We start from the raw sequence: 144,179 nt of genomic DNA, 5'->3' as shown, positions 1-144,179 counted from the left end.
GCAGCAGTGGCAGTGCAAAGAAGAACATTCATCGTCTTCTCTTCAGGCTTTACTCTTCCCTTTAACTCTCGCTTGTAGCTTTGTGCCTAACGGTGCTGGCTGGCTGGATGTAGCAATTCCTTATGAGGCAAGGATTTCAGTATTCACCCTACGAGGGCCCCTGACAAAAATAGCATGGATAAAAATACAACAGTGAATGTAGAGCCGAACAGAAATGACAACTAAAAGCAGCAGAATAAATAAGGTGTTTTTCTGTCACTGGAGGGCATATGCAGCCATCATGGCCATTGTTGGAGCTACTACAGTGGTACCTCGAGTTAAGAACTTAATTCGTTCTGGAGGTCCATTCTTAACCTGAAACTGTTCTTAACCTGAGGTAGCACTTCAGCTAATGGGGCCTCCGGCTGCTGCTTTGGAATTCTGTTCTCATTCTGAAGCAAAGTTCTTAACCCGAGGTACTATTTCTGGGTTAGCAGAGTCTGTAACCTGAAGCGTATGTAACCTGAAGCATCTGTAAGCATCCGAGGTACCACTGTATTAGATAAAATAAAGCAACTGCCTCAGGTAACATATTTGAGAGGGGCACTGTTTAGCTTGTCTCGGTCAGTACGATGCCTTGGGCCACCTCTAATCATTTATTGACTTATTCACCATGAATAAGTCTAATCTTTTTCTAAATCCATCCCTGACCATTGCTATCACTAAATCTTTTATGACAAATTCTCCTCTGCACCTGGGACTTGGGACTCGTAGTTGCCTCAAAGCCAAAGTTACATCAAAAGAATCTACCGAGCCTAGTGAAATCGAACTCACATTGTTACACAGATATTACCCTCCACGAACTTATACAAGGTGCTAAGCCATAACGTTTGAAACAGCAAGTCTCCTTTTGCCTGGAAACAGATTGCTAGCCGGTGAAGCTGTTCTAGCAATGAAGTGCCGTGCTCCCCATAACCAGCCCCTGTCAATGGTCTGGCTGCAGGTCTTTGAACCAGTTGAAGTTTCTGAGCACCTTCCTAAGGCATTCCCACATACAGCACATTACAATAATTCAAACGGGATGTAGCGAAGGCATGTGTCACTTTGGGCAACTCATTCACCTCAAGGAACAGGCGGAATTGGTGCACTAGCCTTAAATGCAAATCCACTCCTATCCACTGCAGAAACCTAGACAGCCATGTTCAGGGCTGCAGCCAGGAGCGTGACCAGATCGTGAACCTGTGTCTTCAGGAGAAGTATTATTCCCTCCAGCATACGCTGAATCCCTTTTCCCTGTTCTTTGTTCTAACTGAACAAAAGCACTTCTGAAAGGAGCATTCTGCTGATTCTATTTCCCGCTTCGAGGGAAAGGATATTCGCTTCCAACCTGAGATAGCATACTCACAATCCCAAAAAGAAAGGAAAAGATGTCTCTGATGGTCACAACAGGTGTTTTCAGCTTTATCAAATAAGATTCTGGAAGCTTCTCCTGGGTTTCCTTTTTATATGCTACGTGCATTTAATTGTACTATTTCGTCCTACACACACCCCTCCATTTTTCTTTTAACTGAATCCAACTTTAATAATTTCAGGAACATTCCACTCCTGTGGGTTGTTCCTTGCCTTGTTGTTCCTTGACACACCTCACTTCTTTGATAGCCTCTATCTCCCACCAATGTACCAGATCACAGAAACCATCCTCTTTCAACTTTATTTAAATTATCAGCTCTCATTAATTGGGTTCGGTTCAAATTCTACCCTCACACCCACAACCAGCTTTCTATCTATATTTCAAACAGACGGATGTCCCCCATCCACCCACCCAAGGTGGTGCAGCTTTCAAAAACAGAAGGCGCCTGCTGGTAGCAGGCAATCCCAGCCACAGAGGGCACTATGACTTCTAACGACAAAGACATATCCAAGAGTACCTGCAAGCTACACACTTCAGAAGGAGTGCAACCTTATCCCAAACAGAGAACTTGCCTATCTCCCGAATAAGGGAGTCATCCAAATAGCCTCCATCTTCCCAGTATTCAAGTACAGTTTACCCACTCTCATGTAGTCGTCTGTTGCATTGAGACACAAATTCAGAGCCTTCACAGCTCCTCCTGGTTCAGGTATTGTGGAGAATTAGAGTTGTGTGTCATCAGCTTACTGGTAAGGGCAGCTAATGCTGTGGGAGATGGAATCAGAATTCAAAACGACCGTTATCAGATTGGAGAAGTAAAAAATCCAAGCTAAAAAAATGAATTTCACTAGGGACCAATGTAAGGTTCTGCACTTAGGCAGGAAGAACCAGGTGCACAAATATAAGATGGGGGACATCTGGCTTGATAGCAGTAGATGTGAAAAGGACCTCGGGGTCTTGGTGGACCACAAGCTTAGCATGACTCAACAGCAGAAAAGGCCAATGCTATTCTAGGCTATATCAATACAATACAATTTGTTTTTGTTTAGTCCTTTAGTCATGTCCGACCCTTCGTGACCCCATGGACCAGAGCACGCCAGGCACTCCTGTCTTCCACTGCCTCCCGCAGTCTGGTCAAATTCATGTTAGTGGCTTCGAGAATACTGTCCAACCATCTTGTCCTCTGTCACTCATTTCTCCTTGTGCCCCCAATCTTTCCCAGCATCAGAGTCTTTTCCAGGGAGTCTTCTCTTCTCATAAGGTGGCCAAAGTATTGGAGCCTCGGCTTCAGGATCTGTCCTTCCAGTGAGCACTCAGGGCTGATTTCCTTAAGAATAGATAGCTTTGATCTTCTTGCAGTCCATGGGACTCTCCAGCACCATAATTCAAAAGCATCAATTCTTTGGCAATCAGCCTTCTTTATGGTCCAGCTCTCACTTCCATACATCACTCCTGAGAAGGATGTTGACAAGCTCAAACATGTTCAGAGTGGTCAACCAAGGAAGGGCAACCAAGATGATTAAGGGTATGGAAGGAGTTGGGTATGTTTGAATGAGATGGGTACGCTTAGCCTAGAAAAGAGGAGATTGAGAAGAGATATGATAGCCATCTTCAAAAATCTTAAGGGCTGTCACATGGAAGAGGGAACAAGCTTGTTTTCTCCTGCTCTAGAGGGTAGGACTCGAACCAATGGCTTCAAGTTACAAGAAAGGAGATTCCGACAAAACATATGGAAAAACATTCTGACAGCAAGAGCTGTTCAACAGTGAAACAATCTCCCTCAGGAGGTTGTGGACTCTCCTTCCTTGGAATTTTTAAAGCAGTGGTTGGGTGCTTTAGTTGAGATTCCTGAATTGCAGGGGATTGGACTAGATGACCCTCAGGGTTACCTTCCAACTCTGCAATTCTGTGATTCTATGATCCTTCTTAAATTGTGGTGCCCTGAACTGGACACAATACGCCAAGCATGGTCTCACTAAGGCATAACAGAGCAGTATTACTCCTTCCCTGTGATCTGGACACTATACCTCTGCTGGTACAGCCTAGAATAGCATTATCTTGGTTTTTTGCTGCTGCATCACACTTTTGACTCATGTTTAGCTTGTGGTCCACCAAGACCCCTAGATCCTTTTCACATGTACTGCTAGTAAGACTGGTGTCCCCCATTGTTGATAATAGTAATTAGAGAACTGCTTTTGGGTTTTTTTGTGTGGAAAGGAAAAGAAGTGAACTTGAAATGTTTGGGTCTGAAATTGCTCAGTTGAAAATAGAACACTCAGATGTCCTATTAGAATGAATGTTTTGGATGATTTCTTTTATGTAAATGACAGGTGGAAAACCAGAAGTCCTGTTTACCTTTCTTTCTTTCTTTCTTTCTTTCTTTCTTTCTTTCTTTCTTTCTTTCCCCCTGTTACTTACATTCCTTCTTTTTATCTTGTTCCTTATTTCTATTTTCTTTTCTCTTCCATTGCTGGCCTCTGTTTTGGATTAACATGAAGGTGGTAAAGGGATGGAAGGAAAGCCCCTGGGTGCATTTTCTTTTCTCTCTTTCTTCGTTTTGGTTTTTATCTAGATTAGTTCATTTTATTGTATTGTATTACAAAAAAGTTTTAATAAAAGCTTATTCAAGTAAATAAATTAAGTAGTCCTGCCCTTACAGTGTCCATCTTATTGCTATTTCTGTTTTGTTTTTTGTTTTTTTACAAATCAGAATAATGGACAAAAGGATCCATGTACCTTCGTGTGTTCCTTATGGACTACACTTTGGAGGCCCTTACAAAAACCTACATTTTATTCAGCGCTTTCCACTTTCCCTCCTCTGCCCTTTGTTTTTGGTCAGGCATAAAATTTCGTTTTTGAAAGCTGCACTTTTGGAAGATGGGTTGGAGAAGACGTTTTTGAACTAACTACAGGCAAGAAGCTGGAATCTTGTAAATATACTTAGCTTTAACATTCATATCCCATACTTTCTCCCAGAAAGCACCTATTAATGCCAGTTCATAGTCATCTTTGTTATGTGAGTACCATCTGCTTGTAACATTCTGCCCAGTGACAAACCAAGCATTCTTTTGTCCTAGAAATTCTTGCTGGTTCTAAATGTTAGAGGGAATTCTGCCATATGCAATCAGCAGACTTTCCACTTATTAATGCCTGCTCCTCCTTATGAAACCTGTAGTTTCTTGTTTCTAACATTCTGCTTTTTCGTCTTGCTTGTAAGTGATTAACATGATCCATGCATCTGGGTGATTAATTGTTTGAGAATGTGTACAGTTAAACCTTAAAGCAATTACCAAAGGAAGGAAGGAAGGAAGGAAGGAAGGAAGGAAGGAAGGAGGGGAGAATTAGTAGAACAAGAAATCATATTGATTTTAAAGAAATTTATTTCAATGTTTGTTTTTATTATCAATAACATTCCATTCCTGCCCTTCGCAATAATATCCTAGGAGACATTATAAGAATCTTATCATATAAGCCTATACCTGTGACACTCTTCATCCAAATTAACCTTATTTTTCTCTCCCTCTTATTCTTTTACCTACAAAAGTTATTCATAATCATCATAAATCTTGAGACATGGTTCTGTGGAGAAGCAATTGTTTATAATCTTCATGTTGTGCATTGATAATTTCCTATTTTTTATAAGTTTTTCTCTGATTTTTGAAACTAGGCAGTATATATACCAGTTTTTCAAGAGTGATTTGAATCACAAAATGGATCAGTCCTGTCTCTTGAGAATGTAAAAAGGAGGGAAATAGTTATTTGTTGGTTGTTTCTCTGAATTTAGAAATCAGCATGGGCAGGCCATAGGACCTACCATAATAAATGAATGACTGCTGTTTCGTCTCTTAGCTAAATATCACCTGTTCCAGGTAGAACAATATGCTGTGCTTTCTTGTTTTTGAAACTGCTGGTTTTAACATTTTGAAAACTTCTTTTTAATTTCTCTTTTTATTGGTACACAATGGATGTTTTATGTAACCTGCTTGGGGGTTCTGATGACTTAATGGGACATAGAATAAATAAACATGCAGTTGCCATTTGTAGCTCAAGTATAACAATATTTCTATATTTTGTTTGGTTCTGAAGCTAACTTAAAGTTAGTCAAGTGCTTCCATTAGGAAGCACTGGAAAAGTGGTTTTGCCAGTTTTCTCTGCAAGCCTCTATTTTTCTTTCTTTCCAATGACTGAAGTTTGCATTCAAAGCACTTTAAACACTTGCTGCTTTCTCTTCAGTTGAGCAAGTATTCTAGGCATCTTCAAGGTTTTCTCCACAAATTATCCACTTTTAGGTGTGTTTTATGGCTGCAGAGACTTTAAATGGGTTCTAACTGATGACCTGTACTCCTTTCCACCTCTCAATCTTGGCCCACTGGGGAGATTAGGATGTGGTCAGCTGTGGGCTGCAGTGCGGCTTCTCAAACATTTTTTTCCTGGTAAACTCAAGGTCATTTTTTTTTTTTGTCCAAATGGTTGTCCTCTTCTAAATGCCAGTTGATGCACATCATTTACTGTTATCTGTGATGTGTTTATGGACCGAATTGCACTTGCAGCTGTATCCATAAACTTCAGGTACCTTCTAAGTATGGTGTGCCTGAGAATTGCAGGTGTCCAGCCAGTATACATTGCTATCTTATGAACAAGATCATCGTCAATGGCGTCAGGTATAGGTTGCATGCACTCAGGATTCTGCAGCTGTGACTTCAAGTTATTGGCCAGAAACTCTGTTGCTGGCCACAAGTACTGAGTTAGCTCTGGTTTCTTGGGAAATAAAGTTTCCTGCAGGTATTCCAAAAATATCCTAAATGAAAAAAGTCCCTCTGCAAGGAGTTCCAGGCATCCTTCCTTTTCAAATGTAGAGGGGGAGCATTTACTTTCGCTATGGATCTCTGGGATAAGCAAATGTTCCTGAGGCAGATGACTCCAATCGGTATCACATGTGCCTCGCAGATTACACAGCGTTTTATACAACTTGGTAGTCTTTTTTATTAGCCAGGTAGCCAAAGGCAAGGCTTCAGGAGTGGCACCTAACTCTTTCTCAAAAGGCATGCTAGCAGTCTGAGCCTCAGCCATGATGAAAAGCATGGCAGCAGTGGCAGTGCAAAGAAGAACATTCATCGTCTTCTCTTCCGGCTTTACTCTTCCCTTTATCTCTCGCTTGTAGCTTTCTGTCTAAAGGTGCTGGCTGAGGGGATGTAGCAATTCCTTATGAAGCAAGGATTTACGTATTCACCCTACGAGGGCCCCTGACAAAAATAGCATGGATAAAAATACAACAGTGAATGTAGAGCAGAACAGAAATGACAACTAAAAGCAGAAGAATAAATACAGTGGTGCCCCGCAAGACGAATGCCTCGCAAGACGGAAAACCCGCTAGACGAAAGGGTTTTCCGTTTTGGAGGTGCTTCGCAAAACGAATTTCCTATGTGCTTGCTTCACAAGACGAAAATGTCTTGCGAGTTCCTGCTGGGGTTTTTTCCTCCCCCCCCCTTTTTCCCAAGCCGCTAAACCGCTTATCAGCTGATCAGCTAAGCCGCTTAACAGCTGATCGCTAAGCCGCTTATCAGCTTATCGTTAAGCCACTTAACAGCTGATCGCTAAACCGCTTATCAGCTGATCCGCTAAGCCCGCTAAGCCGCTAATACTGTAGCGCTAATCCGCTAAACGCTAATGGGCTTGCTTCGCAAGACGAAAAAACCCGCAAGACGAAGAGACTCGCGGAACAGATTCTTTTCGTCTTGCGAGGCACCACTGTAAGGTGTTTTTATGTCTCTGGAGGGCATATGCAGCCATCATGGCCATTGTTGGAGCTACTACAGTGCTACCTCGGGTTAAGAACTTTATTCATTCTGGAGGTCCATTCTTAACCTGAAACTGTTCTTAACCTGAGGTACCACTCCAGCTAATGGGGCCTCCCTGTACCACCACACGATTTCTGTTCTCATCCTGAAGCAAAGTTCTTAACCCGAGGTCCTATTTCTGGGTTAGCAGAGTCTGTAACCTGAAGCGTCTGTAACCTGAAGCATCTGTAACCCGAGGTACCACTGTATTAGATAAAATAAAGCAACTGCCTCAGGTAACATATTTGAGAGGGGCACTGTTTAGCTTGTCTCGGGCAGTACGATGCCTTGGGCCACCTCTAATCATTTATTGACTTATCCACCATGAATAAGTCTAATCTTTTTCTAAATCCATTCCTGTCCATTGCTATCACTAAACCTTTTATGACAAATTCTCCTGCGCACCTGGGACTTGGGGCTGGTGTGCTCTGGTCCATGGGGTCACGAAGAGTCGGACACGACTAAACGACTAAACAACAACAACAATTATTCCCTCTAGCATAAGTTGAATTCCCTTTCCCTGTTCTGTGTTCTGACTGAACAAAAGCACTTCTGAAAGGTGCATTCTGCTGATTCTATTTCCCGCTTCAAGGGAACGGGATATTCGCTTCCATCTAATGAGAGAGCGTACTCACAATCCCAGAAAGAAAGGAAAAGATGTCTCTGCTGGTCACAAAAGGTGTTTTCAGCTTTATCAAAAAAGATTCTGGAAGCTTCTGTTAGATTTCCTTTTTATAGGCTACTTCGTGCATTTAATTGTAGTATTTCATCCTACACCCACCCCTCCATTTTTCTTTTAACTGAATCCAACTTAAATAATATCAGGAACATTCCACTCCTGTGGGTTGTTCCTTGCCTGGCTGTTCCTTGTCACACCTCACTTACTTTATAGCCTCAATCTCCCACCAATGTACCAGATCGTAGAAACCATCTTTCAACTTTATTTAAATTATCACCTCTCATTAATTGGGTTCGGTTTAAACCCAATTTCCTCTTGTTAGGAAAGCATTTTCAAATATATATATATATATATTTATTACTTTTGAACAAACATACAACAAATTGCAGTTTTCCCCTGTCCCCCCATAACAACTCCAGCTAGGTCCTGTTGTATTAGTAATCATAAAAAAAAACATAAATTCAATAGCTGCCAATCTAAAAAGTGCCATTCCATGGGTTCACGTGTGTCTTGGATGGTTTATAAACATGTTCATTCTTCGTTGGAGATGAAATGAAATTGAACCATGTTTTATAAAAGCTTTATAGATTCTTACATTGACAACCTTTCCATCAATTTTAAGTCCCAATAATAAACATAGCAATCTGGATATTAGTTCGCATAACAATGCAAGTCTTAAGATGCAAAATTAAGTCTCTGACCCTAATAATAGATATTATTTGAGTATTTCATCCTCAAATACTGAAATTAGTGCCATTTTGGGATCTAAAGTAGTCAACTAAGATGTAATGTGCTCTGTTTCCTGAAATATCTGCAATGAGAAAGGATCAATCAGTGGGCATTCCTACTACATGTGTATAAATGTTCCATCATTCTCACAGTTTCTCCAACATTGTGGAGAGGTCATTTTTTCCATTTTACTTACCAATGTGTTGTGCAGGTACCATCTGTGGGTTAGCTTTAAGGTGTTTTCTCATACACGAACAGAAATAGTTCAAAAGTGAATTTTTTTGGCCACATTATTTCCAATAAAGTATCATCAATCTCTTGTCCCAAGTCTCTTTCCTGTCTCGTTTTCCACTTGGATAATTTTGCCATTGAAAGATTAGCAACACTTTATAAATTACCGTATTTTTCGCTCCATAAGACGTACCTGACAATAAGACGCACCTAGTTTTTAGAGGAGGAAAACAAGAAAAAAAATATTCTGAATGAAACAGTGGGTGTATGATTTTTGTGGTTCATGCTGTGGCACAGACATGATATGTGATTTGACGGCGAGTTTGGGGTAGCCCATTGCAAAAATTCTGAGGATCCATATGGATCCGTCCTTTGTAACCACGTTTTTGCGCCATTGAGGCCCCACGAAACAGTGGATGCGTGATGTTTTGGGTGCAGGCTGTAGCCATGGACATGCTATGCAATCTGATGGAGAATTTGGGTGACCCAATGCAAAAATCCTGAGGATCCATGGGCTTTTACCTCGCCCCTCCCAGGCAGCCTCCTTTATCGCTAGCCTCCCTTATCTCCCTCCCGATCGCTTGCCGATCAGCTGCTCAGCTGTTTCCTTTCAACACCCCCTTCCCTCTTGTTTGCCTTAGTGTTTTCCTTAACTGGAGCAGTTTTTTACTCCTTCTTTTCTTCTAATTTCTCTCTTCATTGCTTGTTTAAGTATTCCTGTCTCCTCTCCTTGCAAGTTCGCTGTCTTTACCTCCCCCAGTCCCCTGGCAGCCTCCTTTACCAGCAGCCTTATCTCCCTCCCAATCCTTGCCGATCAGCGGCTTTGTTTCAACACCCACTTTCTAAAACCAACAACAGCATGATCTGCTTTTCGCCCCCGGGCAATTCGGCTCCAGGGACCACACATTCGCTCCATAAGACGCACAGACATTTCCCCTTACTTTTTAGGAGGAAAAAAGTGTGTCTTATGGAGCGAAAAATACGGTAAATAAGTTAAGACTTTGCCTCTAGGGTCTGACATATATAGTATAAAGCATTTTCAAAGAAAACAATTTTCAAACATGGTTAATGACTTTGTCCCTTGTCTGCAGAATTCCATGCTATGGAAATGACTTGATGGATTAACATGCAGTTGTAGACATATTGAACCACTTGTATAGCTATTCCAGACAAAGGAGTGCCTCCTTTGTAAATGTATTTAAGCCCTATTGGTCCACCTTTTCCCATTTTTCAAAAGGGAACACTCTATCTGTACTATAGAAAATAGGATGACATACTAATGGTGTTACAGGAGAAGGGTTATCTGTCTCACGAATTGTTTGTTGTTATTATTAAACTCTCAACAGGACCTCTCTTAGTGAATTCTACTGATTTGGATTTGACCAAGCTATTGTTTGTGATCCTTGAATTAACAGTGGCATCCTATGGAGGTGGATTGCTGCATGCTTCCACATGATGCTAAATACAGCCACACTGCCTCTTATGTACTACCAACCTTACTGTGTGCTTGTGAAACATGGACCACTTATAAATGCCATCTCCAACTCCTCGAAAGATTCCATCAACGGTGTCTCCAAAAAATTTTACACATCACTTGGGAAGACAGATGAACTAATGCTAGTGTACTGGAAGAAGCAAAGATCACCAGGGTTGAAGCAATGATTCTTCAACGTCAACTTCCTTGGACCAGTCATGTTGTTCGGATGCCTGATTATCATCTTCCAAAGCAACTACTCTATTCCAAACTTAAAAATGGAAAGTGTAATGCTGGTGGTCAACAAAAGAGGTTTAAAGACCATCTCAAGGCAAATCTAAAACAATGTGGTATAAACACCAACAATTGGGAAACACTGGCCTTTGAGCACTCCAGTTGGAGAACAACCTTTACCAAAGGTGTCATGGGCTTTGAAGATAGTCAAACTCAGGACTCAAGGGAGAAACGTGTTAAGAGGAAGGCACGCTTGGCTAACCCTCACTGTGATCAATTCCCACCCGGAAACCTATATCCCCACTGTGGAAGGATGTGTGGATCCAGAATTGGCCTCCACAGTCACTTACGGACTCATTGTTAATACTGTGTTTATGGAAATAAAAAAATTCCTTCCTGTAGCACCTTAAAGACCAACTAAGTTAGTTCTTGGTATGAGCTTTCGTGTGCAAGCACACTTCTTCAGATACACTGAAACAGAAGTTGCCAGATCCTTCTATATAGTGAGAAGGTGGGGAGGGGTATTACTCAGAAGGGTGGTGGGAATGGGAGATAGCTGAGATGAGCCTGCTGACGACTCTTAACGACTGTAATAGGTCTTACAGGAAAAGGCAAGGGGTGAGAAGGTGAGAAGACACCTGGTTTGAACAAAGACATTGGATTCTTATCCCATTATACATGACTAACACATTATACATGTGTTTATGGAAGACACTCTTACTTGGCTATGAGTGATCGCCAAAGAAGAAGTTAATATAATGTTTTTATATTCAAAATAAAAAAATCCTTCCGGTAGCACCTTTAAGACCAACTAAGTTAGTTCTTGGTATGAGCTTTCGTGTGCAAGCACACTTCTTCAGATACACTGAAACAGAAGTTGCCAGATCCTTCTATATAGTGAGAAGGTGGGGAGGGGTATTACTCAGAAGGGTGGTGGGAATGGGAGATAGCTGAGATGAGCCTGCTGACGACTCTTAACGACTGTAATAGGTCTTACAGGAAAAGGCAAGGGGTGAGAAGGTGAGAAGACACCTGGTTTGAACAAAGACATTGGATTCTTATCCCATTATACATGACTAAGCCATTTCTCACCTTCTCACCCCTTGCCTTTTCCTGTAAGACCTATTACAGTCGTTAAGAGTCGTCAGCAGGCTCATCTCAGCTATCTCCCATTCCCACCACCCTTCTGAGTAATACCCCTCCCCACCTTCTCACTATATAGAAGGATCTGGCAACTTCTGTTTCAGTGTATCTGAAGAAGTGTGCTTGCACACGAAAGCTCATACCAAGAACTAACTTAGTTGGTCTTAAAGGTGCTACTGGAAGGATTTTTTTATTTTGACTATGGCAGACCAACACGGCTACCTATCTGTTTTTATATTGTAATCTTGAACTGTTATTGGGATGTATAATTTTTCAAATAATGTTTTACCAGTTTTGTTGTTTTCTATCTTCTGTAGCTATTGATAAACCTCTAGAAATATAGGAGGTACGGCAGTACCATCATTTTTATAGTTGCAATTTGGCCCAACCAAGACAGTGATCCTGTACTCCAGGTTTTTAGTTTTTGGATCACCAACAAAAACTAAAATTTTCAAAATTCTGGAGGCTCCTTCAAAGGATAACTCCTAGAAATTTAAAATGTTTTTGACAAAGTTTGAGGCCAGTGGAGTGCTGACAAGCACTTTATATCAACTGCGGCTGGTTCGACAGCTATGACCTTTCCTGGATCGGGAAAGCCTTGCCACAGTAGCTCACATGTTGGTTACTTCAAGACTAGAATAATGCAATGCACTCTATGTGGGGCTTCCTCCCATGCTTGCCCCAGAAGCTGCAGTTAGTACAATTTTAAAAAATCTAAGCCATCTCAGAATGGATAAGGAAGACTATACATTTCATTGGTTTTCCCTCTCTACCACCCGGGGCGGTCAGCTTCTCAAGATGATTGAGGGGGCCCAACACGACGTCCTGATGTCATGCGTGTGATGTTGTAAAGAGCCAGGGGGCAGAGTTGAATGCCCTCTGAACACTGAGGGAGCCCCATCCCTCTAAAAACAACAACACTGAGGGGGCCAAAAGTACATCAACGCCTAGGAACTGGTGCCAATCCTCAGAATGATGCAATAAGTGACTTATTGGCTCTTGATCAAAACCAAGTAAAATTACGATCTAATCTCTCGCTTTTATCTAAGTGACTAGTTATAAATGACTAGTGATTAGTTACCTATCTCAGTCACTACCTGCAAATATGGTGCTCTTAAGACTCTATCTAGTGATCCCAAGCCAAGTGGTGAATTAATATAGACTAGAAAGAAACTTCACTTAATTACATTGAGGTACTGCTTCTATGGTGGCGCTGTGGGTTAAACCGCAGAGCCTAGGGCTTGCTGATCAGAAGGTCGGCAGTTCGAATCCCATGATGGGGTGAGCTCCCGTTGCTCAGTCCCTGCTCCTGCCAACCTAGCAGTTCGAAAGCATGTCAAAGTGCAAGTAGATAAATAGGTACCGCTCCGGCGGGAAGGTAAACAGCTTTTCCGGTTTGCCAGAAGCGGCGGCTTAGTCATGCTGGCCACATGACCCGGAAGTGAGATGAGTGCCGCAACCCCAGAGTTGGTCACGACTGGACCTCATGGTCAGGGGTCCCTTTACCTTTACCTTTACTGCTTCTATTAATTCTGGATATAAAGGAAGTTGAATATATGTTTTTGGAGTACTTATTTTTTTACTCGTCTCTCTGTTGTGTGCTCTGTTCTCAGATGTGCAGGCATTTGCAAAATTTGGGAACAGGGTAAAGAGACATCTACTGAATACCACAATCTAATCATTGATTAAAGAAACATTCATCATTTATAAGAATATAGTGTCCCAAAGTGGGCAGGAATCTTTGCCTTTAACATGTTTTACTGAAGAGCAACTGGACTTTCTGAGCAAGCTTTGGCTTCCTTGACACCTGAGGAAGAAGCACTGATTTAACCCACAGCGCCACCCGTGTCCCAAATTTAGTTATAGGCATTTAGTGAAGTCACATCAATCCAAGCAAACATGTCTTCAGAGGCATGCAAATAGGCACATATTAATATGGATTTCATTTCATTGACATTACTAGGTTGTTGTAGTGAGAAAAGATGGGGTGTAAAGATTACACTAAAGCTTACTGGGAAGAGTCTAGCTTTCTGCCTATATTTAGAAGAACAACATCTTCCCCAACCTACCATCCAAAAATGGAACTTTATGCCTGACCAAAATAGAGGACACACCGGTGAAAGTGGGAAACCTGGAATCAAATGTTGAAATCTGGTGTAGGTGATGAGGTACTTAAGTAGGTTCTGCAAGGACCTGCAGGGTTTAGGCTATGATGGACAAAAGAAGGACAGTGAACCTTGTGTCCTTAACTTTGATCTGTTAAAAACACAAATAGTCACAAAATGGCCATTTGCCAGGTTCTCTGTTGTTCGCCATATATATTTAGGCAGTTGTGACACAATTTCTTCAAATATTGCAAGTTTCTTGGAAAATTTCAGGAGATGTCTGAAAAGCAGTAAGACCACTTGAAAGGCTTATCAGGTGGTTTTCTTTCTCAAACGCTGTGGGAAGGGGATCTGTAGTGATCTCTGGAAGGCCAGCGTTGAAATCCAAACAACCGTCACATGTGCCTTCCTTTACACACAGCTCTTAATCCAAACTGATTTGAAGCAATGAACCAAGGTCTTGGCTTGAAGTCGGTCGCTAAATATTTCCTTGGAAACATCATCTGTAGACAAAGCTTCAGGCCAGAACATGAAGGGAATGAGGTTGTGATATAAATGGAATAAACAATATAAATAAATTTAATTTTGAGCATTTGTGTGCCTATGTGGAATGGGGCAAACTAACTGGAATGCATAGCCTCTAGCACGGTGCTTCTCAAAACTTTTTCTCAGGGTCACGCTTTGCTCATGACACACCAGATTTTTCATTGAGAAGAAATACATTGGAATACAAAAAGAAAGAACTAGCAGAGCTTGATTTATAACACAGAACACAACTACATTATAATATGATCATGGGGCATCCAGAAAGCATGAAACGATGGAACTACATCAGAAAAGGAACCATTCCCAATTGTTTAAATGTTTCTTTGGTTGTCCTTGAATCTTCAAATGACACTTGCCTTCTTCTCCTGCCACATCCAAAAGCACCCTATATCCTTTTAGAACCGCTGCTCTAGCAATATTTTGTGCAGGCAACAAAGCAAGTGAAGTAGTTAATCATAAGACAGCCTGATGCATCTGGGGAGGGGTGTGTGTTGTTTGGCCTCACATGTTCATTTATCTGCGGTTCTCAGGCTGTGGGTCCCCAGATGTTGTTGGACTACAACTCCCATCATCCCTGAGCTCTGGCCTTGCTAGCTAGGGGTGATGGGAGTTGTAGTTCAACAGCATCTCAGGACCCACAGGTTGAGAAAGGCTGATTTAGATGAACACTGGAGAGTTGGGCATGGGTGCCAAACCTCATTTAGAAAGCAGGGAATAATTTCCCCCCAGTCCTTGGTTGGGGTATCACGTACTACAGTTAGGCACTGAAGACATGCCTCCCTGCCAGAATCAGAGAATACCCTCATCTACTTGTGCTTTCTGAATCCAGTTGATTTGGTTTGCAGATCTGGTGTATTAATAAATAAAACCTTATTCACCAGTGCGTTGCCTCATGAATCGTCTTTGTGGGTCTGGGGGCAAAAATTAAGCTGAACCAAATTAAAGAGCGCTGATAAGATAAGTAAAGATGGAATATTTTTACATCAAGGTCTGTAACGTTTGCTGGAGATGCCAGGTGTCAGATATATGAGGTGTGTCAAGGAACAAGTCAAGAAGGCTTGAAATGTTCCTGAAATGTTTAAAGTTGGATTCGGTTAAAAGAAAAATGGTGGGTGTGGGATGAAACAGTATAAATAAATGAATGAATGAATGAATGAAGAAGCATATAAAAAGAAAACTCAGCAGAGACTTCCAGATTCTTATGTGATAAAGCTGAAAACACCTTTTATGACCATCAGAAACCTTTCATTTTGAGATTGTGAGTATGCTCTCTCTCAGGTGGTATTAGCTGGAAGTGAGTATCATTTTATACCTATTAAAGATACAGTCAATAATAGCAATACTTTCCAATTAATCCTAAACCAGTCAAAGCTTGGTGTTTTAAAGGTCACCTTGTATGAGTTTCTGCAAGCTTTTGTCTGTGAAGCAATGTGAGTTCCATTTCGCTAGGCTTGGCGGATTCATTTGGCACAACCTTAGTTTTGAGGCAACTAATAACCCCAAGTCCCAGGTGTGAAGGAAAGTTTGTCATGCAAGATTTATTGATAGCAGCGGGCCTTCTTGGTGGTGGCGCCCGCCCTGTGGAACACCCTCCCACCAGATGTCAAGGAAATAAACAACTATCTGACTTTTAGAAGACATCTGAAGGCAGTTTTTAATGTTTGTTGTTTTATGTGTTCTTAATATCCTGTTGGAAGCTGTCCAGAATGGCTGGGGAGAATGGCTGGGGAGGCCCAGCCAGATGGGTGGGGTATAAGTAATAAATTATTATTATTATTATTATTATTATTATTAGACATACTAGTGGTAGATAATTCAATAAATGGCTACTAACTATAATTAGAGGTGGCTCAAAACCACCCTGAGATTTGCAGCTGAATGGCAGAGGGCCTTCTCGGTAGTGGCGCCCACCCTGTGGAACGCCCTTCCACCAGATGTCAAGGAAACAAACAGCAATCTGACTTTTAGAAGACATCTGAAGGCAGCCCTGTTTAGGGAAGTTCTTAATGTGTGATGTTTTGTTGTGTTTTTAATATCCTGTTGGAAGCCGCTCAGAGTGGCTTGGGAGGCCCGGCCAGATGGGCGGGGTATAAATAATAAATAATAATAAATAACAACCATCATCATCATTCTGCTGTCTGAGACAGAGCCTTCCCCACACCGAATGCACCACCTGAGACAGCTGCTTTATCTAACAGTAGCTTCGACGATGGTCATGATGGCTACATACTCCCTGAAGAGCCAGAAAAATATATTATTTATTATCCCTGACTAATATATTTAACTGCTGTTAGAATGCCTTCGGGACGCAGTGGCGCTGTGGGGTAAACCACAGAGCCTAGGACTTGCCGATCGGAAGGTCAGCGGTTCGAATCCCCGCGACGGGGTGAGCTCCCGTTGTTTGGTTCCTGCTCCTGCCAACCTAGCAGTTCGAAAGTACATCAAAGTGCAAGTAGATAAATAGGTACCGCTCCAGCGGGAAGGTAAATGGCGTTTTCGTGTGCTGCTCTGGTTCGCCAGAAGCGGCTCAGTCATGCTGGCCACATGACCCGGAAGCTGTACACCAGCTCCCTCGGCCAGTAAAATGAGATGAGCGCCGCAACCCCAGAGTCGGCCACAACTGGACCTAATGGTCAAGACCTAATGGACTGGACCTAATGGTCCCTTTACCTTTACCTTTAAGAAAAATAATATACGTAGCTGGTAACCTGCATTTTGGGGCTAGGGGGAAGCAACATTGGCTTCCTAACTGTGTGATTCCTCAAAAGCTTTCCTGACAATTAACAAATTAACCCTAATCAGAAGACGAGAAGCTTCCTTGAAAGATTTCTCCTTGAATACACAATAGCAGGCAAGGATTGAGTTCTCCAAGGTAAAGCACACAGTTTGGATAAAGTAATGGCGAGATCCAGCTGGCACAATTTGTTCATTCCGCCAGTGAATCAGCATTTAAAGGATTCCCTGAAAACACAGTGTTTGGAAATTCTTGTCCCTTTCTTTCTCTGTTGTTAAAGGCTGTGCCACTCACCATCAGGGAGTTTAGTTAAGAATTGCTTTGCTTCCACAAGTGTTACCTTGGGGGGAGGGGGAACCATAGAATTGTAGAATCAGAAGAGATCTAGTCCCATCAGAAGAGATCTAACCCATGACCCATTAGATCGTGCTCTAATGACCGAGGAAATTATTTATAAATGAATGCTACCCACTTTGTTGGTGTTTCTGTCGCCAGAAAAAGAACTTCCCTGAGAAATGTACTTAACCTCTGCTAGAACTGTTACAGTTTCTGCGTTTATTCTGTTTCGTTTTGCTTTTGAATTCACTGCTGTTCTACTTTTATCCATGCAATTTGCATCAGGTGCTCTTGAAACCACTGCCTCACATCCAGGAATTGCCACATCCAGCCGATCAAGGCCTCAAGGTCTTCACTTCTCAAGAGGGATATACGGAAGAAAAAAGCAAGAAGAAAAGGCCATGAATGCTCTACTTGAATTCAGGCTTTGCACTGCCACTGCAGCCATGCTTTTCATTTGCACAGAGGTTTGGCCTGTTGCTTTTGCAACAGCAGAACAACCCCATCCTGTGGCTATCTGGCTCAAACTGAAAGCCAACAGTTTGAACCAAGATGTGTGTGAGGAGCTGGGCACATGTGAAACCGTCTGGGAGGATCTCCCTCGGATGAGTCTCCACCTTCCAGACATTGATGACATAGAAGAATGCTTCCCCCCTGAATTTGAAAGGGAAGTCTGCCTGAGACGCCTTTCCAGGGGACTTTATGTATTTAGTACCTTTCTGAAATATTTGCATCAACATTTGTATGCCACCGAACCACATACCTATTTTTGGCAACAAACGGAGAAGCTCGCCCAGACCACGAAGTCGTTGATGGATCATCCTAGCACTTTGATCTTCCCAGATGTAAATGTTGCAAAATCTGTTGAGGCAGTGAAAGCAGCTCACACTGGTTGGACGCCCTCCATTCTCAGGCACCTGATACTCAGAAAGTATATTGAATTCATGGATGCAACTGCAAGAGCGTATTTCTATGTTAAAAGAAACTAGAATTTATGGATAACGATTAATCATGTGCACCGACAGCCGCTTATGAGAAATCAACTATTTGGATGGAGAAAATGACCCAGAATTCCCCAAGTAAAATGATTTAGAATCCACAATGTAGCCCACATCCTTAACTTTGGTCAGCGAGCCAACACTGACAGGTTTTGGAAGCACAACTTCCATGAGGCTCCCCTTAAGCATCAATCAAATTGTTAGTTAGAGACAGCCTCCCTGATGTATCTGCAGAGGCATAATTCTCATAAAAGTGAGGAGTTTGTGGAGAAATCCAAAAGAGCTCCTAAAACTAGATTTCCCCCACTTCAGATAAAATAGTTTGTAGCTAAAGCACCTCCCCCATTGTTTTGAGTTATGAATTACCATCTGAAGGAAGGAAGGAAGGAAGGAAGGAAGGAAGGAAGGAAGGAAGAGTTTGTATTTGATATCCTACTTTATCACTACCCTAAGGAGTCACAAAGCAGCTCACAATCTCCTTTTCCCTTCCTCCCCCTCAACAAACACTCTGTGAAGTGAGTGAGGCTGAGAGACTTCAGAGAAGTGTGACTAGCCCAGGGTCACCCAGCAGCTGCATGTGGAGGAGCGGGGAAGCGAACCCAGTTCACCAGATTTCTAGTCTACCGCTCTTAACCTCTACACCACTAAAGAAAGAAAGAAAGAAAGAAAGAAAGAAAGAAAGAAAGAAAGAAAGACACGTGCTTTAAAAAAAACAAATAAAAGGGCTCTTTCTTTCTTTCTTTCTTTCTTTCTTTGCAGAGAAAGCTTTCACTGCCCTTTTGGCAGCGCTTCCCAACCCCCTGATAATCAGCTGACTGGTTGCTTGCGAAGTTCTTCCTAGGCTCCGATAACACCTAGAGTGCCACAAGTTGTTCATCCCTGTCTTAGTGGAGAACATTATTCTGCTTTACCTTCTGTACTACTACGATGATTTATTATATATTTTGCAAGTGAGGGCAGATTTTAAATGTTTAACCTTCCGAAATTATGTCACTTGCCTTCCAAATGCAAACGATCACTTCATGTGAAAGTTATAGGATTGCTTGACTGATTGCATTTCTTTGCCCAAAGTGGCTTACAAACAACAAATAATGATAACATAATAAAACATGATAGAACGACACAAATACAGCAGAAATCATAGAGAGAGGCACTTAGCCTCATTTCTTCTCCCATTAGATTTGCCCAGTCCTTTTTGCCACTGGTCACCTGCATATTCTTTTACCTCATAGGAGTAGAATGTGCACTATCCTTTATGAAGTCTAAGTTAGCTTCAGAATGCCTTGATCTGGACACAACCTGCACACACGTTGACTTTGCCCAGTGGTGCAGGGCTCAGGTAGTGGGGGCAGACGAAATCACATCTCTCCTGGTGAGATTTTGTGGGATCTCATGGGATGACAATTATCTCGTGGGATATTGCAGGGAGATAGGAGGAGCCAAGACCTTAAAATCCCTCACCCATTTGCTCCTTGTGAGATGCTCCTTGTTGGTGTTAAGCCTCACTGGGGAAGTCACTGGCTGACAGGGCCAGAAATTATTTCCCACCACCCTTCCAACCTTAATTGGCTCCTGGGTTGGGGGCTTTCCCAGCCTTCTCCTCAGTAGCATATGGCTTATTTATGTTAGTCAGTCTTGGAATTTTGTATGTTCCTGCAGGATCAGCACAGAAAGGAAACCCCCATGAGAGGTTGGGGGTGGAGTATTGGTTACAGCACACTCTAAGCTCGGGTTAGGGCCTCTGCCCAACTCAAATCTCCCACCCTGGATGTCCAATGAGGCCCTGGATGCTTGGTTTGCACCATTCCAGGGCTCAACACAGGTCGTCTCCACTGGAAGGGGTTCGGCCCTTACCACCAACAATGGAGTGCCATTGCAACAGCAAGGGCTGTTGGAATGAAGAACTGGATCTGCGTTCTGCTGCCATGCCAAACCTGCTTTCCTCCTGTAGTCAATAAAGATCTGACCTGATTTCTCCCAACTCTAGTGCCTGTCTCAGTTATTTCACCACAGTCGCTCTGAACAACAGAACGTGTCTGCATGGGCAAGCAACAAAATATAGTAAACTTGCTATGCTTGAGCTATGAATGCAAACTACATATTATTTACTGGCTATTCATCCAACAGGATTTATATTCCACTCAGTCATCAGAACCTCTAAGCAGGTTACATAAAATATACATTAAATAAACCAATGAAAAGAGATGCTAAAGACAAGATTTCAAAATATAAAATAAAGTCAGTTTCAAAAATAGGCATGTGGGTGATTCCGTGGTGACCAGTGCAACATTTGTAAGCTTCTTTACATAATATTTTGTGTTGTTGCTAATACTATTTGAACACCAGTTTACATCAAACTATTCCTTTGTTAAGCGGAGGGGACAGAACTAGAGAGGGGGACTTAGGCTGAATCTTATACCCATCAGCTCAGTCATGTGACCTAGAGACCCGCCATAGAAAACTATTTTAAAGCCTTGTTTTCCCTCTGAGAAGCAGCCCCACTGCTGAACCTAATTTGGATCTGGTGCAACTTACTCCAGCTTAATTTACACTCGCTTGCTTCGTGCCAGTTTCTTGGGCCTCAGATTGCTCTCCTGATATTACACACGTACATAATTTTATGTGTATGCCGCCTTTCCACAGTTCAAGCCATGCTCAAGGCGGCTTACATCATGAAAACAATACATAGCTACAACATAACAAAATCAGCCATCAATAGTAAATACAAAAATACAAAACCAAACTGAACAATTTCCACGTAAATCACAGCAAATGATACAAAAACAAAAAACAAAAACCCAGCAGCAAGAAGAAAAAGAAGAGGAGGAGGAGGAGTTTGGATTTGATATCCCGCTTTATCACTACCCTAAGGAGTCTCAAAGCGGCTAACATTCTCCTTTCCCTTCCTCCCCCACAACAAACACTCTGTGAGGTGAGTGGGGCTGAGAGACTTCAAAGAAGTGTGACTGGCCCAAGGTCACCCAGCAGCTGCATGTGGAGGAGCAGAGACGCGAACCCGGTTCACCAGATTACAAGTCTATCGCTCTTAACCACTACACCACATTGGCTCTCAGTGACCCTTGAAACAAGGGTAGGGAATTCTTGGGATCAAATTCTCACCCCCTCCCACTCTATTATTTGCCCCTGCTTCATCCCTTTAGTGTTTCTCATGTATAGAGGGAAAACGTCACCTTTGAAAACCAGATTACGAGTCTACCGCTCTTAACCACTACACCATGCTGGCTCAACTCCCTCCCCAGCAACACCTCAGCAGCCTCAGGCTCCACCCTTCTAGAGCAGGTGTAAAAAGGCCAGAGCTTCCTGAGATGCTCAGTTCTCGTTTCCAGTAGAAGAGCCAGTCTGTACCTTAAGATCAGGGCAGCATCAAGGATCAGCATGGCTTACTGACATCCAACACCCTTTTAGAATGTGGTTCCTTTGGGGTTCTTTTTAATTAGGTTATTGTTTGTGGTTTGATTTTATATGTGGTGGCCTTGTTTGTGAACCGCCCTGGGTGGTTTATAAATTGAGTAAATAATAATAAAATAATAATCTGCTGAGGGCTCACAGCCATGCCACACACTGACCAGAACCCCCAGACCTTCTAGTCCTCTTTCACCATTGCAACCTACTAGTTTGTTGCCTTTCATTCTGGCCCTGACAATGGTGAAGCAATAGACAAAAAGTATTGGTAGCAGCCACTGCCTGCTTGTTCATTAGCTTGCTGCCTTTCAAATCCAATCCAATGCTTTTCCCCCCAGGTCAAGCCATGATAATCATGTTTAATACTTTTACCAGCTTCAAGGCTTTTTATTATACGATGTGTTGTTTAGTCATTTAGTCATGTCTGACTCTTCGTGACCCCATGGACCAGAGCACACCAGGCACTCCTGTCTTCCACTGCCTCCCGCAGTTTGGTCAAACTCATGTTAGTGGCTTCGAGAACTCTGTCCAACCATCTCGTCCTCTGTCGTCCCCTTCTCCTTGTGCCCTCCATCTTTCCCAACATCAGGGTCTTTTCCAGGGAGTCTTCTCTTCTCATGAGGTGGCCAAAGTACTGGAGCCTCAGCTTCACGATCTGTCCTTCCAGTGAGCACTCAGGGCTGATTTACTTTAGAATGGATAGGTTTGATCTTCTTGCAGTCCATGGGGCTCTCAAGAGTCTCCTCCAGCACCATAATTCAAAAGCATCAATTCTTCGGCGATCAGCCTTCTTTATGATCCAGCTTTCACTTCCATACATCACTACTGGGAAAACCATGGCTTTAACTATACGGACCTTTGTTGGCAAGGTGATGTCTCTGCTTTTAAAGATGCTGTCTAGGTTTGTCATCACTTTTCTCCCTAGGAGCAGGCGTCTTTTAATTTCGTGACTGCTGTCAAAACCATCTGCAGTGATCATTATACGATGTGCAGAAGCAGAAATGTTAGACCTGTGAAGCACAAGGATTTTAGTAACCTGTTAGTAATTTTCAGGGAAGAAGATACAATGGTCACAAAAAGAAGTTTAAAAGGCACACATTACAGCACATTCCTGCTTTGTAAGTTTCATCGTTGTGGTGTCAAATTGGTCACAAGAATCACATATCCTTAACAATAAGAACCTCAAAGAAGGGAATAAAGTTAAAACATACAGATTTTTATTTTCGTTTCTTGAGACATAGGGGGTGGGACTATACTTGGTGCAATGCCCTTATTTAGGGAAGACTGTATTCCTTCATCGCTCTCTGTGAATTATTGAATAAATTGCTTGTTACTGTTTCTCTGTTTCTTGACTGCCCCCATGGGAGGGATCTGATTCCCCTAAGCCCGACATTACTGGAGAGGGACAGCCTGACCACTGTACTCCATGTACTGGTCACATCAAAACTGTAGTACAGTACCGCCATGTGGTCTATGTGGAGCTGTCCTTGGGCCTGGCTTGGAAACTGCTAATGGAGGCGTCTAGCCAAGAACATAGGATACCATTGTTAAAACATCTGCACTGGCTTCCCATCTACTACCAAGTCAAAGGTCCTTGAATTAATTTACAAAGCCTTGAATAATGTTGGTCCAATCACTGAGGCCATCGTCAGCAGGGTCATTACTCCTTCTCCAAGTTGCTGTCATCACCACCAGACCCTCCACGTGTCCCTATTTTCCAGTGACAGTCCTGAATTTACAGGAGCCGTTCTGGTTTCTGATTTGATCCCAGAATGTCCCGCTTTTCCTTAGGATGTCCCTATTTTCATCAGAGGAATGTTGATGGGTATGGAATAGGATATCCCTATTTTTATCAGAGACATGTCCCTCTTTCGTCAAAGAAAGGTTGGAGGGTATGCACTCCAGTGTTGTGGAACACACTGCCAATAGAGAGCCTGCAGATTTATATTTATACCCCGCCCACCTGACTGGGTTTCCCCAGCCACTCTGGGAGGCTCCCAACAGAATATTAAAAGCACAATAAAACATCAAGCATAAAAAACTTCCCTAATCAGGGCTGCCTTCAGATGTCTTCTAAAAGTCAGATAGTTGTTTATTTCCTTGACATCTAATGGGAGGGCATTTCACAGGGTGGGCGCCACCATCGAGAAGGCCCTCTGCCTGGTTCCCTGTAACTTCGCTTCTCACAGGGAGGGAACTGCCAGAAGGCCCTCGGTGCTGGACCTCAGTGTCCAGGCTGAACGATGGGGGTGGAGACGCTCCTTCAGATATACAGGGCCAATAGAAGTTGTGCCAGGGAAAGTGGGAAGTGAGGAATCAAATGTTTGGAACTGGAGTAGGCAATCTGATAATTAAAGTAAGTTCTGTAAAGTCCTCCAAAACATGGGCCACAAAGAACATCAGAAGGAACACATGTTGGCCCTTGTGCCCTTAGCTCTGATCTGTTAGAAACAGAAATAGTCACTGATCAAAGTTAATGACACATAATTTAAGTAAACATGGAATATCAGGGTTCCTATTTATACATCATGATTTATCAGGTCTGTGGTAGGTAGCTTGTATAAACATTTATAATGATTCTCAAGGGAAAAGTCAAAAGGGTATAGGAATAGAATGTTCCTGAAATGATTATAGTTGGACTTAGTTAAAAGAAAAGTGGTGGGTGTGCAATAAAATGAGTGATGGAGGATATAAAAAGGAAACCCAACAGAACCTTCCAAATTCCTCTTGATGAACAGCTATAGACACCTATGACAACCAGTTGAGAAATCTTTCTCTTTGGGATTGTGAGTATGCTCTCCAACAGGGGAACTGGTAGAAGGGGAATGATCCATGCATGGGATGGGGTGGAGGAAACAAATAAAAAGAGGTTGTTGCTGGTGGTGATGTTTTGTATTGGAAGGGACACTGGGGGTCATTTTGCCTAATAATAATAATAATAATAATAATAATAATAATAATAATATATTATTTATACCCCACACATCTGGCTTGGTTTACCCAACCACCCTGGGCAGCTTTCAGCAAAATATTAAAATACAATAATTCATCAAATATTAAAAGCTTCTCTAAACAGGGCTACCTTCAGATTTCTTCTAAACATCAGATAGTTGTTTGTTTCTTTGACATCTGATGGGAGGGCGTTCCATAGGGCAGGCGCCACCACCGAGATAGCCCTCTGCCTGATTCCCTGTAACCTCACTTCTTGCAGCGAGCAAGGGAACCGCCGGAAGCCCCTTGGTGCTGGGCTTCAGTGTCTGGACAGAACGATGGGGGTGGAGATGCTCCTTCAGGTATACTGGGCAGAGGCCGTTTAGGGCTTTAAATGTCAGCACCAATACTTTGAATTGTATTTGGAAACGTACTGGGAGCCAATGTAGCAATCTTGCAATGCAGGAATCTTAACTTAAATTGTGGTGCTCAGAATTGGACAGAATATTCCAGGTGTGGTCTGATCAAGGCAGAATAGAGTAGTACAGTGGTACCTCAGGTTAAGTACTTAATTCATTCTGGAGGTCTGTTCTTAACCTGAAACCGTTCTTAACCTGAAGCACCACTTTAGCTAATGGGGCCTCCTGCTGCTGCTGCGCTGCCAGAGCACGATTTCTGTTCTTATCCTGAAGCAAAGTTCTTAACCTGAAGCACTACTTCTAGGTTAGCTGAGTGTGTAACCTGAAGCGTATGTAACCTGAAGCGTATGTAACCCGAGGTACCACTGTACTATTACTTTCCTTGATCTGGACACACTAGACTTCTGTTGATGCTGCCTACAATAGCATTGGCCTTTTTTGCTGCTGCATCACACTGTTGACGCCTGTTAAGCTTGTGGTCTACTAAGACCCCTAGATCTTTTTCACATGTACTGCTAGTAAGTCTTTATTCACTGCTGTATTTTCATCCATGTTGTTTGTGTCAGGTGCCATTGAGGAGTATATACAGAAATCCTTCCCACGTAAGGAGTTCCCATTTCCAGCCAATCATCACCTCAAGATACTAAGTGTATATAGAAGAAGAGGAAAGCCAGACAGGAAGGCAATGAATGTCCTTTTTGGATTCCACCTTTACACTGTTGCCGCATTGTTCATCACTGCAGGAGTTTGGCCTGTTTATAGTGCCTTTCCGAAAGAATTAGGTGAAATACCCCAAGCCATGAACTTGGCTTTTTGGCTCAAGGGAAGGATTAGCAGTCTGAATGAAGAAATATGTCAGAAGCTAGACACATGTCAGATGGGTTGGGAGGAAATTCCTCTCGGTCTACCAGAAATGACTCGCCAAGCGAAATGCTTCCCTCCTGACTTCGAAAAGGAAACATGCCTGGGGGTCCTTTCACGTGGGCTTTTCGTATATAGAACGTTTTTGAAATATTTAAAAGAAACTTTATTTGCCAGTGAGCCACACGAAAGCAATTATTATTGGAAAGCAATAGGGATCCTCGCAGGTAACTTGAAGTCATTGATGAAAAATCCTGAGACTGTCGAGTTTGTGGCTCCAGACTTGGAGGCACTGCTAGCAAAGCAGAGTAGCTCGACACCTACACTTATCAGGCATGTCATATTTAAAAGATGTATGTTGTTTCTAGATGCAACTGTAAGGGCATATATCTACATTAAAAGCTCCTGACACAGTGCTCTGGATGCCACTTACAAGAAGAAAATGATAGAAAATTCACACTGTAGCCGACAAGAGCAGGATGGGGCTGGATTTCTTTTTTTTCCTTTTCCTTTTTTTTTACTATTAGTATTATTTTCTCATAACACAATAAGATTACAACTACAAAAGAAGAAGAAACAAAGCATAGAAGCAGAAAAGGGGACGAGTACAATACAATAGAAATAAAGAGAGGAAAAAGAGGGAAGAGGAAGAGGAAAAGAAACGTTAACAAAAGATAAGAAAGAAGAACTTCCAATCTTCCATCTGTCAGTTACATAAAAAAGGAAAATCTGATTATTTAAAGCCTTCAGTTCATGCATACATACATCTTTTCCACTTTCTGTTAAACAATGTATCTTTTAAGTCAAGGTGTATCAGAATCATTCATTTCTTTTTCCAAAAAAGTCCAAGATAGCTTCCCTAATAGTTATTATTGTTAATAAATGTTATCCATATTGTTACTTTTCACTTTACCTCTATTAATTCCTACCACCGTTACTCCATGTGGAATAATACTAAATTCTTCTGTCCTTGTCCTAAAGTCTCTCCACTAAGATCACAAACCGAGTCAGTATTCCATTTCTGTTTCTTGTTGTATATCCACTAGTTCGTGTCCAATTTCGTATAGGAGTGGGGGCTGGATCTGGCCAGCTCACTACATCCTTATCTCAGACCCCCTCCTAAAAATGGAGAGTTCATGAAGAAAACCTTATGGGCACCCAAAACTAGAACATTTATCCCCCATACACACACTTCACAGGATTCTGTTTGCATTTACAAGACTTGTCCCAGTGCTTTGAGTTACAAACTCCTGCCTTCAGAAAGAAAAAGATGCCTGGATAGCTAAGTTGGTTACAGCATGGTGCTGATAATGGCAAGGTTGGAGGTTCGATCCCCGTATGGGACAGCTGCCTATTCCTGCACTGCAGGGGGTTGGACTAGATGATCCTCAGGGTCCCTTCCAACTCTACAATTCTATGACAATCAGCTGTTTGGTTGCTTGCAAAGCACCTCACACAGTGCTTCTGAGGTTCCAAGAAAATCTGAATTGCCACAGGTTGACCATCCTTGCCTTAGCTTAATGGAATGCATTATCCTGCTTTAATGTATGTGCTATGAAGATTTATTGCAAAATTTCCAAGTTAGAGCAAATTTGAAATGTTCAGTCTTCTGAATTCTCTCACTTGGGTTCTCAATGCTGTGATCTTCAGATGAAGGGCGATATACAGTGGTACCTCGGGTTACATACGCTTCAGGTTACAGACTCTGCTAACCCAGAAATAGTGCTTCAGGTTAAGAACTTTGCTTCAGGATGAGAACAGAAATCGTGCTCCGGCGGCGCGATGGCAGCAGGAGGCCCCATTAGCTAAAGTGGTGCTTCAGGTTAAGAACAGTTTCAGGTTAAGTGTAGGGGTCAGATGGGATTACCATGAGGAATTACAGAATATACATCAAGCCATCGTGTCCACGATGAAGACATTGTGTTGACTGGGTTTGATATATTGACAATAATTTCTGATTAAATCCCATAAGATTCTACATTCATGCCCTTTTGATGCCCTTTTGCCTCTGCTGCCCATTTCTCCCTGCTCTTCACGAATCACGTACACACTTAGACAGGCAGGCGTACTGGGTCATCAAAGACAGTGGGCAAGTTTATTTGATGTAGGATCTTAATCTTAGGGCCAGGAAGCAGATCTCACATTAAGGTGATAACGGTCGCTGTCCTCCTGGCCATCCTCCTTATCATATGTGTATTGCTTGTTTATTACCTCCTGGGTTGCCAGATACTCTTCTTTGTAGTTCTCAACTTATTTACCCCAGAAATATTTGTGCTTAATTAGTTTTAGTGGTTTAACTTTCTCCCCACGTGGGTTTGTGGAAATGCTCAGAAGAAATCTGATTGGTTCTTACGAACACTCTGTAAAAAGTTCTTTTGTGAATAAAAAACGGCCTGGGCCAGGGGGCTGCAGACACAGACAAGCACAGAGAGACACGATTATATGCACTCTTCCCAGAGTCTTGCTGGTTCAAGCCTCTGTGTGTATTCTTATTAATCAGAGTTCAATCCTTCCTTTACTTTGGGAACGCAACATTAAGTACGGACCTCCGGAACGAATTAAGTACTTAACCCAAGGTACCACTGTACAAATATAAGTAATTCTGCTGCTGACACAATTCAAAGTGTTGGTGCTGACCTTTAAAGCCCTAAATGGCCTCGGCTCATTATACCTGAAGGAGTGTCTCCACCCCCATCGTTCAGCCCGGACACTGAGGTCCAGTTCTGAGGGCCTTCTGGCGGTTCCCTCGCTGTGAGAAGTGAGGTTACAGGGAACCAAGCAGAAGAGGGCCTTCTCGGTAGTGGCGCCCACCCTGTGGAATGCCCTCCCATCAGATGTCAAGGAAATAAACAACTATCTGATGTTTAGAAGACATCTGAAGGCAGCCCTGTTTAGGGAAGTTTTTAATATTTGGTGTTTCATTGTATTTTTAATATTCTGTTGGGAGCCGCCCAGAGTGGCTGGGGAAACCCAGCCAGATGGGTGGTATATAAATAATAAATGATGATGATGATGCAAAGAATGACTTCACCTGAAAGGGAAAGGCATGCAGCCTGACTTGTTCCCCCATTAGACTTGTCCAGTCTTCTATGCTCCTTCCTTTTTATCACCTGCACATCCTTTGACCCCATAAAAGTAGAAATGATGCTATCCTTGACCAAGAGGAAGTTAGATTTGGGGCTAAATGAATAAAAAAAATCCCTACATCATTAACGTTAAAAATATTTTTTTGTGTGGCTCCTGTGTTTGTGCTACCTGTTAGCAAAAGTAGGGGGCTGTGGGATGACTTTCTCCATAAATTCAGCTTATGGCTCATGGGCAGGTTTTTTCTAGCACCTGATTTATTTCCTTCACAGCCTCCCCACTTCACCTTTTAGTGAGATGGGTGTTTCATTGCAATAGAAGTAACTGAACACATCAACAAAGGCAGCCATTTTGTGCATGCCTGCTCCTGCAGTGGCCATTTTGTGACTAACGTATTTTTCGCTCCATAAGATGCACTTTTTTCTTCCTAAAAAGTAAGGGGAAAGGTCTGTGCGTCTTATGGAGTGAATGCGTGGTCCCTGGAGCCGAATTGCCCAGGGGCAAAAAGCAGATCATGCTTTTATTATTGTAGTTGTTGAAACAAAGCCACTGATCATTTGTTGATCAGGAAGAGAGATAAGGAACACGGGAGGTAAAGACAGCAAACTTGCAAAGGGGGGAAACAGGAAGACTAAAGCAATAAGGAGAGAAATTAGAAGAAAAGGAGGAGCAAAAAACTGCTCCAGCTAAGGAAAAGACACTAAGGCAAACAAGAGGGAAGGGAGTGTTAAAAGAAAGCAGAGGATCGGTGGGATCGGGAGAGAGATAAGGTACACTAGCGGAGGCTGCCTGGGAGGGGGGAGGTAAAAGCCCGTGGATCCTCAGAATTTTTACATTGGGTCACCCAAAATTCACCATCAGATCACATAGCATGTCCATGGCTACAGCCTGCACCAAAAAAATCCTGGGGCTGCAATGGTGCAGAAATGTGGTTACAAAGCACAGATCCACATGGATCTTCAGGATTTTTGCATTGGGTCACACCAAATTCACCATCAGATCACATGGCTGTGGCCACAGCATGAACTACAAAAATCATACATCCACTGTTTCGTTCAGAATATTTTTTTCTTGTTTTCCTCCTCTAAAAACTGGGTGCGTCTTATGGTCAGGTGTGTCTTATGGAGCGAAAAATACGGTATTTCTGTTTTTGACAGAGCAAAGTTAAGGACACAAATAGCAATGTTCCTTCTTACATTCCTTACAGCCTACACCTTGCAAGCCCTTACATAACCTTCATCAGCTACACCAGTTACCAACATTTAACCCTACGACTCTCACTTCCCATGGCATGTCTTTTGTTTTGCAGGTGGTGGTGAAGAAGGTGTTTCTGTTCTAAATATAGGCAGAAAGCTGGAATGTTGTAAATAACCTTTTCTCACAACAATCTACTAATCATATTGGTGAAATGAAACCCATGTCAATATTTATTATGTCCCTGTCATCTGCTTCTGATGCCTCGCTCTGTGAAAAAGAAAGCACATTTTCCTTCAAAAAAATAAATAAAAATCCTTACTGTCTCTGACAGTCAAATGAAATTCCGCCACGGGCAGTCAGCAGACCTTTCCTATTAGTTAATATCAGTCTTTCCCCATTAATTAATGCCTGCCATTTCTTCTTTGTAATATAGGCTCCCGCCCCCATCTTGCCGTATAAGTGATAAAAAGAACGCATTCATTTGGGAAGGTGATTTTTTTGGAAATATTTATGGGTAGATGTTGGAGGACACACACACACACAAAAGCAAGAGATCACATTCATTTAAAAACTGTTTCTTCTCATGTGTTTATTCACTTAAAACAAGGGTCAGCAAACTTTTTCAGCAAGGGGCCGGTCCACTGTCCCTTAGACCTTGTGGGGGGTCAGACTATATTTTGAAGGGGGGGAAAATGAACGAATTCCTATGCCACACAAATAACCCAGAGAAGCATTTTAAATAAAAGGACACAGTCTACTCATGTGAAAACAAGCTGATTCCTGGACCGTCCGCGGGCCGGATTTAGAAGGCGATTGGGCCGGATCCGGCTTGCTAGCATTTGAGAATAAGAGTCCTTCACCTGTTCATCCAGATAAGTCACAGTCTCAGGGTCTTCCATCAGGGACTTCAGTGTATTTGCTAGGTGCTTTGCTGTTATCCACGAATATGTAGGTGGCCGCTCAGAGACTAGACTCTGCTCTATATATTTCAGAAATACCTCCATATGAAAAAGCCCACTTGCAAGTGCTCTCAGGCAGGTTTCTTTGTCGAATGCATGTTCAGGCTGGCATCTGTCTGCTGCGGTGATCTCGGGAATGCTGAAGGGGAAATTAGGATGATCATCTCCCTGGCATTCACATCCACCAGATTTCTCACACAGTTCTTTATCCCACTCAGTAGCCACATGTTTGAGGCAAGTAGCCAAATTCATGGCTTGGGGCTTGTCAGGCTGACCAACATACAAAGTTGCAAGGAGCAGCATAAGGATGGTGGCAGTGCGGAGAACGCATCCAAGTACAATGCACATTGTCTTCTGTTTGGGATTTCCTCCCTCTCTCGCTCTTTCTCTTTGTTGCTTGTGGGGATGACAGACTGAATCCTAGGATTCCCTTATGGGAGACAACAACAGCAAATAAACAGCAGAACAAAAACCTGCAAGTATAGTAAAGATAAAGGTAAAGGTACCCCTGACCATTAGGTCCAGTCGTGACTGACTCTGGGGTTCCGGCGCTCATCTCGCTCTATGGGCCGAGGGAGCCGGCGTTTTTCCGCAGACAGCTTCCAGGTCATGTGGCCAGCATGACTAAGCCGCTTCTGGTGAACCAGAGCAGCGCACGGAAATGCTGTTTACCTTCCCGCCGGAGTGGTACCTATTTATCTACTTGCACTTTGACATGCTTTGGAACTGCTAGGTTGGCAGGAGCAAGGACCGAACAATGGGAGCTCACCCCGTCGCGGGGATTTGAGCAGCCAACCTTCTGATCGGCAAGTCCTAGGCTCTGTGGTTTAACCCACAGCACCACCAGCATCCCCTGATCCTTGGATATGTGAGCTCAACAGACACCTAGACTCCATTGTATGGTGAACTGTGTGTGTCACGTCTAAAGGGAGCCCCTCCCGGAGATGAAAGCAACAACCCCGACCAGACAATGGCAAACCAAGTTGATTGACTATGCCAAAATGGCAAAATTAACTGGGAAGATCAGGAACCAAGAAGACAAGAACTTAAAAAAAAAATGGGAAAAATTTGTAATTTATATACAAGATTATTGTAAGCAGGTTAAAACATTGGCAGGATTTTAAACACGTAATGTATCAGAATGTGTGGCTAATTTAGAAAGATTATAAAATTGGAGAAGTATTAATATGCAGTGGTTAATAGGATCAATAGGACCCATGGAAGGGTTGGGGGAAGTCTGGAGATTCAGAGTAATCTCGATATTTGGATTCAGAATTGGTTTTCTTGTATGTTTATATTCTTGAAAATCAAATAAAAATTTATTTCAAAATAAAATAAAGGGAGCCCCTCTCTAGGACCCACCATGCAGAAGGCAAAGGTTAGTTCCCAAACTGTGCCCTTAACCAAAGTTCATGTTTCTAACGCTTATATTCCTAACTTCCTCAGCTACCCAAACTAAATGCTGCTAGAGGTGATTATCTCCAGCTTGTTCACCTCATTCCATGGGGGGCGGGGGGGGAGCTCAATGTTTTGTTTATTCATTTGCTCAATTTATATCCTGCCTTCTCTCCAAAAGGAACCTGGTGCTCTCTGCATATCTTCCAAACATATTTCACATCCCTGAACAGGAAGATGAAATCCATCAGCCCTAAATAAAGGGGGGGGGGTTCATGTTCCTGATCCTGCCATGGGGTATGTAAGTCCACCCCATTGTTAGAAGGACCTTGTTATCCATTGTGTTCACATCACACCTTGTCCTCTCCACCTTAATGGACTCACCCAAGGTACAAGTTAGGAGCCCATCTTTGAAGGAGGCTGTGCCTGGAGGAAGAACTGTGAGGGGAGAGACTCCATCAGGCAAGGCCTCCTTCCACCTGTCTTGCTCCACCCTCTAGTCTCTGCTTCTCAATTTGTATTGTATTATTTCATGTACTGTGGCTTGTCGTTGTTTTATTGATTATAGTTTAGAAATTATTTATCATAACTGTTAAGGGTGAATTTCTGTAACTTTTATATGCTGATATTATTTTATACTACTCTAATGATTGTTGAATGTTACTTTTTTGATGTAGGTTGCTTGTCTTAAAGTTATGTTTTATTATCACATTTTTGTATTGCATTTGATTGTTATAAGATGTACATTTTTTGTTTCTTCAGCTTGTAAACCGCCTTGAGTACTGTAAGATAGAAAGACGGTATACAAATTAAAAATGTTGATCATGGGGATGATCACTCTGAGAACAAATCTGGTCTTGTCCACTGAACAAAGTCATTTCCCCACAAATGAATGACAAGAACAGTTGGGTAAATAGGAGATTCATTGATAGTAATCTCTCAATTGACTTCTCACATCAAACATATGCTTTAGACTGTCAGCTCTACCCATATATATTAATATAGACCAACCTTTCTCAATCTTCCTTAAGTCCACAGATGTTGTTGGACTAGAGCTCCCATCATCCCTGGTCCTGCTAGCTAGGGATGATGGCCAACATGAGGGGTCCCAAGGTTGAGAAAGGCTGGTCCAGACGCTACACCTTGTTCCATCTTTTTGGCAGCGTTCAACAATAATTTGAAAGGGGTAAGGCTCTTGAAGCCTGGTCATTGGTGTGAGTTTCGTGCATAGAGTTTCCAATTTTGTACATCCTCTTTGGAAGAGAAGAATCCTGCCAAACATCAGACACATATTTCTGCAAGGACTGACTTCACTTTTGGGGTGGTTAAAAACGGTTTCTTTAAATATCCCCTTCTGTGAGCAACTTTGAAGGAAACACCAGACATAGGTAAGGGGTCACTGCCTCTTCAATTTGCCTTTAGTGAAGTGGGTGCCTTGTCGCAGCAGCAATTTTTATTACTGAACACATCAGCAAGGGCAGCCATTTTGTGAATGCCTATGCTTCCCACAGCAATGATTCCCTAAATCGCCATGTCCCTACACTGGCCATTTTGTGACTATTTCTGTTTTTGGCAGAGCAAAGTTAAGGACACAAGGAGCAATGTTCCTTCTTACATTCCTTACAGCCTACACCTTGGAGGCCCTTCAGAACCCACTTAATTACCTTATCGCCTACACCAACATTTGATCGCAAGCTCCCCACTTTCCTTCAGGCATGTCCTCTGTTTAAATCAGGCATAAAGTTTTGAAAGCTTCACTTTTGGAGGACAGGCTAGGAATTTCTGTTCTGAATATAGATCAAAAGCCGAGATCTTGTAAATATGCTTCCCTGTGGTCGTTATATCACACCTTTTTTTGCTACAATCTCCTGATGATGTCAGTGAAATGAAACGCATAGTTATCTTTGTTGTGTGTCTGCCATCTGCTTCTACGGCTTCACTCCATGACAAAGCAAGTATTTTTAAATTCAAAAAAGTCCTTGCTGACTCTGATGACAGTTAAATCTAATTCTTCAGAAACTCTTGTTGTTTTGAGGTTTTGCTCAACTTGTGTCCAGATTTTCACTTTTTGAAATATGGCAACTCTGTGGTTTGGGGATGTATAGAGTTAGACATCAGAGGACATATAAAAAGCAAGAGATCCCATTTTTAAGGCATTTGTTTTATGTATTTATTCATTTACAACAGTTCATACCTTCCTTCACTAATTGGCTTTCTTTTAAAATAAATTTATAGGTAAGTGCCTACTAGCTTAGGGACTGATTTGTTTGTACCCCTTGTAAGCCCTTGTTTGCAGCCCTAATTTTAAGTGGTGTACTTTATTTACATTGTGTAGATACGAGAACTACATGTATCTAAACGCACCTACAATTTTCTCCATAAATGAAATATATTTTTGAAGTATGACATGCTGAATAAGTATTTTTTTCCAGTTGCTATAGCTTGCTAGTTTTTTAGAGTAAAAGTCTGCGTTATCTGGATCGAGAGGGGTCACAGTCTTAGAATTCTGCATCATTGACATCAAACTACTTGCCAGGTTCTCTGTTGTTGGCCAAATATATTTAACTGGTGGTGTCTCACTGATACTTAGTGATTCTTGTAGATATTCCAAAAACACCTGAAATTGATAAAGTCCACTTGAAAGCCCTCTCAGGCAGGTTTCCTTTTCAAATCCATCGTCGGGAGAGCATTTGTCTTCTTTATTGATCTTTGGAAGGTGGATATTAAATTCAGGCTGAAAATCTGTGCGAGGTTTACAGGCACCTTCCGCAGCACACAGCTCTTGGTCCCATTCTGTAGCCTTTTGTTTGAGGGAAGCAGCCAAGTTTATGACAGTAGACGTTTCTGCAGAGGCATCAACAACAGGCAACATCACAAGGAGGAACACAAAAGTGGTGATGTGGAGACCGCAGCCAGGTAGGAGACACATGGTCTTTCAGAATCTGCTGTTCCTCTTCAAGGACACCTTACACAAACTACACAGAAGGAAATAGAGCCACTGTAATTAAACAGCAGAATAAATGCCACAGTTTAATTAGAAGTTATGGAAAATAAAAAAAGGTATTTGTTTAGCTCCAAAAAGAAGTGACAGACAAGCGTCCAAAGGAAGCCATTCCATAAATGCCGGGAAGGGAAGCTCTGAGAAGATCTGCACCCTAGTTAGCACCTACCTCATCTGAAATGGTGGAGGCTCTTGAAGAATGGCCTGCAGAGAGAACTTACAGACAGGGCAGTTGCTTATTCAGATGAGGCACGAAGCCATGCAGGGTTTCAGTGGTAAGCCCAGAAAGAACCTGAATACCAGTACAATTGTTTCATCTGTGGTAAAACTTGAGAGAGCATACTCACAATCCCAAAATGAAACAGAAGGATGCTTCAGATGGTCAAGATACGTGCCTGCAGCTGTTTACCAAAATGGTACCTCGTAGCTTCTGTTGCATCCGCTCAGGTTTTCTTTTTATATACTTCATTGTTCATTTGATTGTACTGTTCCACCACCCACCCACCCACCAATTTTCTTTTAACTGGACACAGCTATAATTACTTCAGGGCCAGGTGCTCAGCCTGGAAGTCATTTTGGACTCACAGTTGTCCATGGAGGCGCAGGTCAATTCTGTGTCGAGGGCAGCTGTCTATCAGCTCCATCTGGTACATAGGCTGAGACCCTACCTGACTGCAGACTGTCTCACCAGAGTGGTGCATGCTCTAGTTACCGTATCTCCCACTTGGACTACTGCAATGTGCTCTACTTGGGGCTACCTTTGAAGGTGACCCGGAAACTACAACTAATCCAGAATGTGGCAGCTAGACTGGTGACTGGAAGTGGCCGCCAGGACCATATAACACTGGTCCTGAAAGACCTACATTGGCTCCCAGGATGTTTCCAAGCACAATTCAAAGTGTTGGTGCTGACCTTTAAATCCCTAAATGGCCTTGGCGCAGTATACCTGAAGGAGTGTCTCCACCCCCATCGTCCAGCCCAGACACTGAGGTCCAGCGCCGAGGGCCTTCTAGCAGTTCCCTCATTGCAAGAAGCAAAGTCACAGGGAACCAGGCAGAGGGCCTTCTCAGTGGTGGTGCCCGCCCTGCAGAATGCCCTCCCATCAGATGTCAAGAAAATAAACTATCTGACTTTTAGAAAACATCTGAAGGCAGCCCTGTTTAGAGATGTTTTTAATGTTTGGTGTTTTATCATGTTTTTAATATTCTTTTGGGAGCTACCCAAAGTGGCTGGGGAAACCCAGCCAGATGGATGGGGTATTAATAATAATAATAATAATAATAATAATAATAATAATAATAATATTCAGGGACATTTCTTCCTTGAGAAGTTAGCCTGGCTCCCTCCTTGTCCTTCTCCTGACAAGCAAGGACCTTTTTATTCCAGAAGGCCTATAGGAAATGTTTTAAGTAAAGAGCTGGGGCTATGATGTTTTTCTTGTTTTGTGTATTTTTAATAGAAAATGATAGGTGATAGGTGTAGATGATAGATGATAGATGATAGATATAGATGATAGATGATTGATAGATGATAGATGATTGATAGATGATAGATGATGATAGATGATAGATAGATAGATAGATAGATGATAGATAGATGATAGATGATAGATGATAGATGATAGATAGATAGATAGATAGATAGATAGATAGATAGATAGATGATAGATAGATGATAGATAGATAGATAGATAGATAGATAGATAGATAGATAGTTTTGCGTTCAACTGGCTGCCGAGAGGCCCAGTGGTTTAGACTACTGCACCACCCTCTCCTCCCCCTTTTTAATAAATAAAGATGTAGTTGGCTCTTCTCCTTTGAGGCCAAAGTAACTGTGGGTGATGCGATGTCAAAGGCTGGGAGAGTGTAAAGTGTTGAGGTACCTTTCATTGCTGTTAAGGAAAATCTGTTGCACATGCTTCCCTTCCTTTGCACCTGCAGGTCTTATGATTAGTGTTTGAAGGTCACTGTGATCTGGCAGCCAGCCAAGGGTGTGGTCATTCTTGGGTATATTAATTAGAAGGCTGTGCATTGCCTTCTAGCTTTGCTCTGAAGAAGCTCTGCCAGATTTATACGAACTCTGTGATGTATGTCTGCTGTGAGTTGTACTTGCTTTGCATTTGAAACCTGCACTTTCTACTAGGGCTCTAATGGAAGCCTGTACATAGTGTATATAATGAAACTGCCTTAATGCTTAGGACCTGTCGGTAAAGGACTGGGAAGTTGGAGTCTGACTGAATTTCTGACTATGGAAGCTCCTTTAATTTGAGTAAATAAGGGATGGAAAATGAAATGAGCAGAAGCAGGCAGATTTTCCGTGTTTAAAAAGATTTTTTAAAAAATTCTGATAGTAATACAGGAGGGGAAAAAAGGAAGACATACAATGTGAAACCAACCAGCCTTATATCATTCTACTTCCCATGCAAAGCGCTGAGACTGGAGACAGTGGGGTTTTGATTACAGAATGTTATTCTCCATGTTAAACAAAGCTGTCATTCCAGAGGTCCCCATATGTTGCTGAGGGTCTATGCTGCTGTTCATTGGCTATTGCATAAGTAAAAAAGTTGTACCAGGTCAAGTGAAAAGTTCTGAGCTTTTTGCCTGTTCTTTTCTCATGTACACATGCTGGTTGTTTGCCCATTAGTGTCATATCCGAAAGTTGTGGGAGCCAGATCTCAAATAGTGGCACATTTATATATTTATTTGGTGAAGGCAAGCTTTGCTGTTGTCATTAAGTGTGCCGTGAGGTCTCGGCGCAAGATACCATTGGCATCCTCTCTGTAATATGTCAACCATGAAAATTTAGGGTCCAGAGAAATATTTTGCTTCATAATAAAACAAGCCTCCTGAAACAGCTTTCTGTTTTCCCCAGAAGAAGGCACCCAAGGAAAGAACCACCACATATGAATAAAAAAAGCCGGGATTATTTCAATTCCTCCAGCAAAGTGCTGAAGTTATTTAGCTTAAATGGGTGTGTATACACCAACAGTGTGCAACGTCTCTAGAGCGTTCTCCCAGCAGGGGCAGATATTAGGTCTTTCAAATTTCAACAGCGCCTGTGCAAGGCCAAAACTTGGCACCCACCAGCCTCTCGCCTTCCATTCTGCTCAGTTCACTAGGTCATAGTTGGGACACCCCCTAGGCTCGACACCCAGTGTGGCAGAACTGGTCACACTGCCCTAAATCTGCCTCTGCCCCCCAGGTCTCTACTGAAGCAAATTTAAAAGAGACCTTAACCTAATTCTTACCCCATTCGATATCTTTCAAAAATTCTCCCAGGTCCTTTTCCCAGTGCAGTTTAGGACAAAGATAGAAGTTGGAACCTCTGTGACAGAGACCAAAGGGTTATAGATCAGAAAGATAAGCCCTTTCAGTTATGTATTCAGTGGTCTGTGTTTGCTTGAGCTTGAGTCTGGACTAAGGATTCTGAGCTCCTGTGTTCTGATTCGATACATAATATCCAGCCACAGAACATTTCAGGATTTGGGCTTCTGCAATTGCCCCTTAAAGTCTGAGTCATTATTCGCAGCCAATCACATTGGGGGTGGGATTGGCCCAGGCCTTCAGAAATGTATATAAGCAGTTGCTTTGTCCCTGTTGTCCAGTTCTGTTAGTTCAATAAAGGTTCTTGCTGTTATTACTGTGTCTTGCCTTATGAGAACCCACCTACACTTCACTTTCCCCAAAGGATATATTACATGTTCAAAATAGGTTAATGTATGAGTCACCTGTAATCAGATCATTGGCATATGAAATGCAAAATTATGCAGGAAGTTACCAAGTATTCATTTTATATCCCGGCCTGTTAAGGGCCATTGGTTATTTGAGTTTCTATAGTTCTACTTGTTCCCATTTCCCAAAGGTCACAATTCTATCTAAGTTATGGAAGGAGAGATGAAAAAATAAAAGTGTTTTGGGTGTCAGACACCAAAGGGATAAGTTTCATCGCTCATTCCTTCCAAGGTTAAAGGTCAGAAGCCCAAAAGGCATTTGAAAGATCTTCCAAAACATGCCTGCTAATTCTTTAAAATGGTAATGGCCATTATCACCCATGTCACCTTCTTTGGAACCCAAACCCTCCAACATTTCTCCAATGAAAATAGGGACATCCAATTCCCTAATGATAATTTTATTATTTATACCCCACACATCTTACTGGTGCCCCAGCCACTCTGGGCAGCTTCCAACAAGCGTAAAAACATAATAGAACATTAAACATTTAAAAAAACCTTCCCTATACAGGATTGCCTTCAGACGGCTCAGGGGTTGGCTAACTCCATACCCTCCAGTGAGAATAGGGACATCCTACTATACCTTCCAACATTTATCCATTGAAAATAGGGACATCCAAATGAAAAATGGGACATTCCCAGGATCAAATCAGAAACTGGGACAGCTTCTCTAAAGCTTCCAGGGATGTCCCTGGAAAATAGGGATACTGGGAGGGCCTGGAAACCTGTATCAGCAAGAGTATATCATATAAATAGGCTATTAAAAGTAGTCTTTTTTTGTGAATAAATGTGATTATCATTGCTTTGTTTCCTGGTGCCCCTCCCCACATTTTTTTTATTAAAGCTAAAGGTAAAGGACCCCTGACAGTTAAGTCCAGTCGCAAACGACTTTGGGGTTGCAGCGTTCATCTCGCTTTACTGGCCGAGGGAGCCAACGTTTGTCAGCAGACAGTTTTGCTGGGTCATGTGGCCAGCATGACTAAGCTGCTTCTGGTGAAATCAAAGCAGTGCATGGAAACACAGTCTACCTTCCCACCGGAGCAGTACCTATTTATCTACTTGCACTTTGATGTGCTTTCGGACTGCTAGATTGGCAGGAACTGGGACCGAGCAATGGGAGCTCACCCCGTCATGGGGATTCGAACCACCAACCTTCCAATCGGCAAGCCCTAGGCTCAGTAGTTTAGACCAGTGTTTTTCAACCACTGTTCCGTTGCACACTAGTGTGCCTCGAGATGTTGCCTGGTGTGCCGGGGGGGGGAATTGAAAAATTCAAAAGATTTTTTTTAAAAAAGTCAAATTTTCGCCCACTAGGCGGGCGCCGGACTGTGTCCACCCTATTTTCCATCCGTCCTGGGTGGGGATCAGATCGGATGGGATCAGATGAGAGCGGACAGGCGGTCCGCTGTCATCCGATTCCCCATAGAGAGCAGCGGGGCTCTGACATCTCCCTCTCCGCACACAGTGCGGAGACGGAGCTGTCATCCGCTGGCTCAGCGGGGATCAGCGGATCGATCCCCGCTGAGCAGAGAACGGTCCGCAACGTTTTTGTTAGCCATTAAAGAAAAAAATATTAAACCATGCTTGAATGTTAAACCATGCTTCTTTGTGTTTATTTGATTCCTATTCAAGAGAATTACTTTATATATAGTCAATATAGGCACAGAGTTAATTTTTTTAACATTTTCTAATGGTGGTGTGCCTCGTGATTTTTTTCATGAAACAAGTGTGCCTTTGCCCAAAAAAGGTTGAAAAACACTGGTTTAGACCACAGCACCACCTGCATCCCGGTTTTTTTAATCATTAGGTAGACACAAATGGTGAGTACCCAGAGTCACTTTACAGGTGAACAGTGATTCCAGAGACTTTCAAACATGGCTGTGAGATTCACGAGGCAGGATATGTATCACTTTTGATTTTAACCTGTGTCACTTACTAAGAGTTCCCATAATTTGTAAGGGAGAAGCCATGAGTGACCATTAAAGGTGGTATCATAGCACTTTATACAGATGGTGGGAATATATAAGCTGAAATAAGTCATCAAATCCCTGCCTTAAAATTAGAAGCCACCTCCTGAGACACTCCAGAAGGATACTGTGTCCAACAGTATGGAAAGCCACTGAGAGAACAAGGAGGAAGAGCAAGGTCACTATGCCCATCTTTATCTCTCCCAGGATAAAGGTCATTTACTAAGGGGGCCAAGGCAGTTTCAGTGCCATGACAAGGCCTGAAGCCTGACTGGAAGGATGTCATGGCAGGACAACGGGGAAGAGGATCCCAGCAAGGGGTGCAACTGGGACTAGGACCCACTGGGGCAAACCGGGGATGGGAAAGGAGAGGCTGGCGTTGCGGAGAATAGACACAGGATGACAGAGGATGGTGAAGGGATGGGAGGCATGCAACCGGAAGTCCTCCTCTGATGGTGTCCCTGAATGAGCTGGTAGTCTGCTCCTGAGCTATTCAGGGCCTTACAAGCTGACAATTAGTAGGTTTCTTCTATAAATACAGTGCATTGTCCCATGGATTATCATCTGACAACTCTGAAAATTCCTGGTAGGAACTTCATGCAAAAGGGTAGTGCTGAGCATCAATGTGATCTTGGGCAGAGTGAGCAAGAGTTACAGCTAAAATGGGGGGGGGGATCTGAATTTGAAAAACAAGCTACACTTGCTATTATTGATTAGAGAGAGAGAAAGAGAGGAAGGGGGGATTACTTGATTTTTTGCTGTATGCAGGGATGTAGAGTGGCAGCTGATGGATAATAATATTGGTAAATACTGGGGGGGGTGTTATCTAGAGATTAATTGAGAATATGAGCAGAAGCACGGGTTCATCTTGGACATACCTTATAAGGAGAGTGGAAAGCCAGTTTTGGGAAATTGTATTAATTAATCTAATTTGGCAAGATTTGTAATAATTAGGAAAATCAATAAAAATAATTGGCCAAAAATAAATAAATGGCAGGGCCACTCCTGTCGAAAGGCAAGACTGTCAAAGGCTGAAATTGATGTCTGAATGGTGCAGCAAGACTTAGTAATAATAATAATAGTAATAATAATAAAATATTGGCTCCTACAAAGCAGATTGCAGAAATTCAATAAGAAACATAGTTTTCAATTGATTGTGAAGTACTAAACACTTGCAATCATTATTACAAGACATCTGCCGTGATGACAGCTTGGAGACCCAAGAGAAATCATCTAAACGTTCATATCAACATTCATATCAAACAGTGTAGAAAGGTGAGGATAAGGATAAGGCAAACAGATGGCTAAATGTTTCTTGTATTTATTCCACAGCGACATATTTGATGGTTTTGTGAACCCTTTGAAGACACAGTTGTTGATTTCCTTGCTTCTGCAGCTCTCAGTGATGTTTGCTGGAACATGATCAGAGTTACTATAAGTAATGCTTTGTTTTTTATTTCGGACGCCTGAAAGAGTAAACAGGGAAATTTGTGACTCTAGAAAACACTGAGGAAAACCTTATAAACCTACTGCTCTCAAATAACTGGTAACTTTGACCTGGCTCTGAAAAAGCTGCCACCTAATCAAACATGGCTCATTAGCCATGTATCATCAGACCATACCAATTTACTGTATATTGTCATGATTATACATAGAAAAACTAAGCACATGGTGGGGGGGAGGGGTCCCTTCATTCAGACAGCAGATCTCCTTGATTCAGTTACCTGGGCTAACATCAGGCTTCACACCTTAAATATGAAGTAGAGCTTGTCTTGCCTAAACTTCTGAAGCCTCAGATGTCTCTCCTATTGACCATAATGGAATAATTAATAAATACTCATTGGTGGGTTTGCGGTTGTTGTTTTTTAAAGTTGTTTGGATGAATTTGATGAAATGTGCCCAAATGCAGTAGCCTCTTTTTGCGAGGGGCTAGTCCACCAAATTTCAGACAAATGGGTGGGAAAGGAGATTTGCGGCAACCTCAAGCCTTTGCATGGATGTGAAATGTGCAAAACAACAACAAACCTCTGGTTACGTGAAACATATTCAATAAACACACAAGAGGTAACTGGCTGTACATTTGAAAAATAATATATACTATTCATTGTATTGAATTGTAGATTTCAACAGAAGTAGCTTATAACGTTCAACTACTATGCTATAAGATCCACTGTCCTGTGATATCATATATGAGTTTGTACTACTGATGAAGCCCAGGACGGCAAAACAAGGCTAATATTCCAGAAATCCTTGTCTTAGACTCTGTGAAAGGATTCTGTGGAACTGCAACAACCTTTCGTGTGGATTGCCGAACTCTATGAACAGACAGGTGGAATAGACACTTTCACATATATGGATCTTATGCATAAACTGATTAGAGAATGAACTGATCCACCGGGTCTTCTACTTTTTTCGTTGAACTTTATGAGCTATTGAAATCTACAATTCAATACAATGAATGAAATCTACAATTCAATACAATGAAAAGGTAAAGGTAAAGGGACCCCTGACCATTAGTGGCCGACTCTGGGGTTGCGGCGCTCATCTCGCTTTATTGGCCAAGGGAGCCGGCGTACAGCTTCCGGGTCATGTGGCCAGCATGACTAAGCTGCTTCTGGTGAACCAGAGCAGTGCACGCAAACGCCGTTTACCGTCCCACCGGAGCAGTACCTATTTATCTACTTGCACTTCGATGTGCTTTCGAACTGCTAGGTTGGCAGGAGCTGGGACCGAACAATGGGAGCTCACCCCATTGCGGGGATTCGAACCACCGACCTTCTGATCAGCAAGTCCTAGGCTCTGTGGTTTAACCCACAGCTCCACCCGCGTCCAATCCAATGAATAGCATACATTATTTTTTCAAACGTACATCTGGTTACGTCTTGTGTGTTTATTGGATGTGAAATGTAACACTGTGATTAAGTAAAAATTGCATCCATTCCTCTGTGAAATTTTACCTCTGGCCTCACACACAGCTGGGGGGAAAGCACCCCCTGGCTTTAATATAGCCCTTGATAAAGGGCTTGGTGGTCTCCTAACATCTGCTCCCGTCTTTTAGCTGAATCTCACTGGTCTGGCACTTAAGCTCTGATGGTCCTCTGTGGCATTCAATCCCAGCAACGGTCTGATTTACACAAGAGGCAGTGACGACCACCAGCTTGAATAGCTTTAAATGAGGCTTAGAAAATGAATGGAGGATAAAGCGATAAAAGGCTACTAGCCACAATGGTTATGTTCTGCTTCCACTTCATAGGCAGTATGCCTCTGAATGCCAGCTGCTGGGAATAGCAAATGTTCAGAGTGCTGTTGCGCTGATGTTCTGCGCCATAGGTATCTGCCTGGCCACTGTGGGAACAGGATGCTGGGCCAGGAGAGCCATTGGCCTCATCCTGCAGGTTTTTCTTATGACTCGCTGCTCATGCAAATAAAGAGATAACCCAACCATTGAGACCAGGTCAACAGCATTTCAAGGATATTGGTTTAAGAGATTGCAGCTGAACCTATTTCCTCAGCCAACCATTTACAGTGTATCTCCTACAACCCCCTCCTGCTATGCAATTTACCCTTTGCTAAAGATACCCCACTAAAGATATGCAGTCATCTGGACAATTTTTTTTCTTCTTTCCTTTTTGCATTTTATCTGTCAAGCTTTGCAACTCACTTTCTGCAGCAGAAAACCCTTTTAGTGCACTCGTGAAGGGAAGAACTATCTGGAGGACATTTATTTTTAGTGCATGCACCTCCCCGCCATTTGCAGTACTCTTCTGGGTCTCTGCAGAGGAAGAAAAAAACATTAAGTGAAAAGGTGGTAGTATTTATTTATTTATTTATTTATTTATTTGATAAATTATTGATAGTTCTTCCACTTAGAGGGACCCAGGGCTACAGACACAACACAAGAAAAATGATTGAATATATCCAAAACCTATTTAAAACATATATATCAGGTACGACCAACTTCCAAGAGACTGCAATCTACTCCCATTATTAAAAAAAACAACTGGCCGTGATCTACCCATTGGATTGACCAGAGTTGTGGAGCTTTTGGGGGGAGGGGGGAGGATGCCGCAATCAACCAGGATCGACCAGGTACATCCCAATATACAGGTAAAGGCAGATATACAGTCATACCTTGGGTTACAGCCGCTTCAGGTTGTGTTTTTTCGGGTTGCGGACCGCCGAAACCCGAAAGTACCGGAACGGGTTATTTCCGGGTTTCGGCAGTCGCGCATGCGCAGAAGCTCTAAATAACGCTTTGCGCATGCGCGTCAAATTGCAACCCGCGCGTGCGCAGACACGGGTTGCGAATGCTGCAGGTTGCAAACATGCATCCTGCACTGATCACATTCACAACCCGAGCATCCACTGTATATGATCTCACAGCTAGTCACAGAATCATAGAATTGTTGAGTTAGAAGGTACTTCAAGGGTCATCTAGTCCAACCCCCTGCAATGAAGGGAGATGGCCATCCAACCTCTGCTTCAAAAGACCTCCAGTGAAGGAGAGTCCACCACCTTCTGAGGGAGTCCATTCCACTGTTGAACAGCTCTTATCATCATAAGGTGCTTCCAGATGTTGAGTTGGAATCTCCTTTCTTGTAAGTTTAATCCATTGGATCAGGTCCTACCCTCTGGAGCAGGAAAAAGCAAGCTTGCTCCATCTTCCATGTAAAAGCCCCTAAGATATTTGAAGATGGCTATCTACTCTCATTCTCCTCTTCTCCAGCCTAAACATACTGAACTCTCTCAATAAGCTTTGGTCTCCAGACTCCAGAGTTAACCAGGGCTATTGACCATCTGGCTCTGATGTGCCCTCTTTGATTCCTTGGAGCCCAGATAGCACTGTGGTTTCCCCCGGAGCTGAGGGCAATGAAACAAACACTGAGATGGCTAGAGTGCCAGTGGTGAAAAACTCATTCTGAATCTGACTGGACATGAGTTAATGCTCAATGTCGAGCCTACCAAGTGGTGGTAGCAATAGCGAAGAGGACCTTCTTCACCGCCTCTATTCCATCTGCAGAAAACAGCAGCAGGAGACTCTTTCAGGTGGTTCGCAATTTAACAGAACCACCAGTGCTATCGGGGCCTGGTAAGGGCCCCAGGATCTCTTGCAATGATTTTGCAAAGTCTTTTTTGCAGATAAAGTCACTCAGATTCAGAAAGAGGTAGACTCCACCATGGGAGCAAGGGCAGGGCGGGAGAGTGCAAGAGCCCTGTCTAGTCAAGGTGCGTGGAATCAATTCCAATCTGTTAACCTCCGAGGATATGGACAGCCTGCTTGGATGAATGAAACTGACCACCTGTCTCCTTGATCCTTGCCCATCCTGGCTCATAAAAGTGAACCAAGAAGGGCTGGGCGATGGGCTCTGCAGGGTGGTGAATGCTTCCCTCTGTGAGGGTCATTAAACTGCTTCTTAAAAAACCATCTTTAGATTTCGCCAACTATCGCCCAGTCTCAAATCTTCCATTCTTGGGTCAGGTGGTTGAGCAGGTGGCTGCTGAACGAAGAGTCAGACATGACTAAATGACTAAACAACAACAAATTTTTGATTTCACCTCCATAATACTCTCCACTCTGTGACGTAACCTGCAATATTATGGATTTACCTTTTACAGCATATGCCTCTGCTTCCATTCTGACAGTGTCCATAGAAAACAAACTGTTGTTCACAGCTAGTTCTTCCTAAGCATCGGCCACCCTTTTTTAAACATTCTTGGTGATTGATGTGTGTAGGCTTTACATAACCGTACACGAAACCTGTTCAAGAAACATAATATACCAGAATCAAATAACTGGACACTTTCTCATTCAATTCCTCTTGAATCTCCTACAACGGCTACTGTTTATTTTATTTTTTATTTTTTACCTTTTTTAAAGCAAAGCCTCCAAACAAATGCTGAGTTTCCCAAACAGGTTGGACATTTGAGGAAATCTGAGAGGAGCAAATAATACCTCAAAAAAGCTAGTGAATTTTCTAAGACTTGTTTCTGAACTGGAGGTCTGCATTAAATATAAACATAAGGCTTATAGTTTAGATACTCCTTGTTTTTATTTAGGGCGGATTGAAAGTTGCCTATTAAAATTCTCCCTGCTTACCAGGGGCGGGGGAGGTGAGGGAACTGAGCACCTTTCTTCTTTTCTTTTGTAGAGCCAGTGACGAAGCTGCATGCTCTGCTACTGGGGGCGGAGAGCAGGCGGGGGAATGGCATGCACCCCGGGGGGCATGGAGTGTGTTCTGGGGGTGTGGTGCACCGCCTATGGGGGCGTGGCACCCAGCGTGCATACGTGTGCATGGCGCGTGTCCGGAGGGGCCACCGTGATGGCACCCTACCTGAATAGTGGTGCCGGGGGTGGTCCGCTCCCTCTGCAGCCCTATTCCTCTGCCAGTGTTTAGAGCAATGTCAGATTCCCATCTCTTTATAAGAGAACTTGGTGCAGCTTACTGTTGAATACACCTGCATAGGATTTTATTCACTGCAGATGGTGACAGCAGTCACAAAATTAAAAGATGCCTGCTTCTTGGGAGAAAAGCAATGGCAAACCTAGACAGCATATTAAAAAGCAGAGACATCACCTTGCCAACAAAGGCCTGTATAGTTAAAGCTATGGTTTTCCCAGTAGTGATGTATGGAAGTGAGAGCTGGACCATAAAGAAGGCTGTTCGCTGAAGAATTGATGATTTTGAATTATGGTGCTGGAGGAGACTCTTGAGAGTCCCATGGACTGCAAGAAGATCAAACCTCTCCATTCTGAAGGAAATCAGCCCTGAGTGCTCACTGGAAGAACAGAACGTGAAGCTGAGGCTCCAATACTTTGGCCACCTCATGAGAAGAGAAAACTCCCTGGAAAAGACCCTGATGTTGGGAAAGATGGGGGGCACAAGGAGAAGGGGACGGCAGAGGACGAGATGGTGGGACAGTGTTCTCGAAGCTACCAGCATGAGTTTGACCAAACTGTGGGAGGCAGTGGAAGACAGGAGTGCCTGGCGTGCTCTGGTCCATGGGGTCATGAAGAGTCGGGCACGACTAAACAACTAAACAACAACAGGATTTTATGTTAAATTCGAATTAACTGGGCATTAATTTGTAACTTTTTTTGAGAATCAATAAAAATTAATTGGGGGGGAGGATTTCAATTGTGGGCCACCTACACACCTACCCCCCCCCCCCCCGAGCTACCATTACCAGAGTTTCTTGGAAAGAGGAACTGACTGTTAAGCTGTTCTGGGAGTTCCACTCCCACCCTTGAGCGCAAGTGGATTTGCCACATCTCAACTCCCCTGGGAAGAAGACTCAAAATGGTTTAGCCCTGCGGAGGAGTTGGGGAAGGGTCAGGTGAGATGACAGGCCAATCAGGATGGGGAAGAAGCCAGGCTTTATAAGATGGCTCCGCCCCAAACACTTTACTCTTCTCTTTGTGATTCCTTCCCTCCCTTTGTGGCATGGACTTTGCTACTTGCATGTTTGGGTGATGAGTAGGATTTGGTGGGGGGAGCCCTAGGAAGCCCCTCCTCTTTTTCACCTACTCCCTACTGCTGGGAGTTCAATTTTTGAAGTGGTGTTTTTAATTTGTTTGTTTGGCTTTCAGTATTGGCAGGAAAGTCAAGTGGGGTGTATATTAGGGCAGTTCATAAAAACCATTTTGAAAATGCCTGCTCCAAAGGTCTTATCTTACTAAACTAGGGATTATATAGCTATATCTGAAATTTCATGCATATCAGTTAATATCTTGACCCTGCTCCACTGAATTGAAATTTCAGCCTTCACGACATAGGAAAACGGCCAAATAAACAGCTATTTTCATGGAGGAGGGTCAAGATATTAACTAATATGCATGAAATTTCAGATACAGCTATATAATCCCTACTGTGGTAAGATAAGACCTTTGGAGAAGACATTTTCCAAAAAAAAGTTTTTTATGAACCGCTCTAGTATATATAAAGGTAAAGGTACCCCTCACCGTTAGGTCCAGTCGCAGACAACTCTGGGGTTGCACGCTCATCTCACATTACTGGCTGAGGGAGCCGACGTTTGTCCGCTGACAGTTTTTCCAGGTCATGTGGTCAGCATGACTAAGCCGCATCTGGTGAAACCAGAGCAGCGCACGGAAACGCCGTTTACCTTCCCTCCAGAGCAGTACCTATTTACTTGCACTTTGACGTGCTTTCGAACTGCTAGATGGACAGGAGCAGGGACCGAGCAATGGGAGCTCACCCCGTCACAGGGATTCGAACCGCTGACCTTCTGATCGGCAAGCCCTAGGCCTAGGTTTAGACCACAGCGCCACCCACGTCCCTTCTAGTATATATACCTGTGGCATTACTGGATTTAGGGCACTCTTTGTCATCCAACACTGTCTGGGTTTTAGGTCCTAAGTGGATTTTGTGGGACCGTTTCAAGGTGAGGGGTATCCAGCATGATGTACAGAAGATGACACCTCCCAAGAAAAATGAATCCTGAAATCAATTTCTTTTTTCTTTTTTCTTTTTTTTTGTACGCCTATGTACTCCTATAGACTTGGCAAGCACACTGGGGTGAATGCCAACCTGGTGTGGCCACAGTGTGCTTATCAGTTTCACATACTTGAAGTTCCCATACCAATGAGGAAGAACTTGTTTGGATCTTTTCTTGCAGGACCACAAGTGGAACCTGTAAACGTGCAAAGAAGTAGGGAGGGACCCAATCTCACCTTAAAGTACTTCTCTGCATAGGCTATATTTTGATTTTGCTAATTATGTCAATATTGGTTGTTTGCAAATCTTCTGTGTTGTCATATTTGAATAAAAATAAACTTTTTCATCAGTTACGGTTTCTTGGGGCTTCGCTGAGGCTGTACTGCAATGGTAGCTCTGTGAGGGGAATAGGGGATCTCCTAGCAACTCTCCACTCATTTGACGTAATGCAGCTCCCAGAATTCTTTGGGGGAAGTCATGATTTTAAAGCAGTATCATGTTTCTTTCAATATATACTGTGAATGAGACCTAACTTGCATGATTTTTTTTTTCAGGGGAGGCAGGTGTCATGTGGCAGACTCTTTAAATATGTGAATGGTAGTTCATAAGAGCATGGATCAGACGAAGTCTGGTTCAGCATTCTGTTTTCAGCAGTGGCAGATAGTTGATTGTTGCAAGGCTCACTCTACGTGGGGCTGCCCTTGAAACTGACCCAGAAACTCCAGCAGCTGCAGAATGCTGCAGCGAGACTCCTTACGGGATCCCCACCACAGGACCACATTCACCCAGTGCTATACCAGCTGCCCTGGCTCCTGGTGCAGTACAGAATCAGGTTTAAGGTGCTGGTTTTAACCTTTAAAGCCCTACATTGCCTAGGACCCTCGTACCTGTGGGACCACCTCTTCTGGTAAGCCCCACAGAGGACCTTATGTTCTGCTAACAACAACACCTTGAAGATCCAGGGCCCCAGGGAAATTAGACTGGCCTCGACTAGAGCCAGGGCCTTTTGGGCCGTGGCCCCAGCCTGGTGGAACACTCTCCCACAAGAGACCAGGACCCTGTGGGATATGACATCTTTCTGCAGGGCCTGCAAGTTGGAGCTGTTCCCCCAGGCCTTTGGGCAGGATGCATTTTGACTTACTTTCCATTGTATAAAACAAGCCCGAAGGAGACCCCCAACCCACTCACAGGTCCTTGTATGATCAGTGGAAACAATTGCTCCCGGCAAGTATTAACCACTCTCAGTTCCAACCTGATAATTGCCACCTGCCCAGATTTTAACTTGTCTGAATTAATTCTAAGATGTATTTTAATTAATTGGTGTCTGTTTTTATGTATATTGTGTTGTTTTTATGATGTTAGCCACTCGACCGAGGAGGGTGGAATACAAATAAAAATGTATTATTATTACAGTGGTACTCTGGTTACGAATTTAATTCATTCCGGAGGTCCATTCTTAACCTGAAACTGTTCTTAACCTGAGGTACCACTTTAGCTAATGGGGTGTCCTGCTGCCGCCGCACCACCAGCGCACGATTTCTGTTCTCATCCTGAAGTAAAGTTCTTAACTCAAGGTCATATTTCTGCATTAGCGGAGTCTGTAACCTGAAGCGTCTGTAACCCAAGGTACCACTGTCTTATTAAGGCAACAGGTGGAGCATGAAGGAAAAACAAACAGCTAAGGCGCAGGTAGATAGTCTCAAAACCCTAAGGCCACCACAAGACAACAAAACTAGTAAGAACAAGTTTTAGGAGGAGCCCAACACTGTGTGCTGGAAAGAAGAATAGCTCCATATAAGATGCAAGGAGGCCTCTGCGCACAGCAAAAGAAAGCATGTGTTGAATAACTGTTTCTAAGGTCTTTGCTTGGAGGAAGAGACAGTGAGCTGCTAGGGTGACAGAAAGTAGCAGAAATGCTTGGCTATATGATGAAATGCCCCCCCCCCCCCATAGTGTGTGTCATAATGGATATCCTCTCATCTCATAGACTCTCTTGGAATCTGTCTTTGAATGCATGACTGAATTAGCAGTCTGACTAACTGGGAATTTGTTTGAGCCTCCATACTAAACTTCCCAAGGGAGTTTTCTCCCACATCATTCTGCCGTCATCTTTAAACAGATCTTACTTGACTCTCTCAGGGTTCCTAAGCAGAGAAGAACAAAAAGAAATCCATGAGCTTTTTCCATGGCAAAAGTTGCCCGATATCTCGAAGTCACTGAAAAAGAGAAAGGGTACCAAGAGTTGTATTCAACACATCGCTTTTCTGCTTCCCCAACTGAATAATCTCCCTTCTCCTAGCTCCATGTGCTGTTCTGGAGGTTCTCCCAACCCTCCCAAGAAGGGGTGAGGAGTGGTAGGGAAGACCCATAGCTCTAGCAGGAATTTGGCTTCTGCTAGCGTGTTGAGTTACTTGAATATGGCTCCAAGACATGTAAATCACAAACTAGTACAGATCCAAACAATTCACACCTGTCATGCCAAACACTTGAGAGCAAGTTCCGTTGAACTCCATGGAAATTGCATGTTTGCATGCATGCATATGATGTTTGGGGGGGGGGGGTTAGTATATTAAAGTTACATCTGAAGAGGCACAACCTTTCCATCAAAACAATGGAAATTTCTTTTTAGAAGTTTGCCAATGTAAGCAGACCAGTGTTGACTTAGAGCAATTCTCTCATTATCTACACTGGATAAAATTTCCAGTGTGTGCAGTGAGCCTTACACCCAAATAAATCGGAAGAGGATTGCAATCTCAAACAATGTTCTAAACTCTATTATATATATTTTTGTTCATTCATTCATAAACTTTATTGCACTAGCCAAAGGCCATGGCATTGTTCACAGGGGGAACAAAAGGAAAAACAGCAATAGCAGTTGCTCATTGTTTCTTGGAAAGGGACATTAATTTGTTTTGATCCATATTTTTAAATGAACTGTCCAAATTAATATACTCCAGCCTAATATGTATCACATTGACATTTATTTCAATATGTACATTTACAGTGGTATCTCGCAAGACAAATGCCTCGCAAGACAAAAAACTCGCTAGACGAAAGGGTTTTTTGTTTTTTGAGCTGCTTCGCAAGACAATTTTCCCTATGGGCTTGCTTTGCAAGACGGAAACGTCTTGCAAGTTTGTTTCCTTTTTCTTAACACCGTTAATACAGTTGCGACTTGACTTCGAGGAGCAACTCATAGAACGCGGTGTGGTAGCCTTTTTTGAGGTTTTTAAAGACTTTGGTGATTTTTGAAGCTTTTCCAAAACTTTCCCGACACAGTGTTTCGCAAGACGAAAAAAATCGCAAGACGACAAAACTCGCGGAACGAATTAATTTCGTCTTGTGAGGCACCACTGTATTTAACTGCTTATTTTACATAGAGAGAAAGCTTAGCTTGTTTTAACTCTAGTTTCAATAATTTTAACTACTTAGAGGGGTTTTTATGATTAAGTGATGTACAAACTATGTTGGTTACATACATACATACATACATACATGATTTGTATTTTGCTCAATAAATGAAGCAAAATGCATATTTTATGATAACATCTGTTTAGAAATGTGTGCATCGAGATAAATCTAGACATATTTTTGTCATAAAATATTGAGGGTTGTATTCAGCTAAATCCTACTCAAAGTAGACTCGTTTATGTTAACAAACCTAAGTTAGTCATGCCCATTGACTACAATGGGTCTATTCCTGAGTAGGACTAGCATTGAATACCACCCACACAACTGTGCCTGTTACAATGCATTTACCTACAGGTCCTCATACAGATCATTTGTATTCTGATCTGTAATTCTTTACAATACAAGTTCCAAATATACCATCAAAAGTCCAAGCTGCTGACAAAGCCTGAAGAGACTTGATTTAACTTACCTCCTTACAAAGAAGCAGTGAAAGCTCACCTTCAAATCTGGAATAACTTCTTGTGTTGGCTTTAATTTATTCATTTGGTTATGCTCCTTTGAACACAGATATGATTGTACCAATTTGCAATATTTCCTGGAACACTTGGTTCTGCCTCTGACTTCTGGAGAGCCTTAATATAGCTCTGTAAATTAATGATTGATTCATCCTATGAAAGGCTGGGATCAATGGGTCAATATTCGCAGGGAAACCAAAATGCTTGTTTACAGAGCTATCGTACTACTAACCTTACGGTATGCATGTGAAACATGGACCACTTATAAAAGCCATCTCCGACTCCTTGAAAGATTCCATCAACGGTGTCTCCGAAATTTTTTACACATCACTTGGGAAGACAGGCGAACTAATACCAGGGTACTAGAAGTAGCAAAGATCACCAGTGTTGAAGCAATTATTCTTCAACGTCAACTTCATTGGACTGGTCATGTTGTTTGAATGCCTGGTTATCGTCTTCCAAGCCAACTACTCTATTCCAAACTTAAAAATGGAAAGTGTAATGCTGGTGGTCAACAAAAGAGGATCAAAGACTCTCTCAAGGCAAATCTTAAAAAATGTAGAATAAACACCAACAATTGGGAAACACTGGTCTGCGAGTGCTCCAATTGGAGAACAGCCTTTGCCAAAGGTGTCATGGGCTTTGAAGACACTCGAACTCAGGGCACAAGGGAAAAACACGCTAAGAGGAAGGCACGCTTGGCAGATCCACACCATGAGCAACTCCCACTCAGAAACCAATGTCCCTACTGTGGAAGGACGTGTGGATCCAGAATTGGCCTCCACAGTCATTTATGGACTCATTGTTAAAACTGTGTTTATGGAAGACAAACTTACTCGGCCAGGAATGATCTGGCTGGGTTTCCCCAGCCTTCTGGCGGTTCCTTCACTGCGAGAAGTGAAGCTATGGGGAACCAGGCAGAGAGCCTTCTCGGTAGAGGCACCCACCCTATGGAACGCCCCTCCATCAGATGTCAAGGAAATAAACAACTATCTGACTTTTAGAAAATACCTGAAAGCAGCCCTGTTTAGGGAAGCTTTTAATGTGTGATGTTTTATCACTTATTGTTGTTGTTGTTGTTATATTTTGCAAGACTGCAAAAAGCTAGGTGACATCACTTTAGAGGATGCATAGATGACACATTGACATCTCTCTTCTAAATGGCCTCCAACTTCTTCTTAGCATGCTATAGTTATATCATTTTAAAATGAATTTTTCAATTTTCGATGCATGCCTTATCCGCAGAACACAAAAGCACCCGCGAAATAACAACAGTTAAAATCAGGCCTTCTTCATGGCTGAAGCCTGACCAGGAGATTAAGCTGGACAGCAGCTGGACAAAACTGAGGCAGAGCACTGTGAAGGTAATCTGTGTTATGAAAGACTGCACTGCTCTTTCCCTGCTTGGTGATACAAGGACACGTAAGCCCTGCGAACAATCCTGGTGCAGTTAGCATGACAACCAGAACTGTTGGTGTGTTGCTGTGGGCAAAAGAGAAGGAAGTCTGTACAGTACATTAAACTGACAACCGAAAATCCATGCCAAGCATGCTATCTATCACAGATCTCCATTTGGTGCAAAGCACTGCTGGTGCAAAAAGGCTGTTGAGTGGGACAGGCTAAACAGCTAAGAAGATTGTAGTTAAGTGCTATAAAAATTGTTTAAATATACAGTGGTACCTCGGGTTAAGAACTTAATTCGTTCCGGAGGTCTGTTCTTAATTAATGTGAAAGTGTTCTTAACCTGAGGTACCACTTTAGCTAATGAGGCCTCCTGCTGCTGCCATGCCACTGGAGCACAATTTCTGTTCTCATCCTGGAGCAAAGTTCTTAACCCTAGGTACTATATCTGGGTTAGTGGAGTCTGTAACCTGAAGCATATGTAACCCGAGGTACCACTGTATAAGAGAGGGGTTGCAACTGTCTGATCGTAAGAGCCACAAGAATGACACTATGGTTTCAATGTACAATGGTTCTTCCTGCCTAAGTGGAGAAACTCCCTATTGTAAATCATTTTGTTAGCTGGAGCCCCGTTCTTCAATCTGTTAATTTCTTCAGCTCATATTGAATTAGACAATCTCATGAAGGTATATGGATGTCAGTAGCTACTAATCACGATGGCTATACTCTGCCTCCATTATCAGAGTCAGTATATGCCTGGAAACCACAAGGGGGGATAGTGCTGCTGTGCTAAAGTCTGAGTTGTGGGCTTCCCATGGGCATCTGGTTGTCCACTGTGAAAACAGCATGTTGGACTAGTATTTTCTAGTAAGGGGGATTCACAATAAGGCAGAAAACAAGTATTAAGGACACGTATAAATCTTCCTTCTGTAGAAGCTTTATGGTCCCTGACATATGTAGTGGGGACAAGACCATTCACCTTTCGCAGTGGGCAGTGTTGTGGTTGGGCATCTGGGCCCTCACGGTGATCTGGCTTGAGGGATCCACTGATCCTTACTTGCCGCTTGCGGCTGCCTGGTCTGGGTTTTCTTTGTCCTATATAATCAGTTACTCTGCTCTCTGATGCCTGTTGCTTCTTCCATTTTATTTCCCTGTGCCATTGGATTGTACTGTTTCTAAGATAGGGCCATGCCATGACCCCAGTGGGAACCCCTTGGGGTGCCCCTATTTGATGTAAGTCATAGGGTTTCCCCTTCTGGTATTTTACCCTTAGTTTGACTACCTGCAGACGGGCGGGAGTCAATATATAGCCTGGTTTCACCCAATGCCTAAGCCAAACTACTCACATCTGTAACCAATAAAATTGTGGCCTGTTTTAGCCCATAATCCTAAATACTCGTGTCTGTGTGCTTTTTAATCAACAGGCCATAGGGGCTTGGCACGCAAGTGGTAGCAATTGCTTCATTTTCCCTCTCACTCTTGGTACCTTGTGTACACAGGACAAAATCAGGGGTGTTCCTTTATTTGAATAAACTGAACATTGAGCAGAAGAGCAGGAAGGACATGGGTACAAGCTGGTCCAGGAACATGGGTAAACATTACCTCTCCATCCCTTCACAAATTTAAATCCCCAGTTTATTAACCTAAGTTGATCAATCTGTCCTGAAAGGGTAGGGTGTGTCTAATTGGACATGTGAATATAAGTGAAGACAAAGAATATAAGCAAGCAATCTGGGCTGGAAGGTGACATAGTGTTCAAACATCTTGGTAAGTACCTGTAGAATCATATTTTATCTTTAACCATCTTTTTCTCCATGTCCTTGTTTGTTTGGAACTGATAGATGTTCTTAACAACTCCATCAATGTTGTAGGGATAAGAGTCCTTTAATGGTGTAATTCTAGAATTCTGATGGAAGTTAACTATATATGAACATCTGCCAGGGATTAAGATACAGTTATGTATGGATTTATTGATTTAAGGTAAGGTTGTGAAGCAACTGCAGGTATTCCTGGAAAAGACTTATTATCTATATCCACTGCAATGGTCAGGGCTGATAGGAGTTGCAATCCAGCCACAGGCTTGCTATCCTGGTCTATAACTTAGCTCAAAGCCCAGCATGCTTACAATCAGCCAGGTTGTATTAACCCCTTCATGCCATTGCTGTCTCTTTTCTCATAGTGATACCAGAGTCAGCACGTTGCCATGAAGATTTTTTGTGCCTTCTCCTTGATGCTGTTTATAGCACTCATGGTTGCTCCAGGTAGGCCATGTGGAAACTTAATGGAAACAAATTAAAATAATGTTTGTGGGAGAGTAAAGATGTCATGGGACGCAGGTGGTGCTGTGGGTTAAACCACAGAGCCTAGGACTTGCCGATCAGAAGGTCGGCGGTTCGAATCCCCGCAACAGGGTAAGCTCCCATTGTTTGTGAGGAGATTTCACCCCTCCCATACACAAGAATCTCCTGATCATCTCCTGATGGTCTCTGCTGACTCTCCAGAGAGAAGGAGGCGTGTCCTGCCTATCTACTTATTCTGCCCAGCAACATATCAGTGTGTGTGTGTGAGAGAGAGTCAGTCAGTCAGTGTATCGGAGAGAGTGAGAGTGTTGGAGATCCTAGAGATAAGATTGCTGTTAGAGCAGCTGCAGACTCTCAGTGTAGCATTGATTTATGCTTAGAATATTCAGCTCTGTATATAGTTTTGTATCATAGTTGTAGTTATAGAATAAAAGGAAGATATTCTACAGAGCTGCTCTCCGAGTGGTTTATACTCTGCAAGACTCTGCAAAACTCTGCTGCGCAACGACTGTATTATTGAGACAGTGAATCCGGTTCTCTCAGCTCTGAGCTGTGAGTCCACAGCACTGTGACCGTTTCCTGTGAGAAGGAGGTCTCTGGCAGTGCTACCCAGCTCGCCTAGCCCAGTCGGGGTTGAGGTGCAAGAGTCCAGTTGGTGCACTGGCTCTAGGGCGATGCTGACATCGGTTATGGGCCCAGTCGTTGTTCCAGTCGTCTGACCTGGCGTTGTTCCAGTCATCCCAGGCGTCCCAGTCGTCCCAGTCGCCAGAGGTTTCTGTTGCTGATTGCCGGACGGTGGAACGGACGCTGCATGCTGGACTGATTTGCGGTGCCCAGAAGCAGAGCTGTTTTGGAGCAGAGTGTTCAAGCTGCCGCTGTTGCTCTTGCTGCTGCTTGATTTATGGAGGTATGTTGCTGACTGCCAAAGGAAGAAGATAGCATCCCTGTTTGCCTGTTAATTGCGCTCTGAGTGGGAGAGAGAGTGGCTGAGGGAGTCAAGGCTTTATCTGTGTTGCACGAGGGAAGTGTCTTGCTCTAAGTAATAGCAGACATGGCCTGTGCACATTCTGGCCAGATGGCTCTGTCCTTTCCTCTCCTCACGCCTGAAACCTATGCAGTTTGGCAAGTAAAGATGAAAGCGCTTTTACAGAGGGAGAAGCTATTTCACACGATAGAAGATGACCCTCCAGATAAGGATGATGATGATTGGGCTGAGTGGCATGCTGCAGATATGAAAGCCCGAGGGACAATTGTTTTGAGTGTTTCAGACCACTTGCTGGTGAACTTAGAGGGTCAAGAGACTGCACAAGCTGTTTGGCATAAGTTGAGAGATATGCATCTGAGGCAGAATTCTGGTTCCAGTGTGATTTTCTTTAAGAAGCTGTGCAGGCTGCAGTTGGAGAAAGGTGGTGATTTGCCTAGCCATCTATCTCAATTAAAGCGTCTCAGACAGGACCTTGTTCAGCGAGACCTGGCTATTTCAGAGGCTGTGTTTGCAATGCTGATGATCAATAGCCTAGATGAGTCTTATGATGGAGTGGCTGCCCAGATTTCCACAATGCCTTCTGACCGGCTAACAGAAGATTATGTGTCTAGCGTGCTCTTGAATGAGTGGGATCGCAGACAGGCTGTTAAAGAAAGCCGGGACTGTGCTGTTAAAAATATGCTTGAAAATGTGCCTGAGTCTTCAGCAGGGGAAAGTGAAAGTGAAACTGCTGCTGTTAAAGCTTTGAAATTGAAGCGGTGCTTTTCGTGTGGAGCACAAGGCCATTTGAGTTTCCAGTGTAAGAAGTCTTCAAAGAAGAAGGGAAACTTCAGAGGCAGAGGGGGAGGAGGACGAAATCCCCATGCACCTGCTACTTCAAAGGCCTTGATCTCTCGCTGTTCCAGTCAACGTGGGCGGAGTTTCTTCGTGGTCGACTCTGGCTGTTCAAACCACGTGGCCAAAGATAAGAATCTCTTTGTTCAGCTTGAGAAGCAAGAGAAAGAAATTCATCAAGCAGATGGGACAGTTCTCACGAGTATGGCTCAGGGAACTGTGTTCTTAAAGAGCCTGAATGCAACTATTAAGAATGTCCTGTATGCACCTGATATTCAGGACAATTTGTTGAGTGTTTCCCAGCTTGATCGTCAAGGGTTTAAGGTGGTGTTTGCTAAATCTCGCTGTGAAATTCTTAGAGATGGCAAGCTCATTCTGTATGCAAAATGTGTAAATGGATTGTACCAACTGCCTTTTGTTTCAGGTACAGGCACTGCAGAAGCTACTGAGAAAAAGTGTTGCAATTTAACTGTAGATAAGAATGAGAAGTTGCATGACCAATGTATTCATTATTACCATCGTGTTTATGGTCATTTGAATTTCCAGGCTGTGGCAAAAATGCCTGATATGGTTCAGGGTATGAAGTTGAAAGAATGTCCCTACCACATGAAATGTGTTTCTTGTGCTGAGAGTAAGGCAAGGCAAGCTCCCAAAGGTACAGAGTCTGGGAGAGAGGCCAAGAAACCATATGAAGTCATTCATGCAGACTTAGTGGGGCCTCTAGCGCTCTCTAGAGGCAATTCAAGGTTTTTCATGGTTCTGATAGACTCCTATTCAAAATATGTTTGGATCTATATGCTGCAGAAAAAGTCTGAAGCCTTTACCAAGTTTCGCCAGTTTTGTAAATGGCTCAGAAATGTACATAATGAGAATGTACGTTGTCTTTTCACAGACAGGGGTGGAGAGTTTTGTTCAGAAGAGTTTGAGAGTTTTCTTTCTGAACAGGGCATTGAGCATAGGACCGCCACGCCCAGATCACCCTGGCAGAATGGTTTATGTGAGAGAGTAAACCAAACTCTGCAGCAAGGAATCAGAACGCTGTTACATGATTCAGGGCTGCCCAATCCTTTTTGGGCTGAAGCTCTTTCGTTTTTCTGTCATGTGTATAACAGGAGATACCAGTCTAGTGTAAATTGCACCCCATATGAGATGCTTCACGGAAGAAAGCCATGTGTAAAGCATTTTAAAATTTTTGGTTCGGAGGTTTGGGTGCACACCTCGCAGGGTGACAAACTGAGCAAGCGTGGAGAACATGGTGTTTTCCTAGGATATGAGAAAGGGTCTTATCGTGTTCTGATCACAGACACGAAAACCATAAGGCTGACCAGGAGTATTGATGACAATCCACAATGGGACAGAGTTGGCGTTTTTCAGTGCCATCCCATTTGTGATGATGGTGCAAAAGGGGCAAAGAAAGTTAAGAGGGAGGCAAGTGTTGTTGGTGGTGATAATCCTGATGCCAATGTAGTTCCAGATGATGGCACAGATTATCAGACCCCAAAAGCCTCAGGTGAGTCTGACGCTGACTCAGACTTAGCAGCTTCATATACTTTAGCTCCCCATTCTCCCAAAGAGGAGGAAGCACCAGAACAAGAGGATCAGAGAGTTTTGCGCAGATCCAAGAGAACAACCAAGGGTGTACCACCGAAAAGGTTTTCTGAAGAGTTTGCAAAGACTGCGGTCACGAGCAACTCTGGTGGGGTTTTCAAACCTAGCATGAAGTGTGCTGAGAGTAGTAGCACAAAACGCTTTATTTATTTCCTTACCTGATATTTGAAGGAAAGCGTGTATTTGAGTTCTAAAAAGTGGTTTGTTCAAATCTGCCTAATTAGAGATGTCAATTTGCATTTGAAAGGAAGAAATGTGTGTGAAGATTTTTCCAGAAGCTGCTTATTCAATGGTATTGTAAAAGTGTTTTATATGCCGGGAGAGAGATACCTGCAGATATGTTAACCAAGGTTGTAAGCAGAGAACAACTTTTGGAGTGTATGTGCAAATTGCAGTTATGTTAAAGATTCTTGAAATGGTCGGATGAAATGGGGGAGGATGAGGAGATTTCACCCCTCCCATACACAAGAATCTCCTGATCATCTCCTGATGGTCTCTGCTGACTCTCCAGAGAGAAGGAGGCGTGTCCTGCCTATCTACTTATTCTGCCCAGCAACATATCAGTGTGTGTGTGAGAGAGAGAGTCAGTCAGTCAGTGTATCGGAGAGAGTGAGAGTGTTGGAGATCCTAGAGATAAGATTGCTGTTAGAGCAGCTGCAGACTCTCAGTGTAGCATTGATTTATGCTTAGAATATTCAGCTCTGTATATAGTTTTGTATCATAGTTGTAGTTATAGAATAAAAGGAAGATATTCTACAGAGCTGCTCTCCGAGTGGTTTATACTCTGCAAGACTCTGCAAAACTCTGCTGCGCAACGACTGTATTATTGAGACAGTGAATCCGGTGCTCTCAGCTCTGAGCTGTGAGTCCACAGCACTGTGACCGTTTCCTGTGAGAAGGAGGTCTCTGGCGGTGCTACCCAGCTCGCCTAGCCCAGTCGGGGTTGAGGTGCAAGAGTCCAGTTGGTGCACTGGCTCTAGGGCGATGCTGACAGTTTGGTCCCAGCTCCTGCCAACCTAGCAGTTTGAAAGCACATAAAAGTGCAAGTAAATAAATAGGTGCCGCTCTGGCAGGAAGGTAAACGGCGTTTCCGTGCGCTGCTCTGGTTCTCCAGAAGCGGCTTAGTCATGCTGGCCACATGACCCGGAAGCTGTACACCGGCTCCCTCGACCAATAAAGCGAGATGAGCGCCGCAACCCCAGAGTCGGTCAAGACTGGACCTAATGGTCATGGGTCCCTTTACTGTATGCTGAATAAACTGCTTGTAAATATGTTCATCACAGCCTCTCCCTGCCACTTCTGTTGCGTAGCATTTACTCTGCTGATTAGAGCGTGCTCCAGCTTCTAAAGCTGGGGTCACTGACACTGAACCAAGGACTGGAGATCACCTGGCACATCGGCCGGTGGGCTGGCGCCAGCTGGGGGCTTGCAAATTGCCCCCGTTTCCTTGGCTGCATCCCAACACTTCCATACTATGTGCTTTTGTTTTTGGGCTCTTTGTTCTGTCTCCTGGACAGACAGGATGTTTGTGTGAGCTTCTCCTCACAATGTTGTTATTTTCTTTACTATGGTTTGCTTAAATTTGGTTTGATTTGATGTACAGCAATAAAATTAGTGATACTACATACTTCCGCAGCCAAGCCTTCGTTTACTCTGCTGTTTGCGTGCGCATATGAGCAGATATGAGTCGTTGAGAGAAGGACTGTTGCCGAACTCTTTTGTTACCGGAGGGAGAGGCTCCAATAGAGCCCCTCAGTTTACCACACATAATAAAGAAGAGCCATAGCTCAGTGCCAGAGCATTGGGGTGTGGATTTCTATTGAACAAACTTCTCTCTTTAAGGTTCAACGTCCCAGGTTCAATATAACCATTGCATAATGGCAGCCCAAGATATTCGGAATAACTTTTAAACTGATGTTACAGGAATTTATAATACAGTGGTACCTCGGGTTAAATACTCAATTCGTTCTGGAGGTCCGTTCTTAACCTGAAACTGTTCTTAACCTGAAGCACCACTTTAGCTAATGGAGCCTCCAGCTGCCACTGCATGATTTCTGTTCTCACCCTGAAGCAAAGTTCTTAACCCACAGTACTATTTCTGGGCTAGCGGAGTCTGTAACCTGAATCCTCTGTAACCTGAAGTGCATTTAACCAGAGGTACCACTGTACAGGGGTGGCCCATACTGTTTCACCACCTGAGGCGAAAAGGGAAGATGGCTTCCCGTGCTGTCTGTCCCCACCAAAGCCTAGGTAACCTGGGTTGTGCAGTTGTGGCTTCCATAAGCCAGTGAGATCTCAAGGGGCTCCCATGAGATCTCTATGGAAACCAGAAGCCTCCTCAGCCATTTGTGCTCGCTTCTCCATTGGCACAGGAGGCAACTGTGCAGGTGCCCAGAGAGGGGCCCCTTGAATTAGGCCACCTGAGGCACCTACCTCAGCCTTCCTCATGGAGAAGAAGAGAAGAAGAACAGTTTGGATTTGATATCCCGCCTTTCACTCCCTTTAAGGAGTCTCAAAGCAGCTAACATTCTCCTTTCCCTTCCTCCCCCACAACAAACACTCTGTGAAGTGAGTGGGGCTGAGAGACTTCAAAGAAGTGTGACTAGCCCAAGGTCACCCAGCAGCTGCATGTGGAGGAGTGGAGACATGAACCTGGTTCCCCAGATTATGAGACTACCGCTCTTAACCACTACACCACACTGGAGGGGACCAGGAGTAGTACATGCTTCCAGCCCCATTTTTTTTCTTTTGTCATTTATGTCCAAATGCTTTTAATTTCAATGCATGTCTTACCTGCAGAAAACAGAAGCATCTCAGAAAACAGAAGGGCAAGCACGAAAAGCCAGCGCAAACGCATTGCTGAAGCTTTACTCAGATCTCAAGTTGAGCAGCAAGAGCAGACTACTGAGGCAGAATACTCTGGTGATCGTTCTGTGCCTCCTGGACCGCTTAATAGCCACCTATTTGTAGGGTTTTGTGATATACTGACACGTAAGCTCTGTGCATTGGTAATCCGGATGTGATGCACGTGATGACAGGAACTATTCATCAAGGATACAAAAGGGGAACATAAAGTTAAATTGATGACATTAACCGTGAAATATTTTAAGAGTTCAAGGATTCAATGGCATCTATTGTTTTAACAGTTGCTGTTTCCTGCTTTCAGTATTGTGCTCCATGGTTGTTGCTCCTCAAGGAAACATGGAGTACCAAAGCAAGGAAATACTGAACAGTGTGCATTAACTTAAGGAAGTTTTCTGGAGTCGGTGCATTGTAAATTTGATTTTATAACCCTTTGGATGACAGCTGAGTGAAACACTAAGAGCACTATTGCTATTCTGCTGGCGGCCACCCAGAGTGGCTGGGGAACTAGAGCCAGATGAGCAAGATATATATGATAAAATTATTATTATTATTATTATTATTATTATTATTATTATTATTATCATCTGAGAAAACTGTTGTGACTGTTGTTGTTGTTTAGTTGTTTAGTCGTGTCCGACTCTTCGTGACCCCCATGGACCAGAGCACTCCTGTCTTCCACTGCCTCCCGCAGTTTAGTCAGACTCATGTTTGTAGCTTTGAGAACACCGTCCAACCATATTGTCCTCTGTCGTCCCCTTCTCCTTGTGCCCTCCATCTTTCCCAACATCAGGGTCTTTTCCAGGGAGTCTTCTCTTCTCATGAGGTGGCCAAAGTATTGGAGTCTCGGCTTCAGGATCTCTCCTTCCAGTGAGCACTCAGGGCTGATTTCACAGAACCAAATGCCTTGAATGCAAAAGTGCTCAGTTTGCATAGGAGACTGTAGGAAAGATGTTGTTTTGGTGCTTTGAGAGCATCCACAATATGGTTGAATACGACTGGGGGAGATTTCATAACAAGAAGAAACTACATTGCATTTAGTCAAATCATTATTTCCTTGCTTTGGTTCACTGTGTCTCCTTGAGGGATAGTAGGCATGGACTGCAGTGCTTGAAGCAGGAAGCAACATATAGGCAGAAACTTTTAAAACAATAGATGCTATTGAACCCCAGAACCCTGAATAAATATAATGGAGAATGCCATGGACTTTACTGTCTGCTCCTTGAACATTATGGCTTCCCAATGAATAAAATACAGAATATATGGCAATTAACTCTTTTTTTCTCTCCTTGATTAAGTTTATGTCATCACGAGCAGTACATTTGAATCATCCATTCATAGGGCTTAGATGTCAGTACGTTACAAAACCCCGTCAATAGATCAGCATTCAGCCTTCCAGAAGACACAGAACATTAATCAAAGTATTCTGCCTCAGTAGTGAACTTCTGCACCCAGGGCATGTGGGCCTGTATATGACAGCAGCCTCCCTAATTATTCCACTCAGTTGCCAAGCAAAGGGTCTGAAATTGAATTTACAGCCCACAGAATGCTGAATGTTAATGCACTGATCAGCACTTCCTTGATTTGGTACAGTATACTGTGTCTCCTTGAGCAGTAGTAGACATGGACCACATCACTTATATAATCCGAAGTTGAGCAGCAAGAGCAGATTAGTGAAACAGAATGCTCTGGTGGGAGTTCTGTGTCTTCTGAATGCCCAACTATTTATAGGGATTCATGATATACTGACACGTAAGCCCTCTGCATGGATGAACTGGCATGAAAGACATGATGACAAAATCTATTCACCAAGAGGAACCCAAAAAAAGTTAATTACCACATATGTTGCACATTATTCTAATGCTGAAAGGACTTTGAATTTCATTTAATTGGAAGTATAATACAGTGGTACCTCGGGACATGAACGGGATCCGTTCCGGAGCCCTGTTCACATCCTGAACATAACATAAGATGTGACAGAACATCTGCCCATGCTCGGGTTGCATATCGCCGCTTCTGCGCATGCACGTTTTGCCGCTTCTGTGCATGCGCATTTCGCCACTTCCGCACGTGCGCGGGTGATGTCATTTTGACTATCTGCTCATGCGCGAGCGCGAAACCTGGAAGTTTGGGACGCTTTATTCACTTTTGTATGGTTTAAGGTATCCAAATGTTTCTTGTACCTATGTAGAAAATATAATCCACTCAACAGAAGGCGCAGCCACACCTAGTAAAGCCCCCCCCCCCCCGGTGCGGTTAAGTCCAATGAGAGGCGACTATGGGGTTTTGTTGCTCAGCTTGCTTTCAGGCTAAGGGAGCCTTTGTTTGTCCACAGGGAGCTTTCTGGGTCATGTGGCCAGCATGACTAAACTGCTTCTGGTGCAACAGGACACCGTGAAGAGTGCCAGAGTGCACAGAAATGCCAATTACCTGCCCGCCACAGTGGTACCTATTTATCTATTTGCACTGGCGTGCTTTTAAACTGCAGAAGCTGGGACAGAGCAATGGGAGCTCACCCCGTTGCACGGATTCAAACTGCCGACCTTCCAATTGGCAAGTCCAAGAAACTCGGTGGTTTAGACCACAGCGCTACCGCTCCCTTGCTGAATGGGGGCCTAAATAGCTGGATTAGATGCAAAGTCCCCCTGCGATGAATCCAATCTTCATTCTCATGCATGAATGTGGATATGCATAGCTGTATTGTGCCTTTGAAATGGGGGCACCTGCCATTATAAAGTTTGGTTATAAATTGTGTCATGAAGAATAATGCATTTTCCTCCCACCTCCTTTTAACCCAAAGAGAAACGTGATCAATTGTTTAGATGACTGCAATGCTTTTATTGAGCAAAGAGTACTAAAGCAGACAGAGTCCATTTATCTTCTCATTCTTTTGCTGGCAAGAAGTTCAGCAGGTCAGGAGACGATTCTTTTAGCAGAACTGAGGCATCGATTAGATCCGCTCCAATCAGTTATTTCCTGGTGAGAGAAGGAATATGATGATCTGGGTTAGTGTCCACAAACACAATTTGGCAATTCAATTGTCCTGCCGTTGTTCCAAAGCTCTGTACACTTCATGATAGACATATCATCCCAGTTCATCTCCACCCACCTATTAACAAAATCCTTTACTGCAAACTTCAGGTCTCTACTATTCCATTGAGTTAAAACCACCTGCCCATCAGTATTCATCAAGTTGCTCAGTTGCCCACATTTAATTCCATCCATGAGTTCATGGACATGTTGAACCTGCACAATCATGTCTGATGTGGTTGCATCCAAGGCTACCTAATTTGGCCTTCACATGTCACCACCCAGGTCCAAACTTTAGAGAAGCAATGCAAAATCTAAAAAGGAAGCATTTTGTTCCAGTGATGTAAACATGGGATCATACAGCCTTGGGGTGGGGGCTTATTTGAGTTACACAGTTCGGAACATAATGCTCCTTCTGTATGGGCACTTGGGACAGAAGCTTTGCAGAGATAATGGCAAATAAGTAGACATTCATTTCCATGAGCATCACATACTTATGGGTGATCAAACAGGTTTTGTGGGGGGCTTCTGGAGCACCACAAAAGCCTGTTGCACCTAAGAGGAGCTCTACTGGATGAGGCCGATGGCCCATCAAGTCCAGCATCCTGTTCTCACAGTGGCCAACCAGATGCCTGGGGGAAGTTCACACGCAAGATTTGAGCACAAGAACAATCTCCCCTCCTGTGGTTTTCAGCAACTGCTGTTCAGAAGCATCGCTGCCTCAAAGTGTCATGGTGTCACGTTGTGGCATGTGCACACTGTTTACTCTCCCTCTACCATCACCACTCTTTGGCACCACAGAGGCCTTGGACCTGTCCAAGGCTGAACTTCAAGGCTTCCACCAAGGCCCAGCGCGGACACAGGCATACCCCAGAAGCACGTCTGTGGCCAGAGTGTGCTCCAACATAGGCCCCGTGGCAGAGCCCCAGTCACCACTGTGGTGCTGCAGAGCCACAGGGAAGGCAGCGAATGGCAGCAGCGGCCGGCAGCTGGGAACCCACAGGGAAAATTTGGTGGGTGCTTGGGCCCCCAAGGGCCCCTGGAAATGGCTCCAGTGTTGCAACTTATACATTGCTTTCTGGGTTGCTCCAGGTAGGCCATGTGGAAACTTAATGGAAACAAATTAAAATGATGTTTGTGGGAGAGTAAAGATGTCATGGTGCTGTGGGTTAAGCCACAGAGCCTAGGACTTGCCGATCAGAAGGTCGGCGGTTCGAATCCCCGCGACGGGGTGAGCTCCCGTTGCTCAGTCCCTGCTCCTGCCAACCTAGCAGTTCGAAAGCACATCAAAGTGCAAGTAGATAAATAGGGACCGCTTCAGCGGGAAGGTAAATGGCATTTCCGTGCGCTGCTCTGGTTCGTCAGAAGCAACTTAGTCATGTTAGCCACATGACCCGGGAGCTGTACGCCGGCTCCCTCGGCCAGTAAAGCGAGATGAGCGCCGCAACCCCAGAATCGGTCACGACTGGACCTAATGGTCAGGGGTCCCTTTACCTTTACCTTTAAAGATGTCATAGATCCTGTGCTGTTGATATGATTTACAGGCTGCTGGATATTTCTGAGCATTCTCCATGGTGTGCAAAGGAACAGACAATAACCCCATGTGATAGGGAGTAGAGTCAATAAAATATTTGTTTTGTTTAATAGTGGCGTCCATCAGACTGTGCTCTACAGCAGGTGTGGGGAACCAAAAGTTGCTGAGCTGTTGCTCTCATCACCCCTCACCATTGATTGTGCTTTCTGGAGCTGAGGGGAGTCATATTGGACTATAAATTAAATCCAATACAGGTAGCCAGAAACATAAAGAACTTGGAACAGAGAGGCCCAGTGGAGGACAACATTTACTTTTCCACCCTTTATTCCCCAGGCAGGCTAGGGGAGAAGAGAATGAAATCCTCTGCAAGTTTGCTAGAGAAATGATGGACTAGGGAAATGATGGAAGAGGAAACAAGCTTTTTTCTTGCTCTGGAGGGTAGGACTTGAACCAGCAGCTTCAAGTTACAAGAAAGGAGCTTCCCACTAAACATCGTGAAGAACTGTTCGACAGTTCAACAGACGCCCTCGGGAGGATGTGGACTCTCCTTCCTTGGAGGTTTCTAAGCAGAGGTTGGATGGCTATCTGTCAGGGATGCTTCAGCTGAGATTCCTGCATTGTAGGGGGTTGGACTAGATGACCCTTGGGATCCTTTCCAACTCTACAATTCTATGATTCTATAACTAGTTCCTGTTTGAAGTGCCTCTTTCTTTTTCAGACTGATCAGTTATTGTCCTCTTCTGGTTGTGCAGGATTCACCAGGTATCTTCATGGTGACACAGAGTGTATGGTCGCTCGGGGGATATGCAGACATTTGCCTTGTCAGCCCTATGGCAAAAAGATCGGCCACTGTTTACTGGACACTTACTGCTGCAAAGAGTATGTAATGAAATAAGGAAGTTTGTCCCTTGACTTGAATGCTTTGCTAAGACTGCTTGCAAACTGGTGAAGCAGAAAGAAGATGGCTCTGAAACACTTAAACTAGATTCAGCAATGATGTTTTTCACTTGAAACAAGGGTAGGGAATTCTTGGGATCAAATGCACACCCACCCACCCTATTATTTGCCCCTGCTTCATCCCTTTTCAGGGACGTGGGTGGCGCTGTGGTTTAGACCACAGAGCCTAGGGCTTGCCAATCAGAAGGTCGGTGGTTCAAATCCCCGCAATGGGGTGAGCTCCCGTTGTTCGGTCCCTGCTCCTGCCAACCTAGCAGTTCGAAAGCATGTCAAAGTGCAAGTAGATAAATAGGTACTCTGGCGGGAAGGAAAATGGCATTTCCATGCGCTGCTCTGGTTCACCAGAAGCAGCTTAGTTATGCTGGCCACATGACCCGGAAGCTCCCTCTGCCAATAAAGTGAGATGAGCGCCGCAACCCCAGAGTCGGCCATGACTGGACCTAATGGTCAGGGGTCCCTTTACCTTTACCATCCCTTTTCTATTTACCATGTATAGAGTGAAAACATCGCCCTTGGGGGGAAAAAATACTGGGTGATCAGAATAATCCCCAGACCCTTCACTACCTATGTGAAGTTTGCATAAAGATATTTCCCTCTAGCTGCCTTTAATCTCCGGAGGCAGAGAGCACCATGCAAATGTTAGCCATTTCTTTTTTTGCAGGGAAGTGATCTTTCGCTCCCTCGTTTCTCCAAAATGATGTATCTGTGTGTGGGGGGGTGATCATCTGGAGCTGGCCTGACCATTAGGTCAGGGCTGGGGAAGCTTCCTCAGTCCAAAACCAACCTTCCCTTCTGGGCAACCATCCTAGGGAGACAAACCAATATTGGGTGATGCCAAAGGCAAAAGTGGGCGGAACAGTGAATGCATTTTTTACTTTCTCTCACTACCTACACACGATCACACCACCCCATTTCTGTTCCCCATCCCAACAACCAAGACACTTTGAGGACATGCTGCAGCCACACAAAAACATTGGCTATCCAAATCTTTATAGGCCAACAGTGGTGGTCATATATGTTCACACGGGAGCCAGTGTGGTGTAGTGGTTAAGAGCAGTGAACTCATAATCTGGTGAACCGGGTTCGCGTCCCTGCTCCTCCAAATGCAGTGGAGTGACCTTGGGCTAGTCACACTTCTCTGAAGTCTCTCAGCCTCACTCACCTCACAGTGTTTGTTGTGGGGGAGGAAGGGAAAGGAGAATGTTAGCTGCTTTGAGACTCCTTAGGGTAGTGATAAAGAGGGATATCAAATCCAAACTCTTCTTCTTCTTCTTCTACCCTATAGTATTGTCAGGGACTGGGCAGAGGAGGAATGGTGGAGAGTGCCTCCCCAGCCTGACCCTTCCAGGGAGGAGGAAGAGGAAGACAGTATAGATTTACAACAGGGGTTTGAGGGAGGTCACAGCTCAGAGGAAGGTGAGGGGGAAAGTTGGGAAATCATGGGAGAGCCAGAGCAACACCTGGCTGACACGTTGTCACTAGAAAGCATCCCAGACCCTCCATCTCCCAGAACCCAGCGAGCCTTAAAAGTAGGAGAGCAAAAAGCTCAAAGGCAAAGGGCATGTAGCAGCACCCATAGGAGAGATGATGAGAATGATGAATGAGGAAGTGGGAGAGACGGGGTGGAGATTCACTTGGGACAATGGCATTATGCAAGAGGCTGGGTTCTATAGCCTCTCTGTAAAGATTGAAATAAAAAAGGACAGTAAGAAACTTTTCCTTGTCTTTATAATTTCCTGGGCAACCAGCCAGAAGCCACAGACAGCCTCCTGACAGGTGTATTCTCACCACAGTCATTGCTTCAGGTACAAAGAGAGAGCTGAACTCCTTTCACAGTAGTCATTACCTTGGACTCAGACAAGGAAGGAAATGTTAAAGGAACACAGTCATCTCCATCTCCAGACCATTCCTACCATAGTTCCCTGGGTTTTGTTGAGCTCTCTAATGTCTGTTTCCATCTGTCAGTTACAGATAAAAGGACCACTATGATTTCCTGAAGCTCTGGACACTTTCTTCTGAGACAAGAATAAGAATGAGATTCATCACTAAGCCCTTACAGAGTCCTCCTCTCCCTTGTGGTCACTGTTAGTTTCCTCCATTGCTGCAGCATTTTCCACCATCCTGTTACTAAAGATGTAAATAAATAAATAAATAAATAAATAAATAAATAAATAAATAAGAGCCGGTTTCATGTAGTGGTTCGAGAATTGGACTGGGACCTGGCTGACAAGGATTGATGGCCTCTCTTGGCCATCAAACTCACTGGGTGATCTTGGGCCTGTCACTGTCTCTCATCCTAACTGACCTCACAGGGTAGTTGTGGAGATTAACCAAGGAGGAGAAGGCAAAGTCTCTAATTTTCTGCCAAAAATGGTTTCTGAGGGGACGAAACCTGCCAACAATAGGTGCAGGGATTCTCCCACATGGGGATACTTTACTTCTCCCAATATATATATGGGGGGGAGCAGTTGCAGGTGCAAAGCTGGGATTTAATACTTGAAAGGTAGGCTTGCCCATTTAATGGAAATTGTGGGAGGAAGTGGGAAGTTGGTTACCCAGTTTGTAGCTCAGTGAAGATGTATGGAAGCTGGGCAGAGAGAGATTTCCATGCCAGGGATCATTAGGAAAGGGTCTGAAAAGAAAGCCAACAATATCATAATGCTGGCATACAAATCTATAGTGAGACCACAATTGGAATACAGTGTACAGTTCTTCACCTCAAAAAGGGTATTGTAGAGGTGGGAAATGTTTGGAAAATGGCAACCAGAATGATCACGGGGTGGAGCTGTTACATATAATTCCGTATTAAAGGTAAAGGTAAAGGTACCCCTGACCATTAGGTCCAGTTGTGACCGACTCTGGGGTTGCGGTGCTCATCTCGCTCTATGGGCCGAGGGAGCCAGCGTTTGTCCGCAGACAGCTTCCGGGTCATGTGGCCAGCATGACTAAGCCACTTCTGGCGAACCAGAGCAGCGCACGGAAACGGCGTTTACCTTCCCACTGGAGCGGTACCTATTTATCTACTTGCAGTTTGATGTGCTTTCGAACTGCTAGGTTGGCAGGAACAGGGACCGAGCAACCGGAGCTCACCCCGTTGCAGGGATTCGAACCGCTGACCTTCTGATCAGCAAGTCCTAGGCTCTGTGGTTTAACCCACAGCGCCATAGAGAATGCTGGCATGTATTGCTGAAAGGGTTTAACTGGAAGATTCCCTTGAAGCTAAAGAAGATCAAGAAGAGCTTTCTGAGCACCTAGATGTGTTGATAAATTAACTGTTATTGTTCTCTGCTAGCTAACATGTGGGGTTTAATCTTAGAGCAGGTGATTAAGGTATTCATTTGCAAATCATCATATGGGTCTTTTGTTCCCAGCCAGTAAGATGTGATAATGAAGCTTTCCAGGGAACTTACATAGCCCTAGGCAGTATGTGGGCTATTGCAGGCTGGAATAGGAGAAAGAAAGAGTTTTGATTTCTGGAAGAAGAACAGTAATTCCTGGACATGCACTAGGTCTTATACAACTGTTTGGATGTATCAATTAGTGTTTTTTGTTCTGTTCTGTTCTGTTCTGTTCTGTTCTGTTCTGTTCTGTTCTGTTCTGTTCTGAAAGCACTTCTGCAACTAAAGCTTTGAATTAAACTTATGGGTCTGGACAATGTTTTATTCCAAAAGCAGTCAGTTTTTATGCAACCAACTGCTTCAAGCTGCACAATATTAATATATGCAATAGGAGCAAGTCCCTCATGAGGAAACGTTGCAACATCTGAGGCTTTTTTGTTTAGAGAAAAGAGGAATTAGAGAGGTCTTGATGACAGAGGTTAATAAAATAGTTCAAGTTGTGGAAAAGAGTTTTTCTCCCTCATAATACCAAAAGTCAAGGCTGTCCAATGAAGCTGAACAATGGAAGATTCAGGACATACACAACAAAGTACTTCCTCACACAACTCCATTGGAGTCAACTTCTAGGGGCTGTGAGGGCTTTGGCCCCCACAGTAAAATATTTGAGGGGGCAGGGCCCCCCAAAGTTGATGGTCATTCCCATTCAAATGGTCATGTGAATCATGTGATTGATTATGTGGGGCCCCCAGAATATTTTATTCAAGTTGTCACCCCTGCACAACTCATAATTAAACTATGACATTAGCTGCCATAAGAGGCAGCCATGGCGACCAACTTGGATTGCTGTAAAAGAGGATTACAGTTATAGCAGGCCTTTTTTTTTCTCCTGGGGGTACACAAACCCCTAAACATTTTGTGAATCAAAGTTTGGCCTCATTGAGGGGCAGTATTTCAATAGTAGGAAAATGAGAGTACCCTTTGTCAGTATTTTCATTCTTCCCATTGCAAGGACCACGTGACCCTATTGTTTACTTTCTGTTTCGTGGGAAAGGAAGAGACGGAAGCCAGTCTGGGAGACTTCCATTACTGTTTCTTTTGTACTACACTTTGTTCTGTCTTACGAAGAGACAGGATATCTGTATGAGAGCTGCTCCTCTCGTACATGTTTGTTACTGTCAGAGCTGCTTCCAGATCCTAGCTCACAGAGGATCACGCTAGCCAGCGATCATTAAACAAAAGTCTTTATTGAGTTACAGTTTCCATTCTCAAGCTGCTGCGTGCAACTCTACGTCTCATGGTTAGATCGGCGAAGCTCCGTCTGAGTCTCCGCCCCTTGTACACCAACTTAATATCCTAGCCCTGCTCCACCTTTTCCGCCTGACTGTTCTTCTCTGGGTCCCTCTGCCCCCCGGGGTCTCTTCCTTCCGGGATTCCTCTGACGCTGACCCCCCTGACTCTTCTCCCTCCTTTCGGCGGGCTTTAGGACCTGGCTCCCTTTCCGGGCTGCCTACTGCGCCACCTTCCTGTGCATTTGAACTTGGCGCGTGCGCCCAACCTTCCACCTTCCGTCTGACCGTTTCTTCGCTCCCCGATGGAGGTGTGGCCACTCCTGACTCGTGCCCTCCCCCCTGTTGTGAGCTGCCAGCGCTTGATCCCTGGCGCCCTTCCTCTTCCCTGCTCTCTGGCGGTGACGCTGGTCCCGATTTCCAACTGCTCCCCTCTGAGTCCCCTCTGGCTCTATCTTCCTGGGGTGTCCCCCTAGGCTCCCCCCTTGCCCTGGCCACTGGTGCTCCTTTCTGTGAATCTTCTGATTCACTGGAAAGACTCGGAGATCTCGGGTCGTCGTCATCACTCATCTTTTCTTCTGCCTCCTCCCCCTCGCTCTCTGTTTCCTCCCTTGCCCTTGCCTCTGCTCCTGAACCCCTGACATCCATCCCCCCCTCGAAGCCCCCTCTTCCCCCCTCCCCTCCTTCCGGTGCGGGATCTGGGTGCTGCCGTGTCAGGGGGACGAATGTCGGATACAGTTCGCTTCCCGTGGCGGGCCGCCATCTGAAGTCTTCCGGTTCTTCCTCCCTGCTCTCGTTGACGACGGTCACCTCCGCTTCCATCTCTGTGCCGCCGTGCTCGAAACCCGGGTCGTCCCCGAAAACGTCCATGTCCGTCTCTCCCTCGTTGCCTTCTGGAGACGTTGCTCGTCCTGGACCCTCCAGCCACCTTCTGCGGAACTGCTCCTCTGGTCGATCATCCCACCAATACGAGGGTTCTGAAGCAGATCCCGAGGGTGACCCCTCCGGGGAACGGGCGTCTCGTGTCGGTTCCTCGTCCGAGTCGAACCCCCGGAACGTGCTGGCTGAAAGCGTGGGCGTGAAAAGCCAGTCGTCGAAAAAGTCTGCTGGCATTGGCCTATGTGGGAAGAGGGCATGAAACTCTTCTTTGAGCAGAGGTTCGTCTAAAGCGTAGCCCGGCACCCAGCTGTTGGCACTGGCCGGGGTGCCCTCCTTGGCGAGAAGGTATTCTACCCCCTCTTCCCCCCATCTGGAGTCCAAAATCTCCGTGACTTCGTTGATGCGCTCCTCCCGTGCCACTCCCCCCTGCCCGGTTCTCTCTCGGAGCGGACCCGGTGCCGTTCCTGGTTCCTGAAACCTGTGAGGTGCCTTGTAGGGAGTGAGCACCGATCTGTGGAACACCGGATGCATTCTGGAACCCTCCGGAAGAGCCAGCCTGAAAGCCACCGGGTTGACCTGTTCTTCGACTTGGTAGGGCCCCAGTTGTTTATGCCCTAGTTTCTTCTTCGCCAACGACCTGGCCGGCACTGCGTGGGCTGCTAACCAGACCCAGTCTCCCACATGGATCTCTTCGCCAACCCTTCTGTGTTTGTCCGCTTGTACCTTGTATGCGTGTTTAGCCAGCTCCAGGTGCCGCCGCAGCTGATCGTGGACCTCCTGCAACTCCAACGCGAATGCATCTGCTGTCTGCGGCTCCCCCTCCCCCATTCTTTCCAGTCCCGGGAAGGTTCTGGGGTGCCTCCCGTTGTTGGCGAAGAACGGCGTGACCCCCGTGGACACGTGCTTCGTGTTGTTGTAGGCGAACTCAGCGAGAGGCAGGTAATCCACCCACGTCGCAGGCTGTTGATTCGCATAACATCTCAGGTACTGCTGCATGATGGCATTGACCCGCTCCGCTTGCCCGTTGGTCTGCGGGTGTCTAGCCGACGCCAGGTTGATCTTGACGTTCAGGAAGCCCATCAGCCTCTGCCAGAAGTTCGAGATGAACTGTCGCCCTCGGTCGGACAGAATAGACCGCGGCAGACCGTGAACCTTGAACACGTGGTCTATGAACAGTTTGGCGGTTTGTTCCGCCGTGGCCACCTTCGCACACGGAATGAAATGTGCCATCTTGGAGAACAAGTCCACCACCACCAGCACAGCCGTCTTGCCCCTCGAGCTGGGCAGATCCGTGACAAAGTCCAGGGCCACTCTCTCCCATGGTTCGAACGGAGTTTGCAGCGGTTCCAGCAGTCCGGCCGGCGGTCTGTGCACTGGTTTGGCCCTCTGGCAGGTGTCACACCGCGCCACGTAGTCCGCGACTTCCCCTCTCATTCCGGGCCACCAGAAGTCTCTGGCTACTAATTCCACCGTCTTCTCCTTGCCAAAGTGCCCGGCAGTGGGCGCGTCGTGTAGCTGCTGCAGTACCTTGGCGCGAAGTTCGTCTCCCGGCACGTAGATGGCCCCTTTACGGATGAGCAAACCATCTCGCAGCTGGAACTCGTCGGTCGCTGCCGTGCCCCTGTGCACCTGTGCCATCTTTGCTTGCGCGAAGGAGTCATCCTGCAACGCTCGTCGCACCGCATCCAGGTCAACTGTTGCCGCTGCGCACGCCCACACTGTCGGTGCGAAGATGTGCATGGCGGCCGCTGGCGTTGCCTCCTCCAGATACTGTGGCTTACGGGAGAGAGCATCCGCCATGATGTTGGTGTCCCCCGGGACATACTCTATTCGGAAGTCGAAGTTCGCAAAGAACTCAGCCCAACGTATCTGCCTCTGGTTCAGGAACTGTGCCGTGCGCCAGTGCTCCAGATTCTTGTGGTCCGTGCAGACCTGCACCGTGTGCTTGGCGCCGATCAGGAAGTGCCTCCACGCTTTGAATGCTGCATGAATGGCCAGCAACTCCCTGTCCCAGATGGTGTAGTTCTGTTCAGACTTGCTGAGCTTCCTGGAGTAAAACGCTCCCGGCCTCCAAGCCCCCTGCGGGTCTTTCTGCAGCAGGACTGCTCCCACGGCTCTGTCCGAAGCGTCTGTCTCCACCCTCATCGGCCTGCTGGGGTTGACATGAAGCAGCTGCTCTTCCGACGCGAAGAGACGCTTGAGTGCCTGAAAGGACTGCTCCGCCTGCTCTGTCCAGATGAACTTCTTTTTCTTGGAGCTGAGCGTGTCCGTGATGGCCGCTGTCTGCATGGCAAAGCCTTTGATAAACTTGCGATAGAAGTTCGCGAAGCCGACAAACCGTTGGACCTCCTTCCGGTTGCGTGGGCTTCTCCAATCCAACACTGCTCGAACCTTGGCGCTGTCCATGGTGAGCCCCTTGTCAGACAACTTGTAGCCCAGGAAATCCACCTCGGTCACGTCGAATTGGCACTTCTCCAGCTTGGCGTAAAGCCTATGTTGCTGTAGCCTGCTCAGCACTTCCTTGACGTGTCTGTCATGCTCCTGCTGCGATTCCGAAAAGATCAGGATGTCATCCAAGAAACAGACGCACGTCTTGTAGAGGAGCCCCGCCAACACGTGATGCATGAAAGCTTGAAAAACGTGGGAACCATTTTGCAATCCAAAAGGCATAACTCTATATTCGTAGGTGCCCAGGGGCGTGAACATGGCTGTCTTCCACTCATCTCCTTCCCGCATGCGAATGAGGTTGTACGCCCCTCGCAGGTCCAACTTGGTGAACACGCTGCCCTTCCGTACCTTTGCGAGGAGGTCGTCGATTCGGGGCATGGGGAAGTCCGATGGCTTGGTCACACTGTTCAAAATGCGATAGTCCACTACAAGTCTTTTTTGGGGCGTGTCCCGCTTCTTAACAAAGAATACCGGACTGCCCCCCGCTGCCTTGGACTCTCGGATGAAACCGCGCTCCAAATTATGATCTATGAACTCTTTGAGTTCCTGCAGTTCGTCCTCAGACATGGAATACAGCTTCCCTTTGGGCAGCGCCGCCCCCGGCAGCAGGTCAATTGTGCAGTCATATGGTCTGTGGGGGGGTAGCCTGTCTGCCTCCTTCTCGCAGAAAACCTCCAAAAATTCTGCGTACTTGTGGGGAACCGCTTGCAGCGTGCCTAGCTGCAGCTGTGACTCCTCTTCCTCTCCTTCCTGCCGGGGCACGATGCAGTGTTCAGCGCAAAAGGAAGAGCCGAAGGTCAGCTGCCTCTGGTACCAAGCCAGCGTCGGGCTGTGCTTGTCCAGCCAACTCATGCCCAATACAATGGGCGTGTCCGATAGTTGAGTGACATTGAAGCTGATGATTTCCCTGTGATTCCCAAGTCGCATCACCATTGGCGGCGTCTGCTTCACCACTTGCCCCCCTAGCAGCTCCCTGCCATCCACCGTGACAACCTGCAGGGGCAGCGTGGCAGGCAGCAACTGTATAGCGTGCCGGTCGACAAAGTCCTGCCCTATAAAGTCCGCATTGCTTCCGGAGTCAATGGTGATTGGCACGTCCATGGTGATTCCATTGGGCAGCTGGAGCGACGCGGTGAGCCTCACTACTGGTTTGGGCGGGAGGGGGTCCATGGGCTGTAAAATCTCTGGGGACTGCTTCACTGACACGTCTGGCTGGGCCCCAGTGCCTCTTTCTCCAGCCAGACTCCGTCGTTTCCCTGCTGTGGTTCTCCTTGCTGCGTTGCTGCAGTTACCATTGCTGAGGCTGCAGTGTGCTTGTGGAGCCTCTGGGGACACTCTTTCGCCATATGCTGTGGATCATCGCAGATGTAACACTTCCTGTTCCCTCTAGGAGGCTTCGCTTTCACTGCTGCCGGTGCTAGGGCTCTGGCTGCTGACTGAGCCCTTGCACCTCCAACCTCCATAGGTTCCGCTCCTCCTCCTGGCGGAGGCGTGGATTGCGCACGCGCTGCTTCTCTGGGAAGGAAGGAGGAGCCCCTGGCTGGTTCGCGCCCTCCACGCCCTTCGTCCCTGCTCCACGGACGTTCTTCCAGCCGCACCCCCACCGCCAGCGCCCTCTGAACGATCTCCTGCGTGGTCCGGGGTCTCTCCCCCCTCACAATTTCATCTTTAACCGAGCCGTGCAATCCCTCCCAAAACAGGTCTCTTACAGGAGCCGAATCTCTGTCCCATTCCAGAGCACTGACCAAAGCGAAAAAGCGGGCATGGTACTGCCTTACGCTGGCCCTCCCTTGCTTCAGTCCATGTATCTGCTGCCGAGCAAGATCCACGTCAATGCTTGATAAAAAGCACCCATCCATCGCTTTAATAAAGGCATCCGCATTTTGGAGCGCCGGATCCTTATCTCTCCACAAATTGCGCAGCCATGCTTTAGCATCTCCATGCAAATGGGACATGATGAATCCCACCTTCTCTTGCTCATCTCTAAAGTCTTTGTTCAGCAGTTGCAGTGCACACATTACATCTGCTCTAAAGTTGGGGTACTGTTGCAAATTCCCATCGAAGTGAGAGACCAGACCGCCTGTTCGTCTCCCCAACCCAATCCCCTCCGGTTTGGGTGTCAGTTGCCCTTGCTTCGTAAGCACTTCCAACCTGACCTGGAGATCCCTGTAGGCGGCAGCTGCGTCCTCCTCTCTCTTCCTGGATGCAAGAGCCTCGGCATTCAGTCGTGACACTGCTTCTCTGAGTTCCGCTATCTGCTGTTCGGCCGTCATATTGTCTGCCGTTCGTGAGCTCGCTAGTAGGCACCCGCTTTCTCTCCTCTCCGCGAGGCCGTAGATGCCCACAATTTATGGGACGGAGCTTACTGTCAGAGCTGCTTCCAGATCCTAGCTCACAGAGGATCACGCTAGCCAGCGATCATTAAACAAAAGTCTTTATTGAGTTACAGTTTCCATTCTCAAGCTGCTGCGTGCAACTCTACGTCTCATGGTTAGATCGGCGAAGCTCCGTCTGAGTCTCCGCCCCTTGTACACCAACTTAATATCCTAGCCCTGCTCCACCTTTTCCGCCTGACTGTTCTTCTCTGGGTCCCTCTGCCCCCCGGGGTCTCTTCCTTCCGGGATTCCTCTGACGCTGACGCTGACCCCCCTGACTCTTCTCCCTCCTTTCGGCGGGCTTTAGGACCTGGCTCCCTTTCCGGGCTGCCTACTGCGCCACCTTCCTGTGCATTTGAACTTGGCGCGCGCGCCCAACCTTCCACCTTCCGTCTGACCGTTTCTTCGCTCCCCGATGGAGGTGTGGCCACTCCTGACTCGTGCCCTCCCCCCTGTTGTGAGCTGCCAGCGCTTGATCCCTGGCGCCCTTCCTCTTCCCTACTCTCTGGCGGTGACGCTGGTCCCGATTTCCAACTGCTCCCCTCTGAGTCCCCTCTGGCTCTATCTTCCTGGGGTGTCCCCCTAGGCTCCCCCCTTGCCCTGGCCACTGGTGCTCCTTTCTGTGAATCTTCTGATTCACTGGAAAGACTCGGAGATCTCGGGTCGTCGTCATCACTCATCTTTTCTTCTGCCTCCTCCCCCTCGCTCTCTGTTTCCTCCCTTGCCCTTGCCTCTGCTCCTGAACCCCTGACAGTTACGTTCTTTAATTTGGCTAATTAGTAGAAATAAAGTAGGTATGCCACAAAACCTCCACAGTTCCACTTCTATTTTACTCTGCTGAGTTTGTGAGCTCTCATGAGCAGCTGTGAGACCATAGCACCAGGACCAGCTCCTCAGGAGTGCTGCGTTTGGTGTTCCCGTTACCGGAAGCATCTTCTGAGGGTCAGAGGAGGTCTGCTATCAGCCAGCCCATAGAGAGGCTGCCAACACCCCTAAACTTTTTTTTTGGGGGGGGAGCACTGAATTATAGTGTTAATTATCCAAGTACTTGTGTCCCAACTCTTTCTTCCATGTGTGTGAGAGCAATGCTGGGAAACACAGAATGACAAGTCCCTTGTGTTTGAAAATATAAAATCCAGGAAGCTGTTGCATCCATTTTTATTACTAAAATTCACACAACACATGGAGAAGGAAAGAAGGAAAGCTGAACTGCTGAAGTGTTTGGGTCTTATTCGGTGGAAGTGATGGGCTTAGCAGCCGCAAGGGCAACAACAGTGCATTCATTCACTGGCGGATCTTGCTGGCAAATCAGGCTTTCTTCTTTCATTTCTGGAATACTAGGGCTGTGGGAAGAAGAACATGGGGACCAAAATGAGTGAGGTCAGTAATGCTGGGAGGCGAAGTTCCCTCTGGTCTACAGAATAGCTGCTTAAGACAAGGCAAACACCATTCTCTCCATTCCTGGCAGAGTCAGTCACTGGGCACATGCAGCATCTATTTATATCTCAAGATCAAACATCTTTTAGTGTGAGCCAGAAATGGGGAGTCTATGGCCCCCAAGTTGCTAGTGGAGTAAACAAAGCTGCATTAATAACTGGGAATCTTGATTTTTTGCACTTACTCTTGACTGCAACAATACACATCTGCAGCACATTTCCCAACTTTTCTCCAGTTTTCTTCACATTGGAATAGAAGGCATTTGCCTTAAAAATATTCACATTGTTCGCGACTGGTAATTCCTGTGTGTGTGAATCCTGTATAGAAAGAAAGAGTTGGTCAGAATTAGGGATACTTGCAAATTTCACCCCAGATCTTGGAGTTCTGGACTACTGGTCTCTCCTTCTCTCACTCTCATTCTCTCACTCTGACTACTTAAAAAAACAGACAGACAGAGAGAAAAATACTCTATTTGTTAACTGCTAAATTTAACTATGCTGTCATCTCACAAGCAATTTAATCTACATAATATTTGGAATATTCACCAGGGCAAGGTGCAAAAGGTCATGGATCCATGCAGAATTTTCCTGATTTTTCAGAGATGTTAGAGGTCAGTTTAAAAATAGTTTCCAGGTGGGAAGAACAGTAGGAACCTCAAATCTCTTCAGTTCATTGTGGAGTCACCTGCCTTGCCACAAAAGAATCCCTTTGCAAGTTTAAATATAACTTACCTGGAGCAACCAGAAATGACAGGATGAAAACCACAGAAAGAATAGACAAGATCTTCATGGCAGGATGTTGTATCTTAAAAGAGAGGAGGGAACAAGAAGCTAAAGTGAGACACACACTCTTATTTTTCACCTTCAGTCAATAATAATTCCCTTATGGACACCACTTAAAGCCCTTTGAGCAGTTTATATATCTTGCTAAATGAATGAATAATAAACATGCATGGAGATCATGTAGGGGTATGTGGAACTCACGAATACCTTCTCCCAAGTAAGTGTTTCTAGAATTGCTGCCTAATAACACAGCCCTATACATATATTCCGAAGCAAATACCTTTGCATTGAGTGGGACTGATTCACAAGCAAGCTGCCAAAACATTGGAGGCTTAGTCCCACAGACTCATGCATTAGGTACATATAGAAGCAGCCAAAGAGACTTCATTTTGACTTTTTGAAAAAAAAACTTCTTGTTTTTTTTCTTTATTTTCATCCTACATCCTGAAGGCCGCCTAACAAAGAAACCAAAAGTGGAGAGTGGAGAGTGAAAAGTTAAAAATAGTAACGGCTTTTATTTTGAGAACTTACTTGGTTGGCAAATAAGCAAGCGGTTGCATACAAAACAAGGGAAGGTGAAGAAGTAATTTGACCACTGCTACCATCTAGTGGCTAAGAGGGAAATTGCAGTTCTCTTTAGTTTGTGGGTTATTGTTTTTCATGTCCCTCTCTGCTTTTATAGAGTGGGCGACATCTATTGGCAGTTTCAAAAACTGCAATTCAGAAATTAGGATTTTAAAAGTGTCTAAGACTAAGTTTATAAAAAATAGCAAAATGGCAACAAAAAAGGGAGGAGTTGGAACAAAGCCAGGGGAAAGGAGAGCTTCAAGGCAAGACCCATAATCTAGTAAAATTTTGGAAATGTTTCCTGAGATAAAAAGGGACATAAAAGATAGTGGAAAAAATATAGAGAGTAAACTAACAGCTATGAAAAAGAAAATTGACCAATCAGTGGCAGATTTGATGGGACAAATTAGAGAACTGTCAACTAAATCATTGGAATTAGGGAAAACTGTACGAGATGTTAAGATAAAAATGCAAGCTCTGGATGATGCCATTAGAAAAACACAAAAAGAAGTGAAAGAGATGAGAAAAGATGGTGAGAAGGTTAAAGCAGAAGTTGCAGAATTGGCCAAATTACAAGAGAAGACCTAAGATTCTTTAGCGATGATGGAAGTGAGGCAAAAAGAACTTAATTTGAGATTTAGAGCAGCACTGGAAGTTGCAGGAGAGTTCATTAAGACCAGATTGATTGTGGAATTAGCAGCAGCGGCGTAGCGTGAGTTGTCAGCACCCGGGGCAAGGCAAGTAATTTGCGCCCCCTAACCCGGGGCAAGGCAAGTAATTTGCGCCCCCCCCAACCCCTAACCTGCCGATCTGAGTCGAGTTGCTGCTGGCGCTGCCGCCCAAACCACGCCGCTTGCCCGGAGGAGGAGGGGGGCAGAGAGGCGAGGAAAATGCAACATGGCCCAGCAGCTGCAGCAGCAGCAGCGGAGGCGGGGCTGTGAGGAGGGGCTGCCTGGCACGTCCTCCGCGGCCCTGACGCGCGGGGCTGAGAGCCGCTGCCTGCCGGACGCCTTCAGCCCGGGCGCGCGCACAGCTCGTCGGTTCCACGAGACATGGGGCTCTGCTACAGCCTGCGCCCGAGGCTCTTCGGCGACTCCGGAGGCAGCGAGCGCGCCCCCCCAGATGTTGCGCCCGGTGCGGCCGGCCCCCCTGGCACCCCCCACGCTACGCCACTGATTAGCAGGATGGCTAAACCTGCAGGAAGAGGAGGTGAATTATGCAATTGAGAATGAATTTAGGATAAAATTGTTGTTGCCTCTAACGGTGACAGCTACCATGGTGTTTATGTTCTAATAAATTCTTATATCTATTCCACACCCCATAGACTGATTTTCGAATTATGTCGTTCAGAAAATCTTTATGGACTTTTACCTTCTCATACCATAAATATGCATGCCACCCAAACCTATTGTCAAATCCTTCCAGATCTAATAGATCTGTATTTGTTAACAATATTCACTCCCTTAACCAGCATAGGCAAGAAGCTTCATAGTACAATTTCAAATCTGGCAGGGAGAAACCTCCTCTTTCTTTAACAGCTGTAAGTAATTTAAATTTTATTCTTGGTTTTTTCCCTTGCCAGATAAATTTTGTAATTACTTTTTGCCACCCTTTGAAATTAGCTGCACCATTTATAATTGGGCTTGTTCGAAATAAAAATAGCATTTTGGGTAACACATTCATTTTGATCACTGAAATCCTACCCCACAGGGATAGCTTCATTCTTCCCCACACTTCTAAGTCTCTTATGATACTCTTCCATATAGGTGTGTAGTTATCTTTAAACAAATACATATATTTTTGGTGTTAACTAGACTTCTAAATATTTAACTTTTTTACCACTTCAATATCTATTTTTTGTTGCAGTTCGTCCTTTAAATGTTGGTCCATATTTTTAACTAGAATTTTCATTTTCTTTTTATTTAATTTAAAATCTGTCACCTGTCCAAATTCTTCTATTCTTTCTAGTGCTTCCATTGCACTGGTTAATGGGTCCTCTACTGTTATAACTAAATCATCCGCAAAGGCTTTCAATTTATATATTTTTCGACTGACACAAATTCCTTTAATATTATCAGTTTTTCTCATATCTCTTAGAAGGACTTCCAGGACTGTAATGAACAATAATGGTGATAACAGACAACCTTGTCTGGTGCCCTTCGTAATTTCAAAATTATCAGTTAACACACCGTTTACAATAAATCTAGCTTTTTGATCTGAATAGATTGCTTTGATCCCTTTTTATAAAAAACTGTCCCATTTCCATTAATTCCAGGTTTTCTATAATAAATTCCCAATAAATATTGTCAAAGAGCTTCTCAGCATCTATAAATATTAATGCTGCTTGCTTGTCATTCCTGCTAGTCAGATATTCTATTATATCCAGTATATTTGTTACATTATCTTTCATCTGTCGACCAGGAAGAAAGCCAGCTTGGTCCTCATGTATGATATCCTTTAACACTCTTTTTAGTCTGTTTGCTAGTATACTTGCAAACATTTTGTAATCATTATTTAATAGTGAGATTTGCCTGTAATTTTTGTCCTGAAGTAAATCTACATCCTGTTTTGGGATCAATGTTAATAAATGCCTCTTTCCATGTCCCTGGGATATCTCCCTTTTCTAAAATGTTATCCATGACCTCTTTCGACGGTAACAGCATAATTTGACTTAATTTTTAATAACATTTTGCAGTAAATCCATCAGGTCCTGGTGCCTTTCCAATTTTTAAGTCTTTAATTGCTGTTTGTATCTCTTCTAGTGTCATTGGTTCATTCAGTCAGTCTTCTTTCTCTTTCAGAATTTTTTCGCACATTTTCTTTTTTAAATTATTCTTCGATTCCAACTACGTTTTCTTTTCCAGCTTTTTATAATTGTCTATAGAAATTTTAAAAATTCTTTCTAATCTCTATCAGATTTTCAATTAACTTGTCTTTGATTTTAATCTTATTAATTGTGTTTTGGCACTGTCTTTTCTTTAATTGCCATGCTAGCAATTTTCCTGGTTTATTCTCTAATTCAATTTTTTTCTGTCTCATCCTCTTTATTTTCCATTCAATCTCCTGATTTATAATAATTGAGAATTGTGTTTGTAACATCTTAATATTTTGCTTACCTTTTGTAGCACTTGGTTTACTGATTAATATCTTTTCATTTTCCATAATATGATTTAATAATTCTGATTTCTTCTTTTCTCTTATTTTTTCTTAAAACTATTTTGCTGTATGGAAAAACCTCTCATTTCACCTTTGCTTGCATCCCATATAGTACTAATTTTTGTCTCTTCATTCAGATTAATTTTGAAATAGTCTTTTAAGGTTTTTTTGTGCCTTTTCATTTATTTCCTGATCTACCATTCAATCTACCATTCAATCTCCATTGAAAAGTTGATTTATCTATTCCTCTTAATTGAAAAAAAATGAATTATGCTCCAATAAAGTTTTTGGTTGAATTTCTACTTTTGTAATCCTTATTGCTAATTCGCTGGATATCCAAAAGTAATCTGTCCTTCCAGCTGATTGATTAGGCTCTGAGAAGAACGGGAATTGCTTTTTTTTTTTTTTAATAATAATATTTATTCAAAGTTTAAAGTTACAAAAAGAAAGAAGAACAATACAAAATACAAAAAAGAATATAACAATAACAGAGAGAAAAAAAACAAAAAACAAAAAAGTTATAAAAATACATTCAATTGAAATAGAACAAGAACAGATTAAACCTTTACGTAACTTTTTTCCTTTACTTATTTCCTTGACCTCCTCACACCTCCCAATTTTGTATTCTAGTTCAGATCGTTTTTTCAGCAAATCCTTCCAACCTTATTTTCATTTACGTAGTTTAATTTAAAGTATTATAATTTAACATCCTCTCTTTCGTCAGTTTCATCAACTCATTTTTGCTTAATCCTTTATATCATATCTACCAAAACTACCTAATTTTCTTTTTCCAACATCTTTCTAACATTCTTTAATATTACAATATTTTTGAAGACATACTTTAAATTTTTTCCAATCTTCTTCCACCGACTCTTCTCCTTGGTCCCGGATTCTGCCAGTCATCTCAGCCAATTCCATATAGTCCATCACTTTCGTCTGCCATTCTTCTCGGGTGGGTAATTCTTGTGTCTTCCAATACTTTCCGATGAGTATTCTTGCTGCTGTTGTAGCGTACATAAAAAAGGTTCTATCCTCCCTTCGCACCAATTGGCCGACCATGCCCAGAAGGAAGGCCTCTGGTTTCTTCTGGAAGGTATATTTAAATACCTTTTTCATTTCATTATAAATCATCTCCCAGAAGCCTTAATCCTTGGGCATGTCCACCAAAGGTGAAAGAATGTGCCCTCAATCTCTTTACATTTCCAACATTTGTTATCGGGCAAATGATAAATTTTTGCCAGCTTGACTGGGGTTAAGTACCACCTGTAAATCATTTTCATTATATTTTCTCTTAAGGCATTACAAGCCGTAAACTTAATACCTGTGGTCCATAACTTTTCCCAGTCAGCCATCATAATGTTATATCCAAAATCTTGTGCCCATTTAATCATAACAGATTTAACCGTTTCATCTTGTGTATTCCATTTCAACAGCAAGTTATACATTCTTGATAAATTCTTGATTTTAGGGTCTAACAATTCTGTTTCCAATTTTGATTTTTCCACCTGAAAACCAATTTTCTTATCTAAATTATAAGCCTCCCTTATTTGATAGTAGTGAAGCCAGTCTCGTACTTTAGTTTTTAAATTGTCAAAGCTCTGCAGCTTTAATCTATCTCCATCTTGTTCTAAAATTTCCCAATATTTTGGCCAATTTGTCTCCATATTAATTTTTTTCAGAGCCTTGGCCTCCATTGGTGACAGCCACCTTGGTGTTTTACTTTCCAGCAAATCCTTATATCTCACCCAGACATTAAACAATGCTTTCCTAACAATATGGTTCTTAAAAGCTTTGTGTGCTTTAACCTTGTCGTACCACAAGTATGCATGCCATCCAAAAACATTGTTAAAACCTTCTAAATCCAAAATGTCTGTGTTTTCAAGAAGCAGCCAATCTTTCAGCCAACAAAATGCGGCTGATTCATAATAAAGTTTAAGGTCTGGCAGGGCAAATCCACCTCTTTCTTTAGCATCAGTTAAAATCTTAAATTTTATTTGAGGTTTCTTGCCCTGCCAGACAAATCTCGAGATATCTCTCTGCCATTTCTTGAAACAGTCCATCTTGTCCAAAATTTGCAGTGTTTGAAACAAAAACAACATCCTAGGCAATACATTCATCTTTATCGCAGCAATTCGGCCCAACATTGATAACTTCAATTTTGACCATATTTCCAAATCCTTTTTCACTTTCAGCCAACATTTTTCATAGTTGTCTTTAAATAAATTCACATTTTTAGCAGTCATATGAACCCCTAGATACTTCACTTTCTTAACCAATATTAATCCCGTCTCCTTCTGAAACCTCTCTTTCTCAATCTCTGTTAACTTTTTCTCTAACACCTTAGTTTTCAACTTATTTAGCTTAAATCCCGCAACTTGACCAAATTCTTGAATTAATTGCAATACTCTTTTGGTACTGGATTCTGGCTCCTGTAATGTCAAAACCAAGTCATCAGCAAAAGCTTTCAATTTATACTGTTTAGCTCCGAGTTGTATACCTTTAACCAATTGGTCTTTTCTAATCATGTTGAGCAAAACCTCCAGGACCGATATAAAAAGCAATGGGGAGATTGGGCAGCCCTGTCTTGTTCCTTTCTCAGTCTTAAACTCTTCTGTAACTACGTTATTCACAATTAACTTAGCTTTTTGTTCTGAATAAATTGCACCTACACCGTTTTCAAAGCCTTGGCCTAACCCCATTCCCTGTAAATTTTTCTTCATAAAACTCCAAGAAATATTATCAAAGGCTTTCTCCGCGTCCACAAATATCAAAACTGCTTTAGTGTTAATATTCACTTGTAATTTTTCTAAAATATTAATTATATTCCTCGTGTTATCTGACAAATGTCTCCCCGGGAGAAAGCCCGCTTGGTCTTTGTGAATTTCTTCCACCAGTACCTTTTTAAATCTTTTAGCCATAATTTCCGCAAAAATTTTGTAATCCACATTGAGTAAAGATATGGGACGGTAGTTCTTAAACTGTGTCTTTTCCGATTCTATTTTCGGTATAAGTGTAATGTAAGCTTCTTTCCACGACTCGGGTGCCTTTCCCCCCCCCCTAATATTTCATTGCAAACTTCCTTCAAAGGCTGTATTAGCCATTTTTTCAAAGATTTATAATACTTTGCAGTCAAACCATCCAGCCCTGGAGATTTGCCCAATTTCATGTTCTGAATGACTCCTTCCACCTCTTGGTCAGTTATTTTGTAGTTTAGCATTGATTTACTCTCTTGAGAGATTTTTTGTAATCCATTTGTTCTCAAAAACCGGTCGATGTCTATTTCTTTCTGAGTCTCCTGTGTATATAGCTGTTTAAAGTACTTCTGAAAACACTTTCTGATCTCCGCGGGATTCTGTATGTTCTTTCCCTCCACCACTAGATTCGTAATAGTGTTAAGTTTTTGTCTTTTTTTCATTTGCCATGCCAGCAGTTTCCCACACTTATTCGCTGATTCAAATGTCTTTTGTCTCATCTGTTTAATCTTCCATTCTATTTCCTGATTTATCAATTTCATATATTGTACTTGATATAACTTTATCTCTTTCAGGATCTCCTGTGATTTCGGTTTTGCCCTCAGTCTCTTTTCTTCATCCTTTATTTTCTCCAAAATTTTTCCCCTTTTTTCATTTTGAACTCTTTTCTTGATTGCATTTTGTTGTATCAAAAACCCTCTCATAACTGCTTTGCTTGCATCCCAAATCACTCTTTTTTCAGTTGTGGTATTCATATTTATCTCAAAATAATCTCTCAAATTTTTCTGAGCCTTTTTAGTAATTTCCTCATTCCTAAACAAGGAGTCATTCATCCTCCATCTAAAAGTACCAATTGGTGTTAATGTCATTTCCATCTTCACTGCATTGTGGTCGGAGCAAGTTTTAGGGCAAATTTCCACTTTTTTATCTTCGGGGCCAGTCCCCTAGTTATCCAGATTTGGTCTATTCTTGTCCATGTCATTTTAGCTTCAGAGAAGAAAGTTCCTTCTCTTCCCAAGGGGTTCTTAGTTCTCCAAATATCAACAAGGTCCATATTGTCAGTCATTTCAAAGAACGTCTTTGGTAGTCTGCCATCTTTCGTCACCGTTTGTCTTTGGGCTTTATCCATATTCGTAGACACCACTCCATTCATATCTCCCATCAAAATCATGTTATAATCTAAATAGTCCAGTAAAATTTCATGCAATTTCTTAAAAAATTCCGATTTTCCCTCATTCGGTGCATAAGTACCCACTATCAAAAACTTCTCACCTTGTAGTTGAATTTCAATTGCAACAAATCTTCCTTGGTCATCTTTAAATAAAAATTTCGGTGACAGGCTTTCCTTTGCATAAAGTACTACTCCTCTTTTTTTAACTTTGTCTGATGAAATAAATTCTTCTCCTAATCTTTTATTAGTCAAAATTTTCCAATGTAGCCTTGTCACATGCGTTTCTTGTAAACAGATCAAATCCAAATGTTCTTTTTTTAATATATGAAATACTCTCCCCCTTTTTTCCCGGGAGTTCAGTCCATTCACATTCCAACTTAGTACTTGCAGTGTCATGATGTAATTACTCTCCTTCTCCCTCAACAGCGCCCAGTAGTTTGTCTATATCAGTCGGTGGCGTTGATTTTCCTTTTTTTTGTAAACTCTTGTCTAGTACGGCTGGCTCTTTTCCAAGTCCTTTCTGCAGGTCTTCTTCGTGTGTACTCAAAAACTTATCTTTTTCCTCCACTGATCTTATTTTTATCTTTCTTCCTTTGAAACTGAAAGATAGGCCTTGGGGGAATTCCCACCTGAAAAGGATCTTGTTTTTTCTCAATAGGGCCACCAAATCTCCAAAGTCGTATCTTAGATCCAAAAGATGTTTCGGTATGTCTTTGAAGATTTCCACTCTTGATTGCAGAATTATCAAAGGTTTCTGAAAATGCAAACCCAAAATTTTATCCCTTTCTTCTTTGGATCGGAGGGTAATCAGGCAGTCCCTTATTTTAATCTTTTTTCCTCCTTTTCCTAACCTGAAAGCCCTCACGATCTTAAAATCTTCTTGTTTCAATTCCGATTTCCAAAACTCTGCAAATTCTTGTGTCAGAAAATCTGTCAAGGTGCCCGTCTCCAATTCAGGAACAGCTCTGATCCTTAAATTCGTCTGTTTTTTTTTCAATTCGATCATAGACAGCGTCAGCTTGTGATCTGCAATTTCCTTCTGTAGGCCTGGCACCTTCTCTGTTTCCAGCTGCACTACTTTAAATTCCACAGCAGCAGTTTTTTCCTGTGTCAATTTCGATTCCTGCAGTAATTTCTGAATAGATTCTGTATTACTATTCACCTTTCCCCCCAAATTATCTAATGTTTCTGTGTTTAAGTCAATTTTTTTATTTGCAGTATCAACTTTCTTGTTGGTCTCATCGACCTTCTTATTGGTCTCTTCGACCTTCGTACTGAGTTGTAATAGAGTTTCATTGATCTTAACCAATGCATTCGCTAAAACTTCTTCTGTCATTCCGCTAGGCTTAGATTGTGTAGATGCCAATCCCGATGCAGTAGGAAGGCCAGCAGTTGATTGCCTTCACTGCCCCCAAGCTTTCCCAGACCTCAGAACTGACGCGTCTATTTTCTCTTTCCCATCTGCCATAACAATAGAGTAACAGAAAAGCCAAGGTCACTCTCAGATAAGCTGTTCCTGTTTGCCAGTGGAAAATTCCCCTTGTTGCAATTTCTAAGGGTCCCCCTAGCTGGACACAGTTGCAATAGTCCAAAAGAGTAACTTTCCCTCTTTTAACAAAAAAAAAAAGAGAGAGAGAGAAGACTCCAGCCGAGGAATAAAAACAGTTCCAATTTAGTTACCTTCCAGTTGCTTTTTTTCCCAACAGAGACAGAACACCAAAGCTGGCCACAATGTATCCACCTTACTTTCAAAAAATCCTTCTATTGAGAGCTGACGCGCAAGTTTGAAAGCAATAGTCTTAGTTCATTGGCAGACCGTTCCCAGGTCTGAACGGTGGATTTTAAACACTTCTCCTCTCTTTATGCAGGTTTAAACAGTCCGAAACAGCCCTCTTCCTTCCCTGCTTCTAGGAGGGGGGTTCAGAAAAGTTCTCGAGTCGGAAAGCAACCCTTTGCAAACTTATTTCCAGCGCTTTAGCTCTAAAGTCTCTATGCTTTGATCTATTTACAGAACAGGAGGCAGACTTCCTGGTTGTACCTCCCGCCGCAGAAGCCAATTAAGTCTTTTTTTCCTTCAATAAGTCCAATTCCCCCTACTCACGGGTACTTTCTTTAAAATCCAATTATTCCAGGATAGAAGTCAGCACTCTCCAGCAACGGCCATGCGGCTTCGCTCCGCGAAAGAAGCAATCGACTCACAGCACCGCGCCTCTCCCCCGTTCTGCTCCGAAGCCCCGAAAAAGGCTTCCTCACAAGCTGGGGGGGCGCAAAAAGTGCCCGCCGAGTCCCCACGTTCCCAGGCTTCACTGCCTGTGATTTGTAAGGGTCCCCACTTCGCCGCAGCGTAAAGGACCCGATTTCCGCGGAGCCGATCCCCTCCTGATCAAAGGGAATCCGCCATTAGCTGATGGCGCTGACTGGAAGTCCGAAGAATGGGAATTGCTTGTCCAATGGGTGTCTTAATCTCCAAATGTCTATTAGATTGCAGCTTTCTACCAAAGAAAAGAAAGTCTTAGGTAGTTTCTCCTCCTTTGTTGTTGTTTAGTCGTTTAGTCGTGTCCGACTCTTCGTGACCCCATGGACCAGAGCACGCCAGGCACTTCTGTCCTCCACTGCCTCCCGCAGTTTGATCAAACTCATGCTGGTAGCTTCAAGAACACCATCCAACCATCTCATTCTCTGTCGTCCCCTTCTCCTTGTGCCCTCTATCTTTCCCAACATCAGGGTCTTTTCCAGGGAGTCTTCTCTTCTCATGAGGTGGCCAAAGTATTGGAGCCTCAGCTTCAGGATCTGTCCTTCCAGTGAGCACTCAGGGCTGATTTCCTTCAGAATGGATAGGTGTGAGCTTCTTGCAGTCCATGGGACTCTCAAGACTCTCCTCCAGCACCATAATTCAAAAGCATCAATTCTTCTGCGATCAGCCTTCTTTATGGTCCAGCTCTCACTTCCATACATCACTACTGGGAAAACCATGGCTTTTACTATACGGACCTTTGTTGGCAAGGTGATGTCTCTGCTTTTTAAGATGTTGTCTAGGTTTGCCATCGCCTTTCTCCCAAGGAGCAGGCGTCTTTTAATTTCGTGACTGCTGTCACCATCTGCAGTGATCATGGAGCCCAAGAAAGTAAAATCTCTCACTGCCTCCATTTCTTCCCCTTCTATTTGCCAGGAGGTGATGGGCCCAGTGGCCATGATCTTCGTTTTTTTGATGTTGAGCTTCAGACCATATTTTGCGCTCTCCTCTTTCACCCTCATTAAAAGGTTCTTTAATTCCTCTTCACTTTCTGCCATCAAGGTTGTGTCATCTGCATATCTGAGGTTGTTGATATTTCTTCCAGCAATCTTAATTCCGGCTTGGGATTCATCCAGCCCAGCCTTTCGCATGATGAATTCTGCATATAAGTTAAATAAGCAGGGAGACAATATACAGCCTTGCCGTACTCCTTTCTGCTTTTCTTTTTGATCTGTCCATTTTCAATGAAACCACCCCATTTAAGTCCCCCATTATGATTTTTTTTTATCCATATAATCTATAAGTTTCTTGTTCAACGATTTATTAAATTCAGGCTTTGAGCCATTTGTTGCATAAATTCCAACTATTATTAATTTTTTGCCTTCCCTCCCCATCCTTGAAGATCTGCCATGCTTCATATCTATCTCTAATACACAAAACCACGCCTCTTTTTTTACTTTTATCTCAAGATATAAATTCATTTCCTATTTTTTTGTTAATTAATTTTTTCCTGTGCTTCCTTGCCACATGTTTCTTGTAAACAAATAATGTTCAATTTTCTCTTCCATAAAATTTGTTCAATTTTTATTTCTTTTAACTTTATTATTTAGTCCATTAACATTCCATGTCCATAATTTCATAGCCATTTCTGTTTCTAATTACAGTTTTATTATATAGTCTTAGGATTGTGCATCTTCTTCTTGTTCTTCTTCTGCTGTGGCTGCGGCTGCTTCTGCTTCTGTTTATTTAAATTTTGAGCCATTCTGTAATGAGTGTAATTAGAATTGGAAAACGTATAAATTGCAATGGTATAAATGTTAATTTCAAAAGTCATGAGGCAGGAGGGAAGGAAGTCGAGGGCAGTAAAGTGGATAATGGGGATGTGAATGCATAATATTAAATGGAAAATAAATAAAAATTATATATATATAATAAAAAAAGAAACCTGTGTAGCTTCTCTAAATCAGGGACATCCCAGGAAAATAAGGACACTTGGAGGGCCTGTGAGTAACAATGTGGAGTGAACTTTAAATTTCTTTTGAAATTCTAAGTAAGTAAAATAATAATACCAGAACATTGCAAGAGGCACTACTGATATCTGTAGAGCTATTAAAGGTGGAACCCAAGATATTTCCTGTAAAATATCATGCAGAACAACAGAAGACCACGCAATTGCAAAATTGTCCGTCTGAATGTCAAGAGTTTTTGGCTTTCAGAGAGAATGTGTGAAAAGAGCAGAGGGTTTGCACATAAAAGCCCGACCATAGTATCCCAGCCCACAAAGCAGACTTTCATAGTGTAAAAGCTTGAATGGCGCTTCAGATTATATACAGCTAGAAACCTCCATTTAGTCAGGAACCCAGCATTACCAGGGTTCCGGATGATGTGGAAGTTTCTAAGTGCACTCTTCTGAACATGCTTAGAAGCCCCTTTATGAACTTTTCCTTTAATGTTGCAAAGTCAGCTTAGTGCATGTGGAATTGGGACCCTGGCAAATGGGCTTGCTTCTGCATCCTTGAACATTCACCCACTCCCACATGAAAACATGCAAGTTGTTTTAATGTTTTAAAACATGAAAGCAGAGTTAACAAAAACTCGTAATATGGTCATGGTAACTCTGTAATTGTTTTCACAGGATGAGAGTCTACTATGGGAGGAGGTATTGGCTGGGGAAGTTTTGGCCGAGGAGGTTCCAGCTGAGGACGTATTGACCAAGGAGACATTGGATGAGGAGGTTATACTATTTCCATTCTGAAATGGAAAATAAACATGTGACCCAAGCTAAAGATGCACCTCTTTATCCTGACCTTTGACACCTGAGAAACAGACCTTAGGTGTAACATACAACTCTGGATTATTATTAGATAGATAGATGATAGATAGATAGATAGATAGATAGGTGAGAGGAGAGAGAGAGAGAGAGAGAGAGAGAGAGAGATATGATATAGATGATGGATGGAAAGAAAGGAAGAAAGGAAGAAAGGAAGAAAGGAAGAAAGGAAGAAAGGAAGAAAGGAAGAAAGGAAGAAAGAAAGAAAGAAAGAAAGAAAGAAAGAAAGAAACTATTGGCTCTAACCCCAAAGATTTGCTAATAATTATATCAACCAAAAAGAGGAAATGATAGCCTCTCCAAAATTATTTAGTCTTCTTCAGGCCTTTGAAGCAAATGTGTGGAAAGAATAGTGAGGTCACACATTCAATTCCTGCAACCTAGATCAATGTCTGCATAGAAAACTTGCATGCATTTAGTTTGGAGTCCTGAACAGAGCTTCAAATTATGGTCAGTAGAATACAGGTAGAAGCATCATCATCATCATCATCATGGACTGCATTGTTAGGCTTCTGATCTTATGGAGTTTTCCACAATATTTGGACTTACACTTTTCTGCAGCAATATACACCTTTCAAATTGCTTCGGACAAACTCCCTTGTCCAAAAACATATCATCTTTATGGAGCTGCAACCATAATTATTGCATACAGAGTTGGTCTGAGTTTTGGGTCCTGTGGAACAGCAAAATGAATTTATTTATTTTAAAGCCATATTGTATACCTGATTAGGTCTACTTAAAGCATACATTATAAGTAAAACCCAAATCTCTTCTCTCTCTCTCCCTCTCTCTCTCTCTCTCTCCCCTAAGTTTTTATACCCATTTTGCAGTTGTGTTACATAAGCAAAATCATATTCAACAAGCAAAAAAATTACAACTCTCCACTCTGGAGATAACTTCACCCTTGTGATAATAACACTTCCCACACAAAAATGGTGAACATTTCTATAAAGAGGAAATACAAAATTATTAATATTATTTGAGTATCATCTGAAATGTGTGGAGGAAGGCAACCAAGATGATCAAGGGAGCTGGGTATGTTTAGCTTGGAGAAGAGAAGACCTAGAGGAGATATGTTAACCATCTTCAAATGACTCAAGGGCTGTCACATGGTAGAGGGGGAAAGCTTGTTTTCTCCTGCTCTGGAGGGTAGGAATTGAACCAAAGGCTTCAAGTTACAAGAAAGGAGTTTCGAATACACAGCAGAAAAATCTTTCTGAAAGTAAGTGTTCGGCAGTGGAACGAACTCCCTCGGGAGGTTGTGGACTCTCCTTCCTTGGAGGTTTTTAAGCAAAGGTTGGGTGGCCATTTGTCTTTAGCTGAGATTCCTGCATTGCAGGGGATTGGACTAGATGACCCTTAGGTCCCTCCCAATTCTCTGATACTATGAAATCCATGTCTTCAACTTTCTGGCATATTTGTAAGGACAATAAAGCCCCACTGCCCTTCATGTGCTTTATTCTTCCTGCCAGTTGCAACATGTGTGTTAGCTTTTCAGCGAGGCCTGTATACCATACTAATCTATACCAAGATGTTAAAGTAGCCCTTTTAAGAACTTTCCAGAAGTTCTTGACAACCATATATGCTACTACCAGAAGAAATCCAATTAAAGGTCCTGATTTTGATTTATAAGTAAGTTTGGTAATGTGGTGGGAGTGTAAGGTAATCAAAACCTTTTGGAAAATGATATATAATGAAATGAAAAAAAATGTTTAAAATAACCTTTCTTGAAAAACCAGAAGCTTTTTTATTATGAATTATAGGTACCAAATATCAACAGCCTCAGATATGCAGATGACACTGTTGGGAAAAAGCACCAAGGCAAAAGCCAGCTCCAGATGGCTGGAATGCAAAACAGGATGTTATGGTTTGCAGATGTACTGTTGGAGAAAAGGTGGAGCCTATTCTCTGTACTGAGCACCGGATGTTAGCTCAGTGTGTCATCTGACCTGTGCTGGAAGTACAGGGGAGGAGTTGTGACTCTTCTAATGGAGACTGAAGGGTGCGGTCACATTTCTATGTACTGTTGAGTGACAGGAATAAAACATGTAGAAAGGACTCCTGTCTGTCTCATTTCTCCTCCCTGGGAGAATGCAGGGAGGGAGAGAGAAGCAGAGAAGCAGAGGGTGTGTTCTATCTCACGACTAATGAGAAGAATCGCCGGGTTTGTTTACCTAGCCTGCCGGAGGTCGCAGACGGACGGTAAACACAGTATCTCGCTCAATTGCCTCGGGGGAGGCCAGGTACCTCTGACTGTGAGCCGAAGATACTAACATATGGAATATGGCAGCCTTCGGATGGTTGCGATTCATCGGACATCTGCATGAGAGGCTGGTGGATTGTCCTCCTCTGCTCCAAGGAGGAAGAGAAGCGTCTGAAAGAAGCCAGAGGCTCAACAGACAGCTGGTGGAAAGAAGAGGTGTTTTCCAGAGCAACAAAGTTCAAGGTATGCTGCATTTCGGGCTAAAAGTGTGAACGCAGTTTGATTAATTCACTGGTTCACGGAGCTGCGTTTCAACGGAAACAAAAGCTCCGGGAGGAAGAGGCCTGCAGCTTAAAGGCTGAAGCCTGCATTCCACAAATTCTTGTGGTTGATAAACTGTCCTATTGGAATGCATTGTTGCTAAGTAACGGAAAGTTGGAAAGTTACTGGCAAAGGGGCTGGACTGTGAGTGTGAGCCTGGGAAAGCGAAACAAAACCAGAGAGTGTTTTGGCTACAAGTTTACGTGCCCTTGGAAGGGACTTTCCATAGCAGCCAGAGTTTAGCTGCCAGGTGCAAAAGAGCGTAAACAACTTGCAGTTTGCCTGTGTGAGAAAGAAAAAAACAACTGTTGGATTTTACAGCTTGTTTGAAAGTGAGAGAGGCTTGGATTCAAAATGGATGCCAAGAAGGGGGGAGACTTGCCTAACTCATCTCCCCTGACCAGAGACAGTTATTCATCAGGGTCTGGATGGATAACTACCCCAGAAGGGGTGAGCCAAGATGATGCTGGCCAAGTTCCTAAGAGCTCAACGAAAGCTGAGGAGAGCTTTGACCCCAGAGGGGAGAGTGCAGGAACTGTGGCTGTTGGAACTGTTGGTGTTCCTGAACAAGGTGCAATGGGTGTTGCTGACAGGGGGAGGGAAGAACAGAGTTCAAATCTCCCCACTGATGATGCTACTGGGAAGCATGGAGTAGCATTGAGTGCTGTCCGATGCTACAATTATGGACAGACTGGGCATCTACAGCGAAACTGTAAGAAGCCGCGCCAGTCAAGAGGAGCAAAGAGCAGCTCTACGAAGCCTGAGGCGTCAGGCAAAAGCCGTACCAAGTGCCAGGTGAAACCTGCAAAGGCTATGATGGCGAAAGGAACCACGCCAGATGTTGGGAACTCGTTCATAATTGACACGGGCGCGACGGTTCATATGTGCCCGCACAGACAACTGTTTTCGACGTTGAAGAAGCAAAGCTTCGCTGTGAAACAGGCCAACGGTCAAGAGTTGGAAGCGACCGGAATTGGAACTGTGTATCTTGAGAGTCTGAACTTGACTATAAATGATGTTTACCTGGTTCCAGAACTGAGATTTAATCTGCTGAGCGTGTCGCAGATTGCAAAGAAAGGACTGAAACTGTCCTATGATGCTAAAAGCTGCAAGATCTACAAAGATGGAGAACTGTTTCTTACTGCCAAAGAGAAAGATGGACTGTATTTGTTGACTTTTGATCAAAGTGATTACATGAAATGTAATTCTTCTGTTTCTAACGAAATCTCTCTTGCAGGTGTGACCAGTGTGAGCACCAGGAAGGTGACCAAGAAGGTCGACAGAGCATTTCAGCGGGTGTATGCTGATGTGATTGGTCCTCTAGAACCATCTAGGGGCAATGCAAAATATTACTTTTTGTGTGTGGATTGTTTCACTAATTATTCTTGGGTTTATATGATGGAGAAACCGCAAGAAACTTTAGAAAAGTTTCAGGAGTTTTGTGACAAGGTTAAAAGTATGCATGATGCTAACATTGATTGTCTTTTCACAGATGAGAAACAAGTTTTTCTGTTACAGAAGTTTCAGAAGTTCCTGGATGGAAAAGGGATAGACCACAAAGTTGCTGTTTCGCCAGAAGCGTGGAACAGGGGGGTCTGTGTAAGGGTGAACAAAGAATTGCAAAAGGGGATGAATGTGCAATTGCTGAGTTCACATTTGCCACATGAATATTGGGCCGAATCGCTAGCGTCCTATCTTCATGTGTGGTTGAGAAAAGTCTCAACAGAGTTGGGATGTTCTCCTTTTGAGAAGCTGTTCAACAGAAAACCTTCTGTTGCCTACTTTAAGGTTTTCGGGTCTCATGTGAGAACAGAAGCTCCAGGTGGAGTAAAGAATGCCAGAGGCATTTTTGTGGGATATGAAAAGGGTCTCTACAGAGTAATTTTGTCTGAATCTGGTCAGGTGATTCTCACAAAGTTTCTAGAGAGTGCTCCAGAGCAAGAGTGGGTTGTAGAACAAACATTTCCCACAGGTGGCAATTCAGATGATGTTGATGATTTTTCTGATGTCACAGATTACAGTGGTACTGACGATGACAGTGATAGCTCAGAGAGTTCAGTTGTAACGGTCACTGAGAGAAAATCTCACACAATGGATAGACCTTCACAGGTGAAGGAAGAACCACTGTAATCTGTGACATCAGAAAAATCATCAACAGCATCTGAATTGCCACCTGTGGGAAATGGCTGAAAATGAGGAGGAATTAAAGAACCTTTTAATGAGGGTGAAAGAGGAAAGCGCAAAATATGATCTGAAGCTTAACATCAAAAAAACTAAGATAATGGCCACTAGTCCCATCACCTCCTGGCAAATAAAAGGGGAAGAAATGGAGGCAGTGAGAGATTTTACTTTCTTGGGCTCCATGATTACTGCAGATGGTGACAGCAGTCACAAAATTAAAAGACACCTGCTTCTTGGGAGAAAAGCGATGACAAACCTAGACAGCATCTTAAAAATCAGAGACATCACCTTGCCAACAAAGGTCCGTATAGTTAAACCTATGGTTTTCCCAGTAGTGATGTATGGAAGTGAGAGCTGGACCATAAGGAAGGCTGATCGCCAAAGAATTGATACTTTTGAATTATGGTGCTGGAGGAGAGTCTTGAGAGTCCCATGGACTGCAAGAAGCTCAAACCTATCCATTCTGAAGGAAATCAGCCCTGAGTGCTCACTGGAAGGACAAATCCTGAAGCTGAGGCTCCAATTCTTTGGTCACCTCATGAGAAGAGAAGACTCCCTGGAAAAGACCCTGATGTTGGGAAAGATGGAGGGCACAAGGAGAAGGGGATGACAGAGGACAAGATGGTTGGACAGTGTTCTCGAAGCTACTAACATGAGTTTGACCAAACTGCGGGAGTCAGTGGAAGACAGGAGTGCCTGGCGTGCTCTGGTCCATGGGGTCACAAAGAGTTGGGCATGACTAAACGACTGAACAACAACAGGTACCAAGATTCCAAGGGACCAGCAAATAAATTTTATGTACGTGACAACAGCCGCACAGATGTTGCTAGCTCAGAGATAGAAGGGAGAAACAATTCCAACCAAGGAAGAATGGCAAACAAAGTTGATGGACTAGGCTAAAATGGCAAAATTAAATGGGAAGCTCAGAAACAAAGAGGACAAGAACTTCAGAAAAGAATGAGGAAAATTTATAATAATTTTAGGAGACCATTATAAGCAGATGAAAACATTAGCAGGATTTTAACCACACTTGCAATGTAACAAAAAAGCAAGTTCAGTAATATTCACCTGTTTCATGGCAGCAATATAAACCTCTTAGATTGCTTGCAACATAATGCCTTGTCCAAATGCATTCCTTCTTTATGAGGTTCCTATCAATTGTGAGTCCTGCGGAACAGCAAAAGAAAAGAGAAAACAAGTTAAAATTAAGCCTTTTTGCGTAACTAATCAGGGCTACTTCAAGCATACGTTAATAAGTAGAACCCAACAATTTCACTCTCCTTTTTTGGGGGGGCGGCTAACCTTTTTTTGTCATTCCGCAGTTGTGCTACATAATCCAACGTGTTATCAACAAACAAAAAAACTACAACTCCATACTCTGGAGATAACTTCACCCTTGCGATAATAATAGTTCCCGCGGAATAATGGCAAAGATTTCTATAAATAGGAAATATAAAACTACTACTGTTATTTGGTTATCATGAAATCCACATGTCTTCCACTTGGTGGCATATTTATAAAGACAGTAGACTTTCACTACCCTTCAGCAAAAGTGTCCTTGTGTTTTATTCATCTTGCCAATCATAATGTGTGTGAGCTTTTCCATGAGGGCTGTATGCCATACTCATCAATAAATAAATAAAAAAATTAAAGTAGCCCTTTTAAGAACTTTCCAGAAGCTCTTGATGATCATATATGCTACCACGAGAAGAAATCCAGTTAAAGGTTTGTCAGTAAAGTCCTGATTTTCACTTGTAAATAAGTTCAGTAGTGCCGACTCAAATATTCCACTTGGGGCTGGTTCACACATGCACACAATCTTTGGCAGACAATGGGAATGATGGTATTAGTGTGTGCAAAAAGGACAATGCAGAACAAACAAGGTGAATCACACCTTCATGTTGCTTCAGATAATTTCAATGGTAAAAATTGTCTATGGCTTGCATGAGTAAAAAGCTGCCAATTCAGTTCACAGAATCTCCTGTTTTAAATATGTGTCCGTACCTAAAGCCCACGCCTTATGATTAAACAATACCACCACCCCCAGTGCAAAATAAATGATATTGAACATCACCAGCATCCTACAAGCAATTGCTGACATGGGAAGAGAAGTAAAGCAATGTGGAACTCTTGCTCCTGGGTGATGCTGAATCTGTTGTGCCAGAGAATTTCTCCACAGCGTCCTAAACTCCTGGTCTGCAGCTAATTTTAAGCAGAATTTTGTCTCCATGAAGAAGGAATACAACTTACCGCACCCACGGGCTCACTCCTGAACCAAGTCCCAGGCAAAAAGACTTCTCTTACCTTCTTTTCCATAGGGTGAGCAGCCATACTTTCGTATAGCCCTCCCAACAGGCAATGAGTCTTGAACCGGGGACTGTGTCTTTGCTTTCATAAAGCACAGGAGAACAAAATAAGAGGTGCATAGCAGGGGAGAGGGGTTCGGTTCTATGATGGGATTGAGAAGGGAAGCCTTGAGACATGAGATTAGCCTCACCAGCACCACTAGTCTCCAGTTCTTTATCCCTATCATACTTATTGTTTATGAAGCTTGTATAGTGGTACCTCAGGTTACAGACGCTTCAGGTTACAGATGCTTCAGGTTACAGACTCCGCTAACCCAGAAATACTACCTCGGGTTAAGAACTTTGCTTCAGGATGAGAACAGAAATCATGCTCTGGGGGCGCGGTGGCAGCATTAGCTAAAGTGGTACCTCAGGTTAAGAACAGTTTCAGGTTCAGAATCGACCTCCAGAACGAATTAAGTTCTTAACCCAAGGTACCACTGTATGTCTGTGTATGACTTACCTGAAGCAAGAAAGAGACCCCCCAAAAGACGTATCGGAGCAAGGTAAGAGTTCCTCATGACACCTCAATGCTGAGAGAAAAAGAGAAAAAGAGATTATAAGATATGAATGCCAATGTGCACTTCCAGTTCTAATGAAGCAGGTAGATCAGCTGATTTAAATATTACCGACTATGAGAGTGATTAACATTCCTTCCTGTGGGAGAACTCTTCCCCCACCCCCTCACACACATTGTGCTTGGAAAATACTGTTGTGAGTTGCTCTGCAAATGGAAATGCATGAGCAAGGCTCAGCCAGTCTCCTCCCCTTTCATAAACTATGACTGGTGAAGCCTTGTTTCCCCCAAACTGGGAAAGCCGCTATGGAAACTGCTCTGCCATTACAGAGCATCAGACCAGGTTCAATCCCAGGCGTTTCCAGGTGTGACTGGGAATGGCTCTTTCCTAAAACCCCAGAAAGCTGTGTCTCTGTCTTTTCTTCGACATGTGACTATCTTTACTTCTTACCTGTCTTTCTGGTTGTGGTTAATGAGCTTCTGCCAGCTCACGCCAAAAACCATTTATTGTTTCCATGCATCTCAGTTGAGGTTTCGTTGTTTTGCTTCCCAAAGTACTACTCAATTCCGAGCCAACCTTTCCCCCAAAGAAACCAATGAAAGAAAAGGAATAATACAATCATTAGAGAAGAGTGTTAGTGATGTAGGAAGCTGCCTTATCATACCATTCATCCATCTAGCTCAGTATTGTGTAACCAGCTGGAAGTGACTTTCCAGGGTTTCTCCTACCTGGAGATGCCATCAATAGAAGTTGTGGTGTCCTACATGCATACAAAGCAGATTTTTTTTGACTGAGTGCTATTTTTCTAAAAAAAAGAGGTGCTGGAACTCACCATGAATGCCTCCCTTGTTCTCTTATAATGGCAATGGTGCCCACGTGAGAGGTGCTTGTGTTCCAGCGAGTTTGGAATAGAAAAAAGCCCTAGTTATATCCCTCCCAACAAGAGGAGGGGAGGGATCAGAACAAAATAAGAACGGGGCCCTCCAAGACCTTATATGAATGGTCATGGGGCATTCCTAAGGTAAGGCTTTTGCAACTTTCCTTGTTTTAGAAAGGCGGGGAACACTAGCTAAGTCATTACCCACTGTTGACCCTATTTCTAAATGCACCAGCTTGGTTAGGCCTACCTAAACATGGGGACCATAAAGAAGGCTGATCGCCAGAGAATTGATGCTTTTGAATTATGGTGCTGGAGGAGACTCTTGAGAGTCCCATGGACTGCAAGAAGATCAAACCTCTCCATTCTTAAGGAAATCAGCCTGGAGTGCTCACTGGAAGGACAGATCATGAAGCTGAGGCTCCAATACTTTGGCCACCTCATGAGAAGAGAAGACTCCTTGGAAAAGACCCTGATGTTGGGAAAGATGGAGGGCACAAGGAGAAGGGGACGACAGAGGACGAGATGGTTGGACAGTGTTCTCAAAGCTACCAGCATGAGTTTGACTAAACTGCGGGAGGCAGGGGAAGACAGGAGTGCCTGGCGTGCTCTGGTCCATGGGGTCACAAAGATTTGGGCACGACTAAACGACTAAACAACAACAAACATGGGGGCAGATTTTGCAAAAATGATGATGTTTATATTTTGACTTGATCCTTATAAAATTTAGAAGTAGAGAAAGTGTAATCAAGGTCTTGAACCATCTCTGAAGATACCTTCACAGAGGTCACAGGCAATGTGCTTCTGACTCCACCACCAATATTGCTGTGTAGCCTCTGTCCCTGCAGGAAATGTGAAAAGGAGTGCCTATGTTATGCAACAGGGTTATCTTGGGTCAGTTGCCATCTCTCAGCAAAACATACCTCGCAGGGTTCTTGTGAGCAAAAATAGGGAGGGAGAGAAGTGCATGTACTGCCTTCAGCTTCTTAGATGAAAGGTATGATGGAAGAAAAAGGGACGCGGGTGGCACTGTGGGTAAAACCTCAGCACCTAGGGCTTGCCGATCGCATGGTCAGCGGTTCAAATCCTCGCGGTGGGGTGAGCTCCTGGCTTTCGGTCCCAGCTCCTGCCCACCTAGCAGTTCGAAAGCACCCTTAAGTGCAAGTAGATAAATAGGTACCGCTTTATAGCGGGAAGGTAAACGGCGTTTCCGTGTGATGCGCTGGTGCCAGCTCGCCAGAGCAGCTTCGTCACGCTGGCCACATGACCCGGAAGTGTCTCCGGACAGCGCTGGCCCTCGGCCTCTTAAGTGAGATGGGCGCACAACCCTAGAGTCGGACACGACTGGCTCGTACGGGCAGGGGTAGCTTTTTATGATGGAAGAAGATAAGAAGAATGATTACTGTATATTTTATCCCTGATCACACAGAGTACAGTGCACTTGCTATCATTCAAAGACCTACTGAGTTCACAGTGTACAAAATGAAAACTCAGTCTCATTACTAAAGTAATTATTGACTTGAACGCCCTGGAACATTTCTTAATCCCTTGATTCTATTCAAGGGATGAGGGAGGAATTTGATTCCATTTGCATTTAATGGTGAACCTATCTAATCTGAAGATTCTGAAACACTATTTGGGCCAACCAAAACACAGCTAGCATTTGCAATTTTAACTCCTCTGAATTTTGAAATGCAGTTTTCCAGCTAAGTTATGTGTGCAAAAAAATTGCATGTGTTTGGGTAAAGTGTGCATAAAAATGTACACAGAGAACAAGGCAGAGGGGCTTCTCAGTAGTGGCACCCACCCTGTGGAAACCCACCCATCAGATGTCAAGGAAATAAACAACTATCTGACTTTTAGAAGAAATCTGAAGGCAGCCCTGTTTAGGGAGGTTTTTAATGACTGATGTTTTAATGTATTTTTAATATTTTGTTGGAAACCACCCAGAGTGGCTGGGGAAACCCAGCCAGATGGGCCGTGTATAAATATTGTTGTTGTTGTTGTTAAAATAACAAAAAAATGCATTATATTAGTGGGGTTCACTTTGAGCAGGACAGTGCAAGATGCCTGGGAAAATGTGTACATTATGGGGGGGAGAACATGAATAATTATTAAATAAAAATGGACTTCCGGGTTAGTGCCATCGGCGAATGGCGGAGTTCCTCCGACAGGAGGAACTAGCTCCATGGAAACTGGGTCTTCCCGCTGCGGCGAAGGTGGGGACCCGCTAGAAATCCCAGGCGGAGGAAGCCTGGGAACGTGGGGTTCGGCAGGGCACCTGTGAATGGATAAACTAAAAAACCAAGAGGAACAGAGTACAGCATGTGATTGAAAAACAGAATTTAGATATAATTTGTCTTCAAGAAACCCATATAGCAAAAAAACACCAAAGAGTTCCTAAAATAAGAAATTAAGTTTAGAATTTATCTCATCCAATGATACAAAAAAGAGAGGAATTGTATTCTATATCAGACCAGCACTTGAGCCCAAACTGATTAATATAATATACATAATATACAACTTTCAGATTGGGAAGGGTTATGGAAAACTGATTTGAAATTCTCAGCATGCTGTATGCTGAAAGAAAATTATATGAAAATGATGTTCCATTGGTATTTGACTCCTATTAAGTTAGCAAAAATGTATAAAACAAGGACTTCCGGATGAGCGCCATCGGCGAATGGCGGAGTTCCTCCAACCGGAGGAACTGGCTCCGTGGAAACTGGGTCTTCCCGCCGCGGCGAAGGCGGGGACCCGCTAGAAATCTCAGGCAGAGGAAGCCTGGGAACGTGGGGTTCGGCAGGGCACCAGGAGCGCCCCCCCTACTCACAGGGAACCCCTTTTTGGGATTCCGGAGTGAAGTGGGGTGAGCAGCGCGGTGCTGCGAACTGACTGCTACTTTCACGGAGTGAAGCCGCACAGCCATCGCCGGAGAGCGCTGACTTTTTCCTGTGGACAATTGGATTTAAAACAAGTACCCGTGAGTAGAAACGGAAAATTGGATCAAGAAATATCTTAATTTGACATCGAAGCGGGAAGGTTCAAAACAGGAAGTCCGCCTTCCGCTTTTTGTATATAGACTGAAGCAAAAACCTTGTAAGCTAAAGCCTGGAAAGTCGTTAAAAAACCCTAAATTTCCTTCATTTACAACTACTGAAACCCCCTTGGAAGCAGGAGAAAAGGGGGGGGGACTTTGTGCAACGCCTGCAGGAGAGGGAGTGAAGAAAGATAAGTTTCCACCGTCTCTAACCTGGGAACGGGGTGTCAGAGACAGAAATTGTTGGAGAGGTTCATTGACTGTGAATGGAATACTTTGACAGATAGCTAAAGAAGAGAAATAAACTGATTCCAATGTTGACTTTTGCATTCTAAAGAAACAAAATATCTGAAAAAATGAAAGTAATTTTCCTTTGTTGGACTTGCCTTAAAAAGATGGATACAAATAGAAATTGTCTCCTCTAGAGGGAGCTTGCTAAATTGTTGCTGCAGCCACAGCTGTGAGATTAAGATCGTGGGATTAGTCCTTTGGACCTTGACTAAATATGAGCTGGAAGGAAGTTTTGGTGCTTGCTCTATGCAAGACAAGTGCTTTGTTGGAACAGATGCATGAGAAGATGGATTTGATGAATGAGAAAATGGATTTGATGACTGTTGTGGCGAATAACTGTGGACAAATAGTGAATAGTGATACAGAAACCATCCAGGGTCCAACTCAGGAACCTGTATTGATTGGGCAAGTGCAGAAGATAATGGAGGAGGCTGCGGTTGCACCTCAAATAATACAAATGGAGAGGCCCAAGGCCCTACAGGAGCATAAGCCGCTGTTTTTGAAGATTGAAGTTGGAGTGGGCCAGGGGGAGTCTGGAGCTGAGGAGGCTTTTAACTTTGGAGAGACTTCGAAATATGCTCGTAAATATTTTGTGGATTATATTGATGACTGTGGGGAGTGGGACTGTGGGGAATGGGCTGATTTGATGAAGGGAGACGGAGATAACTTTGGGTTGGAACCCCCCAGAGACCTACTCCTCAACGAGAAAGGAAAGAAATTAAGAAAGAGACCAACAAAAGACAAGGAAAAGTGCAAGTATAAACAAGAAGAAGAAGATCTGCAGAAGGGACATGGAAGAGACTTAAGGGCCTCGGACATAAGACTTCCAGGTTGATGGACTAGATGGAATGGACAGTAAGGACTGACACGACCCGAGACCAGGAAGAAGAGACGTTGGATGAAGATTGGAAGAAAATTTATAAAGAAAATTTTTTATTTAGGGAATTAGCCTAAAATTAATGAATATTAGGGAAAATGTTGGAATGAAACTATATGACTCTAGCAGAAATGATATCAGGGGTTATGTATAACTGAGTATTAAGTTTCAAGCTTTAAGGTATTTTATGGTAAGATAAGGTTAAATAAATTAAGGTAATTTGAATAACAGAATATGGGGAAAGATGGAAAGGATCTGTTGAGTTAATTAATAGGTTAAATTGTTAAGATAAATTATTTAATAAAAATTGAGAAAGATGGAAAGAATTTGCTGAAATAACTAACTAAACTAGAATACAAAAAGGGAGGTGCGAGGAGGTCAACGAAACAAGCAAATGGAAGTTATATGGGATTTGTGCCTCCCCCCCCCTTTTTCATATATATTTTTTATTGTATTGTTGTATTGGTTTTTATGTTTTGCGTTTTTTCTTCTTTTTATGTATTGTAGTGTTGTTGTTTTTTTCCCCTGTAATTCTGAAATTATTAATAAATATTATTTAAAAACAAAAAACAGATGGGCCGTGTATAAATAATGTTGTTGTTGTTGTTAAAATAACTAAAAAATGCATTATATTAGTGGGGTTCACTTTGAGCAGGACAGTGCAAATTGCCTGGGAAAATGTGTACATTATGGGGGGGGACATGAATAATTATTAAATAAAAAAATTTCAGAATGATGTGGAAATATGGAGAACCAAACTTAAGATTGGAAAAATGAGAAACTGAGACTAACCAGAAGCGACAGATTCACCCACCGCTATTACCATAGCAATATTCATCTGCTGAAAAGGCTCCTGGCATCAAAAAAGGAAACAATTTTTAGTGATCTCTCCAGCCCTCCAGAGCAAGATTTATCCTATATCCAAGTAAAAACACAAATACAATGTACCAAAAAGTGCACATGGCAATGACTTCCATACAAATCCCTAGTACCCTAGTATCCACATAAGAAAGTTAATTCCCAGGAAACCATTTGGGACAAGGTGAAGCATAACTGCAAGCAGTGCATTCTCTAGGGCAGGGTTTCACAAATTGGGTCTCCCATCATCATCATTAGGGTTGACATATTTCAAGAGGTAAAAAGTTGTTGAGTTATTTGGGGGTGATCACCTGAGAAGTTCTTAATCTTTTTTTGGGGGGGGTGAAATCAGAGCTGCCGGCACACACACACAAAAACAACAATTAATAAAACTGAAAACTTCTATTCTTCTATTATTTATACTTTAGACCAGACACTTTTCAAGAGTATTTATTGCCAAAATGTAAATGTGACCATTCGCAATCCTTGGTTTGACCCTTGTTAGAATTTCTGCTTGCCCTACCTTAAGTACATCCCAACTGGATGGGTCAAGAAAAGCTAGTGAGCAATTTTACTAAAAGAATTACAGTGGTACCTTGAGTTAAGTACTTACCGTATTTTTTGCTCTATAAGACGCACCAGACGATAAGATGCGCCTAGTTTTTGGAGGAGGAAAACAAGAAAAAAAATATTCTGAATCCCAGAAGCCAGAACAGCAAGAGGGATCTGGCTTCTGGAATAGCCTCTTGCTTTTCTGCCGCACAGCCTGCATTCGCTCCATAAGACGCACACACATTTCCCCTTACTTTTTAGGAGGGGGAAAGTGTGTCTTATAGAGCAAAATATACGGTAATTCGTTCTGGAGGTCCATTCTTAACCTGAAACTGTTCTTAACCTGAAACACCACTTTAGCTAATGGGGCCTCCTGCTGCTGCCGCGCCACCAGAACATGATTTCTGTTCTCATCCTGAAGCAAAGTTCTTAACCCGAGGTACTATTTCTGGGTTAGCAGAGTCTGTAACCTGAAGTGAATGTAAGCTGAGGTACCACTGTACAGCAATATATCACATAAGACATAAACTTTTTCCCCCCTTTTGCAGCCAGTCTTTGGTGAAAATATATTAGTACATGTCAGGTTCACAGTAAAATTTAGAACAATAGTTAACTTGTGTATTCCCACAACATGTGTTTATTTGTGTCCTCTGAGGTAGACTTCTAATAGGCTAAATGACATGAGGCTGTCTAAACTGCTATCCAAGGAGCTCTGAGGAGCCCTGAGTTCATTATGCTAAAGCAGTGCCTTGTAGAATTTTTCTAAAAACTTAAATTAAGCTGTTAAGTTTTTTAAAAAAAAATCACATGGAACAAAACCCAGACCTCTTCAGTGCTCTGCAGACAACATATATTGGGGATATTGGGTAAAAAGTAACTGCTCTTAACCCACTGCAATTTTCACTGCATGACAGCTCCCCTGTGACCAGGAAGAATGAGAGCCTAAGGTAGCTTCCTAAGTCCAGAAGCAATTTACAACCCAAGTAAAAATAAAACGATTCCAATAAAGATGCAAGAGGGACTAAGACAAGCTTCCTTCACCCAGACATTTAGACACACACAAATTGCACAGCAGCTTTATTTAGAGAATGCATTCCTTCAGCATTGATTTCTCCATCTTCTCTCACCGCCAACATTTGCTCAGAGGCCAGAGTGCTTAAGCAGATCTTAAACATTTCAAGCAAGAGATATGATCCACGGCAAGTTATCATTCAGGAGGCTACTTGGTTGTTTTCCTACAAAGACAAGAGAGACTGTGAGAGTTCACTGTTTTGGGAAAACAATTCTGTTACCATCAACCCAAGGCTTACTGTGCTGAGGCATCCCCACATGGAAGGTGACTGAGAGGATATTAAGAGCATGGATTCCAGGAGATAATCAAATGTTTATAAGTACTGTCTTTCCACTGAAATTACTTGTCCAGGTTACAAGTACACGATTCCTCCAGGATTAAACAGTTTGGGCATGGAGAGATTACTACAGCGTAACATATCTTCATCATTTGTTTATTCCTACCCCCTTATAAAAGTGTTCATGCATGCAGCATGAAAAAGGCAACCCAAATTTTCAAGACAATAGTGCACCTCCGCTATAAGGAAAGGTTCCAACATTAGGGGCTTTTTAGTTTAGAGAAAATACAACTAAGGGGTTTGGAATAAAAGTAGATGGAGAAACATCTACTTCCTCCTAATACTGGAACTCAGGTCCATCCAATGAAATTGAATGTTGGAAGGTTCAGAACAGCCAAAAGAAAAGAGCAACGTCTTCTATTTTCAAGGGGTCCAATCTGAGCATTGGGTAACATTGGCTTCAACCCTATAAAATCATAGTGGCCTTCCAGATGTGGTAACTTCCACCAATACATGGATCCAGCAGTCAGAACTGCTGCTCCATTATTGGACCTCTTATTTGGCATCCAAACAGTGTGTTGTTCTGCTCAGCATTTCTGAAAAGCCAACAGGCAGGGGGAACCTGAAATTGCTCAACATGTCCACTGCTGCCAGGAAGATCTCAACCACCTACTCAATGAAGCTGGTAGTACTTAATTTAAAATCCTTAGTGTCATTTCTCCTGACTAGTCAATTTCCTTCCCTCCCTGTCTCCCACCAATATCTGCAAACCAGAGGCGCCAGCTTGCGAGGGCAATTGAGAGGAACAACGTCACACACATGACATCAAATGACATCCTGATGTCCAGGGCATGATGTCAGGATGTTGGGAGGAGCAAGGGGCAGAGATATATCCAGCAGCAGTGCAGCTTCAATGACCCGTGGCTCCTCCTCCACGTCCTCCTGGTGCTGCCATCATAAGGAGGCTGCTTCAACCCTCCTGCCCCTCCATGGCAGGACGAGGTGGAGAGAAGGAGCCGGCCATGGGGCCACACCACACTGGGCTTTGAGCTTCACCTCCACACTCATGGGACATTGGGGGGGCAGCCGCTACCCCAAAAATATTAAGGGGACCAAAAAAGATTCGGCCGCCCCTACTGCGAAATATTGCTCAGATCAGAAATGAAGAGGTGGTCTTCCAATGTGAGCCAGTGTGGTGTAGTGGTTAAGAGCGGTAGACTTGTAATCTGGTGAACCGGGTTCGCGTCTCCGCTCCTCCACATGCAGCTGCTGGGTGACCTTGGGCCAGTCACACTTCTTTGAAGTCTCTCAGCCCCACTCACCTCACAGAGTGTTTGTTGTGGGGGAGGAAGGGAAAGGAGAATGTTAGCCGCTTTGAGACTCCTTTGGGTAGTGATAAAGCGGGATATCAAATCCAAACTTCTTCTTCTTCTTCTTCTTCTTCTTCTTCTTCTTCTTCTTCTTCTTCTTCCCAATACTTTCAGTTGGTTTTAACCACTCCATCATAAATGTTTCATAGGTGGCAGCCAAGATCATCCTCAGTCACACACAAATCGCCAGATTTTGGGAGGTGGGGAACTAAGATCATAAGAAGATCCTGCTGAATCAGGCCAGTGACCCATCTAGACTCTTACAGCAGCCAACCAGATGCCTGTGGGAAACCCACAAGTGGGATTCAAATACAATTGCACTCTCCCTTCCTGCGGTTGCGCAGGAATGCAGCTTGCACAAAATGCAAAACCTCTAAATTTTGCAGGGAAGGGTCAGTTCAGATCACAAATAAGCACACACCCCTCCCCCACCCCAATCCCGCATTTTTAAATGCATTGACTGCCAATATGCTCCTGTTGTCTCTTGGGCGTTCGAGCTTACTTGACGCAGCAAAAACGTTTGAAGTCGCACTTCCCAATCCGCTGCCAGGGGTCATGCGAACACGTGGCATGCCTGCATTTACCGTGGGCCTTTTTGCAATCCTTCGCCTTCCGAATGTCAGTACACAATCCTGTGCAAGCAAAGAAGAAAGAAAATGTCAGAGGGTTTTCAGCCCAGCTTTAAAGTCTTCTGTCAGGGTTGGGGGACCTTTCTCAGCCCAGTATTAATTATATTAATGTTTAATTGTTTTTGTAATGATTTGGTCTTCCCCTTATGCTTTTAACTGTTCTTATTTTATCTATGAGCAGCCTTGAGTCCCTGTCTGGGAGAAAGGAGGGGTATAAATAAATGTATTTGTAAGGTGAAAAAGGTAAAGGACCCCTGGACGGTTAAGTCCAGTCAAAGGCAACTATGGGGTTGCGACACTCATCTCGCTTTCAGGCCAAGGGAACTGGCATTTGTCTGCAGACAGCTTTCCGGGCCATGTGACCAGCATGGCTAAACCGCTTGTGGCACAATGAAACACCATGACAGAAGCAAGAGCACACGGAAATGCCGTTTACCTTCCCGCTGCAGCGGTACCTATTTATCTACTTGTGCTGATATGCTTTTGAACTCCTAGGTTGGCAGGAGTTGGGACAGAGCAACAGGAGCTCACTCCGTGGTGGGGAGTCGAAGCGCCAAACTTCCGATCAGCAAGCCCAAGAGGCTCAGTGGTTTAGACCACAGCGCCACCCGCGTCCCTAAATGTATTAGTACTACTAGTAGTATATAATATACATATTTTGCAAGTTATTTCCCTTGCTGTTATGCAGTTTTGCATTAGCATTACAATATCTTAATATATTTTTGCTAATATATTCATTTCTATGCATATTATTTGCTTGGAAATCTTCAAATTTCAAAAGAGAGATGTGTTTTGGTTCAAGCATTGATTCGGAAAGTGAGAATTGGGGAGCTCCACATTGCAATGTGGACCAAACTGAATTTCTCCTCCATCTCTATTAACGAACCCAGTGTTTCAGACAGAGGCCTTTCCTAGCCCTACCGGGAAATTCCGAGAGTGACTTAACAATCCAGGGGTTGGACTGCCTCCCACAAAGAGAAGTAACAGCACATTTCTGTAAAGATAAAAACTGGGGGGTGGGGTGGGAACGGGACCAGCATACCTGTAATTGTCAGGAGTACCAAAAAAATGAGGGTGCAGAAGAAAGGCCTCATAGCTGAAACTTATATTGTTTCTCAACACCCTTAGAAGAGAAATGGGGGAGACAAAAGAGAACAAGTGGAACAAAGTCTCCTTTTTTACACTCTTGTGCAATAAAACAAACTTTCTCTGAGCTTAATGGCTTTAATGCACCTTCCCACTTTAGATGGCCCTGCGTTTATTACCTCCCACTTCCAAATGTAGCTCCTCAAAAAAACAACCCTACATTTGTGGGTCCTTCTGTCCCATTCTGGTGGTCCTTTGGGTGGTTTGTGGCAGAAGGACATGTTATGGGGGCATAGATCGGGCCCTGCGGTGGGGCAGCACACAGCCTTAGCAGTTATTTAAAAAGGACGGGCATGCAAATTAAATTGTACAGTGACATTGTGGCTGGCATCCATCTGTCTTGAAAGACAATAGAGTGTGCCTCTGGGGGTTAATTCCAACCACCACTAATTAGCAGCACTAAAGTGGCCACCCCGATGGCCCATGACTGCAATCTCACCTTTAAGCTCCATTCATTTAAAAAAGCGAATAAAGTGGCCCATCTTACAGGGTTGTTTCAATAACCATTATTGCTGTTATGTACTGAGTTGAATAGGATCCAAAATGCAGCAGTCTGATTGGTCCTAGAACAATAGAACCCAGAATGCAGCAGTATGATTGGTCCGCAGGAGCCACCCAATCCAGCTCCAGGTGGAAGTGAATCCACAACCTGATTGGCCTACAGGAGAATCCCGGAATTAGCCAATCATGTGGAGCCCATTGTGTAAATAATGTATATAAAGCAGACATTATGGGGGAACTTCCATTCCTCCTCACCACTATGAGCTGAATAAAGAGCATGAAATCCACTCTCGACTCCGAGTATATTTCAATTCCCTTCACTAGAATAACGAATTGCAATGGCTGTTAGGAAATCAGTGTATCCCAGAACATTCCTGCGATGACCAGGGCATGTTGCAATCGCCATAACCTGATTATTTATGAGCCTCTCCTGGTAAAGTTAGTTTTGCTGTCCCCTCTGCTTGTAAGATTTTCCAATATGAGACAAGTTGAAACTATGAGGAACATTTTTACCTTTGTGGACTGCTGTTTCCATTGACTGCCTTTGTTCTCGGTCCAAGTTGCATTTGGACTGGACAAACAAGAAGACAAATCTGTTTCAGTACGTTCAGCCCATGGGCAATTAGCACAAAACACTGACTCCTCCTTAGAACAAAATGTCCAAGCCCTTCTGTGATTGGAGCCAGGATTCTCAGCATAGTCCCATCATAGCATCTGACGTGAAAAGAGACAAAGAGTTGAAATTTAGTAGCTAAGTTCCTCTGTGTGATTTTTTGTCGCCGAAGTACGCTACAGGATCTTGCCCTTGCTGGAGACCCACAGAGATGAAATAGATTGCTCGCGTCTTCTTCCCTTTGGCAAATGACTGTACTGTTGAAATGGCAATGAGATCGCACTGGCTTATTTATTCTGAATGTGATGCCAATAAAGGTTTGATGATGATGATTAGATGGGTAAATTAAGTAATGTAGAGTTGTTTCCGTGTGAAGAACAAAAAGGGAACAAAAAAGGAAGGGAGAAGTCTTGCCCAGGAGACCTTTCTTACCAAAAGAGTAAAAGATATTGTTGTACAGAAATGGTTTAATGATGGCTTGGTGGTAGGGACAAGGTCTTCAGGGAGATTCCATATAAAATTAGAATTCAGAGACAGAGATATAGAGCTCTAATAACAACATTGATAAAAGCAAATGGGAGTACCCTGAAGGCCTCTTCTTCACGTTTTTGGCGAGAAGATTCAAAATTGTGACAGACGCCCAAGCATACAAATTCTTAGAGAAAGAAGGCAAAGACTTACAGAGAGGTCAATCAGATAGGTATGGGAATAGCCCACTGGGGCAGCAAAAGTTGGCAACGGAGAAACTAAAGGAGGAATTTGAAAAAGCTGCAGTGGGCTCACCTATCCTACTAGATGACACTAATGGCTAATTTAAAGATCTTGAGCTGGAATGTGAATGGATAAACTAAAAAACCAAGAGGAACAGAGTACAGCATGTGATTGAAAAACAGAATTTAGATATAATTTGTCTTCAAGAAACCCATATAGCAAAAAAACACCAAAGAGTTCCTAGAAATAAGAAATTAAGTTTAGAATTTATCTCATCCAATGATACAAAAAAGAGAGGAATTGTATTCTATATCAGACCAGCACTTGAGCCCAAACTGATTAATATAATATACATAATATACAACTTTCAGATTGGGAAGGGTTATGGAAAACTGATTTGAAATTCTAAGCATGCTGTATGCTGAAAGAAAATTATATGAAAATGATGTTCCATTGGTATTTGACTCCTATTAAGTTAGCAAAAATGTATAAAACAAGGACTTCCGGGTGAGCGCCATCAGCGAATGGCGGAGTTCCTCCGACCGGAGGAACTGGCTCCGTGGAAACTGGGTCTTCCCGCCGCGGTGAAGGCGGGGACCCGCTAGAAATCCCAGGTGGAGGAAGCCTGGGAACGTGGGGTTCGGCAGGGCACCCTACTCACGGGGAACCCCTTTTTGGGATTTCGGAGTGAAGTGGGGTGAGCAGCGCGGTGCTGCAAACTGACTGCTACTTTCACGGAGTGAAGCCGCATAGCCATCGCCGGAGAGCGCTGACTTTTTCCTGTGGACAACTGGATTTAAAACAAGTACCCGTGAGTAGAAACGGAAAATTGGATCAAGAAATATCTTAATTTGACATCGAAGCGGGAAGGTTCAAAACAGGAAGTCAGCCTTCCGCTTTTTGTATATAGACTAAAGCAAAAACCTTGTAAGCTAAAGCCTGGAAAGTCGTTAAAAAAAGCCTAAATTTCCTTCATTTATAACTACTGAAACCCCCGTGGAAGCAGGAGAAAGGGGGGGGGACTTTGTGTAACACCTGCAGGAGAGGGAGTGAAGAAAGATAAGTTTCCACCGTCTCTAACCTGGGAACGGGGTGTCAGAGACAGAAATTGTTGGAGAGGTTCATTGACTGTGAATGGAATACTTTGACAGATAGCTGAAGAAGAGAAATAAACTGATTCCAATGTTGCCTTTTGCATTCTAAAGAAACAAAATATCTGAAAAATGAAAGTAATTTTCCTTTGTTGGACTTGCCTTAAAAAGATGGATACAACTAGAAATTGTCTCCTCTAGAGGGAGCCTGCTAAATTGTTGCTGCAGTCTACTTGGGGATTCCACAGCTGTGAGATTAAGATCGTGGGATTAGTCCTTTTGACCTTTACTAAATATGAGCTGGAAGGAAGTTTTGGTGCTTGCTTTATGCAAGACAAGTGCTTTGTTGGAACAGATGCATGAGAAGATGGATTTGATGAATGAGAAAATGGATTTGATGACTGTTGTGGCCAATAACTGTGAACAAATAGTGAATAGTGATACAGAAACCATCCAGGATCCAACTCAGGAACCTATATTGATTGGGCAAGTGCAGAAGATAATGGAGGAGGCTGCGGTTGCACCTCAAATAATACAAATGGAGAGGCCCAAGGCCCTACAGGAGCATAAGCCGCTGTTTTTGAAGATTGAAGTTGGAGTGGGCCAGGGGGAGTCTGGAGCTGAGGAGGCTTTTAACTTTGGAGAGACTTCGAAATATGCTTGTAAATATTTTTTGGATTATATTGATGACTGTGGGGAGTGGGACTGTGGGGAATGGGCTGATTTGATGAAGGGAGACAGAGATAACATTGGGTTGGAACCCCCCAGAGACCTACTCCTCAATGAGAAAGGAAAGAAATTAAGAAAAAGACCAACAAAAGACAAGGAAAAGTGCAAGTATAAACAAGAAGAAGAAGATCTGCAGAAGGGACATGGAAGAGACTTAAGGGCCTCGGACATAAGACTTCCAGGTTGATGGACTAGATGGAATGGACAGTAAGGACTGACACGACCCGAGACCAGGAAGAAAAGACATTGGATGAAGATTGGAAGAAAATTTATAAAGAAATTTTTTTATTTAGGGAATTAGCCTAAAATTAATGAATATTAGGGAAAATGTTGGAATGAAACTATATGACTCTAGCAGAAATGATATCAGGGGTTATGTGTAACTGAGTATTAAGTTTCAAGCTTTAAGGTATTTTATGGTAAGATAAGGTTAAATAAATTAAGGTAATTTGAATAACAGAATATGGGGAAAGATGGAAAGGATCTGTTGAGTTAATTAATAGGTTAAATTGTTAAGATAAATTATTTAATAAAAATTGAGAAAGATGGAAAGAATTTGCTGAAAGAACTAACTAAACTAGAATACAAAAAGGGAGGTGTGAGGAGGTCAACGAAACAAGCAAATGGAAGTTAAAGATATGTAATATGGGATTTGTGTCTTTTTTCCCTTTTTTGTTTTCTTTTTTGCTGTATTGTTGTATTGGTTTTTATGTTTTGTGGGTTTTTTTTCTTTTTATGTATTGCAGTGTTTTTTATTTTTTGTTTTTTTTCCCTGTAATTCTGAAATTATTAATAAATATTATTTTTTTAAAAATGTATAAAACAAGTACAAATATCTGCTGGAAATGTAAAGAAAAAGAAGGCACCTTCTACTATATGTGGTGGATGTGTAAGGTGATAAAAGCGTTCTGGAAAATGATATATAATGAATTGGGGGGGGGGGGAATGTTTAAAATAACGTAAAACAAAACAAAACCAGAAGCTTTTTTACTAGGAATTGTAGGTAAAGGTAAAGGTACCCCTGACCAACAGGTCCAGTCGTGACCAACTCTAGGGTTGCGCACTCATCTCGCTTAAGAGGCCGGGAGCCGGCGCTTGTCCGCAGACAGCTTCCGGGTCACGTGGCCAGCGTGACTAAGCTGCTTCTGGCGAACCAGCGCAGCACACGGAAACGCCGTTTACCTTCCCGCTGGAGGGCGGTCCCTATTTATCTACTTGCACTTTGGGGTGCTTTCGAACTGCTAGGTTGGCAGGAGCAGGGACTGAGCAACGGGAGCTCCCCCTGTCGTGGGGATTCGAACCGCCGACCTTACGATCAGCAAGTCCTAGGCACTGTGGTTTTACCCACAGCGCCACCTGCGTCCAGGAATTGTAGGCACCAATATTCAAAAGGAGCATGAAATGCTTTTTATGTAGGCGACAACAGCCACACTGATGTTACCAGCCCAGAGATGGAAAGAAGACACTAAGCTGTTGAATTATGCCAAAATAGCAAAATTGACCGGAAAGCTCAGGAACCCAGAAGACCAAAACTTCAATAAAAATAGGAAAAAATTACAATTTATTTGGAAGACCACTGTAAGTAGATGAAAACATTAGCAGGGTTGCAATAACACTTGCAATGTAGCAAGTATTATGCACAAAATGGAGAGACCTAAAATATGGATTATGAAATAATACGCAGTTGGAAAGGTTGACAATAGGATCCATAGAGGGGAAGGTGGGAAGTGATTCAGAGAAACCTCCAAATATGGATATGTATTTTGTATTGTTATAATTCTATATTTGTAAAACCAAATAAACATTATTTCATGGATTGCAAGATTAGAACAATGGACCATGCTGAATCACTGTGGGAATATGACTTTCAGAAGGGCAGGAAAGTGCTTCATAAGGAGAGAAACCATTGGCCCATCTGGTTCAGTATTGTCTACACTGGATGGCAGCAGCTCTCCCGGGTTTCAGGCAGGGAACATTCCCAGCCCTACATGAAAATATAGATTGACAAGTATATATATTGAGATGATCTGGTTGGCATAGTGTACTTGGACTTCCAAAAAACTTTCAGCAAGGTATCTCATCACAGACTCTGAGTAAGGTTAGCAGTCATGGAATAAGAGGAGAGGGCCTTCTGTGCATCATAAACTGGTTCGGCAGCAGGAAGCATAGACTAGGAACAAACAGATAATTCTATCAATAGACAGGTGTAGAAAATGGAGTCCTTCAAGGATCAGTATTGGGGCCTGTGCTTTTAAACTTGTTCATAAATCATCTTGCGTTAGGAGTGAACAGTAAGGTAGCCAAGATTGTTGGTAATAAATTGTTGTTGTTGTTGTTATTTACTGAGTTTATTTACCACCCTATACCCAGAGTTTCAGGGCAGTTCACAGAAAAGATCACAACATATATAATTAGAATATAAACAACAACCCAATAACACCCCTCCAGAAAACCAACCATATTTTAAAAGGGTACAGGATGTCAAACACATCAACCAAAGGCCTGGTTAAAAAGGAACATTTTTGCCTGGTGCCTAAAGGTGCGTGATGAATGTGCCAGACGAACTTCCCTGGGGAGAACATGCCACAGATGGGGAGCCACTGCAGAGAAGGCCCTGTTCTCGCGTTGCCACCATTTGGACCTCTCAAGGAGGAGGCACACGAAGGAGAGCCTCAGAAGGTGATCTCAGGGTCTGGGTTGGTTCTGGGTATTGTGATCCTGAGCCGATTAAGGTTTATAGATCAAAACCAGCACTTTGAATTGGGCCCGGAAACTCATTGGTAGCCAGTGCAGTCAGACCAGGATAGTTGTAATATGCTCACACCGTCTTGTTCCAGTGAGCAACCTGGCCACTGAATTCTGCACCAGCTGAAGTTTCCAAACCGTCTTCAGAGGCAGCTCTACGTATAACGCAAAAAGAGATTGTGAAGAGCTGCAAAAGGAGCTCTGCATACTGAGCGAATGGGGAGTAAAATGGCACATGCAATTCAAGGAGGACAAGTTATGCTGGCCTTAAAAAAAATATTAATTTCGCATATTAATTTCGCTTGGGGATGTCAACCCGGTGTGCAGCAGCTGTGAAAAAGGAAAATTCCATGCTAGATATCATTTGGAAGGAATGGAAAATAAAAAAAACTGTCAATGTCACAATGTCATTTTGGGAGAGTTCAGAGGAGCCTGGACAGACAGGTAATTTCCTTTTTCTTCCTGCTCTAAGGTGGTGCATCTTCTAATGAGGCCTAAACACACATATCCAGTTTGCTCTTCCAGCTGAACTGGGCTGATTTATTACACTTACATTTTAACCAGTGTTTTGCAAGTTTTGAAATGTTAAATTAAGAGAAGTATTTTCTCCCTTTACGATGGTCTGTTATCATCTTCAGCCGAAGATAAAGATTTCATTGCATTCCTTATATATGGAAAAAATTAACTCACCAAGGAAAACCCCACGTGAGCAGAATGTTTTACATTCATTGCCTCCTGCTCGTTTGCTTTGCAGATGGATCAGAGATTTGCTCTGTGAGTGACCTCATCTTTTTGCCCCCCCCCCCCCGAAAGGAAAGCAACTTCATTTCTGAAACAAATTGCGGCTATTGTTCATAACCAGCTGGTAACAATGCAGAAATAAAAACCACAATGTAAATGGCGGGTTAATTGAAATGCTACATTGGCAGGTGTAAACAAAATACTCAGATAAAATGCAGAGTCTTTGGGGACATAAAAATAGGGGGGGGGGGGATTTGAACATAAGAAAAGTCATGTTGGTGTTATGTACTGAGTTGAATAGGATCCAAACTGTAGCAGTCTGATTGGTCCTAGAACAATAGGATCCAAAAGGCAGCAGTCTGATTGGTCCTAGAACAATAGTATTCAGAATGCAGCAGTCTGATTGGTCCTAGAACAATGCAGCAGTATGATTGGTTGGCAGGAACCACCCAATCCTGCTCCAGATAGAAGTGAATCCACAACCTGATTGGCTTACAGTAGAATTCCAGAATTAGCCAATCATGTGCAGCCCATTGTGTAAATAATGTATATAAAGCAGATACTGTGAGGGGACATTTATTCATTCCTCCTCACCACTATGAGCTGAATAAAGAGCATGAAATCACTTTGCGACTCTGAGTATATTTCACTGGCGACGAAGGTGGGATCCCGCTGAGCTGACTGCCACACACAGCACCGCAGCACCGCCAACTGCCGCACCGCTGCCTCGCACCGTGTATCCAGGCTTCAGCTCCGGGGCACAAGGAACTCAGAATGGCAGCCAACAGCAGCTTCTCGCCATTCAACCCAGCATCTGGAGACTGGGAAGCGTACGCCTCCCGTTTCACCTTCCTCCTAGAAGCCAAAGGGGTCACCGACGAAGAAGACGCCAAGAAGAGGGCGATATTCTTCAGCGTCTGCGGAGAGGAGACGTTTGAAATCGCCCGGGCTCTCCTTGCGCCTGAAGACGTCGCTACTGTTCCATACAAAACAATAATGGAACAGCTGAAGGGGCACTTTTCGCCGCAGCCCTCAGTGGTGGCTCGTCGAAATGCCTTCTACGCAAAGCGGCAAGCCCCTGGGGAAACCATAACTGGGTTTGTGACCTCTCTCCGCCAAGCCGCCCGGTTCTGCAACTTCTCAGAGCTGGAGAACATGCTTCGTGACCGCCTCGTCGGTGGCCTGAAGGATGAGAAGCTGCAACGACGCCTCTACGCTAAGAAGGACCTAACGTTCCAGGTCGCTCTGGAGGAGGCCCTGGCAACAGAAGCTGCCGAGAGGTCGACCCAAGAGGCACGGCCGAGCCTGCCATCCCAACCGAGGGTCCACCATGAAGACCTCACCGACGACTCAGGATCCGACAGGGAGGAGGTGCACCGAGTACAGCAGCGCACTCAAGCAGCGCACAGACCACAGCTGCCTCGACGAGAAGGAGGGAACTGCGCAAGCTGCGGGGAGAGTCACGAGAGGAGGACCTGCCGTTTCCGCAACGCAGAGTGCAGGCAGTGCAGAAAATCGGGACACATCGCCCGGGTGTGTCGGGCTCGGCCCACCCGACACCAGGCATCAGATGACCAATCCAAGAGCCCCAGGTCCCGGGGCCCAACGCACCAAGGCAACTCGACGGAGCTCACAGACTTCCAGGTATACCAGTTGCCCCACCCCAACGTAGAGAAAATTTATGTAGAGGTACAGATAGAGGGGGCCCCATGCCGCATGGAGCTTGACACGGGTTCAACTCTATCCATAATCTCGGCAAGGACCTTAAGGAAACTGTGTCCCACTGGGGGTCCCAAACTCAGGCCGGCCCCATTCACCCTCCGGGACTTCCAGAAACGTAAGGTCCCCACAATGGGGGTGGGGACCTTCAGGGTGCAATACCGAGGGCGGACGCGGCAACTGGACTTGCTTGTGGTCAAGGGCCCCTACATTAGCTTACTGGGATTGGCATGGTTTGGACCACTGGGGCTAGCTGTCACCGGGGTGAACCACACTAGCTTACAAGTGGACGTGGACGCCATATGCAAGGAATTTCCAGGGGTTTTCGATGGGAAATTGGGACAGTATACGGGCCCCCCCATTGCGCTACAGCTTGACCCCGCAGTACGACCGGTCAGGCTCAAGGCCCGCCGGGTCCCGTTCGCCTTGAAACCCCGTATAGACGAGGAATTGGACCGACTCGTAGAGCAAGGAGTGCTGGAGCCGGTGCCTAATGCTCCCTGGGAAACCCCAATCGTCACACCCGTCAAGCCTAATGGTTCGGTCCGCATCTGCGCAGACTACAAATGTACCATAAACAAGGCCCTCACGGCCCACGCATACCCAGTGCCAGTGGTCAGCCATGTCCTTGCCACCCTGGCTGGGTCGAAAATTTTTGGCAAGCTGGACTTGGCCCAAGCATATCAACAGCTGCCAGTAGATGAGGCCACAGCAGAGGCACAGACGATTGTGACGCACAGAGGAGCGTTCAGGGTAAAGCGGCTGCAATTCGGTGTCAGCGTGGCACCAGGCATATTCCAGAATATAATGGACTCTCTCCTTAAAGGGATTCCTGGCGTCACCCCCTTCTTCGATGATGTGTTGATTGCCGGCCCCACACCAGAGGAGTTTGAGGACCGCCTCCGCACCGTTCTGCACCGTTTCCAGACGGCGGGTCTCAAGGTGAAGCGGGAAAAATGTCTACTAGGAGTGCCTCAGGTGGACTTTCTGGGATTTATGGTGGACGCAGAAGGGGTCCACCCGACTGGGGACAAGGTACGGGCCATTTGTGATGCCCCAGCGCCCAAGAGCAAGACTGAACTTCAGGCCTTCTTGGGGCTATTGAACTTTTACCATTCCTTCCTTCCCCACAAGGCGGCGGTAGCGGAGCCCCTACACAGACTCCTGGACAAGCGGGCCCCTTGGGTGTGGGGCCAGCGCCAGGAGGCCGCATTCCAGGCAATCAAGGACTTGCTTGTCTCAAACTCGGTCTTGGCACACTTCGACGAGAGGCTGCCGGTGGTGCTAGCATGCGACGCCTCACCCTATGGCATTGGAGCTGTCCTGGGGCACCAACTCCCGGATGGAAGAGAGGTACCGGTGGCGTACTTTTCCCAGACACTCAACACAACCGAGCGGAACTACTCGCAAATCGACAAGGAGGGTCTGGCAATCGTAAAGGGAGTAAAAAAATTCCATGATTTCTTGTACGGGCGGCCCTTCACCGTGGTGACTGACCACAAGCCGTTGCTTGGCTTGTTTGCCCCCGAAAAGCAGACCCCCCAAGTGCTGTCTCCTCGCGTCCTCAGGTGGTCAATTTTCCTTGCCAGCTACCAGTATGCACTGATTCACCGACCTGGGAAGGCGATGGGCCATGCGGACGCCCTCAGCAGGCTACCACTACCGGAAACAGGCCCTGACCCAGCACCTGCACAAGAGGTTATGAGCCTGGAGCTGCTTCCCGACCGCCCCATTCAGGCACAAGAAGTTGCACACCACTCCAAGAAAGATAGGGTCATCTCCCGGGTCCTGGACTGGGTGTGGAGGGGATGGCCCAGCAGCAGCCCCGGGCCAGAATTCGCCGGCTACACAACCCGCAAACATGAACTGTCGGCCCACAAGGGGTGCCTGTTATGGGGAAGCAGAGTCGTTGTTCCCCAGCCCCTCTGCAAAAGGGTCCTCACAGCCCTACACGAGACACATCCAGGGGTAGTAAGAATGAAGGCCCTTGCCAGGAGTTATGTGTGGTGGCCGGGGATCGATGGAGAGATAGAGGCCTGGGTCAAACACTGCCAGGCCTGCCAAGAATCCCGCCCAGATCCCCCAAGGGCCCCAGTCCAGTCCTGGGAGTCCGCCCGAGCACCATGGTCACGCCTGCATGTGGATTTCGCTGGCCCCTTTCAGGGGAAAACATTCTTCATAGTGGTGGACTCCTACACCAAATGGCTGGAAGTCGCACTGGTACCGTCCACTTCCACGTCCGCAGCCATCCGGGTACTACGCAGGCTGTTTGCAACCCACGGGCTCCCTGACACTCTCGTCTCAGACAACGGGACTGCATTTACGTCAGGAGAATTCCAAACCTTCACAGCGCAGAACGCCATCCGCCACATCCGTTCGGCGCCGTTCCACCCTGCCACCAATGGCCAAGCAGAACGCATGGTGCGGACCACCAAGGACACCCTTCGCCGCATGACGCAAGGGGACTGGGAGTACCGCCTTGCCACATTCCTTCTAGCACAGCACAGCACCCCCAGCTCAACGACTGGCCGGAGCCCCGCTGAACTACTAATGGGTCGGCGCCTTGCAATCAGATTGGACCGCCTTCACCCCGATAGAGCTCAGGATGAGATAGTGGTGGGGGAAGGCAGGAACCCCCGGACCTTCGAGGCCCAGGACCCAGTGTACGCAAAGAATTTTGGGGCAGGCCCAGCATGGGTACCCGCCACAATCACCAGGGTCACTGGCCCCGTGTCGTACGAGGTGCTAACGGATGGGGGGCAATGCTGGCGACGCCACTGCGACCAGATACGGCGACGATTCCCGGGAGAAAACCAGGAGGAGGACAGGTCAGAGGAGTCCCAAGGGAACAGCGGGGCAGTGAGGCCCATAGAGCAGGAGGGGCCAGCAGGAGAGGCAGAATCAGTAAATACAGAGAGGACCCGTGAGGCCGAAAGGACACCGGAACCAGAACCACGACTGAGCGAGCCGGTTGCACCAGACCAAACAGCCGCATCACAGCCAGCATCCTTGGAACACGAGCCAGAACCCGGAGCCCGGACCAGGGAACACCCCAGGCCACAACGCACACGTAGGCCGCCGGCATACCTTGAGGACTATGAATGCGACCTCCCGGGCAGGACTGGAACTTAGAGGGGAGGGGTGTTATGTACTGAGTTGAATAGGATCCAAACTGTAGCAGTCTGATTGGTCCTAGAACAATAGGATCCAAAAGGCAGCAGTCTGATTGGTCCTAGAACAATAGGATTCAGAATGCAGCAGTCTGATTGGTCCTAGAACAATGCAGCAGTATGATTGGTTGGCAGGAACCACCCAATCCTGCTCCAGATAGAAGTGAATCCACAACCTGATTGGCTTACAGTAGAATTCCAGAATTAGCCAATCATGTGCAGCCCATTGTGTAAATAATGTATATAAAGCAGATACTGTGAGGGGACATTTATTCATTCCTCCTCACCACTATGAGCTGAATAAAGAGCATGAAATCACTTTGCGACTCTGAGTATATTTCAGTTGGACAAGGCTCATCTACTGCAGCACCCTGTTCTTGCAATGGTCAACCTCTGGGAAGTTCACAAGTGTGACAGCACTCTCTCCATTTGCGATTTCGGACAAGCATTCAGAGCCATATTGTCTCCAACAGTGGAGTGCTCTCACTTGTGGGGTACCTCAGGGTTCCATCCTCTCCCCCATGATTTTTAACATCTATATGAAGCCACTGGGAGAGATCATCAGCAGATTTGGGCTGGGTGTTCATCAGTATGCGGATGATACCCAGCTCTATCTGTCTTTAAAATGGGAACCAGTGAAGGCGGTGAAGGTTCTGTGTGAGTGCCTGGAGGCGGTTGGAGGATGGATGGCGGCTAACAGTTTGAGGTTGAATCCTGATAAGACAGAAGTACTGTTTTTGTGGGAATGGGGCAGGGTGGGTGTGGAGGACTCCCTGGTCCTGAATGGGGTCACTGTGCCCCTGAAGGAGCAGGTGCACAGCCTGGGAGACATTTTGGACTTACAGGTGTCCATGGAGGCACAGGTCAATTCTGTGTCCAGGGCAGCTGTCTACCAGCTCCATCTGGTACACAGGCTGAGACCCTACCTGCCCGCAGACTGTCTCGCCAGAGTGGTGCATGCTCTGGTTATCTCCAACTTGGACTATGCAATGCGCACTACGTGGGGCTACCTTTGAAGGTGACCTGGAAACTGCAACTAATCCAGAATGCAGCAGCTAGACTGGTGATTGGGAGTGGCCACCGAGACCATATAACACTGGTCCTGAAAGACCTACATTGGCTCCCATTACGTTTCTGAGCACAATTCAAAGTGTTCTGTAGATTCATTCTGTTCTTGTAGATATCTTAGCAGCACTTTGCATTGTAATCCTACCCAATTCTGCCTCTAAATCTGTTTTTGGAGACTAGGATTTACACTCTTTGAAACCCTTTATACTTTTTATACTCTTTGAAACCCTTTCAAGTTGGCAGCCGTCTCCACATCTTATAGGAGCGATTCCCATTTGTTATGTATGTGCTGAGATGCTTTTCTTTTGTCTGTTCTGAATCCTGCATTGGACGGCCCCAAGAATATTTATCTTTCAGCAAATTCAACGGTTATGCCAGATTGATAAGCAGCACAGACAATTGCAATAGTTTGAACATGTTTTATGTTGACATTTGCTGGCCGAATAATTCGTGTGCAGAAAGGAAACCCAAATAATCAGAATTGTAAAGTTAGAAATAAGCCCAAATTATCATAGAATCATAGAGTTAAAAAGGACCACAAGGGTCATCTAGTCCACCCCCCTGCAATGCAGGAATCTTTTGCCCAACATGGGGCTCAAACCCACAACCCTGAGATTAAGATTTATCCATCTTTATTTTTGCCTATTATAAAATTATAAAAAGCTAAACCTTTTTTTAAAAAATGTCCTATATACACGATGCACTCTGCATCCCACATCCAACTGAGAACTAATATTTATCTAAAATACAGGTGAACCTGTAGAACCAGAATCTTCTCATTGCCCTGTGCAAACCTGTATTTCAAAACCAAAGCTGCGCGAGAAATTGGTTTTATAGACCTCAAAGCTGACCTGGTGACTTTAAATTTACAACCCAAATCTGAAGAGCAAAGAAGCAGGGGGCAATGAATTTCAAATATGCTGCTTAGGTGGATGAGAGTCATGGGTCAATTTATTTCTTTCACTGAAAAATGCACTGCGATATTTGTTTTTGTTGAGAAAGAGAGGCGCAGCACTATATTTTGAGAAAGCAGGCCTTGTCTAGCTTCCTATTTCTGGGCCAAACACTCATTTTGTGTGGGCAAAGTCTACTGAGCCTCACTGAGTCCATGTGTATTTCAAATAACACTTCCCCAACTTCACAGTGAAAGAAGGGTGCATTTCTTCATTTTAATTCAAATTTTGGGCCTCGGGATATTTGATTTGATTTAATATTTGTGTTCCGCTTTTCCAGCGACAAATGCCAAGCTCAGAGCAGCTCACAACATTCACAGTAGCATTAAAAAACAACAAACATTGCAATCACAACACGATCAAACACAACGGCACATAAATGAGGCAAATAATAAATTCAGCAAAATGATTAATGCGATTCAATAAAATCATAGTCATTCAAAGGATCAGAAAGTATCAGAAATCATTCATCAACATGATTAATACAATTCAACAAAGTCATAGCAACCTCAAGGCAGGTAGCAGCAGGCCTGGGCTACATTCACAACATACATTATGATACCACGGTCTTCAATTTCCATCATAAAATTGTAGAGTTGGAAGGGATCCAAGGGTCATCTAGTCCAACCCTCTGCGAAGCAGGAATTTCAGCTAAAGCATCCATGACTACTTAAAAACCTCCAAGGAAGGAGAGTCCACAACCTCCCGAGGGAGTCCATTCTATTGCTTGCTGCATTCATCAGTGATCATTACAGTGGTACCTCGGGTTAAGTACTTAATTCGTTCCGGAGGTCCGTTCTTAACCTGAAACTGTTCTTAACCTGAAGCACCACTTTAGCCTATGGGGCCTCCTGCTGCTGCTGCGCCGCCAGAGCACGATTTCTGTTCCCATCCTGAAGCAAAGTTCTTAACCCGAGGTAATATTTCTGGGTTAGCGGAGTCTGTAACCTGAAGCGTATGTAACCCGAGGTACCACTGTACTTAATTTTGGCAAATTATATTGCGGGGAATTAAGTAGAGTGCCTGTTGTCTTTGTCCATGGAGTTTTCTTGGCAGGGATACTGGAGTGGCTTGCCGGTTCCTCCTCCAGGTGGATCACGTTTGGTCAAAACTCTCCACTGTGACCTGTTCATCTTGGGTGCCCTGCTCGGCATAGTTCATAGCTTCTCTGAGTTATTCAAGCCCCTTTGCCATGGCAAGGCAATGATACATGAAGGGGCAGTGGTCCATGAAGGTGAAGACAGAAGTGCCTGGCGTGCTCTGGTCCATGGGGTCACGAAGAGTCGGACACGACTAAACGACTAAACAACAACAAGTAGAGCGCAGTAGCATTTGACAATGGTTCCATTTAAGACCGCACCACAAAGCATCTTTAGAGTTGTCAATCTAGCTACAGAAAAGCCCACTACCTTGGGAGGCAGAGAATGAAAACCTGTACAGTCGTACCTCGGGTTGCGTTAGGCTCATATTGCGTCTTTTCGGCTTGCGAACGCTGCAAACCCTGAAGCAAACGTCCGGGGTTCACTGCGTGCACGTGCACGGAAGAGTTCTGCGCGCTTCGCACATGCGCAGAAGCGCTCTATCATACTCCACGCTTGCACAGAAGTGCCACACTAGTTGCGGACTTTTTGGGGTGCAAATGACACCCTGGAATGGATCGTGTCCACAACTAGAGGTACCGCTGTATCTGAATTTTGTGTGCCTAAGAAATGTGACTTGTCACAATTTTTACAGTACTTTCAGGGCTCCCATTTCTTTATGATTTTTCACGTCGTTCACCTCATAATACCCACCAAGGAAGATTAGATTGATGGTGAGGAGTGAAAAAGATTGTCCCGTGCTGAGCTCCTTTGAATACCTAGGAGACTCAAGTGAGGTAAATAGCCTAAATAATACTAGTTTTAATAAATATTGCATTGTTGGTGGGGGTTTCTTTTGGCACATTGCTTTTCTCCAACCCTCAGTTCTCTTCTTGTAAAATAAAATAAGAACTTGGCCTATCTTAAAGCCTTGGTGAATATAGCTCACACTATGCAAAGTATGAAGATTTTTTTATTGGGGGGGGGGGGGAAACCAGCAGTCCCTTGCTGCAATCAGCTTCATGAAATATTTTACTGACAGGTTTCTCAAGCATCTGAAACGTCACATCGTCTGCTATTGACAAACTCTCCAATAAATACAGAGTGACTGCAGATCTCTCCAGTCTCACCTCCTGTCATCTCCTTTGGGAAGATCTTGAGGCACACAAGACAGTTTGTGGAAACCATGAAGGCCTTCTGCAGCCTCTTCCTGCTTTCCCTCCTTCTACTCTTCATTTGTCCAGGTGAGTCAAAGGGCTGGTATGAGAGACAATATTGCTCTGCTTAGCATATAAAGCCCTTAACAGCTTGGGGCCACTTTACTTGCGAGATTGCCTTGCTCCACATCAGTTGTTTAGTGGGGCAGAACCTGCATTTTGAAACTCACTTCCTATTGAAACCAAGCAGTCCCTCTTTCAGCGCCTGCTAAAAACATTCTTGTTTTGACTAGCCTGCACAAATGTTAGAAAGTTGAAGTAATTTTAATTTGTGTTAGCGCTTTAACTTACTTATGTCTTAATTTTTTCTTCGTTTTACTGGGGGGGGGTTGTAAACCGCTTTGAGGGTTTGTTTGTTTTTACACTCATGTGGAATATAATTTTTATGAAGTACATTACACTTAGCTAACTCTAAAGGAATTAGATATGTTGGTTAATGGCAATGTTGACAACACTGTTATCTGACCAGTTCTTCTTCCTTTTGTTTTGTCTGTATGCAGCATCCTCTCAAAAAGTAGAAAACGGTTGGCAGTGTTCAAAAAGAAAGGGGAGCTGCATGCGTTTTAAACAATGTCTATCACCTTACAAACCCATTGGGAAATGTGATCAGAACACCCATTGTTGCAAAAAGTAAACTGCTTAAATGGCAAGTATACATTTCATTCTAAATAATAATAATAATAATAATAATAATAATAATAATTCATTATTTATACCCCGCCCATCTGGCTGGGTTTCCCCAGCCACTCTGGGCGGCCTCCAACAAAGTATTAAAATACAGTGGTCTGTTAAACATTAAAAGCTTCCCTAAAGAGGGCTGCCTTCAGATGTCTTCTAAAACTCTGATAGTTGTTGTTCTCTTTGACATCTGGTGGGAGGGCATTCCACAGGGCAGGTGCCACTGCCGAGAAGGCCCTCTGCCTGGTTCCCTGTAACTTGGCTTCTTGCAGTGAGGGAAGGCCCTCGGCGCTGGACCTCAGTGTCCGGGCAGAACGAGGGGGGTGGAGACACTCCTTCAGGTATACGGGAATAAGGCCGTTTAGGGCTTTAAAGGTCAGCACCAACACTTTGACTTGTGCTCGGAAATGTACTGGGAGCCGATGTAGATCTTTCAAGAACCTGTGTTATGTGGTCTCGGCGGCTGCTCCCAGTCACCAGAAGGCTGCCGCATTCTGGATTAGTTGTAGTTTCCAGGTCACCTTCAAAGGTAGCCCCACGTAGAGCGCATTGTAGTAATCCAAGCAAGGGATAACTAGAGCATGCACCAGTCTGGCGAGACAGTCCGCAGGCAGATAGTGTCTCAGCCTGCATACCAGATGGAGCTGGTAAGCAGCTGCCCTGGACGCAGAATTGATCTGTGAGTCCCAGGCTGCGCACCCGGTTCTTCAGGGGCACAGTTTCCCCATTCAGGACCAGGGAGTCCTCCACACCCACCCACCTGCCTCCTGTCCCTCAAAAACAATACTTCTGTCTTGTCAGGATTCAATCCGTTAGCCACCATCCATCCTCCAACCACCTCCAGACACTCACACAGGACCTTCACCGCCTTCACTGGTTCTGATCTGAAAGAGAAGTAGAGCTGGGTATCATCCGCATATTGATGGACACCCAGCCCAAACCCCCTGCTAATCTCTCCCAGCGACTGCATGTAGATGTTAAAAAGCATGGGGGACAGCACAGAACCCAGAAAGCAATGTCTAAGTTGCAACACTGGAGCCATTTCCAGGGGCCCTTGAGGGCCCAAGCACCCACCAAATTTTCCCTGTGGGTTCCCAACTGCCAGCTGCTGCTGCCATCCACTGCCTTCCCTCTGGCTATCCAGCACCACAGTGGTGACTGGGCCTCTGCCATGGGGCCTATGTTGGAGCACACTCTGGCCACAGACATGCTTCCGGGGTACGCCTGTGTCCGCGCTGGGCGTTGGTGGAAGCCTTGAAGTTCAGCCTTGGACGGGTCCAAGGCCTCTGTGGTGCCAAAGAGTGGTGATGGTAGAGGGAGAGTAAACAGTGTGCACATGCCACAACGTGACACCATGACACTTTGAGGCAGCAATGCTTCTGAACAGCAGTTGCTGAAATCCACGGGGGGGGGGGGAGGAGATTGTTCTTGTGCTCAAATCTTGTGTGTGAACTTCCCCCAGGCATCTGGTTGGCCACTGTGAGAACAGGATGCTGGACTTGATGGGCCGTTGGCCTCATCCAGTAGAGCTCCTCTTAGGTGCAACAGGCTTTTGTGGTGCTCCAGAAGCCCCCCACAAAACCTGTTTGATCACCCATAAGTATGTGATGCTCATGGAAATGAATGTCTACTGTATTGCCATTATCTCTGCAAAGCTTCTGTCCCAAGTGCCCATACAGAAGGAGCATTATGTTCCAAACTGTGTAACTCAAATAAGCCCCCACCCCAAGGCTGTATGATCCCATGTTTACATCACTGGAGCAAAATGCTTCCTTTTTAGATTCTGCATTACTTCTCTAAAGTTTGGACCTGGGTGGTGACCTGTGAAGGCCAAATTAGGTAGCCTTGGATGTAACCACATCAGACATGATTGTGCAGGTTCAACATGTCCATGAATTCATGGATGGAATAAAATGTGGGCAACTGAGCAACTTGGTGAATACTGATTGGCAGGTGGTTTTAACTCAATGGAATAGCAGAGACCTGAAGTTTGCAATAAAGGATTTTGTTAATAGGTGGGTGGAGATGAACTGGGATGATATGTCTGTCATGAAGTGTACAGAGCTTTGGAACAATGGCAGGACAATTGAATTGCCAAATTGTGTTTGTGGACACTAACCCAGATTATCATATTCCTTCTCTCACCAGGAAATAACTGATTGGAGCAGATCTAATCGATGCCTCAGTTCAGCTAAAAGAATCGTCTCCTGACCTGCTGAACTTCTTGCCAGCAAAAGAATGAGAAGATAATTGGACTCTGTCTACTTTAGTACTCTTTGCTCAATAAAAGCATTGCAGTCATTTAAATAATTGATCGTGTTTCTCTTTGGGTTAAAAGGAGGTGGGAGGAGAATGCATTATTCTTCAAGACACAATTTATAACCAAACTTTATAATGGCAGGTGTCCCCATTTCAAAGGCACAATACAGCTATGCATATCCACATTCATGCTTGAGAATGAAGATTTGAATCATCGCAGGGGGACTTTGCATCTAATCCAGCTATTTAGGCCCCCATTCAGCAAAGGAGAGGGTAGTGCTGTGGTCTAAACCACCGAGTTTCTTGGACTTGCCAATCGGCAGTTTGAATCCGTGCAACAGGGTGAGCTCCCATTGCTCTGTCCCAGCTTCTGCAGTTTAAAAACACACCAATGCAAATAGATAAATAGGTGCCACTGCAGTGGGAAGGTAAATAGCGTTTCTGTGCACTCTGGCACGCTTCACGGTGCCCTGTTGCACCAGAAGCAGTTTAGTCATGCTGGCCACATGACCCAGAAAGCTCCCTGCGGACAAACAAAGGCTTCCTTAGCCTGAAAGCAAGCTGAGCAACAAAACCCCATTGTCGCCTCTCACTGGACTTAACCGCACCCGGGGGAGGGGGCTTTACTAGGTGTGGATGCAACTTCTGTTGAGTGGATTATATTTTCTACATAGGTACAAGAAACATTTGGATACCTTAAACCATACAAAAGTGAATAAAGCGTCCCAAACTTCCGGGTTTTGCGCTCGTGCATGAGCAGATGGTCAAAATGACATCACCCGCGCACGTGCGGAAGTGGCGAAACGCGCATGTGCAGAAGCGGCAAAACGTGCATGCGCAGAAGCGGCGAAATGCAACCCGAGCACGCACAGACTCACTGTCGCATCTTACGTTATGTTCAGGATGCGAACAGGGCTCCAGAACGGATCCCATCGCGTCCCGAGGTACCACTGTATTGTACTTCCAATTAAATGAAATTCAAAGTCCTTTCAGCATTATTCAGTTCACTCCATGAATAATATAAAAGATGGGGAAGAGTCAGCTCTAAGTTTCCACCGTAAACCTCTGGCAATATAGAGCTTCCCTCAATTTTTCTGTTTTTTACACACACAGTTCTGTTTAATGTCATATTCCATATCAGTAATCCAAATTCTTCCCTCCTCACCTGTAGAAATATAATTCTGAAGTAATATTCAAAGGGAGGGTTGGCAAATCATAAATGTAGAGAAGAAAACTCTCTATAAAGAAACCATAGGCTTCCCTCCACACACCATCTTTTGCACCGAATGAAGTCTTTTCTCAAGTTCAAACCTTAATGACCATACCGCATGGCTCAACTTCAGTGGCTGGCTCCTCCAAAGCCGTTGACCTCCTCCAGACAGCCCACTGAATCCCAAAGATTTCATCAGGTTAATGCACTGTTCGGTATTTCCTTGCTTTGGTACAATGTGTCTTCTTGAGTGGTTGCAGTCGTGGACCACAATACCCAAAGCAGGAAATAATATATAGACAGAAACTTTCAAAACAATAAGTGCTATAGAACCACTGAGCTATGAGTGCACATCATGCTTAACGACATGAATTTTACTTTCTGATCTTTGAATATTATGGCTTTCTGAAGAATAATGTGCAACATATGTGGTAATTAACTTTTTTGGGTTCCTCTTGGTGAATAGATTTTGTCATCATGTCTTTCATGCCAGTTCATCCATGCAGAGGGCTTCCATGTCAGTATATCACGAATCCCTATAAATAGTTGGGCATTCAGAAGACACAGAACTCTCACCAGAACATTCTGCCTCAAGATTCTGCTCTTGCTGCTCAACTTGAGATCCAAGTCAAGCTTCAACAATGCAATTGCGCTGGCTCTTCATGGTTGCCCTTCTGTTTTCTGGGATGCTCACATTTTCTGCAGGTAAAACATATATTGAAATTAAAAGCATTTGGACATAAGTGACAAAAGAAAAAAAAATAGGGCTGGAAGCATGTACTACTCCTGGTCTGCTCCATGAGGCAGGCTGAGGTAGGTGCCTCAGGTGGCCTAATTCAAGGGGCCCCTCTGTGGGCACCTCCACAGTTGCCTCCTGTGCCAATGGAGAAGCGAGCACAAATGGCTGAGGAGGCTTCTGGTTTCCATGGGAGCCCCCTTGAGATCTCACCGGCTTATGGAAGCCACAACTGCACAACCCAGGTTACCTAGGCTTTGTTGGGGATGGACAGCACGGGAAGCCATCTTCCCTTTTCGCCTCAGGTGGTAAAACAGTATGGGCCGCCCCTGTACATAGACATAGACAGTAGTACCTCTGGTTAAATACACTTCAGGTTACAGACGATTCAAGTTACAGACTCCGCTAGCCCAGAAATAGTACTGTGGGTTAAGAACTTTGCTTCAGGATGAGAACAGAAATCGTGCAGTGGCAGTGGGAGACCCCATTAACTAACGTGGTGCTTCAGGTTAGGAACGGACCTCCAGAATAAATTAAGTACTTAACCCGAGGTACCACTGTATTATAAATACCTGTAACATCAGTTTAAAAGTTATTCTGAATATCTTGGGCTGCCATTATGCAATGGTTATATTGAACCTGGGACGTTGAACCTTAAAGAGAGAAGTTTGTTCATTAGAAATCCACACCCCAATGCTCTGGCATTGAGCTATGGCTCTTCCTTATTATGTGTGGTAAACTGAGGGGCTCTATTGGAGCTTCTCCCTCCGGTAACAGAAGAGTTCGGCAACAGTCCTTCTCCCAACGACTCATATCTGCTCATATGTGCACGCAAACAGCAGAGTAAACGAAAGCTTGGCTGTGGAAGTATGTAGTATCACTAATTTTATTGCTGTACATCAAACCAAATTTAAGCAAACCATAGTAAAGAAAATAACAACATTGTGAGGAGAAGCTCACACAAACATCCTGTCTGTCCAGGAGACAGAACAAAGAGCCCAAAAACAAAAGCACATAGTATGGAAGTGTTGGGATGCAGCCAAGGAAACGGGGGCAATTTGCAAGCCCCCAGCTGGCGCCAGCCCACCGGCCGATGTGCCAGGTGATCTCCAGTCCTTGGTTCAGTGTCAGTGACCCCAGCTTTAGAAGCTGGAGCATGCTCTAATCAGCAGAGCAAATGCTACGCAACAGAAGTGGCAGGGAGAGGCTGTGATGAACATATTTACAAGCAGTTTATTCAGCATACAGTAAAGGGACCCATGACCATTAGGTCCAGTCGTGACCGACTCTGGGGTTGCGGCGCTCATCTCGCTTTATTGGCTGAGGCAGCCGGCGTACAGCTTCCGGGTCATGTGGCCAGCATGACTAAGCGGCTTCTGGCGAACCAGAGCAGCGCACGGAAACACTGTTTACCTTCCCGCCGGAGCGGTACCTATTTATCTACTTGCACTTTGACGTGCTTTCGAACTGCTAGGTTGGCAGGAGCTGGGACCGAGCAATGGGAGCTCACCCCGTTGCGGGGATTCAAACTGCCGACCTTCTGATCGGCAAGTCCTAGGCTCTGTGGTTTAACCCACAGCGCCACCTGCGTCCCAGCATACATCAAGGCAAAAGAAAAAACATGTCTTCTCCCCTTCATGTCCAAGCAAGCGGCATAAGCAATTTCTATACACAAAACGGAAGTTCCCAGCAAGCTGTGCTGGAGTGTAAACAGACATGTGACATACAACAATCCACACAACTGTTCTTAAGGTGGAACGGAATATCCTAACAGGAAGCTCAGTGTCTAAGCTTCCTTCTCTCACTTCCAGAAGTATGGAATGTAAACAGTGTGGATCACGAGATCCAACAGCAATGGGAGAATGAGAAATACTTACAGGCTCTGGGTCGTTCTTCTTTTTGCCCTTTTGCCTGATCTCAGTTCTTAAGAAAGTTGATAAATTGTTTTTCTGAACCTTACAAATGTTGGGCCTAACATTATACTTTACTACATTGAGGAATTTTATGTCTCCTTCCAGCTCTTTTCCATTAGCTTTTTTTTTATCTATAAAATGTATGTATATTTTTTTGACAGTTCAGTAATATTTTGTTGATTCCTAAGTACTTGATAATTAACCTTTCTATCTTGTCAATCAATTCTTAATTGCTCTCCCTGGATATTTAATCATAAATACAAAATATAAAATATGGTCTGTAATGTGCATAGATCAGGGGATGGGAAACCTGTGGACCTTGAGATGTTTCTGGAATATAACTCCCTTCATGGGCTTTGCTGACTGTGGGTGACAACAACATCTGAAGCTAGACCCCATTTTTTCCCATCTCCAGAGCCTTTTTCAGCTTGAACCCACCAGAACTCAGGTCCAGAACCTCTCAGGTGGGCACCATTGCTGTTATAACTTATAAGAGAACAAGGGAGGCATTTGTGGTGAGTTCTAGTAACTCTTTTCCTGGAAAAATAGCACTGACCATCCCTAACCTAATTGAATCAGTTAAATATTTTTAATCATATAAGAATAATTAAACAGGCAGCATTTTTTAATTTGGTATAATGTTTCATTAAAAACTGTGGATGGGAAGAACCACGTTTTCACCCTTGAGGATGTTTCCTCTAAGACGAGATACATAAGTACATCATATACAGTTAGTGGATGCATGCTGACTCTGAATTTGCTTACAAGCAAATTTATTGAAATTCAATCAATTCTTCAATTCAGTGAATTATATTTCTTCAATTGGGCGACAATCCTAATTAAAGTAAATATGGAAAAATAAGGAAAATACTTTAGTCAACTAAGAATAGGCGACACCAATGCACCAGGCAGCAGGGTCCAATTTGGTGACGGCCAATTTAAAATAAATGTGGAAAATAAGGAAAAACAATTACAGCAATAAATCCCTCTATGCTATCTCACTCTGCTCATATTCTCTCTTCCAGTTACCCCTTCTCTCTTTCTTTGATCAGACTGCCTTGCAAGTCTGAATCGCATTCTCCTTATTTATCTGTCTAAATTTTGTTCCATTTCCCCCTCTTACAGGAATTAATGGAAGGTTTTGTGAACGCTATGGAGGCAGTTGCATTTCTAAGAATGGAAATTGCCCCAAAGAAAAACACATCATCAAAAGCGACTGTCCCAGTGCTCAAGTGTGCTGCACGTAAAAATTATGTGCAGCTCCCGGCCAGTGCATGTTTCTTAACCTTGACTACCTGAAAAGAAGAAATGGATCTTCGGTCGGGGAAGCCAAGAAAGCTTATTTCAGCTCAACACAGATAAAGCAGTGTATTCCACTCAATAAAAACATGTAAAAAATAATAATGCAGGTGTGAAAGTTATTTTTGAAATTTGTGTTGCAAGATACGACTCCATCCCAATTACATTATAGAATGTTCCTGATGTTTCCTGTTCAGGTTTGAACTTTCTCAAAATCCAGGTGATTCCCAACTGCATTTTGGATTAGCTGTCTTAGCAAAATAGTTTTCAAAGGCAACTCTGAGAAACATACGACTCTAGTCCATTTGGAGACTAAGAGAATGTGAATTATCATGACCAGTGATCCAGACAAGACCATGGCTGAAAGATTGTCCCCAACCACCTGATGTCATTTATATCCCCAGTGACACAGCTGGATCAAAGAGAACCCTTGATCTGGTCTGAGAGGGTTCAGCCATATCCAGAGATGAACTCCATGAGCTTGGCCAGATGAGTGCTGAGACAGGTGTAGAAAAGGAGCAAAGACTTCTGAGCACCAGAATTGCATGGAACTTATTTGTGGGACATAGGAATTCATTCTCTATTTTTCCTTTCCCAAAATATAGTCCGCCCCCCCCCCCCAAGGCATGAGGGACAGTGGACCGGCCCCTGCTGAAAAAGCTTGCTGGCCCCTGATCTAGACATTATAGGTCTGTTGACACAGCCTAGACATATCATTATGGCTAACTTTCTCTTTGACAGTGTCAATTTATCCAGGCAACCCAACCTTCCAATCACCATGCAGCCATGGAGCTCACTGGGTGACCTTGAGCCTATCACTGCCTCTCAGTCTAACCTACCTCACAGGGTTGTTGTGGGGATTAATTGAGGAGGGGAAGAATCATCTACATCACTTTGAGGTACTTGGAAAAAGAGATGGGAAATAAATGCAATAAATGAATGAATAACAGAATGTGGGATTTTTGCACTGTGGCCAACGTGTTATGAACCAGCACCTCCATATCATACTTTCAGAAACAAAGTTGCAAGAAAACTTTCTTTTATTAGGCAAAAAGATGAGCAGGTCACTCATGGCCCAAATCTCTGGTCCATCTGCAAAGCAGATAAGCAGGAGGCCATGAATTTCAAATATGCTGCCTGGGTGGTCCCTTGCTGTTATCGGCCAGTTCTTTGTTTGCACACAAAAAAATGCAATAAACAGTTCTAATTCTTCTAATTCTGCTGGAAACAGATAGGCATCGTAAAGAGGGGGAAAGAGTTTCATTCATTTAATTTTTTTAAGCTGTAAAAGGTTAAAAATCTCTTCCCCTCCAACACTTTATTATCCATAATTGCATCCATACATCCAAGACATATCAATATCTATATATCAAAGTAATAATAATAATAATAATAATAATAATAATAATAACAACAATAATAACAATAATAATACTAATAATTTATTATTTATACCCCGCCCATCTGGCTGGGCTTCCCTAGCCACTCTGGGCGGCTTCCAAAAAATATTAAAATACCGTGACACATCAAACATTAAAAGCTTCCCTAAACAGGGCTGCCTTCAGATGTCTTCTAAAAGTCTTGTAGTTGTTGTTCTCTTTGACATCTGGTGGGAGGGCGTTCCACAGGGAGGGCGCCACTACCGAGAAGGCCCTCTGCCTGGTTCCCTGTAACTTGGCTTGTCGCAGTGAGGAAACCGCCAGAAGGCCCTCGGTGCTGGACCTCAGTGTCCAGGTAGAACGATGGGGGTGGAGACACTCCTTCAGATATACTGGACCGAGGCCATTTAGGGCTTTAAACGCCAGCACCAACACTTTGAATTGTGCTCAGAAACGTACTGGGAGCAAATGCAGGTCTTTCAAGACCCGTGTTATATGGTCTCGGTGGCCACTCCAAGTCACCAGTCTAGCTGCCGCATTCTGGATTAGTTGTAGTTTCCGGGTCACCTTCAAAGGTAGCCCCACGTAGAGCGCATTGCATAGTCCAAGCGGGAGATAACCAGAGCATGCACCACTCTTGCGAGGCAGTCCGCAGGCAGATAGGGTCTCAACCTATGTACCAGATGGAGCTGGTAAACAGCTGCCCTGGACACAGATTTGACCTGTGCCTCCATGGCCAGCTGTGAGTCCAAAATGACTCCCAGGCTGCACACCTGGTCCTTCAGGGCACAGTTACCCAATTCAGGACCAGGGAATCCTCCACACCTGCCCGCCACCTGTCCCCCAAAAACAGTACTTCTGTCTTGTCAGGATTCAACCTCAATCTGTTAGCCGCCATCCATCCTCCAATCACCTCCAGACACTCACACAGGACCTTCACTGCCTTCACTGGTTCTGATTTAAAAAAGAGGTAGAGCTGGGTATCATCCGCATACTAATGGACACCCAGGCCAAACCCCCTGATGATCTCTCCCAGCAGCTGCATGTAGATGTTAAAAAGCATGGGGGAGAGGACAGAACCCTGAGGCACCCCACAAGTGAGAGCCCAGGGGTCTGAACACTCATCCCCCACCACCACTTTCTGAACACGGCCCAGGAGGAAGGAGCGAAACCACTGTATAACAGTGCCCCCAAACTCTTCTTCTTCTTCGACAGGTCCAAGGCCTCTGTCACAACGTGACACCATGACACTTTGAGGCAGCGATGCTTCTGAACAGCAGTTGCTGAAATCCACAGGAGGGGAGATTGTTCTTGTGCTCAAATCTTGCGTGTGAACTTCCCCCAGGCATCTGGTTGGCCACTGTGAGAACAGGATGCTGGACTAGATGGGCCATCGGCCTCATCCAGTAGAGCTCCTCTTAGGTGCAACAGGCTTTTGTGGTGCTCCAGAAGCCCCCCACAAAACCTGTTTGATCACTCATAAGTATGTGTTGCTCATGGAAATGAATGTCTACTGTATTGCCATTATCTCTGCAAAGCTTCTGTCCCAAGTGCCCATACAGAAGGAGCATTATGTTCCAAACTGTGTAACTCAAATAAGCCCCCACCCCAAGGCTGTATGATCCCATGTTTACATCACTGAAACAAAATGCTTCCTTTTTAGATTTTGCATTGCTTCTCTAACGTTTGGACCTGGGTGGTGACCTGTGAAAGCCAAATTAGGTAGCCTTGGATGTAACCACATCAGACATGATTGTGCAGGTTCAACATGTCCATGAATTCATGGATGGAATTAAATGTGGGCAACTGAGCAACTTGGTGAATACTGATGGGCAGGTGGTTTTAACTCAATGGAATAGCAGAGACCTGAAGTTTGCAGTAAAGGATTTTGTTAATAGGTGGGTGGAGATGAACTGGGATGATATGTCTATCATGAAGTGTACAGAGCTTTGGAACAATGGCAGGACAATTGAATTGCCAAATTGTGTTTGTGGACACTAACCCAGATTATCATATTCCTTCTCTCACCAGGAAATAACTGATTGGAGCAGATCTAATCGATGCCTCAGTTCAGCTAAAAGAATCGTCTCCTGACCTGCTGAACTTCTTGCCAGCAAAAGAATGAGAAGATAATTGGACTTTGTCTGCTTTAGTACTCTTCGCTCAATAAAAGCATTGCAGTCATCTAAACAATTGATCACGTTTCTCTTTGGGTTAAAAGGAGGTGGGAGGAGAATGCATTATTCTTCATGACACAATTTATAACCAAACTTTTTAATGGCAGATGCCCCCATTTCAAAGGCACAATACAGCTATGCATATCCACATTCATGCATGAGAATGAAGATTGGATTAATCGCAGGGGGACTTTGCATCTAATCCAGCTATTTAGGCCCCCATTCAGCAAGGAAGCAGGTAGTGCTGTGGTCTAAACCACCGAGTTTCTTGGACTTGCCAATCGGAAGGTCGGCAGTTTGAATCCGTGCAACGGGGTGAGCTCCCATTGCTCTGTCCCAGCTTCTGCAGTTTAAAAGCACGCCAGTGCAAATAGATAAATAGGTACCACTGTGGCGGGCAGGTAATTGGCATTTCTGTGCACTCTGGCACTCTTCACGGTGTCCTGTTGCACCAGAAGCAGTTTAGTCATGCTGGCCACATGACCCAGAAAGCTCCCTGCGGACAAACAAAGGCTCCCTTAGCCTGAAAACAAGCTGAGTGCCAAAACCCCATAGTCGCCTCTCACTGGACTTAAACGCGGGGGGGGGGGGCTTTACTAGGTGTGGATGCAACTTCTGTTGAGTGGATTATATTTTCTACATAGGTACAAGAAACATTTGGATACCTTAAACCATACAAAAGTGAATAAAGCGTCCCAAACTTACGGGTTTCGCGCTCGCATGAGCAGATAGTCAAAATGACATCACGCTTGCATGAGCAGATAGTCAAAATGACATCACCCACACACGTGCGGAAGTGGCGAAACGCGCATGCGCAGAAGTGGCAAAACGTGCATGCGCAGAAGCGGCAAAATGCAACCCGAGCATGCGCAGACGCACTGTCGCATCTTACGTTATGTTCAGGATGCGAACAGGGCTCCAGAACGGATCCCATCGCGTCCCGAGGTACCACTGTATTGTACTTCCAATTAAATGAAATTCAAAGTCCTTTCAGCATTATTCAGTTCACTCCATGAATAATATAAAGGATGGGGAAGAGTCAGCTCTAAGTTTCTACCGTAAACCTCTGGCAATATAGAGCTTCCCTCCCTTTTTCTGTTTTTTACACACACAGTTCTGTTTAATGTCATATTCCATATCAGTAATCCAAATTCTTCCCTCCTCACCTGTAGAAATATAATTCTGAAGTAATATTCAAAGGGAGGGTTGGCAAATCATAAATGTAGAGAAAAAAACTTTATATAAAGAAACCATAGGCTCCCCTCTCCCCCACACCGAATTTTGCACCGAATGAAGTCTTTTCTCAAGTTCAAACCTCAATGACCATACCGCAAGGCTCAACTTCAGTGGCTGGCTCCTCCAAAGCCGTTGATCTCCTCCAGACAGCCCACTGAATCCTGAAGATTTCATCAGGTTAATGCACTGTTCGGTATTTCCTTGCTTTGGTACAATGTGTCTTCTTGAGTGGTTGCAGTCATGGACCACAATACCCAAAGCAGGAAATAATATATAGACAGAAACTTTCAAAACAATAAGTGCTATAGAACCAATGAGCTTTGAGTGCACATCATGCTTAACGACATGAATTTTACTTCCTGATCTCTGAATATTATGGCTTTCTGAAGAATAATATGCAACATATACGGTAAATAACTTTCTTGGGTTCCTCTTGGTGAATAGATTTTGTCATCATGTCTTTCATGCCAGTTCATCCATGAAGAGGTCTTACGTGTCAGTATATCACGAATCCCTATAAATAGTTGGGCATTCAGAAGACACAGAACTCTCACCAGAGCATTCTGCTTCAAGATTCTGCTCTTGCTGCTCAACTTGAGATCCAAGTCAAGCTTCAACAATGCAATTGCGCTGGCTCTTCATGGTTGCTGGAAGCATGTACTACTCCTGGGCCGCTCCATGAGGCAGGCTGAGGTAGGTGCCCCAGGTGGCCTAATTCAAGGAGCCCCTCTGTGGGCACCTCCACAGTTGCCTCCTGTGCCAATGGAGAAGCGAGCACAAATGGCTGAGGAGGCTTCTGGTTTCCATGGGAGCCCCTTGAGATCTCACCGGCTTATGGAATCCACAACTCAGGTTAGCTAGGCTTTGGTGGGGGTGCACAGCACAGGATGCCATCTTCCCTTTTCGCCTCAGGTGGTGAAACAGTATGGGCCGCCCCTGTACATAGACACAGACAGTGGTACCTCAGGTTAAATGCACTTCAGGTTACAGATGATTCAGGTTACAGACTCCGCTAGCCCAGAAATAGGTTAAGAACTTTGCTTCAGGATGACAACAGAAATCGCACAGTGGCAGCGGGAGGCTCCATTAGCTAAAGTGGTGCTTCAGGTTAAGAACAGTTTCAGGTTAAGAACGGACCTCCAGAATGAATTAAGTATTTAACCCGAGGTACCACTGCATTATAAATACCTGTAACATCAGTTTAAAAGTTATTCCGAATATCTTGGGCTGCCATTATGCAATGGTTATATTGAACCTGGGACGTTGAACCTTAAAGAGAGAGGTTTGTTCATTAGAAATATACACCCCAATGCTCTGGCACTGAGCTATGGCCCTTCCTTATTATGTGTGGTAAACTGAGGGGCTCTATTGGAGCCTCTCCCTCCGGTAACAGAAGAGTTCGGCAACAGTCCTTCTCTCCACGACTCATATCTGCTCATATGCGCACGCAAACAGCAGAGTAAACGAAGGCTTGGCTGCGGAAGTATGTAGTATCACTAATTTTATTGCTGTACATCAAATCAAACCAAATTTAAGCAAATCATAGTAAAGAAAATAACAACATCGTGAGCAGAAGCTCACACAAACATCCTGTCTGTCCAGGAGACAGAACAAAGAGCCCAAAAACAAAAGCA

The 144,179-nt window shown here is 44.1% G+C and overlaps 8 long non-coding RNA genes across 9 annotated transcripts in view; 4 read left to right on the top strand and 4 right to left on the bottom strand.

Moving 5' to 3' along the window:
* Nucleotides 1–1,479, bottom strand: part of LOC308472990 — a 3,198-nt gene extending 1,719 nt beyond the window's left edge. The window contains exons 1-2 of the long non-coding RNA XR_013983854.1: nucleotides 1,385–1,479; nucleotides 1–160 (exon numbers count right to left, since the gene is read on the bottom strand). The exon at nucleotides 1–160 is cut by the window's left edge and continues 1,719 nt beyond it. This is a non-coding gene — a long non-coding RNA (uncharacterized lncRNA). The remainder of the gene's footprint in view (nucleotides 161–1,384) is intronic.
* Nucleotides 1,480–15,536: 14,057 nt separating this feature from the next.
* Nucleotides 15,537–20,414, top strand: LOC308473423. Its single transcript, XR_013984088.1, has 2 exons — nucleotides 15,537–15,659; nucleotides 17,721–20,414. It is a non-coding gene; the product is annotated as an uncharacterized lncRNA (long non-coding RNA).
* Nucleotides 20,415–24,587: 4,173 nt separating this feature from the next.
* Nucleotides 24,588–26,967, top strand: LOC308472581. The gene is made up of 2 exons (XR_013983592.1): nucleotides 24,588–24,642; nucleotides 25,773–26,967. It is a non-coding gene; the product is annotated as an uncharacterized lncRNA (long non-coding RNA).
* Nucleotides 26,968–42,705: 15,738 nt separating this feature from the next.
* On the bottom strand, nucleotides 42,706–53,764 carry LOC308474703. The gene is made up of 5 exons (XR_013984871.1): nucleotides 53,734–53,764; nucleotides 51,980–52,069; nucleotides 47,008–47,158; nucleotides 45,062–45,172; nucleotides 42,706–42,866 (listed from the first exon to the last, which is right to left on the bottom strand). It is a non-coding gene; the product is annotated as an uncharacterized lncRNA (long non-coding RNA).
* Nucleotides 53,765–56,872: 3,108 nt separating this feature from the next.
* LOC308474714 lies at nucleotides 56,873–71,419 on the top strand. The gene is made up of 4 exons (XR_013984883.1): nucleotides 56,873–56,947; nucleotides 57,360–57,441; nucleotides 69,086–69,212; nucleotides 71,256–71,419. It is a non-coding gene; the product is annotated as an uncharacterized lncRNA (long non-coding RNA).
* A 9,386-nt stretch (nucleotides 71,420–80,805) lies between these two features.
* On the bottom strand, nucleotides 80,806–102,416 carry LOC308474731. 2 transcript variants are annotated; one of them, XR_013984903.1, is made up of 6 exons: nucleotides 102,278–102,416; nucleotides 100,538–100,636; nucleotides 95,314–95,437; nucleotides 81,785–81,857; nucleotides 81,238–81,370; nucleotides 80,806–80,959 (listed from the first exon to the last, which is right to left on the bottom strand). It is a non-coding gene; the product is annotated as an uncharacterized lncRNA (long non-coding RNA). The 2 variants fall into 2 exon arrangements; XR_013984904.1 differs by lacking the exon at nucleotides 102,278–102,416 and adding an exon at nucleotides 101,774–101,873.
* Nucleotides 102,417–109,951: 7,535 nt separating this feature from the next.
* On the bottom strand, nucleotides 109,952–114,411 carry LOC308474748. Its single transcript, XR_013984921.1, has 4 exons — nucleotides 114,336–114,411; nucleotides 113,218–113,298; nucleotides 112,049–112,178; nucleotides 109,952–110,062 (listed from the first exon to the last, which is right to left on the bottom strand). It is a non-coding gene; the product is annotated as an uncharacterized lncRNA (long non-coding RNA).
* Nucleotides 114,412–129,511: 15,100 nt separating this feature from the next.
* Nucleotides 129,512–132,585, top strand: LOC308474749. Its single transcript, XR_013984922.1, has 3 exons — nucleotides 129,512–129,685; nucleotides 130,159–130,304; nucleotides 132,485–132,585. It is a non-coding gene; the product is annotated as an uncharacterized lncRNA (long non-coding RNA).
* Nucleotides 132,586–144,179: the final 11,594 nt, after the last annotated feature.

The sequence above is a fragment of the Podarcis pityusensis genome (assembly GCF_964106645.2).
Source record: "Podarcis pityusensis genome assembly, chromosome: 3".
NCBI classification, from domain to species: Eukaryota; Metazoa; Chordata; class Lepidosauria; order Squamata; family Lacertidae; genus Podarcis; species Podarcis pityusensis.
The sequence above is the reverse complement of the archived record's forward strand: the minus strand, read 5'-3'. Positions and strand labels throughout refer to the sequence as shown.